Below are 141,530 nucleotides of genomic sequence, written 5' to 3' on the forward strand. Positions count from 1 at the left end.
CTACAACTCTGACTAATTGGTAGGACGACAAATTGTGAAACAATTCAAGCTTCACTCTTGGAGGTTATATCCTCGGTGAAAACTGACATACGCCCACGTGACTGCCTTGGCATGTATTCGCTGTCCCTTTCCAAGAACAAGGAACTGTGCGGCTCTCTTCACAAGGCACGTAGAACCGTCTTTGCTTCAGAGTAGCAATGATATGTTTCCACCACCCCTGTGCCCTGGATGAAAGTGGAGATTTCTCAGGATTATGATTCTGGGAGTTTTTTTTTTTTTTTTTTTTTTTGAGATGGAGTTTCGCTCTTGTTACCCAGGCTGGAGTGCAATGGCACGATCTCGGCTCACCGCAACCTCCGCCTACTGGGTTCAGGCAATTCTCCTGCCTCAGCCTCCTGAGTAGCTGGGATTACAGGCACGCGCCACCATGCCCAGCTAGTTTTTTGTATTTTTAGTAGAGACGGGGTTTCACTATGTTGACCAGGATGGTCTCGATCTCTCGACCTCGTGATCTACCCGCCTCGGCCTCCCAAAGTGCTGGGATTACAGGCTTGAGCCACCGCGCCCGGCCGATTCTGGGAGTTTAGTGGACAGGTGCTATTCCTTGCTCTGAGAGGCAGACCAAAGTATTTCCACCCAGTTCAGGCTGAAATAAATATATTTCTATTTTTCCAGAGTGTAGAACATTACTTTGCATATAAAAACCGTCTCTGGGAATTTACAAAGTCATTTATATAGTTTGTTGTTGGGTTTTGCTTTTTTGCTATTGAAAGAAAAGAGAAAGGTAGAGAAAGAGGTTGAAGGTAGGGAAGGCTTGGGGAACAGAACCTTGTTTGACCATTCCATAAAGTAAATCATCATGTCCAAAATTTACAGAGTATTAAGAAATATTAAAGTTACAATCCCCTCTTCAAGGAGCTACCAGCTTAAGGAAGCAAACAGCACAAGACATACTGCCGCTGGTCCCATAACAATGTGCAGGTGGGCCCTCTGCAAATTCCAGGGATGGTGCAGGTCTCTCAGCACATCCACCTGGTTCACTAACAGGTAATCCCCACCATGGTTTGGCTCTGTGTCCCCACCCAAATCTCCTCTGTGTCAAGGGAGGGATCTGGTGGGATGTGACTGGATCACGGGGCATCTTTCCCCTGCATGCTGTTCTCACGATAGTGAGGGAGATTTCATGAGATCTGATGGTTTAAATATGGCGGTTTCCCCTGTGCTTGCTTTCTCTCCTGCCACCCTGTGAAGAAGGTGGCTGCTTCTCTTTCGCCTTCCACCATTATTGTAAGTTTCCTGAGGTCTCCCTAGCCATGTGGAACTGTAAGTCAATTAAACCTCTCTTGTTTATAAATTACCCAGTCTCAGGTAGTATCTCTGCAGCAATGTGAAAATGGACTAATACACCCTTTATTCAGAAATGTCAATTAATATCACTTAACTTCTTTCTCTGGTTCTGCCCTTTTTGAGTTAGAATTGCTCTTAAATAGGGGGAAGTCCCCTGGAAATTCACAAGCCTTCAATGATGTGAAATCTTGAACATAGGATCTCTGCAATACTACTTAAATGACTGGGATTAAAATGGCCATTGGGAACCTCATACAATATTTAGAATCAGACCACAGCAGCGATTTCAACCATCAATGGCATTTTATTTTGGAAGTGTCTATGTATTACATAGGTATTAACTTCATTCCTCTCCTACTCCTCCCCACAAAATCCAGAAAGTTATTTTTATACATAAAAAGCTGAACATATAAAAATGTTGGACCTAATGTCGCTAAAGTCTTAGGTTAAAAGAACTTGAGTGGCACTTCTCTTTTCTGAGATGACTACTTCTTAAGGAAGATTCATAGTCTGTCCTTGTGCTCACCACAGACTTCTCCTCTTTGAGAAAAAGATGGTTAATGCTTCTGCTTCCTTTTAATAAATTAATGTCTTGATTATTACACATTATTATTCCCCACTTGACACCTTCTTAGAAACTTGATTGTTGGAAGCGTTTTTCATTTGGCAAAAATTCAATGTGGCTTTGCGTGGGATGTCTAAGTATCAGAAACAGCAGTGTTGATGTTCTTGTTTTGAGAGAAAATATATATAGAGACGCATACATTCCCTGGAAGAACAAATGTAAGAGGCTGAAATAGGGTGTGCACAGAGTTAAGAGGGCTAATCGACACTACTTGGTTTGGAATTCAATGGCTGTCAGCCATCAAGGACTGCAGCGTAGGCCAGAATATAAATCTCCTTAGGAAAAAGTTTGGTTAGGCAAAACCACTGAGAAATGCCAGTGTCTGCTACATTTTGTTTGAAGTGTAGCAGAGCAGACATGCACAACATGGGCATTATGGGTCATCTGCAGTAAGTAGTAACCTATTGACACACAGGGGCATTGTGCAAATGCTCTGTCAACCCAGGCACTAGGGGAAGAGAAAAGAAGCATCCTATTAAAATGTACTTCCATCTCTAACTCACCCAAGACCCCAGGCTTCCTCAGCTTCATGATTTGCAAAGCCGAAATGAAATTTAGCATTACATGTCATTCTATGTCATCAGGAAGCTTGTCCACTGGGACCATCTCAGAAGATCTGCTCAAGAGGGTAGCAGGTCTACCCAGAAGGGTATGCCTTAATGATCTTCACGTCGTCCACAGGGCGGTCCTGGGAGTTTGTTTCCACCATTCCCACGCGATTGACCATTCCTATGCCCTGGCACACTCGGCCAAAAATAGTGTGTTTGCCGTCGAGCCACTGGGTGGGGGCAAGGGTCACAAAGAACTGGCTGCCATTGGTGTCTGGCCCCGCATTGGCCATTGCGAGAATTCCAGCCCCTGGTGGGAAAAAGGAAGAAATGAAAGAGTCTGAATAACCCTACAGGTCCAGTGCAGAGCTGCTGCCCTATTCTAGGGATGCAAAAACAGGCAGGACTTTGTTCTGGTCTGTCCAGACCCAGACAACCCCTCAGGGCAGGCTTTCTGCCCGGTACAAAGGCCACACTGCACTACTATGACGACTTCCTCTTCCTTGTCCTCACCTGTCCCCAGCCGTGAACTCTGATGTTCCTCGCTAACTGTGGACCATGTTCCCGACTGCCCTCAAAAACCTACCAAGGTTTCCTGTTTCTCTGAGGACACTTTTGATATCCTATGACGTTGAACAAGTGGTTAGAGTCTAGAACACCCCGACCAGCGCTCAGAATTGCTCAGAACTCTGTGAGAGGTGCCACTTTCTCTAATCCACCAGGGCACTTCGTGGCGCCACGGCTGAGCAGCTTCCTGGCACCATGCCACGGTGTCAGGCATTCACCTTGAATCATGGCCAAAAGAGTGAGCACTGAGCTTTTAAAATCCCCCTTCCTACCCAGTCCTGCCAAATTATGCACTTACCCGTGAATTTCAAGTCTGGATGAAGTTCGTCTTCAAACTGTTTGCCATAGATAGATGCACCACCTCGACCTGCCCGATTAGGAGATGATAAATGAATCAACCAGCCACACATTCTATCTCACAGCAAGAATGGGCCTAGGGTCAGAGGACTTCTCAGAGTAAAGGAAAGGAAAAGGCAGTGAAACCACCCCGCTGCTAGGTACACTGCAACTACAGAAGCTAGCACTAATATCGTATTCAAATCACTGGTTTCACTTCGATAACACTTTCCTTTTCAAAAGGGTGCCGAGTATTTTTTCCTACACATTAAAATAATACATATTCACTATCAAAAAGGTAGAAAACATAGAACATTATCAAAAGAACATTAAGATCCCCTGTAATCTAACCATCTAGAGATAACCACTATTCATAATCTGATGTGTTAAGAGGTTTCTTGATTTTTTTTTTTTTTTTTTTTTTTGAGACGGAGTTTCGCTCTTGTTACCCGGGCTGGAGTGCAATGGAGCAATCTCGGCTCACCGCAACCTCCTCCTCCTGGGTTCAGGCAATTCTCCTGACTCAGCCTCCTGAGTAGCTGGGATTACAGGCACGCGCCACCATGCCCAGCTAATTTTTTGTATTTTTAGTAGAGACGGGGTTTCACCATGTTGACCAGGATGGTCTCGATCTCTTGACCTCGTGATCCACCCACCTTGGCCTCCGAAAGTGCTGGGATTACAGGCTTGAGCCACCACGCCGGCCAAGAGGTTTCTTGATTTTTAACATTTTTATGAGTATTTTTGAGTGCCCCAAGCCCTAACCCTGTGCCCATCACAGACATAGCTAATCCATCAGTATTCTTCCCTGCTGAGCTAGATTTGCCTCTGAATGTTACCAACCCAGAACTCAGGCAGCCATTATTAATTAATCGGAAGTAGCCCAAGAGTTGAAACCTATCGGTCACCCTTAACCTAGATGATGGAAAATAAAATTCATTTATGTCAAAGCTATCCAGCCGAAGGAGAAACAGGGACAGTGGTACGAGGCAATGCTGAAGAAAGGGACATTAGAGTAGGCAGAGTGGAGAGGTGAGGCAGTACATCATAAAGAGAAAACAGGGCCAGGTGTGGTGGCTTGTATTTAAAATCTCAGCCCTTTGGGACACTAAGGTGGGAGGCCTGCTTGAGGCCAGGAGTTCGAGCTGGGTAACAGAGCAAGAGACTGACTCCACAAAAAAAAATTTTTTTTTTTTTTTTGAGACAAGGTCTTGGTCTGTCACCCAGGCTAGAGTGCAGTGGCACAATAATTGCACACTACAGCCTCAACCTCCTGGGCTCTAGCAGTCTTCCCACCTCAGCCTCCTGAGTAGCTGGGACCACAGGCATGCATCAGTATGTCTGTTTGTTTTTTGTTTCTGTAAAGATGGGTTCTCACTATGTTGCCCAGTCTGATCTCAAACTCCTAGCATCAAGCAGTCCTCCTGCCTTGACCTCCCAAGTGCTGGGATTATAGGTGTGAACCACTGCACCTGGCTCATGAAAAATTTTAAAATTCAGCCAGGTTTGGTGGCACGTGCCTGTAGTCCCAGGTCCTCAGGAGGCTGGGGCAGGAGGACTGCTTGAGCCCAGGAGTTTGAGGTTACAGTGAGCTACGATCACGTCACTGCACTCCAGCCTAGACAACAAGACCTTGAGCAAAACTTAGACTCTAAATAAATGAATAAATACAGAGAAAATTAAGAAACATGGGATTGGGAATTATTTGCTAGCAGCATCACCATCAAATGTTATTTATATTATGTCTACAAGAGCATGGTGCTGTGCCGAATACCCTAAGCTCAGGCAGGTTTTGTTCTAAGAGCAAAAGGATATAAGTTAGGCCAGGTGTGGTGGCATATCCCAGCACTTTGGGAGGCCAAGGCGGGTGGATCACGAGGTCAGGAGTTCAAGACCAGCCTGGCCAGCATGGTGAAACCCCATCTCTACTAGAAATTAAAAAAAAAAAAAAAAAAAAAAAAATTAGACAGGCATGGTGGTGTGCGCCTGTAGTCCCAGCTACTTGGGAGGCAGAGGCAGAATTGCTTGAACATGGCAGGCAGAGGTTGCAGTGAGCCACAATCGCGCCATTGCACTCCAGCCTGGGCAACAGAGCAAGACTCAATCTCAAAAAAAAAAAAAAAAGAAAAAAAAAAAGTAAGTTAAACATGGTTTTCTCACAGGAAAACATATCCTAACAGGAGGCAACTTTCCTAACCAATTCTAATCAATTATGTAGTCAATCATATGCCTTATTGAACCACATTGGTTTCTCCAAGTTGATCAGTCATGACAAAGCAGTCTAGAACAAAGTAAACACTGGATTCATCAACGGGTACTTTGCTTGCCCGCAGCCCAGTGCAGGGAGCTCACTTGCTTCTACCACCTGCTATAAAAGCAGCATGTTAAAGCACCAAGTCCACCCCCAGGGCCCCTGGGCATGGCTAAGGTGTTTCCATGGTAAAAATCCTTTGCTTTACCTTTTAGTCGGCTTCACCACAGGGAGTCTGTCACAGCCCCCGTTTTCCTTTTGGGAAGAAAACACTGTTCTCATGCAAAGAGGAATGGGGGTGAATCCTAACAGACTAGGGGAACCTCCCACTTGGCCCAGGCTACCTATGCTTCTGGAAAAATACTGAGCCATACCAAACAGTGTAAAACTCATTCCAAAAATTCCAACCTGTCAGGATACTTCCAAACAGCAATTATGTAACTAATACATTCCCTCTGACTTGATCCTCCCTTTGCTTGGTCCTTTGGCAACCAACAGTCAAGGTTCCTGCCTAGGGTTCCCAGAGACTAGAGAGAGGGAGAGGGCTGTGGGGCCAAACAGATGCCACACTGAAGCCAGGCCCTGTGTGCAGGGCTTGAGTGAGCACGCTAAGGGTTCAGTTCAGCAGTGCACTGTCCGTCTGTGGCCTGAGCTTTCAAAGTGTGATCCCTGCCACCTGAAGGCTGCCAGAACAAAACCCCCAGGGCTCTGCCCTCTAGGAAGAGAAAAGCATCACATAAACTTCACCACAAACAAGAAGTGCATTAAGGAATAGGTGGGTCAAGAGTCACAGATGAAGTGGGGATTTTAAACAATCAGAGAAGACAAGAGGCAAGAGCATGGAGACCTCCTTTACTTAATAGGCATAGTTTTCATAACATCTTACTCATAATATGTTATCTTTTCATAACCCAATTCAACTCAGTAGGGTTTGCAGCAAAATGTCAGAAAGACAAATAATTCCAATTCAAACATTCCTCTAGGCATGTGGAATAGGGAGAGGTGGCAGAGGGACAGAGAATGATGAAAGAGTTCTCCAGTGCAGAGCAAGCTACACAGCCGTCGATTAACAGTTAGAAAGCCAACGATTTGGAAGCTTTGCAGGTTCTGTGCCTGGTCTAGTAAGGACACACTGAAGATGGGCAAAGACCTGTTTTCTAACCTCTGGTTAGAGGTTAGAAAAGAACCTTCAAGATTCTTTTCTGGCCAGGTACAAGTGGCTCACACCTATAATCCCAACGCTTTGGGAGGCTGAGAGGGATGGATCGCTTGAGCCCAGGAGTTGAGACCAGCCTGGGCAACGTGGTGAAACCCATCTCTACAAAAATTAGGTGGATGCCTGTAGTCCCAGCTACTCAGACGGCTAAGGTGGAAGGATCACCCAAGCCTAGGAGGTTGAAGCTACAGTGAGCTATGATTGTGCCATTGCGCTCCCATCTGTCTCCAAAAACAACCACCACAAAGAGAGTCTCTTCCTCTCTGTCCTCTTTTTGGATCATTTATTCAATGTATTTATTTCAGACACGCAAACATACAAAGAATAGTATGACCAACATCTAGGACCACCCCCACCCCCCAAGAAATAAAGTACTGGAAGTCCAGCAGACCCCACCACACATTCCACTGCATCTCTCCCCACCGCTCATCTCCTAGGAGCTAACTGCTGATTCACATTTTCCTCTCAGGTAACCACTATTCTAACAAGAATTTGGCATTTCCATGCATTTTCTTTTTTATTACACATATAAGCATCCCTATTAAAAAACGTATTGCTGTTCTGCATGTTTTTAAGCTTACATCAGCAGTATTATACTTCATGCATTCTTCTGCAATTCGCTTTTTGCTCACCATTGTTTGAGAGACTCATCCACTTTGTTCCAGGCAGTTCTCTGTAGTGTTCGCCTCACTGGATGACCATCATGCTCTGTCTTATCTTTTCTGGTGTTGATATTAAGGATCTTTCCAATGTTTTGGCTAATCAGCCAGGTTGTAAAAACTCTTCTTATACTGTCTCCAAAAACCAAGTGCAAGAGCTGTCAGGGGGCCGATACCTCACAGGCGATACGTAGGGTCACAGTTTGAGTATTTCATCATTGCTAGATTTTTCTAAATGGATGAACCAGCATGCACTCCTCCCCACAGCACTCTCTCTCTTACCGCTCTAGGTCCTTTTATCAGTCTGAGAAGTGTGAGACCTCTTGTGGTGTTTTAAACTGCATTTCTCTGAAGTTTGGCATAATTTCGTGTTTACTGGCTTATTTAGCTTGTAACGGCCCTCTGTGAACAGCCACACTTCTACTCAGTGGTATGACATTTTGGAATTGATACAGTTGTCCCTTGACGCAGGATCCCTGTGACACCAAAATCCCTGCACGCTCAAGTCCAGCTGTGGGCCCTGCAAAACCTGTATGACCCCCACGGTTCAAATCCATGTTGGCCAAGGCTCAACTGTACATTATGGATACTGATCCTTTGTTAGTGAATGCTTTGCAAATAACTTTTCCCATTTAACTTTTTTCACTCTTTTAATGGGATCTTCCAATGCACAGAGCCTTTGTAGTCAAAATTCTTTAACTTTCTTCTTTATGATCTGTGTTGTTTCTTTTTACTTTTCTTTTTTAAGGCAGAGTTTCACTCTTGCTGCCCAGGCTGGAATGCAATGGCGTAATCTTGGCTCACCACAACCTCTGCCTCCTCGGTCCAAGCAATTCTCCTGCCTCAGCCTCCCAAGTAGCTGGGATTACAGGCATACACCACCATGCCTGGCTAATTTTGTATTTTTAGTAGTGACAGGGTTTCTTCATGTTGGTCAGGCTGGTCTTGAACTCCCAACCTCAGGTGATCTGCCTGCCTCGGCCTCCCAAAGTGCTGGGATTATAGACGTGAACCACCACACCTAGCCTGGTGTTTGTTTTTTTTTGTTGTTGTTGTTTTTTGAGATGGAATCTTGCTCTGTCACCAAGCTGGGTGCAGTGGCACAATCTCAGTTCACTTCAATCTCCACCACCCAGGTTCAAGCGATTCCCCTGCCTCAGTCTCCCGAGTAGCTGGGACTACAGGCACGTGCCACCACACCCGGCTATTTTTTTGTACTTTAACAGAGACAGGGTTTCACCATGTTGGCCAGGATGGTTTTGAACTCCTGACCTCATGATCTGCCCGCCTCGGCCTCCCAAAGTGCTAGGATTACAGGTGTGAGCTGCTGCACCCGGCCCCTGTGTTGTTTCTTAAAAACAAAACACAAAAAAACCTTTTCTCATCCCTGTGACTCCGGTGATGTCCCTTTCTCCTCCTCCTTAGTCACTGTGGAAACCGGTCAAGATGATGTTCAAGGCATGGGACATGCAGTGTTTTACATGAAGATGACCATACTTGGTGCTCCTTGTTCCCGCCCCTCTGATGTCACAGTTGATGGGGATAATGGATTACTATCCAGCCCCGCAGATGTGCAGTGGCCTAAAAGGAGATCCAGTGGGGCACTCAACACCAGAGGGCAACTGACCAATCAAAGCCTCTCTTCTGGCAAGACAGCCCCTAACAGACACTGTCCGTCAGTAGTCTCCTTAGCATCCCCAACCTCCTCCTCCACAGCCTGCCTCAACCTCGGAGACAAAAAAAAGGCAGGTGCTGACAAATCCGTTTTGCAGACAGGCGTGGCCAGATGACCCAGTTCTGACTTACAGATATAAACAGAAGTCGCTGAGTCAAACTTCTGAGAAAGCTACAGCTTTCTTGATAAAAAGGGACAAACATACTCTTTTGTCTTTCATCTACAGCTCTTTCCTTATCTTTCTTCTTTGAAAGTAGGGTGATGCCAGAGCAGCAGCCATGTTGCAACCGTAAGACTAACAGGTTCAAGACCAAAGGCGACACATGACGAATGGTGAAGTGGATAGATACAGCAAGCCTAGATCACTGACAACTCCCCTGGGCAGGTGAAGAGATGACAATAATTGCTCACTTCCAGATGTTCTATTGTGTAAGAAAAAACAGCACCTGGAATCAGGTTTTCTGTTACTTATAGCCAAAAGCACTGCTACCTGACACAATCACTGTTAATATACCAGATGGGAACAATGCCACAGTTCAAGGGGCTTTGTGGTTCTAAAGACACAGTCTTCTCTTTCTCACGTGCCTTTGGTGTCAGAGAGATCTGGATTCCAGTTCTGACTCTACCACTTACTGTTTAACCTTAACTAAGACACTTTCTCTCCAAGCCTCAGTTCCCTTGTCTGCAAAATGGGAGTAGCAGTAATACGTATGTCTCACAGGCTGGTTCTAAGAATTAAATGAGACAGCATATGGAAGCCATCTAATGTATAACACGACTATCCCGCCACCACATACCCAATCCTGTTCACCTTTAAAGAACTGAGCAACTATAACCTCCCCTCTAGTCGATCAATTTTTCTCTGTAATGGATCATTCCTGTAGGCATTTAAACACGTTATTGATATTTCCTATTTTAAAAAACAAAACTCTATTTCCAAGTATCCTATTTCTCTACATCCCTTCATAGAAAAACTCCTGGAAAAAGCTGTCAATACTCAGTGTCTCCGCTTCTCCCCATTCTCACTTGAACATGCACCGTTCAGACTTTTACCGCGCACCGCTCCACTGAAATCGCTCTTGTCAAGGTCGCCAGTGACCTCCATGTGGCTACACCTAGTGGTCAATCCTCAGCACTCACGTTACTCAATCCACACTCGATGTCACTCTTGAGCTACTGTCTTCCTTTGGTTTCCACGACTCCACGGTCTCCAGGTGTTCCTCACTGCTCACTGGCAGCTGCTGCTCCTCGTCCCTCTGCTTTCACAGGTGTCACTCAGGCCTGCACTGCTGTGTGAAGACCTTCCTTTCCAACCCTGGCTCCCTGCCCCTTTATCCTTCACAGGTGTTAGCCCAATAAATCTCTGTCTTGGTGTCTGCTTCCCAGAGGACCAGAACTATCACAGCTGCTATCACCCTAGTTCAAACAACAACCATCTCCAGCTTGAATAGAAATAAAAGCTTCCCACTGGTCTCCTTGCTTCCAGCCTTGCCTCCCTCTTTCCCCACCCTCCATTCTCATGGTGGCCAGAGGGATCCTTTTCAAACAAGCCTAGTCACAGCACTCCCCTGCCTGAAACCCTCTATCAACACTGCTTAACTCTTAGAACAAAATCCACAATCCTCACCAGGGCTTACAAGACTCTCCATGATCAGGTGCTGTTACTCTCAGAGCCATCTCCTGCCACTCTCTCAGGTGTTCCAGCTACGCTGGCCCCTGCGCCGTTTCCTGCCAAGGCACACCCTGGTCTAAGGCCTCGGACTGCTATTCTCTTTGGCGTGCCCTTGCTCCCGACAGTCTTGTGGCTCACTACTTCATTTTATTCATAGCTTTGTGCAAATGCCACTTTGTCAGAGAGGTTTCCCTAATCACACTCTCCAAACCAGCACCTCCCTCCCTTCTAGCCTAGTGGTTCTCCATGGGAAGTGATTCTGACCCCTGGCGACAGTGGGCAATGCCTGGAAACAATTTTGGTTGTCACACTGAGTGTTCTATCAGTACCAAGCGGGCAGAAGCCAGCATGCAGCTAACCATCCTTCAATGCACAGGACAGCCCCCACAACAATCATCCAGCCCTAAATGTCGCCAGTGCCTGGGTTGAGAAACCCTGCTCCATCCCAGCAGTACATTCCTTTTCCCATATCATCTGCCATCCCTGATAGCATATTACATACTTTTTCATTCTCCATCTCTCACCAGACCGAGAGGGCCACAAGGACTTTCTTATTCACTCTTGTAGCCCCAGCTTTTAGAACAGTGCCTGGTCTACAGAAGGAGTCAAATACATATTTGTTAAGTGAATTAACAATCAAAATAAGTCACAGTCACATTCATTTTCGTTCCCACTTTGTGTCAAACCATGCTAACCACTTGACCAACATCAGCTCATTTACCACCCACTACCAGCCTAGGAGATGCACGTAACCACAGTCCTGACAGGTGAGCCGGCTCAGCAAGGTGCTGCAACTTACTTTAGTAAGTGTTCATGGAAAGCACGAGGCAAGCCCAAACTCAGCCCTGCACCACCCTGTCCTGCCACAGTCCACAGCTGCACGAAACCTCCTCAATCTGTGAACTCCTCTGTCTGGGAGTCTCCATTAACTGGCCCCAAACTGCTCCTTACTGTCTCCCAAATACGCAGTTCAGAGATCTGTAAATTTTATAGGGGCCACAGAATCACATTTGATGCATTTGTTCTGGGCATGGAGAGGTGGCTGGGTGATGTCACAGGAGCCAGTCCGGTGTGGAAGATGTGACACCTGGGGTGGTGGGGTCCCTCCATGCCTCTGTCACTCCTGCCCTGTACTCACTCTTCTTCCTAAATCCAAAATGCCCTTCCCTCTACTTCCCAAGGGTTAACAGTCTACATTTCTCTCAAGGCCCACCTCACATATGCCTCCTTCTCATCCTAATCTCATTCCATTGTTCTTTTTCCCTTATTATGAATTACTCCAACCTGTCTTATATAGATAATCCACACCATACTAACACACATTTGCATATTTATATTACACTGTTCTAGTTGTTTCTTACAATGAATAGTTTCTTTCCTGGCAGGGCAGGGAACTGCAAGGAAAAAGAAAATGCCTTGGTTTTTAATGCGTAAGTGCTTCTCACAGGCCTTAGAATAGCACAGGATACCCAGCAGACTCTTGGCAAATACTCATCAAATGAATAAAATTAACAGAGCTTGCTGTTCAACACGTTAAATTTCAGGTGTTCCTGGGGCTACCAAGAGGAAAGATGAAATCAAAGTGAGAGTGACGCACAGGATAATCAGCATATAATTAATCACAGCAATCACAGCAGCTGGTGAGCACTGTGAGGCCGAGTGAGAGCAAGAAGAACTAAACGAAGAACTTGACAGGATGTTACGTCTTACAGAGAGGAGAGAAAGAGATTAGTAGAAACAGATAAAAGACACTCAGAGGGTGAAGAAAAGAGCTTCTATAGTTATCATAAAATGGGAAAGCTGAAGGTAGGAAAATGGCTTAAAATAAAATGAAGCAGGAAGTCAAAGGGTATCTGAACTGAAAAAGCATCTGGCAAGTATGTATTATGAGAAAGCATGTGGAAAGAATGGTTCCACAGTAGTCAGACTGAGGCACAGCTGCGAACGGAAGTGGTGCATCAACTTGCTGAAGAGCCCAGGATGTCACTTGGTGCCCATCTGAGATGTTTAGCAAAAAATATGTCACCTAATCAGCTAAAAAACATGAACTAGTGACCCAGGAGGGCCTAACTCCTGTTTGCCTTCCACCACAGACCTACCAGCGGGCTGCTCAATCATTCCTTATACTTGAGGCTGGATGCAGTTATCTGAAAATCTTTTGAGTGATTCAATTTCCTTAAAATTACACCATGGAAATGTGACATTATGAAGGATCGTGAACCAACTACAGAAATATAGAAAAGCTCTGGCATGAGCAACTCACACCTGAGTCACTTCCAATTCTTGTACCCTAATCATGGACTCTCAGTTCACTGATATTACGAATTAAAATTTATTTCATAACAACATGAGGGGGAGAGAGGAACAACACAGGAAAGAGGTACGTTGAAGTATCGACGAAACCCTTTCAGACAAAGTAGAATGAAGCAGGACTAGATGCTGCCTCCCTGTTGCGCTGAACCCCTATCGACCCCAATGGGGATGGCACCAGACTGAAGGGGCCGAAGAGACCTAGAGCTAGCAAACGAGACACGGGGTTTTACTGGGGACTTACATACAGGGAAGAGATTCCAGTGATGGTGCGCTGGACAGGAGAACCATCATTGCTTGCAAAAAGATGCAGTTTATATAGCATTTCCACTTAGCACCTTGTCCCTAACAATCTTCACCTGGCGATCTTCATTCAACCCAAAACTCAGGACCTTAACCTGTGTGCGGCCCATGTGTCACAGGATGAGCCAAGGACTCAGATCTCCCTTTACAGACAAGGAAGGAAGCTCCTGGTTGGCTACTTCTGGATTCCCTAGCTCAGAACACACATTCAGATGCATCTGCCATGCAGTGTCATTCTAAGGGTATGCTTCAGTTACTGCTCTCAGGTGCATTTACCACATGCTCCCAACACCCAATAAAGTGAACACACAAAAATTAAGCCAAAAGTTCACCAGCATCAACCAAAAAGGAAAAGGGAAACAAACATGGTAAAGTTGTAAAAAGAGCCAAGGGGAAAAAACAGAAAATTCTCTTGCCTGTATTCCCTGAAAGTAGTAACCAGGAAAGACATGCCATACTGAGAATTCTCACAAATACCCTCCAGTTCTGAGAAGCCAGTAGGGGAGTGGGTGAGCAGCTCTGAAAAAGCCAAGGAAAGCCCTTGAGGGCAGAAACCTATACATATCACAGTGGCTCCGGAGTGGCAGGACAGGCAAGCTGGGCTGGCCACCTTCCAGGGTGCTGGGCCATAACTGGGGACTATCCAGAGCCTGGAGTGGTGACACACAGACACCACTGGCTGGTGGAAGGGGCTCTGAGACAGGGCTTTAATGGAGTCTGCGAAGACAGAACAGAGGCTAGCCCTCCCACAGGGGGCTCGCTCAGCACAAGCTGAGACCCAGTTCTCTCCCACCCCTCTTCAGGCTAGAATAGAACAGAGAGAAAGCAACACCTAACATTTGAAGTGGGGAAGACAACTAGTTCCACATTAATGGGGAGAAGGACAAGGAGACTCTACTTACACGGTATCTGAGCAAGTAAAAGGTGGAGATAATGTAGGTGCTGACATCAAGCATGGATGAGATGAAAACAAATGGCATGGAAACTAGGCAAACATACCATAACCAACAGAAGGATAGAATGCAGGAGGGGAGGAAGGAAAAGAAAACCCAGGAACTCAGCCTGGGAGAAAGTGGCTTCTCCATGGCTATCTCAAGCTATGGATGATTCAACAGAAGTAAGAATCTAATATAACAAAAGCTCAAAGGCAGGATAATACATCACAGAATAAGATGAAAGATTGCAGAGCTAAGGAAACCAATTTAGATTCAAACAGCAACAGTAATGAGCTAGTAATAAACTAGAGCAGAAAAGAACAGAACAGACATGACTGAAAATTGAGTAAGGCATAGAGTATAGGTCTGAGATTATTTTAGTAAATGCAGGGAAAAAAGAAAAAAATACTATCATACAATCAAAAGAAATGTTATAGATATGAAAGGCAAAGGCGACGAAACAAACAACTAATTTCCTGAAATAGAAAATCCAGTAAGTATAACAGAGATAATATTCAGAAATAGAAAAAAAATAATTATCCCTGAATTGAAGAAAGGAGTAAATTTGGCCTCAGTATTCTTCAAAAGCATATTCAAAAACAGAAGGCAGCCAGGCATGATGGCTCATGCCTGTAATCCCAACTCTTTGGGAGGCCGAGGCAGGAGGATCGCTTGAGCCCAGGAGTTTGAGACCAGCCTCAGCAACATAGTGAGACCTCAACTCTACAAAAAATTTAAAAATTATCCAGGCATGGCGGTGAATACCTATAGTCCTAGCTACTCAGGAGGCTGAGGTGGGAGAAGTGCTTGAGCCCAGGGAGTCTGGATTGCAGTGAGCCATGATCCTACCACTGTACTCGAGCCTAGGCCTGGGTGGCAGAGCAAGACTCTGTCTCCAAAAAAATAAACAACAACAAACAACAATGAAAAACCAAACCAGAAGGCAATGGATCCGAAATGTCTAAAAAGATCTCAGAACACTATAACCAGTTATGGTCTCTTTTTTTCTTCCTTCTAACAATTTTTATTTTATTTTAATTAATTTATTTATTTAGAGATAGAGTCTCAGGTTGTTGCTCAGGCTGCAGTGCAGTGGGCACAATCATGGATCACTGCAGTCTCAACCTCCCAGGTTCAAGTGATCTTCCCACCTCAGACTCCCAAGTAGTTGGAACTATAGGCATATGCCACCGTGTCCAGGTAATTTTTTAATTTTTTGTAGAAATGGGGTCTCGCTATGTTGCCCAGCCTGGTCTTGAACTCCTGAACTCAAGTGACTCTCCTGCCTTAGCCTCCAACGTGCTAGGATTACAGGTATGAGCCACTACGCCTGGCCTAAAATAATTATTTTTAAAAAAGAATGTATCTCTTACAGTTGTGGAGGCAGAGAAGTCCAAGTCAAGGGACCACATCTGGTGAGAGCCTTCCTGCTGGTGGGGACTCTGTGAAGTCCCAAGGTGGCACAGTGTGTCACATAGTGAGGGGGCTGAGCATGACAACATGCTATCTCTTTTCAAGTATAAAGGTAACAGGCAGAAATTCTCAAATATGAGTGAGCTTAAAAATACAACAACGTTCCAGCTCTTGTAATAAAAACACCACCGGACAATTGTGACCTTGAGCATTCTGGCAGGGGGGGAAAAAAACCCACTTGACAAGAAACCCTGCCCTCTAGCACTTGTGAGGGTAAGAGCCAAGCAAGCTGTGAGCACTAATCCACCAAAACGTAGGACCCACACTGTAGCTGAACGAATGATGAGCGCAGAACAGATAATAATAAAAATAGCAACAAAAATTAAGGTTAGGGAAAGATAAGAATAGATAGAAATTTAAGTACTAACTGCCTCATCTTTCACTGCAGGAAGTCAAATATTCTGTTCCATATATATAAAATTAAATGTAATACTTTCTATTTTAAAAACAATAGCATACATAATATATCCTATTCTTTTGAAATTGTTTCCATTTATCTTGTTATCCTTTAAATCAGACATCTGAAAGACATCTAGAATGATGGGCACCAAAAGTTAACACTGCTCATTTCTGAAAGGTGGGATATTGAGGGATTGGTTAATGATAGTTAGAAATTCTTAGGAGCTATGCTTATGAATGATTTTTCCACTTTTCTCTGCTTTCCTATATATTCTGTATTTTGAAATGCATCAAAAACCAAAAAACAAAACAAAATAAAAAACCTGAGTACTTCTGGCCACGGAGGATAAATCATGAGATAATTAACAATGACAAATAGGCCAGACGTGGTAACTCACAGCTGTAATCCCAGCACTCTGGAAGGCCATGGCGGCAGGATTACCTGAGTTTGGGAGTTCAAGACCAGCTGGGCCAACATGGTGAAACTCCATCTCTACTAAAAATACAAAAACTAGCCGGGTGTGGTAGTGCCTGCCTGTAATCCCAGCTACTAGGGAGGCTGAGGCAGGAGAATTCCCTGAACCTGGGAAGTGGAGGTTGCAGTGAGCTGAGATCATACCACTGTACTCCAGCCTGGGCAACAGAGTGAGACTCCATCTTAAAAAAACAAACAAACGAAAATGACGAAAAAGAACAAGACTGAGAAAAGACTCTGCCACAGAGAGAACCAAACTTGTTTAAAGGCAAACAAGCAGAGATTAGCAGAGAAAAAGCAGACTGAGAAGCAAGGACCCTTGAAAATGAGTAAATGTTCCACCAGTTCACTAATAAATCCCATCTAAATGCCAATAACTCCCAAATTAAAAACTCCATACCAGGTCTTTCCCTGAACCCCAACTACTTACTCATGAGCACAGTCAGCTCTCCCTACATGTGGGTTCTAGATTCATGGATTCAGCTAACCGCAATTGAAAATACCTGGGGAGAAAGCATCTGTACTGAATGTGTACAGAACTATTTTTCTTGTCATTATTCCCCAAACAATAAAGTGTAACAACTATTTACACAGTGTTTATATCTTGTCCCTCCATCTATTCTCTAAACAGCAGTTACAGTGATCCTTTTATTTATTTATTTATTTATTTATTTATTTTAGAGAGTGTCTTGATCTCTTGCCTAGGCTGGAATGCAGTGGCACAATCTTGGCTCACTGCAACCTCCGTCTCCTGGGTTCAAGCAATTCTCCTGCCTCAGTCTCTAAAGTACCTGAGATTACAGGTGCCAACCACCATACCTGGCTAATTTTTGTATTTTAGTAGAGACAATGTTTCACCGTATTGGTCAGGCTGGTCTTGAACTCCTGACCTCAAATGATCCAACTGTCTCAGCCTCCCAAAGTGCTGGGATTACAGGTGTGAGCCACCATGCCTGGCGAAAGAGGGATCCTTTTAAAGCATAGATCAGATCACATCATTTCTTTGCTTGAAACTCTCCAATGACTCACATCTTACTCAGAATAAAACCCAGTCTCTACCTTGCCCTACAAGGTACCACATACCTTATGATTTCCAGCACAGGCTCCTGCCTCAGGGTCTCTTGTTTGCTCTTCCCTCCATCCAGAATGTTCTTCCCCCAGTTACAAGGTTCACTTTCTTCCTTCATTCAGATATCTTCTCCAATAATGTGAGAGGAGTTCCCTGACTTTTCTACTAAAATTGCATCCCCACATCCCTTTTGCTGCTTTATTGAGAGCAAGAATTCTGTCTCTTTCTTTATAGCTATCTTCCCAGAGCTTAGAAAAGTATCTGACACAAAGCAGATACTCAATATTTGTTAAATAAGTGAATCAATAAAAGATGCCAGGATTTTATTATTCTTAAGATACTATGAAGTCTTTCCTTCTTATTGATTGGACTACTTGCATCACTATAATTCAGACAAATATTATTTGTTTTTAGTGAGCAATATATGTAGTTATGAAAAACTCTACCAAGCCTAGGAGTTAAGGTTGGTTTCTGGCCAATTTCACATATGTGTGTTTGATGGAGGCAGGAGCTGTCACCAGAATCAACCAACACAGTCCTTAGCAAATGGAAGAGAGCTCTGGCTGCCTTATCACCTATTTATGACAGAGTCTTCAGAAACTAAGGTTGGCTTTAGAAAAAAAGACAAAAGAAAAAAAAAAGAAAGAGAAAACATAAACTAATGTTGGCTTAACTGTACCTGTCCCTGTTGGGTCACCCCCTTGAATCATGAAGTCCTTGATAATTCTGTGGAATTTTGTGCCATTGTAGTAACCTCGACGAGCCAACTCAGCAAAGTTCTTACAGGTCTTTGGAGCATGCTTCCAGTACAACTCCAGCACAATGATTCCCATGCTGCAGAGAGAGAGAACAACATCGCTCCAGTAAAGAACAAGGTCAGGGCAGACAGGAATATTATGGGACTGCTCCAAGACTCTTGATTTTCAAGCTTGTAAGTCATGAAATTGTGATAACCACTGGATTTCATGCTCAGCAAAGGAAAACACCACAATGCAAGTAACATAAACACTGATTATCTTCTTTGAGTAAAACATGCAGGTGTTCTGGGTAGTTTTTCTGCAAAATAACATGCATGGACAACTCAAAATTCTAATGCCACATACATATATATCACTGATGATCTGAAACCAATATAACCAACCCCTAAATTAGGAAAAAAATTCTTATACTTAATTTTTAATTTTTTTTTTAAAAGGGACATTAAAACATCAGTTCATTTTTTTTTTTTTTTTTTTTTTTTGAGACGGAGTTTCGCTCTTGTTACCCAGGCTGGAGTGCAATGGCGCGATCTCGGCTCACCGCAACCTCTGCCTCCTGGGTTCAGGCAATTCTCCTGCCTCAGCCTCCTGAGTAGCTGGGATTGCAGGCGCGTGCCACCATGCCCAGCTAATTTTTTTTTGTATTTTTAGTAGAGACGGGGTTTCACCATGTTGACCAGGATGGTCTCGATCTTTTGACCTCGTGATCCACCCGCCTCAGCCTCCCAAAGTGCTGGGATTACAGGCTTGAGCCACCGCGCCTGGCTCAGGAGTTCATATTTATTTAGAAGTTTTCGGATGGGAGTAGGGACTGGGTAGACGGGAAACAGAAGATGTTTAATAAATACCTTTTAAAAACTTTTGTATTTTTGATCCATGTAAATATATATACATACATATATATATTTTAAATTCAGTCTCCATAGAGACTGTCAAAAATTGCCAATGCTGACTATATTTCAGGTCGTCATGGTGGGGTATTGGGAAAAGTTTTCAATTAGCAATGATGGCGCCTCGGATAAACCTCATTGGCTACAATACTGCCACTGCACAAAGCTGATATATTATCTTTTCAAAAAATTTTAATAGAATAAAAGGTACAGTTTATGTTTGTTGGGAGGGAGTATAACGAAGGCAAAATCTGATAACTTTGAATATTTGTACCTACCCAACAGGATGAGTGCTTTTTTCTCCCCAGTACTGCTAAAGGGTAAAGAAGAGGCAAGAGAAAGGGCAGGTGTCTTCCCCTCTACTCCAGCACATGCCTAGACTTTAAGGTCCAAGTGTGTGACTTTTTTTTTTGAGAAAGGGTCTCCTCTGTCACCCAGGTTACAATGCAGTAGCACAATCTCAGCTTATCATAACCTCTGCCTCCCAGGCTCAAGCCATCCTCTCATCTCAGCCTCCTGAGTAGCTGGGACTACAAGCATGCACCACCAAGCTCAGCTAACTTTTTCTACTTTTTGTAGACGTGGAGTTTCGCCATGTTGCCCAGGCTTGTCTTGAACTCCTGGACTCAAGCAATCCACCTGCCTAGGCCTCCCAAAGTGCTGGATTACAGGTGTGAGCCACGGCACCTGGCCAGTGAGAACTGAGTCAACTCTTTATAGTCTTGATATCCAGTGCCTTGCACAATGTAAATACTCTGTAAGTATATGTGGAATGTGCTAGAAAATAGCTTTCTAACAGCCTTTCTGCCTGCAATTCATCTTTGCAATTCATCACTGCTTACATTCAACACAGATTAACAGTTACTCTGTGTATGCCACTATTTCAGGCACTGTTTCCCTCAAGAAGCTTACGTTCTGGTGGGTATTTTTAAAATACAGGAAGTAGCCTTTTGGAAAGACAATCAGGAAATACATATACAATTCTGAAATGTGAATATCTCAGCAATTTCAACTTCCAAGTATCCTCTAGAAAAATTTGCAAAAGTGCCTAAGGATACAATATGTGCAAAGATGTTCATCCCAGTATCTGTCACTTAAATGTCCTTGAAATAGGAAATGCCTAAAATATCAACTATCCATACTATGGGCAGCTATCTGAATTACTGAGTGAAAGAAAACCAAATTACAGAAAAAACATACATAGAGTGTGATCATATGATCTCATTTTTTTGTTAAAAAATAAAAACATAAAAGAGAGGTTTATATGTACATAGAAGTTCTGGACAATCATTCAACAAACTGTTGATCGTGTTTTCAGGGAGGAGGTGGCTTTCACTTCTTACTCTGTTAGTCTACATTGCCTGAATTGTAACTTGAAAAAATACCAACAGGGGACTACAGAAATTACAGGATGGAGCCTGAAGATGCAGAATTTTGCCATATAAGAAGGTGGGAAAGATGGCCAGAGGGCATGAACAGCATGAGCAAATATAGAGAGAACTGACAGAACTCTGCTTTGCTTGAAAGCAGCAATGGGCAAGAACAGAAAGACAGTCCCAGACTGGTCTCTGGCTGTTGTGGGGGTAACAGCAGGCAGACAAGGGCCAGATGAAAAAAATCACCTTGAATGTCAGATTAATCAGTTTTTACTTTACACTGTTACAGAAGCAAGATGTTATTAAAGGTTTTGGGGCAGGATCCTTTCTTTGTCCTACTTTGTAGAGATCACTCTGAGTTTTTTCCAAAGAGGCAACAGAGTGAATACAGCTAAAGAACCTAACAAAGTGAGACAGGCACACCAGGCTCCAAACAAGGTTCTTCCACTTACTAGCTGTGTGGCTTTGGTCAAGGCTTTAATCTGCAAATTCTGGCGTTTCCTCCTGCTAATATTAAAAGGGAGAAAGTGAAATAATACCTTCATGATTTCAGTTGCTAGTCTTAAACTAAATGAGATGACATACACCAAGGGCATGGCACTAGCAGGTTGGTTACCACATCGCTCTTTGATAGTGGGGAAAACGTACTTCTTCCTGTTTTTTCCTGTAATTTGTTTCTACAACTGTACTACTTATCACGCAATGTTTACATATCTGTCTCTTTCATTATACCATAAGCTCCTAAAGGCAGGGCTGTGTGTGTTTTATCTACCTCTGTATCCTCAGAACTCACATCTTATGTGCCTGGCTTGTGGACTCATTACACGCTTGTTGAATGAATGAATGAGTGAGCGGTCTGGAGGAAGGAGGACAATCAGGCAGCTGTCGCTAGGCCTCAGCACGAGTCGGAGCAGAGCTTGGACGCGAGCGATGGCGGTCCCCTCTCAGTCCTCAGGGGGCCGTCTCGGCCGCTGCTCCACGCCCCTTTCCACGTGGAGGCCGGCCACCCGGAGGAACGCGCCAGGAACGGAGACCCACGGCGAAGCCCAGGCTCCGCGTCTCCTCTTCCAGCCCCAGAGGCCCGAACCCCCTCACCTGGTCTCCAAGTAAACGTTGGGTGGCTGCCAGGAGTCTGGGGGAATTGCCGCCATAGTGAAGCCGGCGGAAGGCTCCTCTAGCAATTGCTACTTCCGGCGTCGATCAGCTGGGGACCCGCCGCTGCTGCACACTTCCGGTCCCCGCCGTCCAACCCTTTCGATACCAGGATTTGGGTGGCCAGGACAAGGAAGAGGATGGCACTGTCTTCAAATGCCGGGAAGCTGGGGTGCGAGACGCGAAGAAGCTGGACGCCAGGAACAGAGGAAAAATGCAAACTTCATTCGCAGTGGTCTCCAAGTGGCGATACCGCGCCACTCTCTGGGCTTCATGATTGGTTCGTTTAGGCATGGAAGGCGGGAACAATCAGAAAAGCTGCACTCCGGTTGGAGTTCTGCCCTAACATTGAATTCGAAGAATTTCGTAGTCTCACAATTGGGCGGGGTCGGGGGACGGAAAGGGGAGGAAGAGAGTGTAAGGGCATAGTTGAGAGATGCCAGTAAAGAATTTTTGTAGGCCGGGCGCGGTGGCTCACGCCTGTAATCCCAGCACTTTGGGAGGCCGAGGCGGGTGGATCACGAGGTCAAGAGACCGTAGACCATCCTGGTCAACGTGGTGAAACCCCGTCTCTACTCAAAATGCAAAAAATTAGCTGGGCATGGTGGCACGTGCCTGTAATCCCAGCTACTCAGGAGGCTGAGGCAGGAGAATTGCCTGAACCCAGGAGGCGGAGGTTGCAGTGAGCCGAGATCGCGCCATTGCACTCCAGCCTGGGTAACAAGAGCGAAACTCCGTCAAAAAAAAAAAAAAAAAAAAAAAAAAAAAAATTTTTGTAAGGCGCTGTACGATGTACATAGTGCTTGCACTTTCTTATCTCCACAAAACGATTCTGTAAGTAGATAGTACTATTCCCGTTTTAAAGATATGAAAACTGAGACTCGGCAGTTAAATACTGGCTTTTCCATAGTCACAAAGCAAATCTGAGCCTGCAGAATCTGAAGACAAGGAGTCTGAGGAGAAAAGAAAGGGCAGGGGGAGGAAGAAAATGGGAGATAAGGAGAAGGGGAGACAGGAGAAAGCAGGTCAAAGGGATCAGAGCAAGAACAGGGCTTAACGTGATTGCCTGGGAGAGATGGTACCTGAAGGTTGTTAAGAGGGTTCGGGCAGGGCCCAAGGAAGAGAAGCAAATTAGAGGAGCTCTGAGGTTTGGAGGGAGGACAAGAATGAAATAGAGTAACCAAACATGCTGTAAATGCTTTGCACACCACTTAATGATGGTTGAATGTTTACCATGTGCCAGGCAGAAAGCTAAGCACTTTATTGCGTATGTTCATGCTTAATCTTAAAAACAACAAGCTAGATATTACCATTCCCATTTTACTTTGAGGAAGTTGAGCCTTATAGATTAAGTGACTTGCTTAAAGTACCACAACTGGTGAACTTGTGCTCTTAAGGAGAGTTCAAGTGTCCCTAATGGTCAACAAGGAATAATGATGTACGAGGTTGTAAAGATAAACTAGACAGCTCCTTGAGAGAGAAGCTGGGCCTCCTTCATCTTTGTGCTGAGCTAGTAATCAGCTTTTGTTTAATGAATAATGAACGGAACACTACGTTTTAAACTGACAAATGCTAAGGTAAAGTATACTTTTTATACCTCCTGGAGTCTCAAGTTCATGTCCATCTTGTGGCCCTTAAGCTAGAAGGAAAAGCCTTAATCCTTGGTCTGTTTAGTCTTTCGTTATTTGAGTTGCCTTTCTCTGGACTTTGTGAAGTTCCTTACTGTATATCTTGGGAGGCATGTGCCACTCCCCAACTCCAATGTCTGAATATTGAAAAGCCACTCCCAAGGTCACTTTCTTCCTAAATCTTCTACTGCAGCTCCGATCAGTCACTTGGCACTGAGGAGACAGAAATGAATCTCACACACACAGTGCCCTGCCCTAAAGAAACTCGTATTCTAGGACAGATGGACAGCTAAATACATAGCTATAGGATCGTAGAACGAGGACTGTGATAAGAAGCACACAATAGGTTGGGCACAGTGGCTCACGCCTGTAATCCCAGCACTTTGGGAGACTGAGGCAGGCGGAGGATCACCTGAGGTCAGGAGTTCAAGACCATCCTGACCAACATGGTGAAACCCCATCTCTATTAAAAATACAAAATTAGCTGGACGTGGTGGTGCACGCCTGTCATCCCAGCTACTTGGGAGGCTGAGGCAGGAGAATTGCTTCAACCTGGGAGGCAGAGGTTGCAGTGAGCAGAGATCACCATTGCACACTCCACCCTGGACAAGAGCTAAACTCTGTCTCAAAAGAAAAAAAAAAAAAAAAAGAAGCAGCAGCAGCAGCAGCACACAGTATTCCCTGAACTCTGAGCTCTGGTTACTCCAGAGTAGGTTTGAATAGTCAGAAATTTTTCCTGGAGTGATAGCCTGGGGAGATCCAGACAATAAATTGGAGTTAGCCAGAAGCAATGAGGGCTCAAATCAAATAAAGAAATAAAATGTCTCCAACTAATCATTATCCATTCTGTCCTTCCCAAGGATAAACCACTTTCTGCATTCGAATATCATAGACTGGTTTTCCCTGCTTTTGCATTTTTATTTATTTATTTATTTTTATTTTTGAGACGGAGTTTCGCTCTTGTTACCCAGGCTGGAGTGCAATGGCGCGATCTCGGCTCACCGCAACCTCCGCCTCCTGGGTTCAAGCAATTCTTCTGCCTCTGCCTCCCGAGTAGCTGGGATTACAGGCACGCACCACCATGCCCAGCTAATTTTTGTATTTTTTTAGTAGAGACGGGGTTTCACCATGTTGACCAGGATGGTCTCGATCTCTTGACCTCGTGATCCACCCGTCTCGGCCTCCCAAAGTGCTGGGATTACAGGTGTGAGCCACCGCGCCCGGCCTCCTGCTTTTGAATTTTATATAAATGGAGTTATAAAGTATGTATTTTTCTGTGCCTGGCTTCCTTTCCTTAACAATATGTTTGTGAGATGTATTCATGTTGTATGTAGTGGACATTTTTCATTTTTCCTTGCTGTGTAGTATTCTGTTGCACCAACGTACCACAATGTATAATGGTGCTGCTGTGAATATTTATATATGTATCTTAGTGCACTTGTGCATGAATTTTTGCGAGTATGTACCTAGAAGCAGAACTGCCATGTCATAGGTAACATGTATAATTTAGGAGTTAACACCAAACTGTTTTTCCAAAGTGGTTGTAGCAATTTACGTATGCACCTGCAGCCTGTGAGAATCGCTGTTGCTCTGCTTCCAAGCTAACTCTTAGTATTGCCAGTCTTTTTCATTTAAGGAATTCTGAAGCCTTTATAACAATATCTCAGTAGTAATTTCACTAACAGCTAATGATTAATGAAGTTGAATGCTTTTTCCATATGTGTGTCATTTAGATATCCTCTTTTTGATATATTTTTGTGTTCAAATCTTCTACCTATTTTTTCTATTTGGCTATGTTTTCTTATTTGTAAAGTTCCTTATATATCCTGGACAGAATAATACTGGACACGTTCTAATTTTAATGTAGTCCAACATATGCATGTTCTGTCCTTCAGAACATCTCAATGTTGGACAGACATTATTGGACATCTCAATATTGTAGCTCTATTAATTGTTTTGTTTTTAATCATATAAATCTGCAGTGCACCTAGAATTTATTTTGGTGTGTGGCATGAGGTAGGACTCAAGTTCCATTTTTTTCTATATGGATATCCAACTGACCCAGCACCATTGATTGAAAGCATTACCCTTTCCTCACTCCTCTGTTGCACCTCTTCATCATAAATCAAGTGTCCATATACTTGTTTTCTGGTTTTGGTCTCTCTATTCTGTTTCCTTGGTTTCATACGTTTACATCACTGTCACACCACCTCTGTAGCTATAGAATTAGTCTGAACCCAGTAGTATTTTGTTTGCAGATTTCTTGTGGAAAGCAGTTAAGGGCTTTGGCACTATACACAGGGCAGGATAAGGAGTCTGGGTTTAAATGCTGACCCCACCACTCCTTATCTGTGTAGTCTTGAGCAGGCTCACCTCTTCATAATCTTCAGTCTGGTTTGTATGAGGATGTTATGGGGCTATTTATGTCATAAGGTTGATGAAGCAGTTCCATGAAACAAAAGTGCTTAGTAAAATCTGTCAGTGTTAAAGCAAACTAAATATGGCCTGAGAAGGGTTCCGTACTTCTGTATTTGAGTCCTTGTGGATGAACTGTAACCTAGCTTAATAGAAAAATTTGAAAATCTAACTTAATAGTATATACCTGTAACAATAGCTGAATGTTGGCCAATCCCAGCAGCCATACTTTAACAACTCATAGACTGCTGAATGTTCAAACCGGGTTCAAATAAGGTAAACACTGAGATGTAACCAATTTCACTGATTGCTGTACATCACTTCACTTTTTTTTGCCTATAAATGTTTTCTGACTGCAAGTCACCCCTGGAGTCTCTGTGAATCTGCTGCAATTCTGGGGGCTGCCAAACCCGCGAATTGTTCATTGCTCAATTAAACTCGTTTAGACTTAATTTGGCCAAAATTTTTCGTTTATCAGATGATGCCAGGATCAGGATCACTCACCCCCAGCAGCGCTGAATGAACACACAAGGTACCTGCAGGACCCACTCGTGTCCATTGATCTCTCAGAGCAGCTGGGGAGCATGGGTAAGTGTCGTCTTGGATTTCGGAGCTCCATGGATTTGTGTTTTGAGCTCTCTGAGTTTCTTTAAGCCAATTTCTGATCCAAAGTGGGTTTGGAGTCATGACAGAAACTTGATGGGTCCAGGAAAGGATTTGATCTGGGAACTAACTTGTTTAGATCCAGTTAGAGACTTCTTACATCTGACTGGGTCAGAAATGAACTGGTGGTAAGCAATAATATTGCAGGGGTTGTAAAATTTGGCTTTTGAAATTTCACAGGGATATTTGTGTTCTACTTTTTTGTTTCACTTTTCTTGTGCACTTAGGTAAGAGAGAAATCACTGGCTAAGTGAATCAAGAGAACCTGAGAGTAAAGCCAATATTTTAGGTGCAAATAGGATCCTTAAATAAAATAGGAAAACTGAGTTGCTTCTGGCTTATACATTAGGCCTGGGAGGCAGCGAAGTCTTACAGAAATGGCAAAATCTTACTAAAGATAACTTACAGTGGAATGTCCCAAATGAACAAAAGTGCATTGAAGTACAGGGTGTCTACTGCTACTATTCTCTTTGGAATAATCTGACTTGCAGCCTTGCTGATGACTATGGGTGACAGGATTAGGTATATACAGGACTGTGGGACATGGGGAGCTTTTTCCTCCCCCAAGAGGGGACACTTGAGAGCTGATGCGACTGCTGGAAAAAATCCCATTCATGACAGCAGCTTCAGGTGCCTGAATGTTTCAGCGTGGCTGCAATGGCCGGGTCTTTCTCTGGCCTCCCTGAGCACTTCGCCTTCCCCATCCTGTCACAGGCAAGGCTTTTCTCTCTCTCCTTTCCCTTTTTTATCTTTTCTGTTACTTAGGGCAACCATCTTGCCCAGAAACCACATGTTGAAACTCCTAATCAGAGGTTGGATTAAAGATGATGGGGCCCATCTGAGGACACATTTAAGCCTTGCCAATCTGATATTGGGTGCTAAACAGAGTGGCTAACGTCTATGTTTTACCTCACATATTTTGCTCTGGCCAGGACAAAAAAAAAAAAAATTCCTTTATGATGCAGCTTTGCCCCCAGTGCGATGGTGCGGCAAAGTGGGTCACTGGAGCCGCTCAGGAAAAGGGAACCTGGAAGCCTGGCATGCTGACAAAAGGATAAGAATTTCTTACCAGTCAGATTTTTGGCTTCTCTCTCTCTGTGCAAATGGTTGAATGAATGGTAAAAATCACTGTTTATTTATCTCTTCTGTAAAGTTTTGATTAATAAAAAAAGAAATTCTGAGGCTAGTCTTAAACTGATGTATTTGTGCTACGAATTCGTTTTTCTGAGTTGAGGGGCATCTTAGGATAAAACATGGGCTTAGGACCCCGTAAGGTTGCTGCTCAAGACAGCCCAGCAAGCTGGTCAATAACAAACCTTCCTGCAGGTCTGTGAAACAAACAAAAAAAGTGAATGGGGTCTCCATCTTGTTTTATGTCCTTGGGAGCTTGACGTTGTAATCATGTGGCAGTACTTTCTCTTGGTCTCCACCTTCCAGTGAACAGGACTTTTAGAGTTTATGTCATAGTTAGCTCTAAAAATTATCTATCTTGAGTAGTTAAAAGCCTCTGCAAGCTCAAAGGTAACTACTCTAGATTCCTTCTGGCAAGGGCGGTAGAGACTGCCCTGTGCTGTGGCTCACTGACTTTTCACATTGGTGGTCCCAGTCCCATTCCCTGATTAGCAAGTAAGTCCTTTCTGGTTTAATTTTGCAAAACCTTATGTAGTCGCTTCTCCTCCACAGACTCTCTTAAATTTTCCTTCCTTGAGCACTTGGGAGGTTACTTTTGATAAAGTTCAAAAGCCAGAAACACCAGCCATTTGGCCCAGGCAAAATCGGTAATAAGAAATTTTAAAAGGACTTTATTAAAGAGTGCTGTGGTTAAAAGTCAGGTTAATTAAAGGTAGATATTCATACTCTAACAGCCTGGAACCCAGGGGAAAAAGAGGAGGCACCAGAAACCCTTTTCCTGGCCCTGTTTGTCCAAGGACTCCATCATAGAGCCAGTAACCAATTGAGAAACTTAAAACCCAGCAAATGAAAACTCTTACAACTACTATAGTAATCTTCTTCTGTTTGTCTGTGTAATTATATAAGTGTTGTGTGTAATGTTTATATTAAAAAGCTCTAATTTATTGGCTTAAACAAAACTAAGCACCTAAATCAAATATTTTGAAAGCAAAATCAAAACTGTAATACCTTTTCGTTCATGTAACTTTAGTAATCTTTGGGAAATAAAAGCAGCTTTAAAGATTATTGATAAAGACATTTTGTCTAAATTATATAGGGCAGATATTAGGTTTGCTATATGCTTTAAGGTCATAAACTGCATTGACTTTTGAAAATTGTTCAATTTATTTTGGAGACATTACATTCTAAGTAAGGCCTGGGGATATATGGAATTATCCATGTCCCCTAGCTATGCAAAGGTTATAAAGAAAATAGATTTTATATCCGAAAGGATGTTGTATGGTAAACTCTTGTCCTAAAGTAAAATGACTGGTTATTTAAAAAGAGGGATGTTTAGGGAAAGAAAGTCTAAACATGTCAGACATAGTCTGTGTAAGTTGTGAAATAATTTATGAAAAGGAATTTATGCCAGAAATGTTGTACAAGTTAAAGGTGATTAGGCCTCCTAAATGCTTCATAAAATGCCACTATGACTCTTAAATGTACAGCCTGCCTGCTAATTTACAGCTAGGTAAGGCCTGGGATACCTAGAGTTAGATGTTGGAAAGAGTCACACCTTATCTGTATTTCTCTCTGGGTCCTGGGCTCCACACATAGTATATAATTAAAATCCCTTACTTACAAAGGTTTTCACCAAAAGTAAAAAGTTGCTAAGAGTTAACTTTGTAATATGTAATCAAGACTACTGAAAAAATAAGTTTACAGGCAAGGTGTGTAAGGAGAATGAAATGTATTTTTTTGTAAGAGATTATAAGAAAATACAGGAATGTAAATTTTTGCCTAGGTTAGAGGGTTAAAGGATTGTTTGATATTAAATAAAAGTAAAGGTTTGAACAAGTTGTGGAAGGTTTATAAAAATTAGTTATAAGAGATTCTATGTGTGAACATATTGGCTAAAGTTAAAATGGCATTATTCACTTTTTTCTTGTAAATTTTAGACATTGGAATAAAAGCACAACAGAGTTTTCTTTTTTTTTTTTTTTTTGAGACGCCTTCTGGGTTCAAGCAATTCTCCTGCCTCAGCCTCCTGAGTAGCTGGGATTACAGGCACGTGCCACCACGCCCAGCTAACTTTTTGTATTTTTAGTAGAGACGGGGTTTCACCATGTTGACCAGGACGGTCTCGATCTCTTGACCTCGTGATCCACCCGCCTCGGCCTCCCAAAAGTGCTGGGATTACAGGCGTGAGCCACCGCGCCTGGCCACAACAGAGTTTTCTTAGAAGATTGCTCTGCTCTGAGAAAAATAATAGTGAAGGGTTATAAAAGATTTATAAAAATCTTACCTTATGGTCAAACGAATTAAAACTTAATAGGTTTATAAAATGTTATTAAAAACTAGCTTTAACATTAAAAAGACACTAATGGAAACATAAAATTTGATTTTCTCTTTTAAAAAGGATTTTTATTTAATATTAAAAGATAACAAAAAGTTTTTGTTTACCTTTTAAGTAAACTACAAAAAAAAATGGTGGGGGAGGAAAGAAAGGAGACAGTCAGCTGGCCTCACGCTATCTTCAATGTGTCTTGCTTAGAAAGCTGAGTCTCCTCCCTATCACAATAATGTTTTTTTTCTTTAAAAATTGTTAAGTTGGCCGGGCGCGGTGGCTCAAGCCTGTAATCCCAGCACTTTGGGAGGCCGAGGCGGGTGGATCACGAGGTCAAGAGATCGAGACCATCCTGGTCAACATGGTGAAACCCCGTCTCTACTAAAAATACAAAAAAAATTAGCTGGGCATGGTGGCGCGTGCCTGTAATCCCAGCTACTCAGGAGACTGAGGCAGGAGAATTGCCTGAACCCAGGAGGCGGAGGTTGTGGTGAGCCGAGATCGCGCCATTGCACTCCAGCCTGGGTAACAAGAGCGAAACTCCGTCTCAAAAAAAAAAAAAAAAAAAAAAATTGTTAAGTTATCATTTCGGCTACGTGAATGACTTATGGTAACCTAAGATTCTATGTTGTAATATCCAATGTTTTAAACCTTTGGTAGTTGACAAAAAATCAAGCTCTAGATTATCATGCTAAATCAGCCAATATTAAAATTGTTTAAATATACAATTTGAATGGTCTAAGCCAAATTACCTACGATAACCCTTTAGTTATCAGTGCTGTGCACCTAAATTGGAGAAACAATTGGTGTTCAAGAGGACATAAGTCCAACGTTAAGCATGGACAGCCACCTTGTCCTTCTTGAGTCCTTAAAACTTTTGTTATTAAAGGTTCTGGAAAAGATAAAATCATCCAAATTGAATATATTGATGTGATAACTAAGAAATCGCAGAAATAGTTTAAATCCAATGTTTGGTGCTCGCTTCAGCAGCACATATACTACAGTTGGAACGACGCGCCTGAGCAAGGATGACACGCAAATTCGTGAAACGTTCCATATTTAACGCTGGCTTGGAGAGCAACAGTGCGACGGTGGAGGAGCCACTAACAGATCCCATACCAGAAGATGAGAAAAAAGAATAAATGTTGCCTTGTTTTATGTGTTCTAATTACTTTTTTAAGTGAAAAAATGTTTTTTGGTTTAAAAAAAATCCAATGTTTGTTTTCATATTCCTGGAAAGACAGTGGAAGCTTCAGATGCATTTGGCTACCTGATGGGCCATTTAAACATTTATAAAGGGATTTCATTTTATTGTCATTTTCAGTGCATGTTTGCTGGTTGTATAAAAGGTTTCCTGTGAAACAGGGCTGATGTTATAACAGTAGATTATAGTATATTTTCACCAGGCAGAGAAAGCTTTTTAGATTCACAGAGGACAATCCCTTCACAATCTAGAACCTAAAGATTGGATCTTCTGAGAACATCAGAGAAAAGAAAGACTGTCCTTGCTAGCCACGCTATAGCAAAACTTTGGAGTCTTAAACCTTGGGTTCATAATCTCACAACTGAGAAGGGTCCCTCCACACTCCTGGAACTGTACACCCACTGGAACCCTTAAGGTAAAACTAACCAAAAGGTTTCTCCCCAGAACAAGATGGCATCCTTGATGTGAACAGCTTTTCCCAAAATCACGACTGAGCTCATGCACTGGGCCCCAACAAACCAAACTAAAATGGAGTCACTCATGCTAAATGTAACATAATCAAGCTAAGGCTTTAAAAAAACACATACCTGCTAGGACAGACCAAGTTTTGTTTTTCTCCCATAAACAGGATGTTTCAGCGTAAGAAGGTACCCTCTACTCGGTCCTTATTCTCTCCTTACAAAACCCACTGTTCTACTGTTTCCCAGTGGGTTTTAAAACCACAGAGATACATTTGCAACAGTAATAGTAACATCTGACTAAGGTTTTCGTCAATCTCTCAAAATGGAGAAAATGACCAGAAGTGGGAAATTGTTAAGGCAAACTAAATATGGCCTGAGAAGGACTCTGCCCTTCTATATTTGATTCCTTGTGGATGGGCTGTAACCTAGCTTCATAGACAAAATTGAAAACCTAACTGAATAGTCTACACCAGTAACAGTAACTAAGTGGTGGCCAGTCCCAGTGGCTGTACTTCAACCACTCATAACCTGCTGAATGCTCAGACTGCTTCAAGTAAGGCGAACACCGAGCTGTGACCCATATCACTGTCTCTGAACCTCACTTCCGACTCCTGTACCTAACTTTGCCTTTTTTGTCTGTAAATCTGTTCTGCCCACCAGGCACCCCTAGAGTCTGTGAATCGGCTGCGATTCTGGGGGTTGCCGGATTCGCGAATCATTCATTGCTCAGTTAAACTCCTTTAAACTTAATTCGGCTGCAGTTTTTATCGACACAGTAAGCTCTCAGTCATGAGTGGGCTGACAGTAAACTGGAGGGATTTGTTTGATTGTCTTTTACTCTAAGAGTAGGGGCTTCTGAGGGAAGGGACTGCTCTTCATTTACGTATCCCTTTTACTCCCATCCTTCATGCCCAACACGCTGCCTGGCACGTATTAGGGACTCAGTAAATGCTTGTTCAACTAATCAGTTCAGCTATGAAGTCTGTGTCAGTCAGTCCAGGTAAATAAGGGAGACGAGGATTTAGGACGGAGGCGAAAGAGCCGGAGCGGCAGAAGGACGCCAGGGGGAGCAAGAACCTGCAGTCTTCAGATATCGCGAGAGCTCCCGCGCTCTCCACAACACAGCTTGTTGTGCTTTGGGCGGAAGCGCTAGTCCAGAGGAGGAACTACTCTTGAGGGGCGCAAGGCCTTGCCCATGGCGTGCGGGTTGCTTCCGGGTCGCACTCCCGGAAGCAGGAAGTTGCCCATCCTCCTCGCCCGGCGGCGGCTGTCCCCGAGGCGGGAGGAGCCCGAGGGGGCGCGGGCCCCGCATGTGAGTGACTGGGGCCCGAGGCCGGGTGGGGGGAGGACGCCCTGTGACAGCCTCGCCGCCGCGCCCGTCTCTAACATCCTCGCGCAGCCACCCCTCGCCGCTGCTACCACTCTCTGTCCCAGCGCTGATCGGTTTTCTGAGCCTCTCCAGTTTCGTAGATTGACAGCATCCCCTGGCAGCTCCCCCGGGGTCGACTCCCTTAAGACATTTGTCACTTTCCTTGACTCCGCCGGGAAGAGCAAAACGAGGTCGACCTTGCTTGAACTCGTGTCTCAGGCATCACTGCAGTGTCCAAAACTTGAGCGTTGTTAACGAAGTCCAGATTTCTGCCCTTTTGATGGAATTTGTAAGAAATTGAGAATAGATTCCCCACCCCCTTCTGAAACATCTTTTTCTAATAATTGTTAGGGGGCAATAATTTTTTTAAGTGTGTACTTTGTATGTGATAAACCTGGCATCCTGGATTTAAGAAAGAAATATGACTTGGTTTATTGACACACATAAAATAGTTGTTTGTAATCACTTCGTGGAAGGAAATTTACCTGCGTCGTGTTTTGTAGTACTTTAAGACTGTTAACCTTGCAGGCCACACTTTTTCTAGTCTCAGAGCCCTCATTGCCTTAGTATTTGCAAATATGTTTTTTAAAAAGTATTTAGTCATCAGTCACCTTATAATAGAGACTACTTTCAGATGCTTAGTATTCTGACTTTTCTGATTGCTCATTTGGTAGTTCTTGTGGAATCTTCTGTAGATGTCTCTCCCTTAATAAATTCGTTTATTTGAATTCGAGTTGTCAAAATTTCCCTCTAGGGAACAATGTGCCTTTAAAATAATAACTCAATTCAATTCTGCGGCATTGAAGTTTTGACTGAAGGTTCATGTAGCCCAACTTGCCTACCAGAAAGAGGTTCTGATTCCCTGTCAGACCTTTTCTGCCTTGGACTGAAACATTTTTCAAGACCTGCTTTGAATACCTGTTCCTGCACAGCTACTCCACACACCAAAAACAATGTCCAAGTGCTAAATTCCTAACCTGCTCACGTTAAACACTTAACACATTGATGCTTCCTCTGCATTTTTAAAAAAAGAATAAAAGCATAAAGCATAAAATGTATAAACCATGAGTTACATTCAATTAGTTTGGAATGATGACTTTGGTCCTTTCTATAAATTTGTTCAACCTTAATCTGATTCCGTGTCTTAGATGAATTCTCACGGCTGTTCTTAGTTTTTTTGTGTTTTCTCCATTTATCTCTGCTTTCAAGAAGCACTATTTAGGGTAGGAGGTAGACAGGAAAATAGATGTAATACAAAGCCATAGAGGTTCATAGGACAAAAACTGAGGCCAGAGTCTTAAAGAGTTCACTTACTGGACAAAGCACTGGAGACTAGGCTTTTTAGGCAAAGGTAATTATTTGTGTATTCAGAAGCAAAAATATGTGAAACAGTATGACTCTGTAGAATGTGAGGAAGGATTAATGGGAAATGAAACTGAACAGGTAGGCAGTGACCAGATCATAAAGGACCATGGTAAGTAATTTGGACTTTATCTTTAAAAAAAAAAAAAGGAAAAAGACAGGGTGTCACTCTGTCACCCAGGTTGGAGTGCAATGGCATGATTCTGGTTCACTGCAGCCTTGAACTCCTAGGCTCAAGCTACCCTCCCACCTCAGCCTCCCAGTGTTGGGATTATAGGCATGAGCCACCATGCTTGACTTGGAACTTTATCTTAAAATGATTGTTATTAGGTATTTAATTTCTGTGGTTATTGGAATAAATGTGTTACGTCATTTTATAATTCTCTTAAAAACACTGTGGGGTAGGCATAAATCATCCTCATTTTATGCATGAAAACTCTTAAGTCTTAGAGAGGATAAGTAGTGTCATGGCCGCACAGTAAGTGGAAAAAAATCTAGAATTTGCATCCAACTTTTTCCAACTCCAGTACCTGTGTTCTTAGTCACCATGCTAAAGTGCTCCAGCAGAGGATGGGGAGTCTTGGAAGGTGCTTAACATGAACCAATTTGTGTTTCAAAAAAAAAAAAAAAATAGCTGGCCGAGTGTGGTGTCTCATGCTTGTAATACCAGCACTTTGGGAGGCTAAGGTGGGCCGATCACCTGAAGTCAGGAGTTCGAGACCAGCCTGGCCAACATGGTGAAACCCAGTGTCTACCAAAAAATACAAAAATTAGCTGGGTGTGGTGGCATGCACCTGTAGTCCCAGCTACTTGGGAAGCTGAGGCACGAGCATCACTTGAAGTTGGGAGTATCACTTGAAGCAGTGAGCTGAGATCATATCACTGCACTCCAGCCTGGGTGAAGAGTGAGACCGTGTCTCAAAAAATAAAAACAAAAATAAAAAACTGGACAAGGCAGAGGATGGATTGGGGAAGAAGAGAACTGGAAGAATAGGGATTAACTACATCTTTGTGATGGTCCATAGGAGAGATGTTGAGGGCCTTAACTGTGCCGTTACTGTAGAGGTAGAGAGGAGGGGATGAATGTGAGAATTACATAGGAGGCTGAATCAAGAGGACTTAGTGGTAGTTTCATTGGTGAGAATGAGGTGGGAGAGGAACAGTTTTTAAATTTGGAGGATTAGTGTTTCCATTAAGAAAAGGAGTGCAGTAGGAGGAATGGACTGAAGGGGAAAAACAGTAAATTCAGTAATAGACACATTACATACAGGGAGCTTTGGGAAACTTGGATCGCCGTGTCTGTAGGCAGCTGGATAAATGAGTCTGGAACCCTGGAGAGCGTTCTAGACTGGAGAAGGGATTTAGGAATCACTAATAGCTGATGATCAAAGCGTTGGGGGGAATAAGAAGGTCAAGGACAACTGTGGTGGTTACCAGCATTTGGGAAGGGCACTGGAGAATTATGTTAAGGTTTGAGAATACTTCAGGGAGATAGATAATGGGGTGACAACAGCAGCTGCTGCAGAGGGGTCAGATAAGGTAATAACTGAAAAAAAAAATCCTTTGAACTTGAGGTTTAGAAAGCCATCTGTGGCCTCAGTGAAAGCAGTATTGGTGGAATGAGGGGGCAGAAATATGATTTCAACCGGTTAAGGTTAATAAACGAATGGAGACCTGAGAAACAAGAAAGTGAGTGACTTTCTCTCCTTTCTCTCCCCAACCCCCAAAGGAGCCTACCTCTGTAGGGAGGCAGGGAGAGAGTACCAGAAACTTAGAAAGGAAGGATTATGGCATTTTTCCAGTAGTGAAAATGGAAGCAGAGGTAAGCTTAAAAATGTGGAGATACCTGCTTCATGTATGTCAGTATCCTAAAAGGCCAAAAAAAAGTGCTGGAAGACTTGCTCTGGATTTCAGCAGATGAAAGAGAGTGGCAGCCAAATTCAATGTGTGGTCATTGGTTAGAGCCTGGATTTTTAAGTAGCTATATGGTCTTTTTTTTTTTTTTTTTTTTTTTTCTAATTTGATAGTTAAGGAAATTTGGCTATAGACTGAATATTAGATAATACTGAGATAATTACTCATTTTAATGGATATGGTAACAATGGCAGTGGTTATACAGAATAAGTCGTTATTCTTAGGAGATGCATGTTGAAATACTTAGAAATGATTTCATAATGTGTTGCAAGTAACTTTCAAGTAGTTCTGTAAAAGCAGAGAGAAAGAAAATATAGCCAAATGTAAACAACTGGTGAATCTAAGTGAAGGATATACCGATGTTCATTGTATTATTTTTGTACAAAAAACTGTATGTACTTAATGTATACAACTTGATGAATTTGGAGATAAGTATACCCCTGTGAAACCATCACCACAATCCGTGCCGTTAACCTACCCATCGCGTCAAAGTTTCCTCCTGCCTTCTCTTTTTTTTTTTTTTTTGAGACGGAGTTTCGCTCTTGTTACCCAGGCTGGAGTGCAATGACGCGATCTCGGCTCACCGCAACCTCCGCCACCTGGGTTCAGGCAATTCTCCTGCCTCAGCCTCCTGAGTAGCTGGGATTACAGGCACGCGCCACCATGCCCAGCTAATTTTTTGTATTTTTAGTAGAGACGGGGTTTCACCATGTTGACCAGGATGGTCTCGATCTCTCGACCTCGTGATCCACCCGCCTCGGCCTCCCAAAGTGCTGGGATTACAGGCTTGAGCCACCGCGCCCGGCTTCCTCCTGCCTTCTTATTTATTATTATTATCAGTAAGAACACTTAATATGAGACCTACCTTCTTAGCACATTGTTAAATATACAATACAGTATTGTTAACTCCAGGCACTGTGTTGTACAGTGAGTGTCTAGGAATTACTCATCTTGTATAACTGAAACTTTGTATTCTTTGCCCTGTTTCTTTCTGCCTGCAGCCTCCGGCAACCACCATTCTGTTCTTTGCTTCTATGTGTTTAGCTATTTTAGATTAATCATACAAGTGATATCACGTAGAAATGTGAGGTTGACTGAAAGGATGGAGAGGCAGACCCAGGGTCAGGTTTAGCAACTTTATTTCAACCTGCCAGGCCGGCTGCCTCACTACAGGCAGTGAAGGCAGCAGCCAGGCTTACAGACTATGGGGGTTTGCAGGTAGCCTGGTGCTAGTCTAAGAAAAAACACATTTTGGTTCTTAGGTGCTAACATTCTGCTTAACTGGGTCACCATCCTACATCCTGGAACCCAGGTGCCCTGTTTGCAAGACTTGAGGCTGTTTTTGTTGTGAGCTTCGCTTAGCAGGGGAGAACGGGAAGGGGGTCTATGGGCTTGCCTTGCTGTGACCCTAACATTCCAGCCTTTTGTTATATATATATAAAAGAAAGGGAGAAGGGGCACAGTTTTTTGTTTCTAGCTGCTTCATGCTGAGTAGGGACACTGGTTGGGGTGAGGCTGGCTTGCAACTTGGTAGTCCTGGAGCACCATTATGTTTTGTATTATGTCATGGGTAAAAGCTTGCAATTGATCCTGCAAAAACTGGGTGAAAAGATGTAAGGGGCAAGGGCCAAAGACCAAAAAGAGGAGGAGGATTATAGCAGGGCCGAGCAGGGGAAGCAGCCAAGGGGCCCCGGAGCTGAGAGACCAGCTGGGCCAGGAGGGCCAGGAGGGCCGGGCAGGAGAATTGTGGGGTTTTTTGTTTGTTTGTTTGTTTGTTTTTTTTTGGGGGGGGGGGTTGGTCTTTGAGCCTTTTGATAGTATTTTGTACTAACCTAGATTTACCGAGGTAGAAATAGCATTGTTTATTTTAAAAGAAGCACAGGCTTCCTTTTTTCAGCAGTGAGGTCTGGGCCGCCGCAGTTTTTGTAGAGTGACTGATGCTAAAGAGTCTAGTTGGTTTTGGAGGTGAGTGAGTTTGCTCTCTCTCTGTGTGTGTGTGTGTGTGTGTGTGTGTGCATGTGTGTGTGTGTGACAATTGGAAGTTTTGGAAGAGTGACTGGAAATATGACTGAGGTTTTTTGGCTTCCTGCTTTTAACCTGACACTAGTCATGACTCCAAGGGTTACTACTAAGAGAATGGACTGTATTGTTGTTTGGGGGCATGTAGTGTAGCAGGGACAGGGAGTTTTTGGTTTGGAGGGACAAGGTTAGTTGGTTTTGGGGGTAAGGTAGGCTAGGGTGTAAGTACCTGTTCAGTTGGTAGGGAGGCAGAAGTAGGTTGCGGATCCGCAGAGGAAGAGGATGCTTGCGGTGTTAATGTAAAGAGACAATTGGATTGAGAATAGGTGTTGGAGTGTGTAGGTTCCTTGTTTGGAGGGACTTGGTCCAGCTTTAGTCACCTAGAGTGAGGAGTGGAGAGAGACCCCTTTGAGAGCTCCTGTCTGGGGAAGGGGTTTCCATGTTTGAGAGGCAGAAGGGGAGTTAATGCAGAGGGGCTAGGTAAAGAGGCGGTTAGCTTCAGGGGAAACTGAATAGTTTACTTGGAGTGAGATATGGGAAGAGGAATGGGAGATGGTTTGAGTTGAGCCACAGGTGGAGGGGGGAATGGTGCCTACGTGTATGTGTGCATTGGAAGAGGTGACACCTAAGGGGGCTTGGCCAAGTTTTGTGGTGTGGAGGGTCATAGGACTTCGGATAGCAGGGTGAGGGAGTTTTGTGTGGTCGTAATTGTCAGTATATGCAGAGAGAAGTTAGCTCTGGTAGTGAAGGCAGTGGGATAGTTTCTAGTGAGCATGTGGGATTTGTCTACAAAGGCAGAGCGCTTTTGGGCGGTGTATGAGAAGTTAATGGGAATATGGTCCCAGGGCTGAGAAATTGGGATGGCTGAGTAGGCAGTAGAGGAAAGGGAAAACATGTTTAGCAACAGGAAGCAAGTGTAGAGCTGGGGCGCAACAGCAAGGAGTAAGGGAGACCAGGAGAGCGTTTGAGGCTTGTGGAAGTGAGAAGGGACTGGGAGAGAGCAGAGGCGGTGGGGCTGGTAAGAGCGTCAGGAACTTGAGGAAGAACTGGAGTCTGTGTCTGGGGGAAGGAGAGATGGTAGGGGTTGTACGCAGAGGTGGCCGTTTTTAGAGGTGGCTCATGGGGTGGCTGATAGAGTCCTGTGGATACTTAAACTCTCCTTGCAGATAGCAAGGCAAAGGTGAGTTAAGATCTTTTGTCATGTGGCAATGGGGAGAGAGGAGAGAACTTTTAATATTTTGTGTGCTATGGGGAGAGGCTGTTTTTTTTTTTTTTTAGCTGATGTGTAGGGATAGGAGGAGAGCGGAGGGCCCCTTGAGAGGAAGTGACAGAGCATGCACGACAGCTTGAGGTTCTGTTTTTTAGCGAGGGAACCAGGTGCAGGGAATAGAAGTAAGGGCAAAGGAGAAACTACAGGGGCGTGCACCGATACGGAAGGATTGGTGAAGAGATGTTAGACTTTCTTTGATTCGTTCTTGAGGGATGCTTTTTCAGTGGGGGAATACTGAGGTTGGATTGTGGGGGTGGCGAGGAGGAGAGGGGCAGGGGCAGAGGAAAAGGAGGCTTTTTTGTGCCTTGTTGGCCTTTCTGTTTACTTTTCAGATTTTACTCGCTTCTGTTCGGTGGTTTTGGCAGTGTATAACTCCTGCCTTAGCCGGGAGGTGTGCAGCTTGCAGGAGCTGGTAAATAAGCAGACCGGTAGTGCTGGGGGTTCCTGCCTAGACGGGGGTAGGACAGGGAGGCATGATAAGGAAAGAGTGTGAGAAAATGGCGTTAAATAAGGAACAAGTAAGGAGTCCGGTGGCCTGTGGACGTGAGAGGAGTCTGTCAGCCTCCACAGCTGAGACCTGTGAGGGACGAGTTGGTCCTGAAAATTTAGGAAAAGCTGAGTAGGTGGCCTTGGTATTGATTAAAAAGAGATTGGCTTACCTGCTGCTCACAGACTTACCCTGGGCTCCGATACAGTGATGGCGGATGGTGCCGGGGGCTCTGGGCCCCGTCAGTTTTCAATGGTTAAGCCAAGGAGCTGTGGGAGTGCAAGTGATTCTTCACCTTTTGTTTTGGTGATGAAGTTGCAGGTTGGACGTACAGGCTTTTCTGTCTGCCTGTTGAGGGGACAGTTAGATTTCCAGTGGCCTGTCTGCTGGCAGATGGGGCAAGGGCTCTTTGGCGCCCGTGATTGGGACATGCCCGCACCGAATGGCTTTCCTTGCTGCACTTGAAACATGCCCTCGGAGGCGAACTGCTGTGGGGTCTTTTGTGCCCATGGATGCCATGGCCAGGCTGTTTAGGTTGGTGAATGGCTGCTGCTAGAAGCTGGTACTTAGCACCATCTCTTTGGGCCTTGTCTGTTTTACTTTGTTCATCCCTGTTGTTGAAGACCTTGAAGGCCAGGTTAAGGTGGCCTTGTTGTGGGATTTGAGGACCATCTTTAGCCTTTTTAAGTTTGTGCCGGATATCTGGAGCAGACTGGGAGATAAAATGAGTGTTAAGAACTATGGTGCCTTTTCGGCTGGGCACAGTGGCTCATGCCTATAATCCTAGCATTTTGGGAGGCCGAGGTGGGCGGCTCATGAGGTCAGGAGTTCGAGACCGGCCTGACCAACATGGTGAAACCCCATCTCTAAAAAAATGGAAAAAGAACTATGGTGCCTTTTTGAGGGCAGGATTAGCACGGGTGTATTTTCTGGAAGGCCTCTGTAAGGCAGAAAATAACTGGGCAGGATTTTTGTCTGCCTTTGGGGAAATTTTGAGTTTTAAACAAAATACACAGCTCTGTTAAGGCCTGCAATAAAGCAAGTAATTATATGGTTACAAGATTCCTGGCCAGGATCTGTAGGCTAATATTCCCAGGCCAGTTCCTCTCGGGGGCAGCAGCGGCCCCTCCGGGTTTAGTAGGGTCCTGTCGATGAAGGGCATCAGCATGTGCCTGTGCCACAAAGCCACACTCTTTTCTTCTCTTTGGGGAGGAGAGGATAATACAGAGATTATGCCAGGAAGTTTATAAGCCTGGGTAAGATATTTAAATTCTTTGAGGTAAGTGTCTGGATTGGAGAAGAAGGACCCAAGGTGCTTTTTAATTTGGGAGAGATCGGATAGAGAGAAGGGGACATGGACATGGACTCTGCCTTCCATCCCCGCCACTTCATGAAGGGGGAGTAAGGGAGCTGGCTGTGGGGGATGCTGGGTCCGAGAGTGGGTGTGGGGTGGAAATGGAGAGGAGGTGGAGTTGGAAGCTGAGGGTGGGGGATTGGATTGAAGAGGGGAGGGGACAAGGGAATAGCTGGAGCTGGGGTGTAAGGCGGAGGTTCAGGGTGTCCTAATGGAGGCTTGGGCATTGGCGGAGAGGGGGGAAGGCAGCTGGGTTGAAAGAGAATGCATCATCCATCCGGGCCGTGGGAGGGGTTCAGGTGGGTTTCGAGCGGGTGCAGAGGATTTGGAAAGGAGCAGGACTGACAGAGAGAGGAGGGGTTGCAGAGGGCAAAGGAAGCCTGAACATGGGGAACCTCAGACCATTTACCATTGCAGTGGCGGAAATGGTCAAGGGCCCTCCCGGAGAATGTTGAAATGGAAAATGCCATGATCTCTAATGACCAGCGATGATGAGCATTTTTTCACATGTTTGTTGGATGAACCTGGAAACCATCATTCTCAGCAAGCCGACACAAGAACAGAAAATCAAACACCGCATGTTCTCACTCACAGGAGGGTGATGAACAATGAGAACACGTGGACACAGGGAGGGGAGCATCACACACTGGGGTCTGTAGTGGGGAACGAGGCGGGGGACGGTGGGGGGTGGGGAGTTGGGGAGGGATAACATGGGGAGGAATGCCAGATATAGGTGATGGGGAGGAAGGTAGCAAACCACACTGCCATGTGTGTACCTATGCAATAATCTTGCATGTTCTTCACATGTACCCCAAAACCTAAAATGCAATAAAATATATTTTTTTTTAAAAAAAGGGAAAGAAAATACCATTATCAGCCTACTGAGAACCGTTGTATAATTTATACCGGGGCTAGGCTGTATTGCAATAGAAAATTAGTTTTTTTGGCCTGACTTCAGACCGGAGGCCAAGGGTGTCTAGATTTTGGAGGAGGCATCCTAAGTTCTGGGGGGTGGGTAGTTTTAGACGGAACGGACTGTCTGGACCCCATGTTGAAAGGCCGGAAGAGGAGGAGGCTGCTGAGGAGAAGGAAGACAGGAGAGAGTGTCCTTTGCCCTATATCCTTCACCTAAGACAGTGAATTTGGAATAGTAGCTGTCGAATTAGGTATCCCAAGACTACAGGACACTGGGCCCTGGGGCCAGAAGGGTGTCTTCAGCTCAGCCCAGTACTGGGACTTTTGGACAGAAAACAACAGTTGAGGAACCCGCACGGAGGCAAATCTCTATTCAACTCACCAGCCGGGAGGTGATGATTTGGATGCTAACCGCAGTTGGCAATGGAGGTCTGGGGTTTCCCTCCTGGGCCTGGAAAAGGGTTCGTGATGGGGGGCTAGCTGCAGGAGCAGGAAAAGAGAGAGAGAAAGAGCAGCTAGCACCTACTCCTGTCCCAGGTTTTGGCACCAAAATGTGAGGTTGACCGAAAGGATAGAGAGGCAGCCCCAGGGTCGAGTTTATTTCATTTCAACCTGCCAGGCTGGCTGCCTTACCACAGGCAGTGAAGGCAGCAGCCTGGCTTACAGACCATCAGGGTTACATAGGGGGTTTGCAGGTAGCCTGGTGCTAGTCTTAAGAAAAACCACCTTTTGGTTCTTAGGTGCTAACCTTCTGCTGAATTCTACATCCTGGAACCCAGGTGCCCTGTTTGCAAGGCTTGAGGTTGTTTTTGTTGTGAGCTTAGCTTAGCAGGGGAGAATAGGGAAGGGGTCTATGGGCTTGCCTTGCTGTGACCCTAACAGTATCATGTAGTATTTATCCTTCTGTGTCTGGCTTATTTCACTTAGCATAACGTCTTCCAGGTCCATCCTGTTACAAATGACAGGATTTCTTTCTTTTTTAAGGCTGAATAATATTCCATTGTGTGTATATAGTACATTTTATTTTCATTATTTTTAAAATTTTTTTTGAGACAGAGTCTCACTCTGTTGTCCAGGCTGGAGTGCCATGGTGTGATCTCTGCTCATTGCAACCTCCACCTCCCGGGTTCAAGCGATTCTTGTGCCTCAGCCTCCCAAGTAGTTGGGATTACAGGCGTGCACCACCATGCCTGGCTAATATTTGTGTTTTAGTAGAGAGAAGGTTTTGCCATGTTGTCCAGGCTGATCTCGAACTCCTGGCCTCAAGTGATCCGTGATCCGCCCACCTCAGCCTCCCAAAGCACTGGGATTACAAGAGTGAGCCACTGTGCCCTGTCTGTACCTTGATTGTAGATTTTCAGCATTCATTGTAGTTTTAGGTTATACTCTTTTAAATCATAGTCATCATTTTGGTGTTTTATCAATTATTTTTCCTTTTAATTGATATTTGTTTCTTTGTAATGGTTTTTATGATAATCTAAGGAACACTTCTTTACTAGAACGTATCTTCCATTAACGGGAATCACTGGATAAAATAGAATGGAAGATATTCATAACACTAAAGAATGGATACTATACTACATAGGTAGTGTAACATTAAAGAAGCAAGGAAGGGAAAAAGAAAATGTAACTTACTTTTGATATAGCTCCTAGTGTTGAAGATTGGGACGTATCTCGATGGACTTTTGAAACTTACTTTGGAACTGTACTGTTTCCCGTTTTGTGCTTTAACTAGATGAATCCGTTTTCTATCTTAGAGTTGCCTCGCTGGCATAGCTCTTCAGAAAACAGTACCTCCAGGGTAATGGCATATCAGCGTTCAGGACTTACTTGTATCTATAAAGGAGTTAGTTCTCTGTTAAACAGGGCAAAAGAGAAGTTTACATTTCTCTTAACCTGTTTTCGGCTTTAAACAAATATTTGTATTGGTAAGTTCTATCAGAGTTTTTCTGTCAGATATGCCTCTACCCTGTTTCTTCATAGATTGAGACCCAGAAGGAATTGCGGAGAACATCTCATCAGAGCTCTCAATTGTCTCCTCCGATTTCTGAAGTACTCCAGAAGTGAAACAACTCCGTGGCTTACCTCCCAGAGGCCTCTCTTGGAAGCAAGGTTTCTTGACCTCGTTTTGAGGAGGGATGGGAGGAGGCTTTCCTGTGCATTGCAGGATATTTAGTTTTTATCCACTAAATGCTAGTAATACTCCTCCAGTTTGTTGATTTTTTTATTGTTTTTTTTAGAGAGATAGAGCCTCCCTATGTTGCCCAGGCTGGAATACAGTTGCTGTTTGCAGGCGTGATCATAACTCACTGCAGCCTCTAACTGCTGGCGTCAAGTGATCCTCCTGCCTCAGCCTCCCAAGTAGCTGGGACTATAGGCGGGTACCGCTATGCCCAACTCCTCTCCACATTCAGACATTGCCAGATGTCCCCTTTGGGGCAGAATTACCCTAATTGAGAACTGTTGTTCTAAAGTAGTGTCTCTTAGTTGGGGAGTATGCCTTTAATCAGCAGAGAAGAGGCTTGAAAACTTCTGCACCTGGCCTCCACTCCTAACAGTTTTGGCAACGTAGTGTATCTGAGGTGGTGCATGAAACTTTGATCTTTATTTATTTATTTATTTGGAGACAGAGTCTTGCTCTGCCACCCAGGCTGGAGTGCAGTGGTGTGATTCCCCTGCCTCAGCCTCCCAAGTAACTGGGTCCACAGGCACACACTGCCATCAGCTAATCTTTTGTATTTTAGTAGAGGTGGGGTTTCACTGTGTTGCCCAGGCTGGTCTTGAATTCCTGAGCTCAGGCAATCTAACCCACCTTGGCCTCCCAAAGTGGTAGGATTACAGGCGTGAGCCACTGCACCCGGCAATATTTGGATCTTTTAAACTCCACTAGTTATCCTGCCTGTGCCCTTGCAGGTCTGTGCCACCGTTAGAATCAAGCTCACTCTTCAGAACTTCCCTCTGTGGCAAAGCTTACTTCTGCCAGAGTTGGAACTACTTTCTGCAGGAAGATGGATCACCATCAAGCCTCAGCTGATTTCATCAAACCTCTCATGCTTGATGCATAGCAGTGACCTTGTGTTTGATTTTTTTTTTTTAAAGACATGAGATATTGTGTTATTTAATTACCATCACATCCAACCAAATGCCAATAGTGTCCCTCTAGTGAGACAATAAAAAATGTCTCCAGGCATCCCTGGTGGCAGAATCTTTTCCAGTTTAGGACTACTGATATAACCAAAGCCAAAAAGAGGGCTCATCATCAAAATCCACAGGTGTTCCTAGAAATGTTACCAAGTTGTAATAGCAACTTGTAATTACCTTTCTGATAACTTGAGAAATGTGTCACAATCTCTGGGAAGAAGGATACATGGGTTGCAAAAATATATTCAGTGTTGTAATATCATTCTAACTTGAATTACCCAACAAGAAAAAAAACCTATTTTTTTTTTTGTGATACAAACTGAGAGTTGAATAAGATTTTTATGTGTATCGAAAGGGCTTACAGGCCAGGCCCAGTAGCTCATGCCTGTAATCTCAGCACTTTGGGAGGCCAAGGTGAGTGGATCACTTGAGGACAGGTGGAGAAGAGTAATGTATTTAAATAAATATTATTCCTACTACTTGCTTTCATAGAATATTTTCGTTAATTTAAACAGGAAAATGCCATCTCAGAATCACTGGTCACAAAACCAAGATGTGAAAAATACTGTAATAAGTTACCACTTTATTTGCAGGAATCATTGTAGTCAATCATTTTCCAGTTCTCGGCTGCGCAGCTGTGATCAAGGGACATGTGGTTTCCGAACTGCCAGCTCAGAATAGGAAAATACGTGGTAAGGGAGGCAGCATGAACCAACCCAACCCTGGCAAGTTACGAAACCTTTCCAAGCCTTGAATGTCTATGAAATGGGATTGAACACAGTTACCTCATGGGATCACAGTGGTGATTCCTAAGATAATGTTTCTAGAGTGTTTAGCAAGGCATCTGGCATATAGGGTGGGAACAGGAATAGGAATGCAATTGAACATGAGTCTTTCCTGCAGTGTTCCTACATTCTTAGAATTTTAGAACGAGATTCTAAAGACTTTGTGGTCCAATCCTTTTATTTTTAGGATGCAGAAATAGACCAAGTAATTTAAGCAAAATCATTTCACTAGCAATTGGCAAAGGTTGTCTTCAAGTCCAATGCTGTTCCATTTTTCCAGCTGTAGTATTTGAATACAACTCTACGGAGAACCAAAACATCATTCGTGTGGCAAATCATACCTTGCATCTTCCCTGTAATGCCACGGTCATGCATTGCTGCCCATCTCTGTCTCATTTTGTGCCCGATGATGTTCCTTAGAAGTGACTGTGAGAATTTTGAGATTACAAAATTGATACAGGAAATCTTTAGGAAATACAAAAATCACACAAAAAATAAAAATCAGCTGTGATTTCATCTTCCAGAGATCATCTACTTCTGACTTATTTTTAATTGGAAATGCTGCATCTTAATTTCTGAGGTTTTTTTTGTGTTATTGTTAGTATGGCTCTTAATACTTTGTAATCCATCCTCCTGGCTGCTAATCAAAAACGGCTTAGTGAAACGAATGTGAGGTCCAGATGAGGCTCAGGTGGCAACCGACTGGGTGGTCTCAGATAAGTCACTTCCCATCTGAAAACCTACTTTATATCTCTATAGATTTACCTATTTCTTACGGGGAGGTTTATTAAAAAGGTATTAAAAAAAAAGATTTGCCTATTTCTGACTTCTCACCTAAATGCGGTAATATAATCTGTAGTCTTTTGTGACTGTCTTCTTTCAGCTAGCATAATGTTTTCAAGGGTTCATCCGTATTGTATCATATATCAGTACTGCATTCCTTTTTATCGTCCAGTAATTTTGCATTATATGAATCTACCACATTGTAATTATCCTTTCATCAGTTCATGGACATTTGGATTGCTTCCATTTTGGGACTATTATGAATAATGTTGCTATTAACATTTGTGCACAAGTTTTTGTGTGGACGTATGTTTTCGGTTCTCTTAGGTACCTACATAGGGGTGGAACTGCTGGGTCATATGATAATTATCTTTAACTTTTTGGGGAACTGCCAAACTGTTTTCCACAGTGACTGTACCATTTTATATTCCTACCAGTGGTCTACAAGAGTTTCAGTTCCTCCATGTCCTTGCCAACACTTTTTATCTGACTTCTTGATTGTAGCTATCCCAGTGGATGTGAAATGGTATCTCATTGTGATGTTGATCTGCATTTTTCTGATAGTTAATAATGCTGAGTATTCTTTTGTGTGTGTTTATTGGTCATTTGTATATCATTTTTGAGATGGAGTCTCACTCTGTTACCCAGGCTGGAGTGCAGTGGTGTAATCTCGGCTCATTGCAACCTCTGCCTCCAAGGTTTAAGTGACTCCATCTCAAAAAAAGAAAGATCCAGCTTCATTCTTTCATGTGTGGATATCGAGTTGTCCTAGCATCATGTATTGAAAATAATACATTAAAAAAATATACAGTTGTCCTTTGGTAGATGTGGGGTATTGGTTCCAGGATCTCCACAAACACTCAAATCGTTGCAGATTCAAATTTCACAGTTGGTTCTGCAGAATCTGTTTATACAAAAAGTCATACCTCTGTATATGTATACGTAGTTTTTGCATCCTGAAAATATTGTGTTTTCGATCCTGGGTTGGTTGAAAAAAATCAGCTTTTAAGTGGACCCACACAGTTCAAACCCATGTTGTTCAAGTCTCAACTGTAGTTTGTACCATCCTTTTATCTGAATGTAGGGGGCATAGTGTGGTGGGTTCTTCTCTCCTTCCCCCAGTTCCTTCAAGTCTAGATTACATGCCTTTTAACCCACCATTTGAAGTCTTCTGATTCTGATTTAATTGGTCTGAGTTGAGGCCCAAGTATGAGCATTTATTAAATACTCTCTAGGTGATTCTCATGGGCAAGCCACATTAAGACCTAATGAACTAAACACTTAGTAGTCATAAAAAGGGCCAAACAGGAGGGATTGGGAGGCACACTGCTGGAGGAGGAGATGTGCTGGTTGGTGTGTGCTGGGTCGTGTTGGAACAACATGACTGTGTCCTCCATCCTACAGGTGGCAGCATCTCCTTACTGAGAGGATACACGTGTACTGTGTCGGTGCTTTTTGAGGCTAGAGGCATTGTAGGAATGAAGTATGTGATATAAAAGGACCCTCTGTATTAAAAAAAAAAAAAAAAAAAAAAAAGCCCAGTGGAAGAGAGCATAAACCCTAAGAAGCACTTCTTCCTCCTGTAAGTGAAGAAAAATACTGTTTTATAACATAAGCACTTTTAAAAATAACTATTTAATTATTTTATCGTATTTTATTTCTCTAGAAATGGGATCTCTTTCTGTCTCCCAGGCTGGAGTGCAGTAGTGTGATCATAGCTCACTGCAGCTTTAAACTCCTGGGCTCAAGCAGTCCTCCTACCTCAGCCTCCCAAGTAGCTGGGACTACAGGTGTGTGCCACCAGCCCAAGCTGATTTTTAAAATTTTTCTTTTCTTTTTTTTGTAGAGGCGAGATCTCATTATATTGCCCAGCCTGGTCTTAAACTCCAGGTCTCAAGCGATCCTCCTGCCCTGGCCTTCCGAAGTGCTGGGATTACAGGCATGAGCTACTACGCCCAGCCTTGGAACTATTTAATTTTATTTTACAAATGGTACAGAGAGAAGTCTACTTTGCCCCATTACTTTTTACCTTTTGTTCTACGGGCATGATGAAACAATCTCGCTTTAAAATAACTATATAAGAACACAAATTGAAATTTAAAATTAAAAATCTTAGGTCTTTTGAGTATATAAAATAAAGATAATATGCCCTTTATTTTCTAAAAGTGTATTTGTAGAAAAGCATAAGGACTCCGGTTGCTCTAGAAGAAATTTTTTTTAAAAAGGAGAAAGAAAAGTATGAGGACTGCAAGCTGCATGCCATCGTTTTTGTGTTGTCTAAAATCTGTGCTCTGCCAAGAGCAAACTTTATCAGCCCATTGCTTTCAGTAAATCTCACCTTCAGTGATCAGCTCTTCCTCTTGTGTTGCTAGAAGTATATGGTATAATTGAAAAGAAATAATTGATCAACAACACTGTTCATAATCCATTTTTTTTTATTTTAGGAAATTACCAGTAGCAGCTCTCCTGGCATTGGTGTCAGAAATCTTTTTGGATGTCGTTAGCGCTTCAGGGTCCCATTAGGATATATTGTGCTCTAGACCAGTGCTCCTCAGTGCTTGGGAACTAGTGCAGGTCTGTACACTGTTCCTAGCCCACAGTTAACTAATCTTTTAAAACTTGTATGGCAGTTTGACATTGTCTCGGTGTATTCATTGTGTTTTATAAAAGTATTGGTCTGCAGAGGATTGAGGAAAACATAAAACCGGTCCTTCTCTCTAGATGGTCGTGTAGCTTTGAGGAGGAATTCCCTAAAGAAACCACCTTTCTTTTTACATTGATTTTCTCTCCGTCTCTCTCAGGGATTTTCTATTGGAAGACATGGATCTTGCCGCCAACGAGCTCAGCATTTATGACAAACTTGCAGAGACTGTTGATTTGGTGAGACAGACGGGCCATCAGTGTGGCATGTCAGAGAAGGCAATTGAAAAATTTATCAGACAGCTGCTGGAAAAGAATGAACCTCAGAGGGCACCGCCCCAGTATCCTCTCCTTATAGCCGTGTATAAGGTAAAAATGTGTCCTGAGTTGGTAATCACTTCGACAGAGCACAAATTCTTCAATATTCTTCACAGATACTGTTGTTGACTGATCCTACCACTGAGCCTTGGTTTTTCCATTAATAAATTGGCCTTTGCTCTTGTTACCATGTGTTACTAGGAAATTTGACTGTGTTGTTAAAGGTCCTAGATGAAAGCTGCGTATTTATGGTTATATTTGTGTATTCTTATTTATTTATTTAATTTTTATTATTATTTGTTTGGAGGGTGTGTGTGTGTGTGTGTGTGTGTGTGTGTTTGAGACGGAGTCTCGCTCTTGTTGCCCAGGCTGGAGTGTAATGCTGCAATCTCAGCTCACCGCAACCTCCACCTCCTGGGTTCTAGGAATTCTTCTGCCCCAGTTCTCCTGAGTAGCTAGGATTACAGTGACGCACCACCACACCCAGCCAATTTTGTGTTTTTAGTATTTCCACGTTGGTCAGGCTGGTCTTGGACTCCCAGCCTCAGGTGATCTGCCTGCCTCAGCCTCCCAAAGTGCTGAGATTGCGGGTGTGAGCCACCACACTCGGCCTTGGGGGATGTGTATGTGTGTGTGTGTGTGTGTGTGTGTGTGTGTGTATGTGTTTGAGACAGAGTCTCGCTCTGGTCCCCAGGCTGGAGTGCAGTGGCATGATCTCAGCTCACTGCAACCGCTGCCACCCAGGTTCAAATGATTCTCCTGCCTCAGCATCCCAGGCAGCTGGGATTACAGGCATGTACCACCACACCTGGCTAATTTTTATTTTTTGAGACCAGCCTGGCCAACATGGTAAAACCCTGTTGGCCAGGCTGGTCTGAAACTCACGACCTCAAGTGATCTGCCTGCCTCAGCTTCCCAAAGTGTTGGGATTACAGACGTGAACTACCACGACTGGCCAAATTTTTTATTTTTCAAGACAAGGTCATACTGTTGCCCAGGCTGGAGTGCAGTGGTACCATCATGGCTCACTGCAGCCTTGAATTCCCAGACTCAGTTGATGCTCCCATCTCAGCCTCCCAAGGACCTGGGACCACAGGCACGTGCCATCACATCTGGCTAATTTTTCTATTTTTTGTAGAGATGAGTTTTTTTCCATGTTGCCCAGGCTGGTCTCAAACTCCTGGTCTCAAGTGATCTGCCCACCACAGTCTCCCAAAGTGCTGGGGTTACAGGTGTGAGCCACTGCACCCAGCCTTTGTGTATTTATTTTATTTTATTTTTTTGAGACAGAGTTTAGCTCTTGTTGCCTAGGCAGGAGTGCAGTGGTGCTATCACGGCCCACTGCAACTTCGGCCTCCCAGGTTTAAGTAATTCTCCTGCCTCAGCCTTCCAAGTAGCTGGGGTTACAGGCATGCACCACCATGCCTGGCTAAATTTGTATTTTAGGTAGAGATGGGAATTTCACCATGTTGGTCAGGCTGGTCTCGAACTGCTGACCTCAGGTGATCCGCCTGCCTTGACCTTTCAAAGTGCTGGGATTCCAGGTGTGACCCACTGTGCCCGGCTCCTTTGTGTATTTTTAAATGGTGGACATAGCTTCCAATTATGTGGTAGCCGCTTGGTGAGCCTTGCAGTTCTCATAGTTCTCAATTTCTAAGTTCTTCTAGAAGTAACATTAAGTAGCTTGTTTATGAAAATGGATTAGTTCTTAAGGCACATTGGAAATAGCAGAAGTGGCCTTTTTTTTTTTTTTTTTTTTTTTTTTGGTCTTGGTTTTAAGGTATTTTGTTGGCTGCGATGATTATTAATGCCTTTTCTATCTTTCTTGCAGGTTCTCGCAACCTTGGGATTAATCATGCTCACTGCCTACTTTGTGATTCAACCTTTCAGCCCCTTAACACCCGAGCCAGTGCTTTCTGGAGCTCACACCTGGCGCTCACTCATTCGTCACATTAGGCTGATGTCCTTGCCCATCGCCAAGAAATACATGTCAGAAAATAAGGCAGTTCCTCTGCCTGGGGGTAATGAAGACAGACCCTTTCCAGGTAAAAGGCTACATTTACTACTTATTCGATATGGCTTTCTTGACAGTATATGATAGGAAAGAAAGTCACTTTTATTGATACCAAATGAGAGGCACCCTCCCTATATTGTCTCCTTTAATTCAGACCCCACTAAAATTCCATGAGATGGGGTTTATTTTTTATTTTTTATTTATTTATTTTTTTTTTTTGAGACGGAGTTTCGCTCTTGTTACCCAGGCTGGAGTGCAATGGCGCGATCTCGGCTCACTGCAACCTCCGCCTCCTGGGCTCAGGCAATTCTCCTGCCTCAGCCTCCTGAGTAGCTGGGATTACAGGCACGCGCCACCACGCCCAGCTAGTGTTTTGTATTTTTAGTAGAGACGGGGTTTCACCGTGTTGACCAGGATGGTCTCGATCTCTCGACCTTGTGATCCACGAGATGGGGTTTATTATCACCATTTTACAGATTAAGAAACCAAAGCTCAGAGGGATTAAGAAACTGGCTAGAGGAACATCTGGTAGAACCAAATTCAAACCCCCCAAGTTCCAGAATACACATGGAGGGGACGAGTGTGTTTGCCCATAAGGATTTGACTACATCTCACCCTTTTCTCTACTGTGATTCCTGTCTGTAATGCATATTTCATACATAGCTATTGGTTTGTTGAAAGCAACTGAGTTCAGCTGGCTTCTAAAGGTCCTCCAACCGTCCTTGGCCTTTGGGGCTAGGTTTTTGTCTAGGTATATCCCCCTCTCTCAGTTTAGTCCTTCTCTCTGTCGCAGCTCACTTAATTTAGTGCTCCAAAGTATGTCAATTTGGCCAGCAAATCGAATTTTAAAATTTAAATTTAGTAACAGTACATCAGTGGCATAAGAGTTCATAGTCTGACAGACTATATGATGGGTTTCCTTTTGAGAATAGTGTAACATGTAATCAGAGTTGAAATGTACATGTGGTAGTTTACGACTATAATCCCGACACTTTGGGAAGCTGAGGCAAAAGGATTGCTTGAGCCCAGGAGTTCAAGACCAGCCTGGGCAACGTAGCAAGACCCTGCCTCCAATTTGTGTGTGTGTATGTGTGTGTGGTGTGTGTATATAAAGAAATTTACTTCTTGAGAAAGGGGGATGTTATTTTGGGATTTTTTTGGTGACGTTTATCTTATTTGGCCATGTAGAAGAATGTATATATTAATATCACAACTGAATTATAGTATTTATTGTGTAACTATGTTCCAGAACCTTTAGAATGTATCATACCTTTATAGGAAAAATGCTTTCAAAAAATGTATTTAAGCTTTATAATTGTAATGTCATTCTTTAAGACCTAATAAGTCATAAAAACCAGCCCTTGGATTAGGTCTCCATTGAAAGCTATTTTTATACACTTTGGAAGTCATGGAAAGGTTTCCAAAATTGTATCAAAGTCAGAGGAAGGGAGCATTGTAAGATAAGAACTTCACCTAATGAGTTTTTGTTTTTTTAAAAGTCAACAGCTCATATATTTCATTTTAAAATTCCAGATAAAACTTCCTTGTATTTACTGGGAAGGTTGCTTTTGAAATGTTATCAACAGAGCTTAAAAAAAAAAAAAAAATGCAGTCTGAAGCTCCTATCAAGATGGCTCAGTGTTTGGAGGAAGCAGCAGGAGAAACTTTTCAGTTAGGCCAGTCTGTGCCCCTTCCTCAGACACACTAGTCTCCCTTCCCGACTGTCCTCCCCTGCAGCCTCCCTAATATCAACTTGTGATGAGTCTTCCTGACCTGGTTGATGGCATTATCTTCTTCCTCAGTCCTCTAAAGTAAATCTCCATCCACGATTGAATTGAGAAATGGAGCATCGTCAATGAACAGTGATTGCTCCTTCTCTAAATCATAGTTTAAACATTCCAGAAATATTAGTGTCTCGTCAACTAGCCAGATTATTTGGACCACTTCAGATTAATATTTTTGCCTTGCAGATGGAAATTAAGTGAGTCCTTGGAGCTCGGGTGTAGAGAACGAGAGGGAGCATTGGAAGGGTGTGGCTTTAGCTCTTAAATGTTGTGGAATCTATTAAAGTGCTGTTTTTACTTGTAAATATGGATGTGGAAGCACCATATTTTCCTATGTATGATAATTCTGGGAAGCTGTAGACATGTGAAACAAACAGCATTTTGCATAGCATTTGGAAGAAAAGTTAAAAATGCATAATTACATGAAGGGTAAACAGAAATACATGAGGGAGAATTAAGTGCAATTTAATCTGGGCCTGTAAAAGGGCAGGAAAAGTAAAAATATATCATTTTTAATGTTCTGGTTTCAAAAAAGCAACTACCTTCAAGTTAGGATCACTTAGCAGTACATTTAAAGTAAATGCAAGGGGAGAATGTGGCAGATTCCCCAAAGGAAACCTCATATGGTTTCTTGCAGTGCTGGCCTGACACTCCTGGGGTCATCTGGTGCTCCTTGCAGTGGCACCTCAGAAATGAGGAAGGGCAGCTGCAGCCTTGGTGATATACTAGAGGCACCACTGCCAGTGGCCAGAAGTTTCCCCCGACCCCACCCAAGGACCAAAAAGGTGACAGATTTCAACCTTGTATAGGAAATCCTCTCCCTAAATCCTCACAATCAGGAGAATGAAGTGACTTTGCAGGAAGTCATGGAAATATCCCACTCTGCAGCAAAAATTAAGTAAATAAACTGACATTTGTTTATTACGTACCAGATGCCAGACCCCGATCAAGAGGCTTTCCGTATGTCGTCTCTTTTAACCTTGACAACATTCCTATAAGGTAGCTTTAGGTTTTATGCCCATTTTACAGATGAGGACACTGAGGCACAGTATGGTTAGATCACTTGCCCACGGTCCCAAGACTAGTCATGGAGCCATGATCTGAACCCAGGCAGCCAGTCTTCAGATGCTGAGCCTTCACCTCTGATGTGAGTAGTCTGTAGCCATGCAGCAGACCTGAAGTCTTTAAGTCTGCTGTTGGAGTTCTGCACTCTCTCAGATCATCAATTACTTTCTGTTAACCCCTAGTCTCTGAAGAGACAATGCTCTTCCTGGCTGTTCCAAAACCAAGTGGTCTTCCAAGCTACTGATCCTTTAGAATTTTCCTGACCCGGTCTTGTCCTAGGCATTCAGCCCAGCTCATCCTCCTGGTCTGCACCCTTATGGATAATGTCTGACCCACTTAATCCTTCTTCTTACTAACCCAGAGTTTTCTCTTTACATTCTCATTCGTAGCTTTTTCTTCCCTCCTGGCCTCATATCTTTATAGTCACTTTACTCCTGCCAACCAGCCTCTTGGTTTTTACCATTTCCATGGAATCATTGAGTTGTAGACCTAAAAAGGAATTTTAGAGTTAATCTAGTACATACCCCATTTTATAAAAGAGGTAACTGAGGCCAGGAGAGGTCAAGGACTTTGCTTACCCAGCTAAAAGTGGCAAAATCACAATTGAACTCTAGTTTCTTAACTCCCTCTGTCATTTGGTCCAAGATACCACACTTTGCCTGCTGTCTCCGCCCTCAGTCAAGCCAGGTGCCAGCATGTTTGGCCAATTATTTTGTTTAGTCTGGTCATTTTCTGGCCAATTTAAAAATAGCACATTCATTTCCACTGAGGAAGCCTGAGATAGTTCTCACATACAATGAGAAGGTGCACATTTGGAACGTTATGCATCCAGTAACCTTCAAAGGAAGGATGAAGTACGTCTAGCAACATCAAGGAGTTTTGTAAATCACAGATCATTTATTGGCTTTGAACTAAGAACATGGTAAGACTTAGAGAGTCCAGACCTGTGCTCTAAGGTGAAATGCTTAGACCTCAAGGAAAGCCTTACTCTTTTATTTGCAAAATAAGCTTAGCTTTTGTGATAATAACGGCTCTGTCAAGCACTTACTGTATACCAGGTACTGTGCCATGTGCTTTATATTCATTTCTCAGTCTTCACAGCAGTCACATGAGGTAGATACTATTTTTATGTCCATTTCAAAGATGAGGAAACTAATGTGCAAGGGGATTGACTGACTTATCTAAAGTCTCACATTTATTTATTTTTATTTTTTTTCTGTGTTTTTGATAATAAATTTTCATATTTAGAGACAAATTTTTGTACAAGTGAGAACTTAACGAAAATAGACTCTTTCTCTGGTTTGGAGTGGTGCAAATGCATTGCTGCCTGGAGGCAAGGCTATTGGTGAAATGATTTCTTTCCATCTCTACGGTGTGTGAAAAGGCTCTGGGCATGCTGCCACACATTCAGGGGACCTAGCAGAAGCCTTCTTCACTGTCGTGGCTTCATCCCTGCCTCATGCCCAGGGTACTAGAAGAGGTGCTATGCAGAAGCAAGCTTCTGGAGAACAGCCTGATTAAATATTGAACCCACACCTGTGAAAGTCGTGGGACCTTTGTCATGAGCTTTGCAGGTTTTTCCTGGGTACATTTATAATGTAAGAAATCTTGAGCTTATATTTATTTAATCTTTATTTTGAGGTTTCTGTGAATCCATATTGCTCATTAGATTTTTTTCTCCCATAGACTTAATTCTATTGTTAAAGCTTCTGAAAAATCAGCCTTCCTGCCTTCCTCCTTCTCTTCCTCCCTTCCCCCAACTTCATTCACACATTCAGTGAATGTTTATTGAGAACCCACTATATATGGCAGGCACTGTTCTCAACAAAGCAGTGAACAAAACAGACAGAACCCCTGCTCTTGTAGAGCTAGTACTGGCTTTGTGCCTGCCTTTCTTCACTATCCTTTTTATCCAGAGGGAGTTTTTATCCTGGAAAGAAATCCTTTTTTTTTTTTTTTTTTTTTTTTTTTTTGCTGGATAAATAATCTGTGTAACAGAACTCTCCCCACTCAGAATTCCAGGGTATGTTATGGTTGTCCACAGTGAACCGCCTATTATTCTTGTAAATAACTCTCAGGTACCAGGAAGCTCCCTGATGGGTCAGACGTTGGCCCGTCCATTTTTCTGCCCAGTGCCCAACTTGTGAAGAAGGGTGGGTAGTTGTGGTCTCTGCACTTTGACTTCAATAATGTGTTCTGTCTGAGAGACTGTTTTTGGCATCCCCACCAGTGAAATGATTCCAAATCATGATGACAACTTGAAATACAAGCCATAACCTTTACTGAACTTTTATATGTAGGATTTCTCTGTCATACCTTTTAAAAATTATTTAAAATATGTGGTATGAGGGATATATGAAGGAGTAAAGAAACTTGAGAAATTAAAAGAAAGGTAGGAAGTTGCTATATGATTTCCACTGCCTTGTCTGTCTGGTGCTTCAGGAAGAGTGGTTAGGAACAGGAGGGCTGGAGAGAAGTGCGATGCAGCATGTCAGGTAGTCAGAGAAAAGCTGTGAACTAGGGTGGCGTGGGTGAGGCCGGCTGTGTGCTGTTGGCTGTTTCCCAGGATGGAATTGTGTTCACTCTGTGGCATGATGGCTCCAGCCAGTTGTATAGAGAACATGTCAGACAAAACCTTTTCAGATGGAAGGAGGCCACACTGGAGTCCGGCCACATCTCTTTCTGTTGTCAGGGAGTCTGTGGGGTAGGGAGGAGGAGCCTGCACCCTGCCCCCCACCTCCAGTTCACTGCCTGCTCGTTCCTCTGTCTAAGCGAATTCTTTATCCACCTTGGCGATCTCAGGGCGACAGAGAAATCAAAAGTACTTCTTTCTTTTAAAGTTTGGGCTCCGTTAATGCAGATGGATAGCATAGGCTACCCCATCCCAGTGATTCGTTTTCCTCATTACTTCCCTTCCTTCTTTGTGGGCCACCAGGCGGGAGGATCACCTGAGCCCAGGGAGGTCAAAGCAGCAGTGAACCGTGATTGTTCCATTGCACTTCAGCCTGGGTGACGGAGTGAGAGCCTGTCTCAAAAAAGTTTTTTTTAAATCAAATAGAAGCTTATATATTAGAGATGCTGATTCTTTGTCTCTTACGTGCAAATATTGGTCACATTTGCCCATTTTTTCTTTATAGCCTCTAGGAAGCCTTCCTTGCCCCAAAGATTATAAAAATACTCATTTCTCAGTCTTCACAACAGTCTCTTAGGGTAGATACTGTGTTTATGTCCATTTCAAAGATGAGAATACTAACGTCCAAAGGGATTGACCAATTAATCTAAAGTATCACATTTACAGACAGATTTTTATACAACTGAGAACTCATGAAAATACATGAACTCTATGGTTTGGAGTAGTTCCTGTAGCTATTTTTGTTTGTTTCTTGTTTTTTGTTTGTTTGTTTGTTTGTTGTTTTTGTTTTTTGAGACAGGATCTCACTGTCTTCCCAGGCTGGCCTTGAACTCCTGGGATCAAGAGATTATCCTGCCTCAGCCTCCTGAGTAGCTGGGACTAAAGTAGCACCACGCCCAGCTCCTCTAGTTATTTTTAAAATTTTGTGTTATCTATTTGTATCTTTAATTAATGTGAAATCTAATTCAGTATAAGGTGAAAGGGATCTAACTTTATTTTCTTCCATAGAGATGGTCACTTGTCCCAATTTGACTTATTCAATCTATCCTTTTCTCACTGAATTAAAATCTATGTTTATGCTTTATCGGCCAGGCACGGGTGGCTCACGCCTGTAATCTCAGCACTTTGGGGAGGCCAAGGCGAGTGGACTGCTTGAGCTCAGGAGTTCAAGACCAGCCTGGGTAACATGGGGAAACCCTGTCTCTACAAAAAAAAATACAAAAATTAGCTGGGTATGGTGGCAGACACTGGTAGTCCCAGCTACTTGGGAAGCTGAGGTGGGAGGATGGCTTGAGCCTGGGAGGTTGAGGCTGCAGTGAGCCGAGATTGTGCCACTGTACTCCAGCCTGGGTGACAGAATGAGACCCTGTCTCAAAAAAATATATATATATGTTTTTTGTAGTGATGGGGTCTTCCTTTGTTGCTCAGGCTGATCTCAAACTCCTGGGCTCAAGCAATGCCACCTCGGCCTCCCAAAGTGTTGGGATTACAGGCATCAAGTCCCCACCCCTGACTGTTTTATCTTTCTTGTTAAATTTATTGCTAGTTATTACGAATGAGATCATTTTCCATTTAAGTTTTTCACTGATTGTGGCCAGTAGAGTAAGAAAGCTATTGATTTCTATGTATCTGAAAATATATATCTTGTATTCTGGCGCCTTATTAAATTCTCTTTTTAGTACTAACATTTTTTTTTTTTTAACTTGTGTTCTTAGACCTTCAGGGACCACCACCTCCAAGTTTCTCTTTTAGTTTGCTATTCCTACTTTCTTTTTCTTTCCTGATTTCCATTTACTGGGTTTTCTTCTTCTATCTGCTTTTTAAAGGCATCTTCACCTGGAAATCCCAAGAATATCTAAAGCTCATAATAAAATTAAAATTAAATAAGTTAGGCTGGTCTGGGCATGGTGACTCATGCCTGTAGTCCCAGCACTTTAGGAGGCTGAGGAGGACAGATCACCTGAGGTCAGAAGTGTGAGACCAGCCTGGCCAACATGCTGAAACCCCATCTCCACAAAAAATATAAAACTTAGCCAGGCATGGTGGCAGGCGCCTGTAATCCCAAGCTACTCAGGAGGCTGAGGCACTCCAGCCTGGGTGATAGGGAGACTCCGTCACAAAAAATAAAAAAATCAATAAGTTATAGTTAAAATAATTCTCCTAACTCTTAGGTTCGGAGCTGCTCACTGCTAGTCCATGCAGCACCTTCGTACAAATTCGAGGAAGGTGCCCCTTTCTCCCGGTGCTTTACTCTCATCTCCTGGGAAGATTGTCATAATTAACTGATTCTGTTGGAATATGACACACTACTACAGAAAAGTGCCGTAATAAATCTGCAGATGACGTTCCCTAGATGAGCACTAATGACATGGGCGATAGCAGAGATCTGCAGGTTTATTATGACGCTGACCCCCAGGACAGTGTGGTGCAAACATTCACAGTAGCGCTCCTTGGGGCTGTCAGTTTCATCATCACTGCTTCTAGAATCCACCCCTTTTTCCATTCCCACTGCCTCAACCATTATATTTCACTTCTCATCACAGTGCAACCCCCTTTTCCCTAAAAAAGGGCAAAACCAAAATATAAACAGGTCTTCCTTTTCCCAGCCTCTCTCTTCTAGGGCACCCTAAATCACAACCCAGAATAATCTTCCTAGAGCATCAAGAAACCCCTGCTTAGAAGTCTCCAACAGTTCCTGTGTTTGTTCTGACTAGAGTCAGACATGCTTCAAGCCCTGGAAGCCCTCACCACATCTTCCTCTACAGCCTCTATTTCCTTACCCAGCCCCCACTGCACGCCCAGCATCTCCTGTATTCTTCCTGCCGCACTCTGGCACCTCGGGAACTTCCTATCACCTCTGACTTTCAGTTTGTTCATCCATAGAATGAGAATAGTGGTTCCTCCTCAGTAACTACACGGTGAAAATTAAATGCTATAACAGAGGAAAGTGACCAGCACAGGGCAAGCACTCAGTGCATTAGCTTTCTTTCCCCTTCCCCTTCCATCACAAGTACTTTGGAAACTGAAATGCTATCTGTATAACTGTAACATGTTGTTATGGTTATGCCTCATGGTGTGTCCAATACCCAGAGTTTTTGCATATTGGCAAGAATTTATCATATTTGACCCTGAATAAGAAACATTTGAAACTATTGGAGAAGAAAAAAATGCCACCTTGCAACCTCAGTGTGCCACTGAAACAGGTGGTACTAAAGGGTTTCAGCTGCCCCCCGGAGCACTGTGGGAGGAGAGGCGCCCTTCCAGGGGTGAAGTATAGCAGTAATCCTCTGGCTGATAACCTTCCTGCAGACGGAGACTGGCTGAGATAGTTAGGTGGCAATTGCCTCCAGGAAACACAGCTACTGTCTGCAAGAGATGGAGGATGCTCAGGAGACAGGCCAAGAACAAACACGGTCCTTCCCTGATGAGGATTTCCTATGCCCCACTACTGCTGCCTCACAGAAAACAAGGATAAAGTTCTTACTGACAACCACAGACAATGTTTTGTGGTTAAGAGTCAGTTTCCAAGTATGTTTATTGGTTTAAAAAATTGACTTCATTTCAGCCACATTTGGTTGTCTGTTATCATTTGTTCTAGGCTCTCTCCTGATTTGGATTCCACTAGGTTTTAATCAGAACCATATTCTGAAACATTCTGGATTCAAAGCAGAGTTTAAAACAAACATATCTCTCAGAGAACACAGATGAAATTCAAAGTGGAACAGAAAGTAAACAAGAAATAATGGAATAACGTTATAAACAGGATGGCAACAGAGGAAATTGGGGAAAGGCTGTGCAGAGAGAAGAGTCCCTCAAAGAAGGAGCCAAACCAGACAGGCGTGTCAGGGAGCCACTGTCATTCACATCAGGGTCTGGGTTGGGGGTCTTCCATTTCTGACTAGCATGTGGAGGTGGAAATTATGGCTGGCAGTGTCACCCACGCCTGAGTTGGAATAGAGGGTCATCTTATAGACAGATGCAATTCACTTTATTCCAAAGATCACTCCAGAAAATCCCTGTCTACCCTCTCTATCCCTTCCCTCTTCTGTGCCCTTGTCTCACTCTTCCTTCCCAGAGTTCTGGCTCCCATGTGTACTTGTGAACCAAGGGTCTAGGCACACATCTAGCACATGTGAGAAGTGCATTAGGGCACAGCAGTGATGGTGGGGTCATCTTTCTATCACACCTGCCCCCCTGTGCTGTAGACATTTCGGCCATATGGGTCCTGAGTTAGAAAATGTTGGAGGAACTACATGTTTAACTCCACATTGCTGAATGTTTTTCCCAGCTGTTATACTTGATTTGTTGATTTGATTTAGGAAATGCATGTACATGTTAAAGGATATTTTCCACAAAGTATAAAAAGGTATATAGAGAAGAGTACCCGTCCTTCCTGCCCCTGTCCTCTGCTCCCTCCTCAGAGGCTGCTTATTTTATATGTACATTTTCAGCGATCTCCAGTGCTTACCATTCTTTGTTTTTAAAAATTATTATGGGCTGGATGCGGTGGCTTGCGCCTGTAACCCCAGCACTTTGGGAGGCCAAGGTGGGCAGATCACTTGAGCCCAGGAATTCAAGACCAGCCTGGGCAACATGGTGAGACCCCATCTCAAAATACAAAAATGAGCCAGATGTGATGGCATGCACCTGTAGTTCCGGCTGTGGCAGAATTCCTTGAACCCAGGAGGCAAGGGTTATAGTGAGCTGGACAGTGCCACTGCACTCCAGCCTGGGTGACAGAGTGAGACTCTGTCTCAAAATAAATAAATCAATAAATATGATAATGATGATGTCTTTCTTTTCTTGTTTCATTGCTGGAGCTACTTAAGGTACCAGCTGTACTCTTTCAGTATCTGCTTTCTCCATGACCCTTCCTCTCTCAGACATTGACGCCTTGTGGGCAAAGAACTGTGAGCAGAATGAGTCAGAGTCCATTCCTGCCAACTGTACTGGCTGTGCCCAGGAACCTCTGAAGGTGATGCTCCTGGAAGACGCCCCAAGGAAATTTGAGAGGCTCCATCCACTGGTGATCAAGGTGAGCAAGAAGCCTGAGTCTCCCACTCATTGACTGCTCGCTTTAAGGCTAGGTCAAGCGCTAGGAAATTTCTGATAAGTAACTCTGTGTTGTTTTGTTTTGCTTTGTTTTCTGCTTTGCCAAGACGGGACGGCCCTTGTCATCTGAGGAGATTCAGCATTTTTTGTGCCAGTACCCCGAGGTGACAGAAGGCTTTACTGAAGCGTTTTTCACCAAGTGGTGGCGCTGCTTCCCGGAACGGTGGTTCCCATTTCCTTATCCGTGGTGAGTATGAAAAGGGCCGAGTGCTGTGGCTCATGCCTGTAATCCCAGCATTTTTGGAGGCCAAGGCAGGCAAATCACTTGAGCCTAGGAGTTGGAGACCAGCCTGGCCAACATGGCAAAACACCATCTCTACTAAAAATACAAAAATTAGCCAGGTGTGGTGGCACATGCCTGTAATCCCAGCTACTTGGGAGGCTGAGGCATGAGAATCACTTGAACCTGGGAGGCGGAGGTTGCCGTGAGCCGAGATCGTGCCATTGCACTCCAGCTTGGGTGACAGAGTGAGACTCTGTCTCAAAAAAAGCGGGGGCACTTAGCTTGAGAGTAGGAAAGGGGCAGACCAGTAATACTCACAAAGCAATAATAGCTATCACTGAGCCGCTACCACAGGCCCAGCACACTGCAGGTCCAATGCTGGGATCCCACTGATAAACCAATGATGAGACATAAAAGGGATGGATGAAGAGGTGTGTCAGACTGAGGGGCGCCACCAGGGTGGGGACAGCAAGTTTGTCTAATAGAGTCATAATGTATTTCTAAAGTATGTGTTTGGTATTTTATGTAGAATGGGACCTCAGGCGGGGGGCTGAAGAGAGAGTACAAATAATAGAAGGAGAACTGCGTTTTTCGGCACTCGATTGTGCCAGGCAGTGTGCCTTGTTGCTTAGTGTCTGTGGCTCTCTGGAGACACTCATCCTAACTCTGGAAAGTGGGAATGATTGTTGCCATTTTTCAGATCAGACAAGTGGGAATCAGTAGCCAGGCATCACTCATGCCTATAATCCCAACACTTTGGGAGCCTGAGGCAGGTGGATCACTTGGGCCCAGGAGTTCAAGACCAGCCAGGGCAACACAGGGAGACTCTGTCTCTACAAGAAATATCCAGGCTACTTGGGAGGCTGAGGTGGGAGGATGGCTTGAGCCTGGGAGGTTGAGGCTGCAGTGAGCCATGATCATACCACTGCACTCCAGTCTGGGTGACAAAGCGAGATCCTGTCTCAAAAAAAAAAAAAAAAAAAAAAAAAAAAAAAGAAGGAAAGAAAAAGGAAAAAGAGAAAAGTAGGCAACAGAGGTTAACTAACTTGCCTAAGGTTACCCAGCAAGGATCAAAACCCAGGTTTGTCCTACCGTTCCTTCCTGTGTCATGCAGAAGCCATGGTTCATTCCTTGTGGTTAAGGTTGCTGTCTAGTAAGAAAAAGCCAGTTTCCATCTTAGAACTGTTCCAAAGGAATTAAAATGGCTTTTTCAGGCATTTTGTGAATTTCTTAACGCTTCTATCTTTCTTTAAATGTGCCATTTATTTGCGTGCTAGAGTGCCCAGTTGAACAAGCTCAACAGGCTTTCCCTGCATCTCCCTCTGTCTCCAAAGAAGGGTCATGTTTTTTGTTCCCTCCTCCGTCTCTCTTCTTTCCTTCCCCCGCGGGGCCTGCTTTTACTTCAATCTCTTCTCCAAGACAGAATGAATAGATTGTTTCTTTCCTTCCTCTATATGTTGTTTTAGCTGCAGTTTAGCAACACTCCGCCCACATGTTCAAACCTTGGCTGTAGAGTTTATGCCTCTGTGTGTAGACGTTATAGTTCATTGACTGTGCAACTATTCTTCAGGGACCTACTAAAGATACTGTACTCATATTTTTCCCACTTTACCCACCGCCCACAGTTTCCCCACCCTTATTTGGCTCTCTCTTAGTCATGTGCTGGCTTGACCAGTTTCCTTTTTTTCTGTTTCGAACTGCCACAGGAGAAGACCTCTGAACAGATCACAAATGTTACGTGAGCTTTTTCCTGTTTTCACTCATCTGCCATTTCCTAAAGATGCCTCTTTAAACAAGTGCTTCCTTCTTCACCCGGAACCTGTTGTGGGGAGTAAGGTAGGAAATTTTGAGAGGACTTGGATCTAGAATTTTCCTTATTTTGGAGCTGGACTGATGTCATAATCCAGGCCTTCCCTGCATATTGGCTTAGAGGGTGAATTGAGGGGACAGCCACACTGTCTAGTTCTTCCCTCCTGCTGCTAGCCCGGAGACTTGGAGAGGCCCACCGTGTCATGAAGGTGGGTTTTCAGAAAGTCTAGTTACCTTGCAGATCTACCTCCTGCCCTTAATACCTGAGGCAGGCAAGCTACTTTTCTATATTAAAGGAAGTGAAATCTTAAAATTTGAAGGACTTGAGTGTGCACCTAGCCTGACCTTCCTACCTTAAATTAGAAAGTAGGCCAGCAGCCATGAATGGTGGTCACTCGCGTCTGTAATCCAGCACTTTGGTAGGCTGTGGCCAGAGGATTGCTTGAGCCTAGGAGTTTCCGACCAGCCTGGGCAATATAGCAAGCGCCTATCTCCATTTTTTTTAAAAAAAGAAAAGAAAGCTATGAAGAAATATCATGTAGATGAATAGACTAAGTTCTTCCTTTTGTGGATAAGGAAACGGCCCCAGAGACATTAAGTGAGTTGCCCAAGGACACACCCTTTACCCTCTCACCCCCAGGGCAGTTTTCACCAGAAATAAACAATTAAGAGATTTCTGGTAGAGAACTTGAAAGGCAAAAAGTGTGGGAGCCTGGGAAGGATTTGATAGGCAGGCAATGCAGCTGGGGTAGAAAAGCCCACTCTGTTCCTGTCATTTCCCACCTCAGTCTGCGGCCAAGTACTCAGACTCAAATTGACCTCTCTGGGGCCAGTGGCCTGGGAGACACTGTTCTGCATTTGTGTCTCTTTACTTTTCTCTAAATTGCCCTTTTTGTTGAGTCTCACTCCCTAGGAAGGTTTTTGAGCCTGGATTGGGAGAATTAAAAGCATGTATTTTCCTTTGCAAAAAAAAAATTTCCCAAATCGTGGCCCCCTACCAACTCTGGACCGTGGCTTCCACCTCCTGATACTATTACTTGGCTCCAAATTTGCTGAATTGTGTTAAAGGAATTTAAAAGCCTATAAAAACAATCATTTTGTCTAGAAGTAAGAAGTTCTGCCAGCCAGCACTGGGGTGGAGATGCTGGCCTCTTGCCTCAGATTTTAAAGAAGTTTATCCTGCTGTCACCGGCTAGAATTCCAGACCCTTGTATGACTTCATCTTTGTAAATATAATTCTGGACGAGGGCTTTTATCTTTCTCTTGGTTTTACCACTTGAATACCGAAGTTAATTTCTCCAGCCTGCACAACACCAAAGAGCTCAGCCAAAGGGGTAAATACAGAGTTACTCAGATGCTTATCAGAGTCATCCTGTGGTTCTGCAGGGTGTTTCGGAAAGGCCAGTGGCCAAATAGGCAAAACTCCTGAGAGCCCAGTTTCTTAGAGAATCTGTTCCCCCACCCTGGCCCAAGCTCTCCTTTATCCCCAGCCTTGTTACTCCACCCTGTTATCCACATCCCTGGGCCCTGGGCCCTGGTAAAGTCACGTGTCTGTGGGCCCAGTGTTCAAAGGCAACCTTGGGACGTAAGAGAGGACCTGACTGTTAGATGGCACTGGAGGAGAAGGTGAGGGGCTCCAAGGCCCACTTCACCCACTCCACGGTGGGGCCTCGGGCTGACCTGTGCCACCCCGTTGTCTGTTTCTTCCCATCCTGGGAATGGAGGAACATGACCCTGCCCACTTCAGGCCTGTGTGAAGAAGGGATCCAGCCACTTGTTTTGGTCTTCTGACATTGTTTTCAAGACTGTAGATGTTAAGGCTTCTGCCCAAAATTAGTACCAGTCAACTGTGGGCCAGCCGAAGACACCAGGCTTGTCCCTATCACCACATTAGCAGGTCAAATGGCTCTAGTGTTGCCATGGAAACATCATGGGCAGGGCCTGTGGCAGCAGCAGAGAGACCAGGGTTGGGAACAGAGGAAGATGGGGCCAAAGCTCAAGACTCTGGAGGCCCTGAGTTGTGAAGAGAAAACCAAGATGGGGCCCAGGGAGTCGGACTTCTGGCTCCCACTTTATATGGGCATATAAAGGGTTTCTCTGAAGGGCAGGAGATAGGAGGAGGAGATGGGAGAGGAGGGCCCGGGGGTTTCTGTCATCATCAAGGTAAGGAGAAATGTCCTAGCAAGACCCACCTCTCCTGTTATCCCTATTCCCTGCCCTGGTCCCAGCCCCATCCCCAGAGTTCACAGCTCCTTCCCTGGCACATAGCAGGTTGCACTTAATTCCTGTTGCCGATAGTAGCACGTCCTCGGAAGTGCAGTAGTTGCCTGTGCAGGTGCATATGCTGGCTGTCTCCTTAGTTTTCACAGGCAGAGGCCAGTCCTAGTGTCATTAGTTTTTAATGGGTAGTGTGACATATCTGCTCACCTGGGTCTTGCCAGGCAGTCTGAACTTTAACTTGCTGCTGTGCACCTCTTAGCAGAGCCCTGGTAGTAAGAAATAATATTCGATGGAAGAGTGCCCAAAGGATATGCCGATTATCTATTTATCTAAAAAGTTTTCATCAAACCAGAATCTCAGAACGTTGTATACTTCAACCACCATGTGTTGGTTTCTGCTAGAACTACCTTTGTTAATTGCGATTCGGTATCTTCCTTTGGCCCACTTTGAAGCTATGGCCAAAAATAGTTGCAAATTATGAAGCGCATGCAGTATCTACTCTGGGGCTCCTGATGAGGGTGTTGCCCACTAAATCACACAGTGCCTCTTTAGGAGAACCCATAGAAAAGATTTTACTCTGGTCTTGGTACCAAGAGATGCCATTCTTAGGAAAAAGTAGGTTGTTTTATCTTTTGGACATAATTGCAAATACTGTTATTGGTTCTATTTCCTCTTTGCTTAGGCTAGGAAACTCAGAGCCATATGTGAAAGCGTTTTTATTTACCAAACCCCCTGCTTTTATTTTGTTTTCTTTGCCTTTCTTTGCCTTTCCTCCTTGTTCTTTCCTCCAGATGCATAAGATGCATGACCTGTTTACCATTGGCAGTGGTGAGGCCATGTTGCAGCTCATCCCTCCCTTCCAATGCCGACGACATTGTCAGTCTGTGGCCATGCCGATAGAGCCGGGGGATATCGGTATGTAGGGCCTCACAAGGGCAGGGTCAGCCATGGATCTTTTCAGTTTTTAACTCAAAAGCTATTTTAAGAATCACACACTGTCTTCACAAAAGTTCTATTGAGTAGAATCAAAAATAACATTCTGCTATTAACAGGCCCAACATTTATGCTTAGAAATGGAACAACTTACTGAGAAAACATAGCAGAAAGAAATGTCTTGTACATATAACATACAGAACACATGTGTCTATTGACCATAGAAACTTCAAATTAGGAAGGACTATGGAAAATGTTTAGACCAATGCCTTGTTTTATAGATGAAAATGTTGAGAGCCGGAGAGGAGAGGTGACCACCCCAAGGCCGCACCATCAGTCGGGCAGAGCGTCAAGTCCTTAAGTGTCTGCTTGAACACAGTCAAGCCAGGAGAGGACAATCCAGGAGCGTATACCCATTTTGCAAATAAAGCAATACCAAGCAGTGTATAAGGGCAGTGGTCACACAAGGAAGTGTTACCTTCTTGGCCACGGCCAAGTCACAGCCTTACAGTGATGACTCACCCTTGACTCTGGCTCCATGTTTTCCCAAATATGACTTGTCCTGTGCCTTATATCCTTCTCTTCCAAAGAAACAGGTTTGAATCAACTGCTGTCAGTAGCAATCAATTTGACAGCAGAGTTTTCTTGGAAGAAGCAAATAAATCTGCAAGTTTCACTATTGACCTCATTTTTCCTGCCTCTCCAAGCCTAGGCAAGACCTAGAATCTCTGGCAGAGCCCAGACTGGTTTTCCAAGTGAATTCTTTTAATTTTACCCACTTAGAAGACCCCCAAATCCCTGGAAACCTGACACCTCACATAAGGGTAGGAACTGGACTGCAAGTTATGCCAAGTTTTAAATTGTGTAACTTTTATTCAATTTAGAAATGAAAAATAAAAATAATGTACAAATCAAGCATTAACTAATAATGGAGCACAGCTGGTCTGGCTCTTGGGAAACTTCCTGCACAAAGGAGGATTCTTGTGTGGAAGTTGTTCGAAATCTTTTTCCAGTAATGGAGTGGCTGTTAGCACAAGAGACGACTATTGCAAAAATCTCTGTGGCATATTTAGGTTTGGAGTGTGTGGTTGTGCTTGAAGAAGTTCCTGTCTTATATTTTACAAATGCCTAGCAGTTTAGACAGCTACAGAAACACCTTAGTTATCTGAATTCCAGATTTCCGGCTCCCACAAGCAACCAGAATACCAATTACAGAATCAGAGAAAAAGAAAAAAATGTGTGGCAGTGATCAAGGAAGCTTTGAGCATCAAATGCTGGTGCAGATAATCCAGATTAGCCTGACATCCAGAGCCTGCTACCTGCTGTGTGCTGTGCCTGGCTGGTTTGTTGACCAGAAAGAAAGAACCCCTGTAGTTGACAGTGTCTATAAAGGGCCAGTCACGTGACAACACAGAGAGGGATGGGGACTGAAGATAAGAAGGAGAGAGCAAGTCTGGGAAAACAAAGGGGGCATGGAGGGGTGGGGGGTGGGGGATGGGGAGGCCACCCAGTACCTGGAGCAGTGTCAGAAATCGATGTGATGGCTGTGGCTGCCACGGTTAACAATGAGGACACGAAAGCAGACCCTGACCAAGAAGAAGAATCATTCAGCGTTGTAGGACAGATGGCAGCTCCACTACCTTAAGGACCCTTAAGAATGGCACCACAGCCGCGCGCGGTGGCTCAAGCCTGTAATCCCAGCACTTTGGGAGGCCGAGGCGGGTGGATCACGAGGTCAAGAGATCGAGATCATCCTGGTCAACACGGGGAAACCCCATCTCTACTAAACATACAAAAATTAGCTGGGCATGGTGGCGCATGCCTTTAGTCCCAGCTACTCGGGAGGCTGAGACAGGAGAATTGCCTGAACCCAGGAGGCAGAGGTTGTGGAGAGCCGAGATCGCGCCATTGCACTCCAGCCTGGGTAACAAGAGCGAAACTCCGTCTCAAAAACAAAACAAAAAGAATGGCACCACGACATGCAAGTTCTGTGTTTTTTGACAAAATGTACATTGTCCTGTGGAGATGGAGGGGAGAGGGGTTCCAGATCACCAGAAAACCTGTGGGGGTCAGGTACAACATCTGCAGTCACTATACAGGACATTCGTTGCCCATCGTGACCCTTCTAGAGTCACCAATTAAAAGTTGAATTCTACTCAGTACTCTTCATTAAAAGATTAGCAGGGCCCAGAGTATTCCATCAAGAGATTTTTTTGTTTGTTTTAAATTTTTATTATGGTAAAAACACTTTAACATGAGATCTACTCTCAATAAATCTTTTTAAGTGTGCAAGGCAGTATTGTTAGGGATCGAGCAGGGTAGCTCACACCTATAATCCAGCATTTTGGAAGGCCAAGGCAGGCGGATTGCTCGAGACCAGTCTGGGCAAGATAGTGAGACCTTGCATCTACCAAAAATTACAAAATTAGCCAGGCATGGTGGCATGCGCCTATTGTCCCAGCTGCTCAGGAGGCTGAGTTGGGAGGATCTCTTGAGCCCAGGAATTTGAGGCTGCAGTGAGCTATGATGGCACCAATGCACTCCAGCCTGGGCAATGAAGCGAGATTCTGTCTCTAAAAGCAATGAATTAAAAGAAATTTTTAAAGTATTGTAGGCTGGGTGCGGCAGATCACGAGGTCAGGAGATAAAGACTATCTTGGCCAACATGGTGAAACCCCATCTCTACTAAAATATAAGAAATTACCCAGGCACAGTTGTGTGCACCTGCAGTCCTAGCTACTTGGGAGGCTGAGGCAAGGGAATCACTTGAACCTGGAAGGCGGAGGTTGCAGTGAGCCAAGATCGCGCCATTGTGCTCCAGCCTGGTGACAGAGCAAGACTCCGTCTCAAAAAAAAAAAAAAAAAGGTATTGTAAACTCTAGGCTCAATGATGTTCAACATCACTGGGGATTAGTGAAGGGTTAAAGTTTTTAGGTTTACCTTCATAGCCCACTCAAACAATAAGTCAGTGCTTCCTAAACGATTCTTCAGATTACTCATGACCCCACAGGTGGGACCAGAAGCCCCTTGAAAAGACCCTTGGCAAATAGGGCTCTTGAGTCACTTGACTTTGGGAAATGCCTATCTTGTTGATGCCTAGTATATTATTAGTCTATCAAAGATGTTGAAAAGCCCTGGAGAAACCTAGTGTTTCTCAGGCTTACTTGGCCATGGAACCTGTTTTCTTTGGAGTATCTCATAGGACACTACTGTTTGCAGAACCCAGTTTGGGCAGTGCTGGTTTAGGTTTAGGTTAACCTGGATGTTCTGTAATGAAACTGTATTATAGGTAAACACCGGAAAATTGGCTAGCAGGTCTTGTGCCCCCTCAGAATCTATTCTGTCTTCTTGCTGTAAAAGCTGAGATTTGATGCTCAACACCAGCCTCATCTAGAGCAGCCTGCCTTTGTAAGCCTGCTGAATTTGATTCACAGTTCCCTGGGTGAGGGGTGGTGATAAAGCATCTAAAGAGGACTGATAATAACTAGGAACATTTATGCTAGGAAGTACCAGAAGATTTTCAGAGCACGATTTGTCTTTAATCCAGGCATGGTGGCCCACGTCTGTAATCCCAGTACTCTGGGAGGATGAGGCAGGAGGATCACTTGAGCCCAGGAGTTTAAGACCAGCCTGGGCAATATAGTGAGATGCCCATTTCTAAAACAACAACAACAACAGAAACTAAATTGAATAGAAAAAGATTTGTCTTTGACTCTGCGGTGTACCCTCAGGGCCGGCTCTGGCAGACCCGCCTTGCTCGTGCCCACAGGTGTGCCCACGCACCGACATTTACATACTTTCCTCTTGCTATTTCTCTTCAAGGGTATGCCGGCGCCACCCACTGGAAAGTCTACATTATAGCCAGAGGGGTCCAGCCTTTGATCATCTGCGATGGAACCACTGTCTCAGAATTGTAAGAAACAGAACTTTGCACAGGAGCAGCTTCCAGAGCTGAAAACAAGGTTGAAAGGGGAAAAATAAAAACAAAAACAATGAAACTGCTTTCCAGGGGTTGGTTACTTAGTTACCTGCCCTTTGCATGCATGTGTGAGTCAGCTGTGAGCTGCCAGGCAGGGGCCAGGGCCTAGCCCTCCTGACTCTTCCCGCAGATGGCTCAGCAAAGATTGAGCCTGGCCACTTGGCTAGGACTCTGCCGGCACCCATCTGAGACTGATCTCTTCCTTGCCTTTGGGCACTACAACCTTGATGCTGCCCCTCAGGCAGGAAACGGCTGGTGCCTTCCTTCACCTGCATGGCCAGCTTCCTTCCCTGGCAGCAGAGAGGGCAGCCAGCAGGTTCTGATGTCAGAACCATCCTTTACCAGTGGGCCTGCTTGTCCCCATCTTCCTGGCCACATCACCCTATACTTTTTGGAAAGCCATGGCTGATTAAAGTCATTGTAGTTTCCCAAGCAAAATGGAATCTAGAACCAGTGGGAAAAGGTCAGATAACTTTTGAATTACATCCAGGAAGTGCACCTCTTTCCCATTGTCCATGGCTCTTGGAGTCTCTTATGATGCCAGGCTGGAGTCTGATTATATAATAATTAGAAAGGGTAACTCCCAAGGTAATGCTTTCTTCCATTTCATCGGGTTCTGATACCCCCATCGCACTCCCTCCCCTTCTCCCTTGCCTATCTGGATGGTTTCTCGGAAGCTCGGCTCTAGTCCCTCCTGCCTTGGCGGGGCCAGAGTCCTCCACTGCCGAGGCAGCACTGCTCTTGTCAGCTGTGTTGCCTTTACCAAATGTCTTCAGAGGGGTATGAGTTAGAGTAGCTGGCCTGGGGAGAGGGTGCCTCCCTTAGTTTGATCTTTAGGGTCTGAGTATCTGCAGAAAAGATGTTTTACAGATGTGTGAAAGCCAATGTTGTAATGTGGTTGAGGGAGGAAATCTAGACCCAAAATGTTTGTCAGCTGGGCGTGCAACTGACTGTGTGATCTCTGTCTTAGAATGATTTCTCTGTGCTGGGAAACAAGGTGAGGTTTTTTTTTTCTTTGTAATAATATAAAGCTGAGTGTTTCTGATTGGATGGTCCACTCTGTGCATTGTTTTCTCCCAAGTGCTTTTGGTGTGTGCAATCAAATGGTGTAAATAGGGATGTTCTTTTCCTCTTCCTTCTTTTTTTCTCTCTATATTATTCCTTTATTGACACCACTAGATACCTGGCCACTGGTCATGCTGTTGCCAAGATGAAGAAAAAACAAACTACGCTTTGGCCTCTGGTTCTCAGTTGCAGAAATCAAATGGATACAGTAGGTGTCTGCATCAGAATTATGGATCAGAGGCAGACAGTGATGAGTGAAGGTGGTTGGGAGGCCCTCCTCATTCCTGGAGGAGCCTGCACCTCTTCCCTCAGGCCCTCTTTCTCTGTGCAGCTCATGAACAGCAGTGGGGATCATTATCATAGAGCACTTGAATGGCCTGTTTGTCTGTGGGCTTGCAAAGGACAAGCAGAGTTCACAGAGCTGAGGGTGGAAACATCAGAGCCTCCTCCGCAGGCTTCAGTGAAACTAGGATGAGCTGTACCTGAGGGAATTTTTTCTTAATCAGCCCCTTGTGTGGATGAATACAGGAAAAACAAAACTTTTGTACATAGAAAAGTCATGCTGCTAAGCAGTTATGATTTAAGAGGTTTTAAGTCAGAGGGATCATCTAGAGGCCGGCTTTGTGCAAGCGTTTACAGCCTTCTGCAGTGTCCTTACCCTGGCCACACGTGGGGAAGGGCTGTATGTAAACATGTGCTTTAGAGGCCCCTGAGAGTTTTTAAAAATTAGACCCCTTAACAAAAGAGTTTCTTAGGAACAAAGCAACTGTTTTGGTGATTGAGATCTCTGTTTTGTTTCTGTGAGTTACTCTGTGTTCCTTTTCCCATTTCACTCCTGCCCTTTTAAACATCCATAAAATACCCACTTCAGATCAAACTTTGGAAACTAAGAAACCGTTGCATGTGTTGGTATTCTGAGGCTTCCCCTGGGAAAGTCCCCTAAACCCCATTTTTTTTTTAGTTCAACAAAAATGATTGTAGCAGAAGATAAGTGGCGACTTTTGTGCATCTATTACTCATTTTACTGAAAATCTGTTCAGTTCAGACTTGAATGTAAATTTGTATTAGGGAAGACTTCTCCAAAGAGGGTTTTCTAGATACACAGAAGTCGTTCAACTTCTTCTCAAGTTAATTTTGGTAAGCAGAATCTACTACTGGCCAGAGCGACGGGATTGGCTAGGGGTCGCCAGCCAGTCCCTTTCTAATGGCCAAGGCCCTGTGCATCGTGTCCCAGGATTCCCCTGCCATCTAACTGGAAGCAGCAAAAGTCCCTCTGCATGACCCAGTGTGGGAAAGAGAGTTGTCAGGATGAGAAAGCGGGACCACCTGCCCGATTCCCCACCTCTACCACCATAGTATGAGCAAAACCGTAGGGCTCTAAAGAGGGGGTGGTTTATAAGATTGTTGGGCATTTACTAGCAGGTGACATGGCAGTGACCTCTGCACGTGAGTTCGGTTCACTTTCTTGTAGCCTCCCACCATAGAGATGCGTATGCCCAGAAGTCAGCTCTCTGAGGAGACAGGCTACTTTGGCCCCAGTTTGAAGCATTTCTATCCAAATGTCCTGAGCTCTCCAGCGGTCAAGTAGTGAATGGGTACCATACTTATCATGGTTGATGAAAAGAGGCAGAGATTATCCTCAATTTTTTGGGTGGGGGAAGAGAGGGAGTAAAATAATAGTGGTTCGAGCCGGACACAGTGGCTCACACCTGTAATCCCAGCATTTTGGGAGGCTAAGGCAGGCAGATCACATGAGGTCAGAAGTTCAAGACCTGCCTGGCCAACAGGGGGAAACCCCATGTCCACTAAAATGACAGAAATTAGCCAGTTGTGGTGGTGGGCATCTGTAATCCCAGCTACTCTGGAAGCTGAGGCAGAAAAATTGCTTGAACCTGGGAGGCAGAGATTGCAGCGAGCCGAGATCATGCCACTGTACTCTAGCCTGCGTGACAGAGCAAAACTCTGTCTTAAAAAAAAAAAAAAAAAAAAAAAGGAGTGGTGCCACATATGGTGGCTCAAGCCTGTAATCCCAACACTTTGGGAGGCTGAGACAGGCAGATTGCTTGAGCCCAGGAGTTCAAGACCAGCCTGGGTAACATATAGCAAAACCCCATCGCTACAAAAAATTTTAAAAATTAGCCAGAACCACATAGGGTATGATGGCGCACTCCCATGTGGTTCTAGGTACTCAGGAGGCTGAGGTGTGAGGATCGCTTGAATCTGAGAGGTGGAAACCGTAGTGAGCCCTGATTGCACCAGGGTACTCCAGCCTGGGTGACAGAATGAGACCCTGTTTCAAAAAACATATATAATAATAATAGCAGTTTATGAAAACAGAAATTGACTATTCAATGAAATACAAAACAGTCTATGAAATGGGCAGGTGTTGGGGGGGCTCATTTTCTGAGAGAAACGAATAATATTTGTCTGATGCATTCCAGTTTACAAAGTGCCTGATAGGCACGATCTCCTTTAATCTTCACTCAATCCTGTAAAGTAGGTGTTAGATTCCCATTTTACAAGTAAGTAAGTGGAGGCTTAGAGCGGTGAACCACTGGCAGGTAGGTAGCTGGTTCCATAGCACATCATTTTCCTGATGAATCACAGCATCGTGCCCAAGGAGAGAGCGGTGGATGTTGTTGACTCAGATGTGCCCCCGTTGGGGTGGGAGAAGCTAGGGATGGGGATCAGTGAGCCAGGAACTCCGCAGGCTTTGTTTTTAAAACTCTATTGGACAGAAGTGGAGGAGGAAAGAATCTTAACCATATGACTTTTATAAAAATCCTTTCACGTCTCCCCTCCCCATTTGAAAACTCTTTTTAAGAGTGAATGTAGCTGGACACAACTGGGTCCAGCCATTTTCCTGTCTCCACATTCTTCCAGATGTGTGACAGAGGAGGGACTCTGCCCAATTCCAGTTGTGGGTCCCCTTGGAGTTTACGTCACTTGTTTTTCAGTTCTTGGTTTTTCTGTTCCCTTCTACCAAAACCCAGCGTAGGCCTCAGTGTACACTTATTTTAAAACAAAACCTCACATTCCTTAGCTGCAGGTGATGGCCTCAGTCATTTTAATACCGTCTGGAATGAGTTTGCTCATGACCCAGTCACTCGCATAGTGAATGTTCAAACCCCAAAGCAAATGTTTGCATCTCCTTGTCCATAAAGGAGAAAAAACCAGGTTATAGGAGAAAGAAAGAGAAAGGTGCATGTCTGTTTGCACAGAGAGAGGCCATTTTGTCTGCCTTTTGAGAAACGGTTATTAAACAGAAGGGCCTTTTAGGATTTTGAGCTCTCCTAACAATGAAGGAAAAGCTCTCTTGAGTATACAAGTTCCACACTCATTACCTTTCAGTGGTGAGCTATTATCACCCGCTAGAACTTGTTGAAGGAAGGAATGTCGGAGATGTGCTTTAAAATTGTACTTTAGGCTGAAAGTCTCTCCGTATTTGGACCTGCAGACATGTTCGGAGCTGATGCATGTGAGTCAGGAAGCTGGGAAGCTGGTGAAGGCGCTTATGGAGACAGCCCCGTAGCAAATGAAAATCGGGAGCCTCCAGGAATGTGCTGTGTCACCAGAAGCAGACATTTCCCGGTCATCCCCACCCTCGTCTCCACGTTCCCAGCAGCCTCTTCCAGAAGCATGTCAGGGAGACAGACAGGTGCTGTCCCTCTCGTGCACCACATCCAAGTCCACCCACCATGGGCGCAGCATGACTAAATGCTGGCCTTGAACAGAAACCCTCCAGCCAGCTTGTCTGTTGTCCAGGTCCCTCAGTGTCTCTGGTTTCCCTGCCCTGCATAATTTAAGCATTAGTGCTAAATACATCTGTCATTTTTCTCTCCCTGGAGACCATGAAATGTCCAGACCTTTTTCACACTAGTGGAGGGAAGGAATGTTACGTAACTAAGTGGAGACTGGGAACTATTGGGACTTGATGGGGCTGGACCAGAGACCCTTTGGCCTCTGCCTAGTGTCTGTCTGGCAGGAAGCAGCCATCAGTCCAAGAATGAGCCATGGTGGCAAACAGTGTGTGGAGAAGAGAACCCGGCTAAGCTCTGAGTTTCAGACAGAAACTGGGGAGTTGGGACATCTGCTCTGTGCCAGGTTTCGTTGACACCATCGCTCCCCATAGCAGCTCTTTGGGGGTAGCAGGGTCACCTGTGCAGCCACCCTTAACTCACAGTAGCATCCCATTCTTCACACCACAGCCGCTCAGCACTGTAGACCCTTCCAGGAAGGTGACAGGAGCCAGTAAACACAGGGCATTCCCAGAGAACCCCATCTGATCACAGACAGCCTTCCCTCCATACTTCTTTCCACAGTTTTACCCTCAGACAGCTGGCTGCAGTTTTCCCTTCCTTCCCTTCTTTCACATGCTCCCCCCGTCCCCACCACCGTGGAAGGGTCGGTGACCAATGCCGAGGGTCGGGGATGGAGGAGGCGCAGGCAAACCAGGGACTCTGCAGTGCTCCCCACCATCATCAGGGACAGGACCCAGGGTCAGCTGCAGCTCCTCTTCAGGGAGCAGGGTGTGGTGGGCTTGGATGGTCCCAGGGAGCAGGGGGAGTGGGGCAGCTGTCCCAGCCACAGGGGCTCCAAATGGCTTAGCTATTATGCGTTCAAATGCAGAATACTGCAAACTGGTAAAGACTTCCCCATGTAAGGAATGTATGTAAATTAAAGTTCCATGTAATGAAAGTTCTTACTTTTTGCAATTAAAAGTGTTGGTTGATAAGAACTTTCCTCTTGTTGGTGTCATTCTTTAATTTCCAGTTTTCTCTAAGTTCCTCTTCTCCCATGACATGAGGAACTTCTAGCCACATCCGGCTGGTGAGGCAGGCCTGTGGGGCTCCCCTGTGCCCGCCAGGCTTTGGTCTTTAACATTTGCACCCGGCATGGTCCTTGCATTCACAGCCTCCTCTTTCTCCCCACCCCAGACCTTGCCACAGCAGCTTCTCATCTGCTGTTCCCATTAATTCTGAAATCTCAGTTCTCCTGTGAATACCCTCTCCTGTCCATGCACTTCACCCAGAATGCAAGTGAGCCCTTGGACGCGTTTCCTTCGCACCAGCTTGCTGCACGCAGCCCAGATGCCCTCCCAGTGATGCCACACCCATGGTGTCCTTGGTTCTCTCGGGACAGCCAGGCACATCTGCGGGACTCCAGGCCCCTTGCTGGCTCACCCCAGCTGCCACCGGATGACAGGCTGCTCTCAGCGTGCTGTTAACTCAGGGTGGATTTGAGTCAAGGCATTTTTTGTGTTCATTTTTTTGCCCATTGTGTATACACACACACACACATACACATAGTTTCATATAAATGCATAACTAGAACCATTTTTTTTTTTTTTTGAGACGGAGTCTTGCTCTGTCACCCAAGCTGGAGTGCAATGTTGCGATCTTGGCTCACTGAAACCTCCACCTCCCAGGTTCAAGCAATTCTGCCTCAGCCTCCTGAGTAGCTGAAACTACAGGTGTGTGCCACCATGCCAGGCTAATTTTTGTAGTTTTAGTAGAGACGGGGTTTCAGCATGTTGGCCAGGATAGTCTTGATCTCCTGACCTCATGATCCACCCACCTTGGCCTCCCAAAGTTCTGGGATTACAGGCGTGAGCCACCGCGCCCGGCCAGGACTATTTCTGATATGCCGTTTAGCGTCCTCCTGTTTTATTTTCCACTAGTACTTGCTGCCCCTTCCTCTTCCCCATGTTACCCACCCCTTCTCCTAGTCAAGTGGCTGTGATACATAGACAGCCATACCCTGCCGTGTATCTTTCCATAATTTCCTCCATGCTCTCTAATCATAAACAAGGTTTTTGTTACTGCTTTACCGAGCACGGGATCATATTACAGGCCCTTTCTGCGTGCTGCTTTTCTTACTCAACTCCTCACAGAGTTCTCTTCAGGACAGCTGGTAGAGCTCCAGTCCCTTCTTCTTAATGGTTAATACTCCGTGGTGTGGGTGTGCTGTCATTTATCCTACTGTTCTCTTACTGACGGTAAGTCACATCCTGTTAAATGACTATTCGGGTTATAAGTCAGGAAGTCTGGAGCCCGCTTTAAAATACTTGTTTTTATAAAATGTCCATTCTTGTTTGTTCCAACCCTAATATATCTTCTTCAAGAAACATCCCTTTCCACGGTTGTATTCCTTTACTGGCTTAAAAACAGAATTCAGCCCTCCTTTTGATTCCTTGTTAAAAAGTGGTGAGGTAGCCTGTTTTCAATCCTCGTCTTTCTCCACCCCTCTACAGCATTTGACACTGACTTGTGGAGAACCCCTCCCTCCCTTGGCCTCTGTGGTACTCACTACCCCTTCCTGGACCTCTTCTTCCCACTCTGTCTCCTCTGTAAGTTCATCCTCCTCTGTCTGCCTCTGAAACTTTGGTCTCTCCTACGGTTCTGCCTGCAGGTTCTCCCTGGGATATCTCAACTCCATGCCTCCCCGTCCAGCCATGGGCAGATCACCTCCAGTCTATGCTCAGCCCACACCTCTCACCTGAGCAGTAGCCCTGTGCATCACGTGGTGGGAGGGCATCTCTGCCAACCCCAAAGCACCTCTAAATTACCATGTCCAAAAAGACTAGGGCAACCTCAAGGGGTTCCTCTCTTTTTTCTCAGCTTCTACTTCCCACCAGGACCAAGCTCTGGATAATCCTGCCTCCTTATCGCATATGGAGCTCCATTGCTGCTGTCCCCATCTAGGAGCTTGCTTCACTCTTTCACTCTGCCAGTAATTACCTCATTGGTTTCTTGCCGCACATCCCCCATCCCAATTCACCGTCCATGTAGCTGCCCCAGTGTCTGGTCACCTCCCTTCCTTGCTCCTCAGTGGCTCTCCAATGCCCACAGGAGAAGTCCTGGCCACCACTCCAGCCTCATCTCACTCCTTCGCTTCCCCTTCTCGTCTCTTGTGCCCTTCCTCTACTGGACCATCTTAATTCCCGGAAACGTCCAGGCTGGAGTTTTTTCTTTTTATTTTTTAGAGCAGTTTTGAGTTCACAGCAAAATTGAATGGAAAGTACAGTGAGTTCCCATATATCCCCTGTTCCCACATCTGCACAGCCTCCCCCTCTATCAGCGTCCCCGCCAGAGTGGTGCATTTGTTACAGTCAATGAACCTGTGTTGACAGGTCGTTATCACCCAAAGTCCACAGTTTCTGTTAGGTTCATTTCACTCTTGGTGTTTTACATCCTACATGGGTTTGGACAAATGTGCAATAATATGTCTGTCATTATAGTATCATACAGAGTAGTTTCACTGCCCTCAAAATCCTCTATGCTCTATCTGATCATCCCTCTCCCTGCTAACCCCTGGCAACCACAGATCTTTTACTGTTTCCATAGTTTTGCCTTTTCCAGAAAATCAAATAGTTAGAATCATATAGTCTGTAGCCTTTTTAGAATGGCTTCTTCCACTTAGTATTAGGCACATAAGTTTCCTCAACATCTTTTCATGGCTCGATAGTTCATTTATTTTTAGTGCTGAATAGTAGTCTATGGTCTGGATATACCAGAATTTATGTAACGATCTACTGAAGGACATCTTGTTTGCTTCCAAGTTTTGGCAATTATAAATAAAGCTACTAAAAACATTCATGTGCAGGTTTTTGTGTGGACATAAGTTTTCAGTTCATATAGGTAAATACAAAGGAGTACAATAATTGGATCATATGATGAGAGTCTGTTTCGTTTTTTATGAAACCGTTGAATTGTCTTCCAAAGTGACTGTACCATTTTGCAATCCTACCAGCAAGGAGAGTTCCTGTCACCCCACAGCCTCACGAGCATTTGTCAGTGTTTTCAATTTTGGCCATTCTAATAGGTTTATGATAACTCGTTGCTTTACTTTGCAGTTCCCCGATGGCATATGATGCAGAACGTTTTCTTATTTACCATCTGTCTTTTTTGGTGAGGAATCCAGATCTTTTGCTCATTTTTTATTATAATCTGGTTTGTTGTTTTCTTACTGTTGAGTTTTGAGAGTTCTGTGGCTTGTCTTCTCACTTCTTGACATTGCCTTTTGCAGAGCAGTTTTTAATTTCGACAAAGTCCAGCCTATCATTGCTTTCTTCATGGATGATGTATTTGGTGTTGTATCTAAAAGGTCATCTCTATAACCAAGGTCATCTAGGGCTTTCTCCTGTGCTAACTGTAAGAGTTTTATAGTTTTACATTTTATATTTATATTTATATTCATTCTGAGTTACTTTTTGTGGAGGGTATAGGTCTATATTTAGATTGATTTTTTGCGTGTCTGATGTCCAGTTGTTTTAGCATCATCGTTGAAAAGACCATCTTTGCTCCATCACATTGCCTTTGCTCCTCTGTCAAAACATCAATATTTTTATGTGGATCTGTTTCCAGGCTCTCTCTCTCTCTTGTGGTCTTTTGATATCTTTGTCTATTGCCAATAGTATGCTGTTTCGATTACTATAGCTTTATAGTAAGTCTGGAAGTCAGAGTAGTATCAGTCTTCTACCTTGTTCTTTTCCTTCAATATCGACTTGGATATTCTGAGTCTTTTGCTTCTTCATTTAAACTTTAGAATCAGTTTGTTGATATCCACAAAATAACTTGTGTTTGATTTTGACTGGGATTGCATTGAATCTATAGATCAGGTTGCATCCAGGCTGTTTTAATTAGAAGTTATAATTCCTAGCCCATGATGTTTTTGAAATTCAGTACGTCTTTTTTTGCTTAGTTTGAATTCCATTTTATTACTGCACATTCCTGTGACATGACACACGTCCTTTAGGCTTTCTTACTAAATCAAACTGACAAGCCTCTAGACACCATGCTGAAGACAGACATTTCACCAGTCTTACTTTTTCACAATAATGACTCTATTCTTTTTGTAGAAATGATACATTCTTATTATAAAGAACTGAAGACAGTTTGGGTGATCTTAGGGAAACCTCCACTCAGTGCCAGGTGCAGTGGCTTACATCTATAATCCCAGTGCTTTGGAAGGCCAAGGCGAGAGACCAAGAGTTCAAGAACCATCTGAGCAACATAGTAAGACCCTGTCTGTACAAAAAAAAAAAAATTAATTAATTAGCCAGGTGTGGTGGTGCACACCTGCAGTCCCAGCCTCAGCCACATCACTTGAACCCAGGAGGTCGAGACTGCAGTGAGCCATGATTGCAACATTGCACTACAGCCCAGGAGACCGAGCGAGACCTTGTCTCTCAAAAACAAAATAAAACAAAACCACACAGAGATAACTACTAGCATTAGGTGAATAGCATTCTAGGTGTGTCTCTAATAAGATATTTCTAGGTAGAAGCCTAAATAGAAATGCTTAATATTAAAATGCTATTTTTAAAAGTTCTGAATCTAATTTTATGTGAATCTAACAGGAGAAAAAGAAACTAAAGTAGGTGTTTCTTCCCCACAAAAATTGTTTCTAAAAGAGCTCCCTGAAGTTAATATCATGAGAAACATTAAGAAACTATAATTGTTCTTAATAAAGTTTCTTAGATGGCATAATTCAAGGCTCTGAAGATGAGGAAATAGCATGCTCTTTCTCCTCAATTTGTATTATTCCTATATTGATGTTGTTTTTTTTTTTTTTTTTTTTTTGAGACGGAGTTTCGCCCTTGTTACCCAGGCTGGAGTGCAATGGCGCGATCTCGGCTCACCGCAACCTCCGCCTCCTGGGCTCAGGCAATTCTCCTGCCTCAGCCTCCTGAGTAGCTGGGATTACAGGCACGTGCCACCATGCCCAGCTAATGTTTTATATTTTTAGTAGAGATGGGGTTTCACCATGTTGACCAGGATGGTCTTGATCTCTTCACCTCGTGATCCACCCGCCTCAGCCTCCCAAAGTGCTGGGATTACAGGCTTGAGCCACCGCGCCCGGCTGATGTTGTTTTTAAAGTCAATGCATTTCCTTCTGCTCTGAAACCTGAATTCTCACGACAGTTCGTCTTTTTTTTTTTTGAAACAAGGTCTCGCTGTGTTGTTCAGGCCGCCTCAAGCAATCCTCCAGTCTTTGTTTCTCAAGTAGCTGGGACTCTATTTTATTTTATTTTTTTTAATTTATTTTTGAGGTAGAACCTCACTTTGTTGCCTAGGCTGGAGTGCAGTAGTGCGATCTTGACTCACTGCAGCTTCTGCCTCCCAGGTTCGAGCAATTCTCATGCCACAATCTCCTGAGTAGTTGGGATTACAGGTAAACACCATCACACTTGGCTAATTTTTGTCTTTTTAGTAGAGATGGGGGTTTGCCCTGTTGGCCAGGCTGGTTTCGAACCCCTGAGCTCAGGTGATCTGCCTGCCTCAGCCTCCCAAAGTGCTGGGATTATAGACGTGAGCTGCCACACCCGGCCTTCATTTTATATTTAAACTGATTCTGTGGCTCACCACCAGTATTTTTGCCATCACTTCTTCATTTCTGAGTTGTTATTTTTAAACTCTTGATTGAGGGCCAGCCATGCTGGCTCATGCCTATAATCCCAGCACTTTGGGAGGCCTGGGTGGGCAGATCATTTGAGTTCAAGAGTTTGAGACCAACCTGGCCAACATGGTGAAACCCCGTCTCTACAAAAAATGCAAAACTTAACTGGGCATGGTGGCAGGCACCTGTAATCCCAGCTACTCAGGAGGCTGAGGCAGGAGAATCACATAAACCCAGGAGGTGGAGGTTGCAGAGAGCTGAGATCGTGCCACTGCACTCTAGCCTGGGCAGCAGAGTGAGACTCTGTCTCTAAATAAAGAAAGAAATAAATAAAAATAAACTCTTGATTGGCTGAATTGAATCATTAAGAATGACTCAAAGATGGCTCATGAATTCTGTATTTGCTGCATTTAGGAATCTTTCTGTGGTCTTATCATTGCATATGCCTTGGCTGAGTAAAATATTCTTGCATCACATTTTCTTGTGGATACATTTCTCCATTGTCATCTGATGTTGACTGTTCATAGGAGCAACACTGAGGCCAGCCGAAGAGTCCCCTCTAAAGAGGAGATCTTCTAAACAGATATCCCCTTGCCTTTTTCTTTATTTTCTTCCTTTCTCTTTCTCTTTTTAAATCTATACGTCTGAATAATTCTTTCTCGTTCTTTATCGGTTTTTTGGGAACAAAGTGTACTTTTTAGAGTTGCAATTCTTTTTTTTTTTTTTGAGACCGTGTTTCCCTCTCGTTGCCCAGGCTAGAGTGCAATGGTGCCATCTTGGCTCACTGCAACCTCCACCTCCTGGATTCAAGTGATTCTCCTGTGTCAGCTTCCCAGGTAGCTGAGTTTATACGCGTGCGCCACCATACTCAGCTAATTTTGTGTTTTTGGTAGAGACAGGGTTACCATGTTGGCCAGGCTGCTCTCGAACATCTGACCTCAGGTGATCCACCCACCTTGGCCTCCCAAAGTGCTGAGATTACAGGCGTGAGCCACCACGCCTGGCCTAGAGTTGCAATTCTATTCTTCATTCTAGGGAAGATGTGTTGTATGTTCTTTATGAATGCTTTTTTTTTTTTCCATGTGTTAAGTTTTCTGTTTTAAATTATATTTCTCTTCTTTTGTTTCATTGTCTTGATCTTTTATGCCTTTCATAGCTATCTCTCTTTTTTTTTTTTTTTTTTTTTTTTTTTTTTTTTTTTGAGACGGAGTTTCGCTCTTGTTACCCAGGCTGGAGTGTAATGGCGCAATCTCGGCTCACCGCAACCTCCGCTTCCTGGGTTCATGCAATTCTCCTGCCTCAGCCTCCTGAGTAGCTGGGATTACAGGCACGAGCCACCATGCCCAGCTAATTTTTTGTATTTTTAGTAGAGACGGGGTTTCACCATGTTGACCAGGATGCTCTCGATTTCTTTACCTCGTGATCCACTCGCCTCGGCCTCCCAAAGTGCTGGGATTACAGGCTTGAGCCACCGCGCCCGGCCAGCTATCTCTCTTTTTAATGCATGTCTTTTTTCTTTTCATTCACCATGATTATCTCAGGCCTTTCCTCGATATCAGTTTGATTCTTAGCCTTATCTGTTCATTTTCCTGCTATTTCTCATGTATGAGTTTTGTAGAAGTGCCCTTAGTTTCTTTCCTTGTTATTTCATCTGTTTCAGCTTTGAGTGCTTCCTTTCTTGAATTCATGTTGTTATTACATTTTTCTGTAGCTCAGACTACTAGTGGGAATATTTTTTTTCTGTTTCCTTGGATTACATTTTCTTCTGGACTTGGCTCTCATCAATCATGTGCATGTTCCTTTCAGTGTTTTCCTTTCCTATGTTTGTGTATCTGCCGTGTTAATTTCTTATATGTCTCGTGCTTCATGCAGCAGCTCTGGCCAGACATTGTATTTGCTTCTGTAAAATATGGGTACATTCTCAATTCCGAAAGTGTCTGTATCCACTGCTTAGATTTAACAAATGTTAACATTCCCTTTACTATATTTTTGAAGTATTGCTTTATGCAACCCATTTAGTACTTGCCACGAAACACCCCCATCTTTACTCTTTTGTAACTGAGGTGTCTCCTCACCATGTAAACTGAAACTCTACTTCCCTTCCTGACCTCCAATTGACTCTCCCCTTCTTCACTCTGTCCTAATCAGGAGCTAAGATTTTCTTAACTGCCTACCATTTTCTATCTTCACTCGTTTAAAAAAAGAATCCTTATTTTTCACCTCACTAAGGAAATTACTGAAAACCAAGTTAGCAAAAACCTAGCAAATAGGCAGAGTGTGGTGGCTCACTCCTGTAATCCTAACCCTTTGGAAGGCTGAGACGGGCAGATCACCTGAGATCAGGAGTCAAGACCACCCTGATCAACATGGAGAAACCCCATCTCTACTAAAAATACAAAATTAGCTGGGCATGGTGGCGCAGGTCTGTAATACTAGCTACTCGGGAGGGTGAGGCAGGAGAACTGCTTGAACCCAGGAGGCAGAGGTTGCGGTAAGCTAAGATTGCACCATTGCACTCCAGCCTGGGCAACAAGAGCGAAACTCCATCTGACAAAACAAATAAACAAAACCCTAGCAAATGTAAGAAACACAGCACTAATCTAAAAACCAGCTCAATAACCTCTTCCTTTTCAGCCACTCAGGCACATACCCAGACACAAGGCCACTTGCCCATCAGGAGCCCACCCACCAAAGTGGAGGGCTGGGGACTTGGGGACCAGAGGCCTCAGTACAGATCCCAGCTCTGGCTTACCAGGAGAGTGACTTTCAAGGCCTCTACCAGTCCTTCTGCTCCTTGATTTCCTCATCCCTAAGCCAATGCAGCAAATAAATGCCATCTTCACGGGGTCAGCACAAAGATCCCGAGACGGTGTGTGTGAAGTGCCCAGCCGTGTCCCAGCACAGAGCAGGTACTTGGCACAAGGCTGCTGTCTCCTTTCCCTCTTGTCATCAGCCTGCCTCCCCTCCTCTGATGACAACCCTCCTCCAAGCCACCAGTGGCAGAGCTAGACTAGACCCGGAAGATTCTCTGATCACCTCCTCCTTCCTTACGAATAGGGAGGAAGCCGAGGCCCATAACTGGTAGCTGAATGAGAAAGTAGAACTCACCCAGTTCTCTTTGGTATGTGGAAACATCGTCCGTGTCTGCTGCCTGCCCTGTCATCATTCTCTCCTTGCCCTATTCCATCATGAACCCTCTAGAAATCACCCAGAGGATATCCAGTCTCCCCACAGCCCCACGCTTAACCCTTATCCTCTTTGCTGACGACTCCCAGCATTAAATGCTTGTCTTCACCTGCCTGGCCTAGGCTTGCGGGACGAGGACAAAGCTTATTCGTTCAGTGTAATCCATGCCTACTTCCTTCTAGGGGCTGGGCCTGAGGTGCTCTTTGGAGCTGCTCTGCTTCCCTCCTGCTCTCTGGTTCCCTTACGCAGCTCACAGGAGTGGTGGCAGCCACATTCTCCCTTCATCAACAAAGATCCCTTCCTGGCTCAGGCCAAAACTGAGGCTGTGCAGCCCTGACTGCATGCTCAGTAGGCCTCGGAGAGAACTGTCCTCGTCCAGAAGATACTGCTCAGCTCCCAGCCACCCCGCCTCCTCTGTGCCTGCCCGTCTCCCGGCGTCCCAAGTCCAGAGTAGGGCGAAGCATCATGGGCTGCGTGTGTTGGGCTTTTGTCCAGATGCCCAACTTTGGCCAGAAAGGAAGATGGTCTGGCCCCCAAAGGTTTTTATAATCTTGTTGAGACACAGGGGCAATTGTAAGGTGCCATTGTTAAGAGCTACACGTCGGGAAGTAAGATGCTCTCTAAGAATTAAACTGTAAAACAATACAAAATGAATCAGAACAGAGAGATAGAAAGTCATCTTAAGATAGGCTTTCCACATTCGAGTCATCAGAATGGGGCTACAGCACAGAGGATGTTAAAGACGGTGCCCATCAGAAGAGGGGGATGGTGGCCACCAGTGGAAGCCCAGAAAGGGGAAACCTCAAGGGCAGAGACTGGCAGTGACCAGCTGATTGGGAGACAGTGTCCTGGCCCTGGCCAGGCCTTCTTTTTTTTTTTTTTTTTTAGACAGAGTTTTGCTCTGTCGCCGAGACTGGAGTGCAGTGGCATGATCTCGTCTCACTGCAACCTCCGCCTCCCAGGTTCAAGCAAATCTCCTGCCTCATCCTCCCAAGTAGCTGTGATTATAGGTATGCGCCACCATGCCCAGCTAATTTTGTATTTTTAGTAGAGACGGGGTTTCTCTGTGTTGGTCAGGCTGGTCTCAAACTCCTAACCTCGGGTGATCCCTGCTCACCTTGGCCTCCCAAAGTGCTGGGATGATAGGCGTGAGCCACTGCACCCAGCTGGCGAGGCCTACTCTTATTGCACGGATGGTGCCACAGGTGGTGATGCCTGATTGCAGTCAACAAGCCTCAGATTCTGTAGCAAGCGAACTTTCCTCCCTTCCCGCCCACCAGGCAACCTTCTAATAAGTTGGTATCTTGTCTGTTTGAGCTGCTATAACAAAGTACCATCAACTGGGTAGCTTAGAAACAACAGAAATTTATTTCTCACGGTTTCGGAGGCCAGAGATCCAGGCACGAATACCAGCAGATGGTGAGGACCCGTGTTCTGGTTCATAGACAGCAGTCTCCTCACTGTGTCCTCACATGGCAGAAGGGGAGGGGCAGCTCTCTGGGGTCTCTTTTATAAGGTCACAAATCCCATTTATGGGGGCTCTGCCCTCATGACCTAATCACCTCCCAGGGGCCCCTCCTCTTCGTATCATCTCCTTGGAGCTGGGGTTTCAACATGTGAATTCTGGAGGGACATAAACATTCAGACTAGAGCAGTTGGCTTCCCACATAGCGTGCCTCTGGGAGAGAAGTGCAGTCTGCACCCTGGCCTTCCTGAGGATGGAGTCAGTCTCTTGCATGGTGACAGCATCACGCGCCCCCAGGCCCTCAGCAGCGATCCTGTGATGCAAGGGTCAGTCCTGCACTGGGGTCGATCTTCCCACTTCCAGGTCCCCTTTTCAGGCCTCTTGGAAACCAGCCACCCCCAGCCCCTCATTCCTGTGGAGCCCCAGCCATAATCCCAATCCGAATCTTCCTCTGGATTCCAAAGCTTCGTCCGTATTGAGCTGCAGGGGGAATGCAGAGGGCTGGAAACGGGCAGACTGGAGTTGCCAGCCAAGGCTGGGCTGTGAGCTCCATGGAGCAGATGCTGTGGCCATCCTGTCCCCGCTCTAGGCCCAGCTCCAGGCCAGGGCCAGCACTTGGTAGGCTCTTCATGAGCGCTTCCTGAATGAAAATCTACCCCAGAGTTGGCCAGGCCTGAGCTGGGCTCTGAAGTATCTGTGTATATTGAAGTATGTGGCGGAGGGGCAGGAAGTGAAAACATTCCAGAATGAGGGCAGGGGGACTTCCCATCAAAAATGAGGGCACAGAGGTAGGAAGAGTGGGATGTATGCAGAGGACCAGAAGGAGGTTGGCTCAGTGGAGGCTGAGGGAGGATGCTGGGAAACACAGGGAATCATAAGGTAGGGCCCAAGGATGGAGGCCCGAGGCCAGGCAAGGGGCTGAGGTCCGATGCTGCAGGCAGTGGGAGCCATGCTGGGTTTCTGAGTGGGAAAGACACAGGATGAAAGTGGTATTCCAGAGTCATCAGCCCAGCTGGCTGGGCTGACGAGTGCCAGAGGAGGAGTGGGATGGGAGGGGCGGTGGCACAGGCACCTAGGAGACTACGGAGTTACTTGGGCATGGGGTCATGGGACTGTCCACCATGGGGGGAAATGAAGATGTTGGGAGAGGTGCGTGGAGATATATACAAAAGGATTGCTACAGCATCATTTATATCAGCAACAAAACAAAACAAAAAACTGAAAAGGAAGAGCCCCTATGTCCATCAGTAGGAAAATGGATACATAGGCAGCTGCATATTGATACAATGGACCGCACAGTGGGGAGAGTGAGTGGCGTACATCTGCATGACTCAACATCAACAACTCTCGAAAACAAAGACAGAGAAAACCAAGGTTTAGAAGGATCTAGGCTGTGCTGTTCAATGTGGTAGCCACTAGCTACATGTGGCAATTTAAACTTTAACTACAATTCAAATGCATTTTTTTTCTTTTTTTAAATTTAATTTTATTTTTTTAAGAGACAGAGTTTCTCCATGTTGGTCAGTCTGGTCTCGATCTCCTGACCTCAGGTGATCCACCTGCCTCGGCCTCCCAAAGTGCTGGGATTATAGACGAGAGCCACCTCGCCCGGCCTTAAAACACAGTTCTTCAGTCACGTTAGCTACATTTCAAGTGCTCAAAAGCCAGGTGCCGTCTGTGGCTGCTGTATTGGACGGCACAGACAGAGGACATTTCCAGCATCACAGAGAGTTCTGTTGGACAGCACTGATGTTTTGAAACATGCCAAACAACATTACATATTGTGTATGGATACAGAAGAGGCTCAGGGGGTTTCCATGAACAGGTGTTGCCTCCGTTGGCGGTGGAGCTGACAGCAGGGAGGTGTTGAGGGGTGGTCAGGGTTATGGGAACAGGGGAGGCAAGGATAAGCTCTGATTACAGAACGGCAGAGGCAGGGGGTCGCTCCACAATCCAGGAAGTGCCAGGCACTGCAAGGGGGACGGGAGACGCTTCTAGGCTCTCTGAGGATCCCAGGCATAAGCCCTGTCATGACAGCAAAGACTAGCCTTCAGGTGGGGCCATTCCCAAATTGTCCCCCTCGTGATTACTTCCCAATAAGACTGGGCAGAGGGAGTCTTGGAGAGGGTCAAACCTGCCCAGGTGGTTGGTACATGACAAGCTGCAGACCTCACATGTAGGGCTTGCCTCAAACAAAGTGAGGGCTGAGGAGAAGGGCAGAGAAGCAGGACCAGAGAAGTCAGAGGACGGGCAATACCATGATTCAGGAGAGAGAGAAAAGGAAAGGAGGCGGGGTGGGCGCAGCTGTCTCAGATATGCAAGTGCGAGGCGGGGCATGGTGGCTCATGCCTGTAATCCCAGCACTTTGGGAGCCCGAGGTGGGAGGATCACTTGAGCCCAGGAGTTCCAGACCAGCCTGCAAAACCCTGTCTCTTCAAAAAATACAAAAATTAGTTGGGTGTGGCATGCACCTGCAGTCCCAGCCATTTGGGAGGCGGAGGCAGGAGAATGGCTTGAGCCAGGGAGGACAAGGCTACAGTGAGCTGAGACTGCACCAAAGCCCTCCAGCCCGGGGGGGGCAGAGAAAACGCTGTCAAAAGAACAAAAGCAGGAGAGAGAGAAAATAGAGAAAGAGAGAGACTGGATAGAAAAAGAGAGTGAGAGAAAGGAGAAAAAGCAGGAAAGAGAAAGGGAGGAAGGAAGGAAGAAGGAAGGAAGGAAAGGAAAGAAAAAGGAAGGAAGGAAGGAGGGAGGGAGGGAGGGAGGGAGGGCTGGACGGAGGGAAGAGACTGAGAGACAAGACAGGTGGGAAAACCCGAGAGGGGGCAGTTTCCAGGTGAGGGGTCAGCCCAGGTGCAGGGGAAGAGGCACCTGCCCAGTGGGTGTGAGGAATGGAGGCCTGGCATTTTCTTCTCTTTCTAACCCCCTTGTTCAGAACGACCTGTTTCCAGCATTTTGTGTAGACTGGCTTCCATTCATGCACTTTCGGCATGTTCTCTGATGCTATCGGAGGCACTTACCTGTCCTTTAAAATAGTCCCTGCATTTTTCCATTGACTGCTACCCCTGGTTTGGAGTTCGCTGTGATAGAACTAAAGTAAAATTTCTTTTTTTTTGAGAGAGAGTCTCGCACCGTTGCCCAGGCTATATAGTGCAGTGGCGCGATCTTGGCTCACTGCAGTCTCCACCTGCTAGGTTCAAGCAGTTCTCCTGCCTCAGCCTCCTGAGTAACTGGGACTACAGGCATGCACCACCACACCCAGCTAATTTTTTTGTATTTTTAGTAGAGACGGGATTTCACCATGTTGGCCAGGATGGTCTCAATCTCCTTACTTCGTGATCCGCCCGCCTCGGAATCCCAAAGTGCTGGGATTACAGGTGTGAGGCACCGCTCCCAGCTGAGCTAAAGTAAAATTTCTTAGTGCCTCCACTGTTGCTGTGCCATCAAGCACTGGGGACTGGGAAAGCTGGGTTGCTTGGGTGGTTTGGATTCAGTGCCGGTGACCTTTTGTTTCCATGAGAACACAGAACGTGGCCAACCAGCAGTCTGGTCTGACCTTGATGTCTAAATTCTAATGAAAGAGCAGGTTGAACTACAATGGCGAGAATGGAAACTAAGAACATTCTATCCAAAATGTTTGAAAAAGCCTCGTGACCAAAGGGGAATGACTCAGAGTTTCTGTAAGACCCTGAAATGGGTGATAACCTCATGTCTAACCTTGGGAACTGGCTGAGTAACTCTCAGCACAGCTGCTCTATGGAAGGTTTGCAAACCTTGTACGTGGTGGTTATAAAGATAGGGCTCAAGTTGGAGACATTATTTATAATAAATTATCTGGGAAAAAAATTAAGACCCAATGTGGTGCAGATGCGGTTGTTTCGTTAAGGTAAGAAAATGCTAAGACTGCTTCTCAAACTGACACTGGGGACTGGCCAGTTTGATTTTGTACAATTTCCGGTTCATCCAAAATGGAAAATTTTGTAAACTGTCATAAAATAAATGATTAGGCCAGGCGCAATGGCTCACACCTGTAATCCCAGCACCTTGGGAGGCCGAGGGGGGCAGATCACTTGAGGTCAGGAGATCTCATGATCTCCAGATACTATCCTGGCTAACAGAGTGAAACCCGATCTCTACAAAAAACACAAAAAATTAGCTGGGCATGATGGCATATACCTGTAATCCCAGCTACTCAGGAGGCTGAGGCAAGAGAATCATTTGAGCCCAGGAGGCAGAGGTTGCAGCAAGCCAAGATCGTGCCACTGCACTCCAGCCTGGGCAACAGAGTAAGACTCCATCTCAAAATAAAAATAACTAACTAAATAAATGATTTAACACATACCCATCAAAGGACTTGTATCTAAAATACATAAGAACTCTCAAAACTCAACAGAAAAAAAAAATCCAAATAGAAGTAGAATACATGAACAGTCACTCCACCAAAAAGGAAATGAAAAGCAGATACACGAAATACAAGCCCCAACTTTCAAATCATAGATTCAACAGACAGAAAACAACCATGTCCAACTGCTGTAAGAGTGTCTAAACATTCACTCTCATTTTCTGGGCCTGTTGTGCTATAGAACACTGACAAATCTCGGGCAGACCAGCACCGGGCCGGGGACCACACTTTGAGTGGCCGGGGACCACCTGCTCAAAGGCTAGAAGCAAATGCCAGAGGTGGAATTCTTTTTTTCCTCTTTGGCTTATTTTTTTGTTATGGAGTTATACTGCTGTTCAAAATAAAATTTGACTGAAAATATACAGAAATAATAATACAGGAGAAAATAGATTTTCCCAAGTCTGGGTTTACGGATAAAACCCATCTTTTGCCCTGATGCTGTCATCCCTTGCTCCCTCCCTCTCACCTTCCCCTAACTTCACCTCCTCCATTCCTCCCTCTCCTCCACCTGCTTGCCTTAACCTCCCTCTTTTCCTAGTGGCAGGTTCCTGGCTCTGGTCCCACCACTTTGTCACTGTTGCAGATCCTCCCCGATGTACACTGGAAAAATCGCTTTACCTTTCTGAGCATCAGTTTCCGTATGTGGGGTGGCAGTGAGACCCCACCTCAGAGAGCTGTCTCGTAAGGAGTGAGTGAGGTTCCTGAAGTAGGAGAAGCTCTGTGAGCCATATATAAACGTGCACATGCAGAGTGGACTGGCTGTATGCCCTGGGTCCCCAAATGTGCTGGCTGGCTCTGATCGGCCTCCCGGTCTTCATTCCCATCTCACCCTCCCCTCTCAGGTAAGCCAGGTGTCTCTGCCTCCAACCAAATCCCCCTCCCAGGAGGCCTACCCAGCCCACATCCTAGCACCACTCACACCAGTACCCCTGTCCCTCAGAGGGGGGTGTGTCCTCCCTTTCTAACTACTAGCTCCCCAAGGTCAAGGCAGCTCTTCCCCAGGGGAAAAGCCGAGTCAGCTTGCTGTATTTTTCTTCTTTGCTATAGCCTCAGGCTATGCAAACTTTTCCACCTGTTATATATGACAGGTGAAAGATATATGATAGTTCTCAGCCCAAAATCTCCTGAAACTGATAAGCAACTTCAGCAAAGTCTCAGGATACAAAATCAATGTGCAAAAATCACAAGCATTCCTATACACCAGTAATAGACTTCAAGAGAGCCAAATCAGGAACCAACTGCCATTCACAATTGCTACAAAGAGAATAAAACACCTAGGAATACAACTAACAAGGAACGTAAAGGACCTCTTCAAGGAGAACTACAAACCACTGCTCAAGGAAATAAGAGAGGACACAAACAGATGGAAAAACATTCCAGGCTCATGGTTAGGAAGAATCAATATTGTGAAAATGGCCATACTGGTCAAAGTAATTTATAGATTCAACACTATCGCCATCAAGCTACCTATGACCTTCTTCACAGAACTGGAAAAAAACACTTTAAACTTCATATGGAACCAAAGAGAGCCCACATAGCCAAGATAATTCCAAGCAAAAAGAACAAACCTGGAGGCATCATGCTACCTGACTTCAAACTATACCACAAGGCTAAAGTAATCAACACAGCATGGTACTGGTACCAAAACAGAGATATAGATCAATGGAACAGAACAGAGTCCTTGGAGACAATGCCACACATCTACAACCATATGATTTTTGACAAACCTCACTAAAACAAGCAATGGGGAAAGGATTCCCTGTTTAATCAATGGTGTTGGGACAACTGGCTAGCAATGCGCAGAAAGCAGAAACTGGACCCCTTCCTGACACCTTACACTAAAACTAACTCCAGATGGATTAAAGACTTAAACATAAGACCTAACACCATAAAAACCCTAGAAGAAAAGCTAGGCAAAACCATTCAGAACATAGGCATAGGCAAGGACTTCATGATTAAAACACCAAAACCATTGGTAACAAAAGCCAAAATAGACAAGTGGGACCTAATCAAACTCCACAGCTTCTGCACAGCAAAAGAAACAGTAGAGTGAATCGGCAACCAACAGAATGGGCAAAAATTTTTGCAATCTACCCATCTGACACAGGGCTAATAATCCAGAATCTACAAAGATTTACAAGAAAAAAACAAGCCCATTCAAAAGTGAGCAAAGGACACGAACAGACACTTTTCAAAAGAAGACATTTATGAGGCCAACAAACATATGAAAAAATGTTCATCATCACTGGCCATTAGAGAAACGCAAAACAAAACCACACTGAGATACCATCTCATGCCAGTTAGAATGGTGATTATTAAAAAATCTAGAGACGGCCGGGCGCGGTGGCTCAAGCCTGTAATCCCAGCACTTCGGGAGGCCGAGGCGGGTGGATCACAAGGTCGAGAGATCGAGACCAACCTGGTCAACATGGTGAAACCCCGTCTCTACTAAAAATACAAAAAATTAGCTGGGCATGGTGGCGCGTGCCTATAATCCCAGCTACTCAGGAGGCTGAGGCAGGAGAATTGCCTGAACCCAGGAGGCGGAGGTTGCGGTGAGCCGAGATCGTGCCATTGCACTCCAGCCTGGGTAACAAGAGCGAAACTCCGTCTCAAAAAAAAAAAAAAAAAATCTAGAGACAACAGATGCTGGAGAGGATGTGGAGAAATAGGAACACTTTTACACTGTTGATGGAGTGTAAATTAGTTCGACCATTGTGGAAGACAGTGGCGATTCCTCAAGGACATAGAAATAGAAATTCCATTTGACCCAGCAATCCCATTACTGGGTATATATCCAAAGGATTATAAATTGTTCTATTATAAATAACACGAATATTCATTGTGGCATTGTTTACAATAGCAAAGACTTGGAACCAACCTAAATGCCCATTGATGATAGACTGGACAAGGAAAATGTGGCACATATACACCATGGAATACTATGCAGCCATAAAAAATGATTAGTTCGTGTCTTTTGTAGGGACACAGATGAACCTGCAAACCATCATTCTCAGCAAACTGACACAAAAACAGAAAATCAAACACCGCATGTTCTCACTCACAGGCGGATGTTGAACAATGAGAACACATGAACACAGGGAGGGGAGCATCAGACACTGGGGTCTGTGGCGGGGGGGAACAGGGGAGGGACGAGGGGGTGGGGAGTTGGGGAGGGATAACATGGGGAGAAATGCCAGATATAGGTGATGGGGAGGAAGGCAGCAAACCACACTGCCATGTGTGTACCTATGCAACAATCTTGCATGTTCTTCACATGTACACCTAAAATGCAATTTAAAAATTTTTTTGAAGATATATAATAGTTATATATAACAGGTGGAAGATACATAATAATGAATACAGTAAGTTCTTACTTAAGTTGCTGATAGATTCTTGGAAATTGCAACTTTAAGGGAAACAAAACCAATTTTACCACAGGCTAATTGGTACAAATGAATAAAATTCCTGTGATATATTTCTGGTGACAAAAACATCACCAAACTTCTAAAGATCAAAACACTTCTAATGTTAAACACTGAAATGAATGTGAGCTATACACACATTTGAGAAAAAATAAGAAAAACAAGTAAGATAATTAGGCCAGGTGCAGTGGCTCACACCTGTAATCCCAGCACTTTGGGAGGCCAAAGTGGGCAGATCACACGAGATCAGGAGTTCGAGACTGGCCTGGCCATCTTAGTGAAACCTCATCTCTACTAAAAATACAAAAGTTAGCTGGGCGTGGTGGCGGGCACCTGTAATCCCAGCTACTCAGGACGCTGAGGCACAGGAATCACTTGAACCTGGGAGGTGAAGTTTGCAGTGAGCTGAGATCGTGCCACTGCAGTCCAGCCTGGGCGACAAAGCAAGACACTGCCTCAAAAAAAAGAAAGAAAAAGAAAAACAAGTAAGATAATTATTTACTCAGTTATTCCAGTTCAGGGTTGTGGGTGGTTGGAGCCCATGCTGTCAGCTCAGGATGCCAGGTGGGAACCTACCCTGGACAGGTCACGGTGCTCATATACCCACACTCACTCGCACTGAGACGATGCAGACTCACCAGTGAACCGAGCATGCACAGCTTTGGGATGTGGGAGAAAGCCCGTGCAGACATAGGGAGAATGCAAACGCCAGGCAGACAGAGTGGCCCCTGCAGGAATCGAATTTTCCTCTTACCAGTGTAATAAGGAAAAGATGTTGTTCCAGGACCTGCTGTATGTGAATACTGGCTAACTCCATGAGCACTTACTAGGTTCCACGCATGCTCACAGGCCCTACCCATGTACTAACTCATTTAAAGCTCACAACCATGCTAGGAGGTAGGTTTTGTTCTAAGCTCCAATGTACAGATGTGGAAACAGGCCAGTGAGCAGAGAAATCACCCGCCCCGGGCCACCCAGCCAGCCGGGAAGCCCCACACTCTCATCCACCAACTGCCCGTGGTTGCTGGTGGGCTTCCTGCTCTTGTTCACCCAGCGCAGCGCCTGGCACAGTGAGAAGCTCTGTAAGCCTTTGTTGAGTGGATGAATGCTGCCCATTGTCCTGCACCTGCAAAGCTGTTTTTCCCTGCTATTGAAGGGGGCATGACTGGAGACAGAGGCCACAGAGGTGACCACACCAGGGCGACCTGTAGTGCCAGTGCCCGGTTCCACCCAGGGGCCTCTGAGAACTGTGTCCTTCCACTCCTGAGTCCAGCACTTCCCAGGCCAGGTCAGCACTTGAACTCCTTGGGAAGTCTGTGTTTCTTTATTTTATTCATTTTAATTTTTGAAAGTTTTTAGAAATAGAGAAAGGGGTGTCTCACTTTGTGCCCAGGCTGGTCTCAAGTTCTGGGCTAAAGCAATCGCACACATCCACCTTCCAAAGTGTTGGGATTACAAGCCTGAGCCACCACACCCAGCCCCGTGTTTAAATCCCCTTCGCTTCCCTGTTCTGCCCTGCTCTGCCCTCCCCTGCCCTCCCCTCCCCGTTTCTCTTTCTCTTTTGCTCTCTCTCTCTCTCTCTTTCTTTCTTTTTGAGACAGAGTCTTGCTCTGTTGCCCCGGCTGGAGTGCAGTGGTGTGATCTCTGCAACCACTGCCTCCTGGGTTCAAGTGATTCTCCTGCCTCAGCCTCCCAAGTAACTGGGACTACAGGCACACGCTGGCGAATTGTTGCATTTTTTTTGTGAAGACCGGGTTTCGTCACGTTGGCCAGGCTGGACTCCAGCTCCTGACCTCAGGTGATCTGCCCACCTTGGCCTCCCAAAGTGCTGGGATTACAGGCATGAGCCACTGCACCCGGCCACTAAGTCCCCTTATTTCTGTCTCAAGCCCAAGTTGTCAGGAACACGCTGGGTTCTCCCACCTGTGGAAGAAAGAGATCCATCTCACAGCTTCACCAGCTGAATGCCCTGGCACAGCTGCCCAGGGGTCTGGGCTGTAGTCTAATCTGATCAGTCTTCTTTCCTCCACTCTGATTTTTCTCAAATAGCATTCTTTCCCCCTAGACTAACCCATTTTCCTGAGTTCTTCTGATTCTCTTCACATCTTGTTCCCCTCTACTCCCAAGTCTTTCTTCTCCCCTTTTCAGCTATCCATTTATTTCCATACCATAATCATTGTAAATACAGTTATTTGCAAATCTTTTCCAGATTGTGCTATCGTCTCAAGTTTCAGGGACAGAAATTCTCCTGTTTGTGCTGTATGTCGTCTGTCTGTTGCTCACCGTGACTCAGTTCCTTATGTATTTGATACTTTCTGATTGTGAGCTAAAGTTGGATTTTTTTTTTCTCATGGTGGCTCAAGTGGCCTGGATTGTGAAGGCTCCCTCCAGACACGATTTTTCCTTTGTCACCATACTCCTGGCCAATTTAATAATTCCTGTTTTTGTGGTGGTGGTGGTGATTGTGGTAAAATATATAACATAAAATTTACCATCTTAATCATTTGTAAATGTCCAGTTCAGTAGCATTAAGTACGAACATTCACAGTGTGGTCACCATCACCACCTTCCATCTCCAGAACTTGTTCCTCTTCCCAAACCAAAACTCTACACCCACTAAACACTAAATCCCCATTCTCTCCTTCCTCCAGCCCCTGGCAACCCCCATTCTATTTTCTGTCTCTATAAATTTCCTACTCTAGGTACTGAATATAAGTGGGATCGTGTAAGATTTGTTCCTTCGTGTCTGGCTTAGTTCACTTAGCTTAATGTCTTCAAGGTTCATTCATGTTGTAGTATGTGTCAGAATTTCTTTCCTTTTTTTTTTTTTGAGATGGAGTCTCACTCCGTCGCCCAGGCTGGAGGGCAATGGCATGATCTCGGCTCACTGCAACCTCCGCCTCCTGGAGTAGCTGGGACTACAGGCATGCGCCACCAGGCCCAACTAAGTTTTGTATTTTTAGTAGAGACAGGGTTTCTCCATGTTGGCCAGGATGGTCTTGATCTCTTGACCCTGTGATCCACCTGCCTCAGCCTCCCAAACTGCTGGGATTACAGGTATGAGCCACTGTGCCCGGTGCAGAATTTCCTTCCTTTTTAAGACAAAATAATAGTCTATTGTATATGCGATCCTACATTTTGCATATACTACTCCATTCATTCATTGATGAACATTTGGGTTATTTCCACCTTTTGGCTATTGTGACTAATGCTGCTATCAACACTGGTGTACAAATATATTTGTTTGTGTCCCTGCTTTTATTTCTTTTGGGTATATATGCAGAAGTGGAATTTCTGGATCATATGGTAATTCTGTGTTCAATGTTTTGAGGCACCGTCACACTGTCTTCCATAGTGACTGCACCATTTTGCATTCCCAGAAGCAATGTACGAGGGTTTCAGTTTCTCCATATCCTTGTCAACACTTGCTGTTTTCTGTTTTGTTTTTTCTTAGTAGCCATCCTAATGAGTGTGAAGTGGTATTCATTGTGGCTTGATTTGCATTTCCCTAATGGTTAGTGATGTTTATCATCTTTCCATGTGTTAACTGGCCACTTGCATATCTTCTTTGGAGAAATGTCTTTTCGAAAATGAATAATTGAATAAATGAACAATGAATTTTCAAGTCTTTCACCTATTTCATCAATTTTTTTTTGAGACAGGCTCTCCCTCTGTTGCCCTGGCTGGAGTGCAGTGGTACGATCTAGACTCTCTGCAGCCTTGACCTCCTGGGCCCAAGCAATTTTCCCATCTCAGCTTCCCTAGTAGCTGCGACTACAGGTGCATGCCACCATGCCCAGCTGATTTTTGTATTTTTTGTAGAGATGAGGTTTCATCGTGTTGCCCAGGCTGATCTTGAACTTCTGGCCTCAAACAATCAGTCTGCCTCAGCCTCCCAAAGTGCTGCGATTACAAAGAGCTGAGCCACTGAATTGGCTTCAAATTGTTATTGTTGTTGTTGAGTTGTAGGAGTTTGAAAAACATATCCTAGATATTGGCCAGGCATGGTGGCTCATGCCTGTAATCCCAGCACTTTGGGAGGCCAACGCAGGCAGATCACTTGAGATCAGGAGTTCAAGACCAGCCTGGCCAACATGGCGAAACCCTGTCTCTACTAAAAATACAAAAATTAGCAGGGCATGGTGGCTCACGTCTGCAGTCCCAGCTACTGGAGAAGCTAAGGTAGGAGAACCACTTGAACCCGGGAGGAAGAGATTGCAGTAGCCAAGATTGCACCACTGCAGTCCAGCTTGTGTGACAGAGTGAGCCCCTGTTTCAAAAACAACAAAGATATATATGTATGTATGTATGTATGTATGTGTGTGTGTGTGTGTGTGTGTGTGTGTGTCTATCTCCTAGATATTAATCCCTTATTGGTTATATGATTTGCAAATATTTTTTCACATCTCATGGATTGCCTCTTCACTCTGTTAGTTGTGTACTTTTTTTTTTTTTTTTTTTTTTTTTTTTTTTTTTTTTTACTCTGGAATGCTGCACTCCAGGCTGGAGTACGATGGCACGATCTCGGCTCACTGCAACCTCCGCCTCCCAGATTCAATCAATTCTCCTGCCTGAGCCACCCGAATAGCTGGACTTACAGGCACCCACCACCACGCCTGGCCAATTTTTGTATTTTTAGTAGAGACAGGGTTTCACCATGTTGGCTAGGCTGGTTTCAAACTCTTGACTTCAAGTGATCCACTTGCCTTGGCCTCTCGAAGTGCTGGGATTACAGGCATGAGCCATCGCACCCGGCCCCTGAAAGTTCTTGATTTTAATGAAGTCCAATTTATTTTTTGTTTTGTTGCCTACGCTTTTGGTGTCATATCCCAGAAATCCTTGTCACATCCAATGCCAAGAAGTCCCCCTTCTATTTTCTTCTAAGAGTTTTGTAGTTTTAGCTTTTATGTTTAGGTCTTTCCATTTTGGAGTTAATTTTTTTTTTTTTTTTTTTTTTTTTTGAGACGGAGTTTCGCTCTTGTTACCCAGGCTGGAGTGCAATGGCGCGATTTTGGCTCACCGCAACCTCCACCTCCTGGGTTCAGGCAATTCTCCTGCCTCAGCCTCCTGAGTAGCTGGGATTACAGGCACGCGCCACCATGCCCAGCTGATTTTTTGTATTTTTAGTAGAGACGGGGTTTCACCAGGATGGGCTCGAACTCTCGACCTCGTGATCCACCCGCCTCGGCCTCCCAAAGTGCTGGGATTACAGGCTTGAGCCACCGCGCCTGGCGGAGTTAATTTTTTAATATGCTTAAAGATTCAACTTCATTCTTGTGCATGTGGACATCCAGTTTCCTAAGTCTTCTTGAAAAGACTGCCTTTGGCCGGGTGTGGTGGCTTATGCCTGTAATCCAAGCACTTTGGAGGCCAAGGCGGGCAGATCACCTGAGGTTGGGAGTTCAAGACCAGCCTGACCAACATGGTGAAACCCCGTCCTAAAAAAAAGAAAAGAAAAGACTACCTTTTCCCTCACTGAATGGTCTTGGTAGCCTTGTCTGAAATCATTTGACCATATATGTAAGAGTTTATTTCTGGGCTATCCTATTCCATTAGTCCAAATGTCTGTCTTTATACTAGTACCACACCATTTTAGTTATTGCAGATTTTTCGTTACATTTTAAAATCAGAAACTGTAAGACTTCCAATTTTGTTCTTTTTAAAGATTGTTTTGACTATTTGGGGTCCTTGGAGGTTCCATATAAATTTTAGGATGGATTTTTCTGTTTCTATAAAAATACTATGATTTGTATTTCAGTAGGGATTGCATTGAATCTGTAGATTGCTTCAGGCAATATTGACATCTTAACAATATCAAGTCTTCTAATCCATGAATATAGGATGTCTTTCCATTTATTTGTGTATTCTTTCATTTAGCTTGGCAATATTTTGTCATTTTCTTTCTCTTTCGTTTCTTTTCTTTTTTTTTTTTTCTTTTGAGATGGAGTCTCACTCTGTCACCCAGACTGGAATGCCATGGCGCCATCTCAGCTCACTGCAACCTCTGCCTCCTGGGTTCAAGCAATTCTCTTGCCTCAGCCTCCTGAGTAGCTGGGATTACAGGCCCCCACCACCACGCCTGGCTACGTTTTTGTATTTTTAGTAGAGATGGGGTTTCACCATGTTGGTCAGGCCTGATCTCGTGATCTGCCTGCCTCAGTCTCCCAAACTGCTGGGATCACAGGCTTGAGCCACCGCACCTGGCCTTGTAATTGTCAGTGTTCAAGTCTTTTGCCTCCTTGGTTAGGTTTATTGCTAAGAATTTTATTCTTTTTGTTGCTTTTATAAATGCAAATTGTTTTCTTGATTTCCTTTTTGGATTTTTCATTATTAGTGTATACACACAACTAATTTCTATGTATTAATTTTGTATCCTGCAATTTTGCTGACTTTATTAATTCTAGTAAGTGTGTGTGTGTGTGTGTGTGTGTGTGTGTGTGTGTGTGTAAAAGCCATCTTGTTTTTGTTTCTATTTTTACCTGGAGACTCAGGCAGGGACAGGGTTCCTTGACATCTTCCAAAGCCAGTGGGTAGGCTTTTTCTAGGTCCCTAGTCATTGAGGAGGCAGGCTTCAAGGATCCCAGCTGTCCTCAAGAGTACTGTTTCCAGCTTCCTGCTTCACAAAAGCCAAGGCCTAGGTCATGGCTGATGCCAGCACCTGGCTGCTGAGCCTATTTCCCTTCCAGTATCCTCCCCTCAGAGCTCCTGGTTCAACCTTCTGCTTTTCTGCTCTGTCTTGATTTAAGAAACGGATACATCATATTTCTACATATTCAGAGCACAGGGGTCCCAGCATCCCACTTCCAAATGAGCATGTCCAGCACATGCATTAGAGAGGATACATGGAAGCCAACATTTTGTCCATAGTGAAAGGCCCTATTCCCAAATACGGCTCCAGTGGGGGAGACCTTGGCTCCTCCCCCAGGCAAGAGTCTTGCCTCCCCATGGGGCTGGTAGCCTGCCAAGGCCCAGGCCACATAGGTTGGTTGTCTACTGTTACTGAGGGCCTACTATGTGCCAGATACCATACTAGGTGCTTTATGTACATTATATGTCATTTAATCTTCTCTCCAGGCCTTTGAGGTGGGTACTATTATTGTCACTGATTCGCCTGAGAGAGCTGCCAAAACCCAGATAGCAAGGGGCAGAACCAGGATTCTGATTTGGGTTGGCTCAGCCTTTTATCAATACATCTGGTCTTCCTCTGTCCTTTCAAAAGCCTATAGCTTCCTCATCTTGCCCACACCTCTGCGGGCAGGGTCTGTGTGGCTTCCTTTCTCCTATCTGTCCTCAACACCAAGTGGGTGTGACCTGGGGACAACCAGTCACAGCTCTGCAGAGGTTACTGTGATTTGGCTCCTGAAGCATCTGTCCACAACTTAGGAACTCACACAGCTTTTGGCCTGAGCCCTCGTTACCGAGAGAAAGGAGGTTTTTGCCAAGGACTCCAAGGGGAGTGCACTCGATGCTGGTCGGGACCCAAGGCACCCAGCCCTCCCTGACACATTGTGTGAGTCGGGCTGGGCCTCAGACACGGCCCCCACCGCCCCACCCCAGCCAGGGTGGTGCTTGAGTGGGAAGGACTTTAAATCCAGCTGCCAGACCCCTAGACGGGAGAAGGAGAAGGAGAGACGGCTGGCCACCATGCACAGCTCCTGCAGTTTCCTGATGCTTCTGCTGCCGCCGCTGCTACTGCTGGTGGCCACCACGGGCCCCGCTGGAGCCCTCACAGATGAGGAGAAGCATTTGATGGTGGAGCTGCACAACCTCTACCGGGCCCAGGCATCCCCGCCCGCCTCGGACATGCTGCACATGGTAAGCATGGCCAGGGCCCTGGCCAGCTGGGATGGAAGGGGTCCTGGGCAGGGTCTGTCTCCAGGCCCTCTTACCCTGCTCCTCATGCCAAAGCTATTCCAGAATTCCTCTCCTTCCTCTGGTCAGTGACAGAGTCTCCGAGTCCCTGACATTATATTACATGACTTTTAATGGCAAAAACCACAATGACTTTTGCACCCACCTAATAAAATTCGCAGCCCCTATAAGCAGCCTCATAATACGGATGAGGAAAGTGAGGCTCAGAGGGACTTGTTGGGGTCACACAGCTGGTAGAGCCCTGGATTCCCATTCCAGTGACCTCTCCCCAGCTCGTCCTCAAATGCATGTGTCCTCGGTGGGGGAACCCGGGCACTTCTTAACATGGTGTTTCACATGCCTGCCAAGGAGAGGACAAGAGGAAGCAGGGCAGCTGGATGGGTGTGGGCACCTGGGCAGGAGGCGGGTGCTAAGGAGGTGGGTGACAGCAGGATCCACAAGCAAAGAGGGCTCCGGATCACACAGCTCAAATTCTCTCGGTCACCTACAAGACCTGTGATTCGAGGCAAGCCCTGTGACCTTGCTGATCCTGTGTCTCACCTATAAAGGGAGGTCGGAATGAGAGCTACGTATACACCAGCGTGGATTGAATCTCACAGATTGAATGGGTGAGGAAGAGTCTCTTTACATGAAGTTTGAAAACATGTAAAAATACTATTTATGTCCTACTGAAACGTGCAGATGTAATAAACATACATGTACATGCACACAGGAGACAGAAGCTAGATTTAGGGCTGGTTACTTCTGTCAGGAAGAGCTCTTTATCGCAGGGTGGAGGCGGGATGTCTATACGCAGGATTAGAGGAGATAAAGTGAGAAATTCACCCGCCTCCTGCCCTCCCCAAGGGCTGAACTAGCCTGTCCCCTCTAGCCACCTTCGGGTGGCCAGGGAGGTTGCTGGGCAGTGTTCAGGACCCCCCAGAGCTGGTGCCTAAGAGCACAGATGCACCTTGCGGAACACAACAGTGTACCCGGGGCCGCAAACCTAAGCTCTAACCTCAGCTCCATGTGATCTGGCTGAAGTAACTCTGGGTGGACCCCTTCCCTTCAAAGGCCTGTTTCCAGATGGAAACATGGGGCTGGCGATCCCTGCCCTGAGTATCACAGGATGAGCTGTGAGAGAGATCCAGGAAGAGCTCTGCACACACCCAGCATTGCCGATCACAGCTGTGCCAGCCTGGGCATCGAGGAAAGGTGAACGACAAACCAGGAGTTGCAGCTGCAGCTCTGCCAGCAGCTCCCTGATTGAGGCCTGTGATGCATCAGGGGGCCTCAGTTTCCCCACCTGTAGATCCCTGAGGCCCTATAGTTCTTGGTGGCTAAGACTGGGGGCCACACAGGCTGTGAGCTGCTTCTCAGACAGAGGTGCGCCTTGGAGTGGGGCAGCATTCTGGGAAGCAGCTGGGTTATTGAGGGGATATGCTGCTGCCTAATGGGGAGTGATATGAGGAGATGAGGCTGGGGCTGGGATGCCAGGAAATACTCAGGACAAGACTCAGCCTCAGTAGCAGTGAATGCAGGGACTCTGGAGCCAAATGGCCTGGGTTCAAATCTTAGCTTTGTTACTCATTAGCTCTGTGACCTTGGCCAAGTTAAACTCTGCCTCACTCTCCTCATCTGTAAAATGGAGATGGTAACAGTAGAATAATCCCCTTGTAGCTACGGTGGTTGTAGGGTTCAATGAGTGACTCTGTGTAAAGCACTCAGAAGAATGCCTGGCACACAGTAAGTGCTCAGTAGGTATCTGATTAACACTAAAGAGGGAATGGGTCCAGGGTGAGGCAGGTGAGGGTTTTCATGAACTCTCAGCCTCCAGATCTAATCAGCGCCAGTTCTGACCCCCAGAAGGTTCCATTTTTCTTGAAATCTAACCCTTCCCTCTAGCCCCTTCTCTCTTTGGCACAACTCTGGTTCAGGGTTCTTTCATTCTGCACCCAGGGACTCCTAGGAGAGCCCCTACCTGTTCCCCGGTCTCTGGCCTCTGCTGTCAGAATGAATAATCCAACACACGGGCCTGACATGGCTCAAAATCCTTCAGTGGCTCCCATGGCCCCCTACTGCCTCAGGATAAAGCTCCAGCTCCTAACTGAGAAGGCTGTGTGTTCTGGCCACTGTCTACCTCTCCATCCTCCATTCCTACTCACCCTTTATTCTTCTGTAACCTGAACAACTTGTCTTTTCCCAGCCAAAATGTTTCCCAGCTTCATGCTTTTGCTGATGTGTACCTTCTGATTAGGACGCTTCTCCCTTCCAGCTGGCTCATGCCTCATCTTTTAACACTTAGCTTAGTGTCTCCCTCTCCACCCTTGGCCGGGCTAGATGGCCCTCTTTGGTGCCCCTATAGTACTTGTTGCACATCTGTCATTTACCATGTGGTGGCCTTATTGACTGTTTTTTTGTTTTGTTTTGTTTTGTTTTGTTTTTTGAGATGGAGTTTTGCTTTTTTTTTTTTGAGACGGAGTTTCGTTCTTGTTATCCAGGCTGGAGTGCAATGGCGCGATCTCGGCTCACCGCAACCTCCGCCTCCTGGGTTCAGGCAATTCTCCTGCCACAGCCTCCTGAGTAGCTAGGATTACAGGCATGCGCCACCATGCCCAGCTAATTTTTTGTATTTTTAGTAGAGACAGGGTTTCACCATGTTGACCAGGATGGTCTCGATCTCTCGACCTCGTGATCCACCCGTCTCGGCCTCCCAAAGTGCTGGGATTACAGGCTTGAGCCACCGCACCCGGCCTGGAGTTTTGCTCTTATCGGCGAGGCTGGAGTGCAATGGCAGCGATCTCGGCTCACTGCAACCTCTGCCGCCCAGGTTCAAGCAATTCTCCTGCTTCAGCCTCCCAAATGGCCGGGATTACAGGCGCCCGCCACCACGCCCAGCTAATTGTTATATTTTTAGTAGAGACAGGGTTTCACCATGTTAGTCAGGCTGGTCTCAAACTCCTGACGTCAGGTGATTCACCTGTCTTGCCCTCCCAAAGTGCTGGGATTCCGGGCGTGAGCCACCGTGCCTGGCCCCAGTTGACTTTTACCTCAGTGGAAACTTGGGCTTCTTGGTTCCTGCTATTGTCCCAGGGCTGACACAGTAACCAGGACTGTTGAATGAATGGATGGATTTGCTTCTGGATGGTGACCATGTGGCCAGTGTGGGTGAGTGCTGAGAGTCTTACAACTCCACAGGGGGCTCTGGATGACTGACTGAGAATCCTTAAGATCAAAGCAATGATGTTAATGGTGGGGCTCCAGGTATCTAGTCAGAATGGAGGTGACAGCCAGGCTCTGTATGGGGAGACTGCTTTAAGCAGGGCCTTGTCTCAGTCATCAAGTTGACAAGTATCTGTTGAGTACCTACCATGTGCCAGCACTGCACCAGACACTGGGGATCCATCACTGCCCTATCCTGACGGCACTTACAGTCCAGCCCGGCGCCTCGAAGGTCATCTTAGGCACTGTGACCCTGGTCCCCAGCGCCCTGCCCCTTCCCCACTCCCAATCTCCCACTGTTGCTAGAGTTGAGAGAATTTCAGGGACCAGTGATTCGGGACAAAAGTGTCCAGAGAGGGAAAGAGAGTCACCCAATGTCATAGCTCTGGAGCTATCCCAGCCAGGTGCACCCATCCCCACACCAGGCAGCGGCTCTTGAAAGCCTTGAGTGGGTGCAGAGTGGGTGTGGCCACACAGCCACCTCCCCTCAGGGTCACCCAAGCTCTTGGCGCTTTATGGGATGTCTGGCTCCCACAGCTGGCTGGAACCCCAGAGGGTGGAGCAAGAGCGGCGGCCAGGCCATGGATTTCCAGGAGAAGCCAAGGACAGCATTTAATGGGATCCAGGCTTCCCTCCTCAGTCCTTCGAGTTGGATGCCTTGTTAATCCCTCTTCCCATCCACACTCGGTCTGTCCTCCTAGCCAGGGACACAATCTCAAAGGCCCCAAACCTAAAATGCCCCCTCCCACCATCTCACCTGAGGTCCCCACTGGAGAACACTGTCACTGGGGTCTCAGAGTGGGTTACCAAGGCTCTGAAAATAGGCCCCTCGGTGAGAGGCTTGTAACATTTAGTGTCACATAGAGACACTTAATTTTCTTGGAGAAAGGGGGTTGCTGCTGACAAGGGTTGGGAGCAATTAGGAATAGCACCGGGGAAGGAGCCTGCAGAGGGAAAGGCATGGGGGCTGGGCTGTCCCAAGGGGAGAGTGGGGGCTTAGAGGGAGAGGAGAGTGGCGGCCCTCAAGTCAGGCTCGTGGTTGAGGGGGAGGGAAATGGGCTGAATAAACAACCCAGCCCCTCAACACCAATCTCACCTGTGCTCTTCCGAGAAGTTCAAGGAGGCCTGCGATGCAGGCAGGGGCAGGGACGGCCACCTTTTTCACATGAGGCTTTTGATAATCACACTGTCACCAAAGCCACCTCATCCACTCTTCCCAGCCTCTGAGGGTGCCGAAAGGTTAGGCAGTCCCTGTAGTCACACAGCTGGTGAACGGTCCAGCGCTGCGGCCTGGGGTGGCATCCTCCACCTCCCCACAGAAGCCCGCTCGGAGCAGAGACCTGTTCCAGGCCATGCCCAAGAGTCACCCCGCTAAGGACGTGCCAGAAGGATTTCCCCACGACCCCCTCGACCCTTTGTTTGGTCCCCCCAGCATCTGTGGGCATCCTCACCTCCCTTCTCCCGCCTGCCCTGCAGAGATGGGACGAGGAGCTGGCCGCCTTCGCCAAGGCCTACGCACGGCAATGCGTATGGGGCCACAACAAGGAGCGCGGGCGGCGCGGCGAGAACCTGTTCGCCATCACCGACGAGGGCATGGACGTGCCGCTGGCCATGGAGGAGTGGTACCACGAGCGCGAGCACTACAACCTCAGCGCCGCCACCTGCAGCCCAGGCCAGATGTGCGGCCACTACACGCAGGTGCGGGCTGAGCGGGTGGGGCGGGGCCTCGAGGCGTGGGGCGGGGCCACGTGCTCCCTGGGCGGGGCCACCTCTGCCTACCACGCTCCGCTCCGGAGCGTCCTCGCTGCAGGAGGCGGGCCTCACTCCAACCCCCTTAAGCCACTGCAAATCTTGTCTTTTCACTGCAACTAGTACGCTGTCTAGGCCTCTGCGGGAGTCGGCTTCTCCACAATCTTTTGAAAACCTAGGCCGCCAGGCCAGGCGCAGTAGCTCATGCTTGTAATCCCAGCAATTTTGGAGGCTGAGCTGGGCGGATCGCTTGAGGTCGGGAGTTGGAGACCAACCTGGGCAACACGGCGAGATCCCTATCCCTACGAAAAATACAAAACACCTAGCCGGGTGCAGTGGCTTGCGCCAGCTACTCTGGAGGCTGAGGTGGGAGGATCACTTCAGCCCTGGAGGTTGAGGCTGCAGTGAGTCATGATCGCGCCAGTGCACTCCAGCCTGGGCGACAGAGGGAGACCCTGTCTCAAAAAAAAAAAAAAAAAAAAAAAAAAAAAAAAAAAAAACCGGGGGGGGTTTGGGGTGGGGGCGGTGGGGCATGTTATGCGTCACAGAGCTAGTTTCATGGACCGTGCTTATTGTCCTAGGCGATATTGTACCGGGCTCCAAGCAGTCCTACTCCCCTTTCCGCAGACTGTGCAGGGCTATTTACCCCAGCACTAGATGCTCGCTAAATTTCACTCTGTGGCTCTTTTGTCATTTATCATGGTGTCTAATTTGCTGCTTCTCATCTGCCAGGGACTAATCAAGCAAAAATAGACAATTTTGTTTAGTTTTTCTTTTGCATTTAACCATTATGCATAACAATGAAGAGCAAATTGTGGCGGAATGAAGGCTTCGGGAGATTTCTGATAGAATTTCCTGCTTCCCAGTCACACTTTGCTTCCTGTCTGGCTTCTCCCTACATTTTGAAAGTTTGGGCTTGCAAATAAGGTATGTGTGTGTGTGTGTGTGTGTGTGTGTGTGTGTGTCTGTGTGTGTGTGTGTGTGTATTAACATTGTTACCAAATTCTTTTTTCTCCTCCCAGTGATTATGTGTCATACAAACAGTAACACGACAAACAATTAAAAGAAAAGAAACCAACCATCCTCCCACCCACATCCACCAATTCAATTTCTCAGTGCCTCTTTTTCATGGTATTTTTAGTCTTCATCTTTAGGAAGGAGATCCCATTAGCACCCATCCAGGTCAGGAAGTTGTGAGGGCCCAGCACCTTCCCTGCCCCTTTCCTTCTGGACCCTGCCACCCCTCTTTCTTCCTCCACCCCCACACACTGGCTCCTGCAGGGATTGTTGTCAGGGCCCAGCAGGGAGTGAGTCAGGCCAGCTCCACCCTAGCTTTCTCTGGGGCTGAGGGTGCATGCACTCTGGGGTCGTTTCTGCCCAGAAGGTGCTCAACACCGGGAGACCTTCAGCTGATTTCAGCAGAGATTCCTGGGCAGACTGAGCCTAGAACCAGCAAGGGAAGGCTGCTGGTCTCACCCTATGGCAGCACACAAATGTTGTTGGACTTTTTGTTTGATAAAGACAGAAGTCCTTCTAGCAGCCAAGACACCCACGCTGAGAAACATCCAGAACAGGTCTTGCTCAACTGTGATTTGGGGGAAGTTCCACTTCCAAAATGGCTCCTCCTCCTCCCCACCTTGGGCTTTTCTTGTTGCTGAGGTCTAAAATTCTACCATTTGAGACTCTTTCCTTTGGATATAACCTTCATTTAAAATGCAAGCGGTGGCTCAAGCCTGTAATCCCAGCACTTTGGGAGGCCGAGGCGGGTGGGTCACGAGGTCAAGAGATCAAGACCATCCTGGTCAACAAGGTGAAACCCCGTCTCTACTAAAAATACAAAAAATTAGCTGGGCATGGTGGCGAGTGCCTGTAATCCCAGCTACACGGGAGGCTGAGGCAGGAGAATTGCCTGAACCCAGGAGGTGGAGGTTGCGGTGAGCCGAGATCACGCCATTGCACTCCAGCCTGGGTAACAAGAGCAAAACTCCATCTCAAAAAATAAATAAATAAAATAAAATAAAATAAAATAAAATAAAATGCAAGGGCCTCTAGGAAGAGCCCACAGGAAAAATTCATGAGGGTATACCACAGCCCTGGAGCTGAGGGAAGGTTTTGAGCAGAAAAGAGGCCTGGTGGTGTGTGGGGTTGGCAGAGGAGAGTAGACTGTTAGGGACAAACTCCCCCATCCCTCCCCCTGGTCAGAGGTTTGTCCTGAACCTGCATGGCCTTGGGGACGTGGATGTCACAGGCTATAGGGTGGTTCTTCTCCCCATCCCTATAAGGCAGGTGTAGTGGGATGCCAGGAAGGCACCATGCCACCTCGCATGAGGCTGAACTGCTAGGTTTGCCCTCCTTCAGGTGGTTTGGGCCAAGACAGAGAGGATCGGCTGCGGTTCCCACTTTTGTGAGAAGCTCCAGGGTGTCGAGGAGACTAACATCCAATTACTGGTGTGCAACTATGAGCCCCCGTGAGTGCTGGGGGAGCCCCGGAGATGGAGAGTGGGGAAGGCAGGGGCAGAGCCAAGGGGAGGGCAGAGTTGGCCACAGCCTGAAGGAGCGGGAGGAGAGGGTTCAGTCTGGAGCTATACGTCCAAGGAGCTGTGAAGGCTCCGATGGGCGTCTGCTCTCATTGGCCAAAGGGCCACGAGGAGCCCAGGGTCGCCCAGCAAGCCAGTGGCTGGAAGTCAGGAGACCCAAGGGCACTTCCAGACTAGGTGTGTGTATAGGAGCTGGGGAGAGGGTTGGGAGGGGATCGACCCATCCCCGCAGCATCCTCCTGACCTGTAGGGGGAACGTGAAGGGGAAACGGCCCTACCAGGAGGGAACTCCATGCTCCCAATGTCCCTCTGGCTACCGCTGCAAGAACTCCCTCTGTGGTGAGTCCACGGGTGGACAGATAGGGGCAGGGGGTGTGGAAGGCATGCGATGCAGACTGGATGGTCCGAGAGCCTCCCTGGACTGAGCGGTGCGTGGGTAGGGGAGGGGCCGGGCGGGATGCGAACACCAGGGGCCTCTGGCGGCTCCCTTAGCCCTCCCGGCGCAGCCACTTCGGCGCCCTGTCGTTCCAAGTGACCGGATTCCAACCCTTCAAACGGAGGATGTTAGAAAGTCCGGCAGCTTCCGGGGGCCCGGACGAGGTGGGAGGGGCCACACGTTAGGGTCTCGAGGAGTGGGCGGGGCCAGGGCGGTGGGCGTGGTCAGAGGGCTTCCAACGGGCGGGGCCGGCCTTGCGTGGGGAGCGGCAGGGGGGTCTCTGAGGGGCCAGGATCCCGTCGGAGAAGTCCCCTGCAAAAGCGTAAGTGCGAGTGCAGGGAGATTTGGACCGGGAAGTGGATGGAGGAGCAACTGTGTCAATCACCAGAAGTAACGTTTATTTTCAGTAAGGGACATATTCGCTGCAGAGGTGTGTGCGTGTTGTGTGTCCTGGTAGGACATCTGGTCGCCTCACTTGGGTTGCGGTGGGGTGAGAGATGTGGGGTCCCGCTTGCGGCGCTCATGCCAATTTTCGTCTGTCTTATCAGAACCCATCGGAAGCCCGGAAGATGATCAGGATTTGCCTTCCCTGGTAACTGAGGCCCCATCCGCCCTGGCAACTGAAGCCTCAGACTCTAGGAAAATGGGTACTCCTTCTTCCCTAGCAACGGGGATTCCGGCTTTCTTGGTAACAGAGGTCTCGGGCTCCCTGGCAACCAAGGCTCTGCCTGCTGTGGAAACCCAGGCCCCAACTTCCTTAGCAACGAAAGACCCTCCCTCCACGGCAACAGAGGCTCCACCTTCTGTAACAACTGAGGTCCCTTCCATTTTGGCAGCTCACAGCCTGCCCTCTTTGGATGAGGAGCCAGTTACCTTCCCTAAGTCGACCCATGTTCCTATCCCAAAATCAGCAGACGAAGTGACAGACAAAACAAAAGTGCCCTCCAGGAGCCCAGAGAACTCTCTGGACCCCAAGATGTCCCTGACAGGAACAAGGGAGCTTGTGCCCCATGCCCAGGAGGAGGCTGAGGCTGAGGCTGAGGCTGAGGCTGAAGGTGAGGCTGAGGCTGAGTCGCCTCCTTCCAGTGAGGTCTTGGCCTCAGTTTTTCCAGCCCAGGACAAGCCAGGTGAGCTGCAGGCCACACTGGACCACATGGGGCACACCTCCTCCAAGTCCCTGCCCAATTTCCCCAATACCTCTGCCACCACTAATGCCACGGGTGGGCGTACCCTGGCCCTGCAGTCATTCTTGCCAGGTAAGGCCCATAGCATGTCCTACTTCCTCCCTGGCTCTGGAATGTCAGCATCCTGCCCCAGCTTAGGTGGTTTGAGCATGGTGGGGCATGCACCCTCTAAGTAGGAGCTTTCTCCCTGGCTGCTGCCCGCCCCCAACTTGCATGGTGGGGTGGGCGGGACGTCAGGCACAGCCATCTCTAGGCTGAGGCAAAGCCTCTCTCTTCCCGCAGGTGCAGAGGGCCCTGACAAGCCTGGTGTCGTGTCAGGGCTGAACTTGCGCCCTGGTCACGTGTGGGGCCCTCTCCTGGGACTACTGCTTCTCCCTCCCCTGGTGTTGGCTGGAATCTTCTGAAGGGGATACCACTGAAAGGCAAGGCCTGGTGCGGGGGGCCCTGGCCTCATGCCCACCTGGTTTGTCTTTCTCCAAGTGAGAGGTCACAGCTTCCTGCTCTGTGGCCCAGTAGTCCTCCTTCACCCCAACTTCTGGCCAGATTCTAGGCCAGCACTCTGTCCTCCTGGGAGGCGTCTACAGGGCCAGCCTCTGGCACTGCTCCAGGAATGTCACCCTCGATAAAGGAAGTATATTCATCCAAGTGCTGTTTCTGGCCCCTCTATCCTACCCATTCTACTTTTGAATACTCAGGTCTATGAGAGTGAGATGGGGGGAAGGAAGCATCTTCCAGGGGCACTGAAGATTAATCAAGGAGATAAGGGTTTAGGGTATCAGCTCTTAGCTGAGACCTGGCTTGGGCTAACCTCAGATTGGATGAGACTGTTCTTGTGTTTTGTCCAGTGATGATGGGAACACTGTCAAAGCTGAACAGACCTGAATGTGAGGCAACTTTGACTCTTGGGGCCCTGCCTTAGACTCAGTGGAATTACCAACAGCCCCTGGGGGGTGAAGGGAGACACTAGTGGTGTGGGGGGTGGGGAGTGAAAGCGGACCAGGCTCTGCTGGGAATATCTAATATGGAGTCAGTAAACATGTTTTTTAAGCAGAAGATTCTTTTTATCAAATAAAATCTTAAGCAGAATCCCAACATAAAAAAAAAAAACAAAAACAAAAACAAAAAAAAAACAGTCCGGCTTCGGACTGTTCTGGGCTACGGTATTAACATGTGCCCACTCTCAGGTTGTCCTGTGGCCATCAGGTTCTCTCCCAGACAGAGGATCTCGGGCTTCCCAGGAACTCCTGGGACCCTCCCAGTCCCCTGGCCTCTTCCTTGAACCATCTGAGTCCAGGACTGTTCCCCAGAAGTGCCTCTTGCCTTCCTAGGGTGAAGAGGTCAGCTGTCCTCCTGTCATCTTCCCCACCCTGTCCCCAGCCCCTAAACAAGATGCTTCTTGGTTAAGGTCCTCTGGAAGGGAAAGGCTACGGGGCACATGCCTCATCACACCATCCTGGAGGCCCAAGGCCTGGCTGGCTGCAAGCTCGGGGTCACCTGGTGACTGCACACCAGGCCCAGACCTCTCCTGCCCCTCCCACCTGAGTTCTGAGTGTGGGAGTATTTGGGGGAGCTCACTGCCTGTCTGGCCTGGGGCTGTCTGCCCACACAGTATGCTCTCCCTGAGTGCCTGTATAGCTGGGGGTGGGGATTGCAAGGGGCAGATGAAGGACAAGCCCCACTGCAGTGGGGTTCTGCGGGGGAGGGAAGCAGGGACAAGGGAAGGAAAGCAACCCGACTCCCCAATAAAAGCCTGTCCAACCTGTGGCAACTGTTCCTTCTCTTTCACATCCCCCTCCTCCATTTAGTGTCTCCTCTTTGGGATGCACCCTTCCTTTCCCTCCCATAACTCTCCATTCCCCCTCATCACAGGTGGCCGGCAGGAAGGGGAAGAGATAAAGGAAGGCCAAGGGCGCTGGGCTGCCTCTCCCAGCTTCAGGAGTCACCAGCTGGGCCTAGGCAGGTTTGGAGCCCAGGATCAAAGCATGGCATGTGGCCTCTTCACGGGGGCGCTGCTGCCCAGGCCTGTCTAGGGCACAAGGTCAGAAATGTATGTCAGGCAAGGCTCTGCCAGCCCCAGGTGCTGGGAAGAGTCCTAAGAGAGGGATCTGGAGTCCCAAACCCTCCCCAGGGGAGCACAGCCGGACTGTCCAGAGGTGCTGGGGACCAGAAAAGCGCATGCATGTTGGGGTAGCAGTGGTGGGTGACAGAGGGTGGCTTGGGTCGTTGGGAGGGGCAGAGCAACAGTCTCCAGGCCAATGCTGGAGGGTGCGCAGTTAAACAGGACACCACCCAAGAGCCAACCTGTAACCAAGGAGGGCACTCCCCTCTTTTACTTTCTTTTTTTTGAGATGGAGTTTCACTCTTTTGCCCAGGCTGGAGTGAAGTGTTGTGATCACCACAACCTCTGCCCCCGGGGTTCAAGCGATTGTCCTGCCTCAGCCTCCCGAGTAGCTGGGATTGTAGGTCCCCATCGCCACACCCGAGTAATTTTTGTATTTTTAGTAGAGACAGGCTTTGGCCAACAGCTAGTTTGAACTCCTGACCTCAGCTGATCCACCTACCTCAGCCTCCCAAAGTGCTAGGATCACAGGCATGTGCCACTGTGCCCAGCCTACTTTCTTTATATGTGTGTTTTTTCTAGCTGTATTCAGACATAACATAAAACTCACCCATTTAAAGTATGCAATGCAATTATTTTTACTATATTCACAAGGTTGTGTAACCATCACAATTTTAGAACATTTTCATCACCCCAACAAGAAACCCCAACCCCATTACCAGTCACTCCCTATTTCCCTCCAACCTCTCCAGTCCCGGTCAACCATGAATCTATTTTCTATCTATATGGATTTGTCTCTTCTAACATCCCCCATACATTTTTGACATATATGTTGTGGCCTTTTGTGACTGCTTCTTCCACTTAGCATATACATATATATAATTTGTTTTAGACAGGGTCTTGCTCTGACACCCAGGGTTATAGCTCATTGTAGCCTCCAACCCCTGGGCTCAAGCGATTCTCCCACCTCAGCCTCTTGAGCAGCTGGGACTACAGGTACATGCCACCATGTCCAGCTAATTTTTACATTTTTTGTAGAGACAGGATCTCACTATGTTGCCCAGACTGGTCTTGAACTCCTGGCTTCAAGTAATCCTCCCAAAGGACTGAGATTATGGGTGTGTCACTGCTCTCAGCCAACATATTTTCAAGGTTCATCCATGTCATAGCATGAATCAGAACCTCATTCATTTTTATTGCCAATATTCCATTCTATGGAATATTTTTTACATTCTATAGAACATTTCCATTTCTTTTGTCATTGGACATTCAGGCTGTTTCCACTCCTGAGCTACTATGAATAATGCTACTGTAAGCATTCATGTACCAGTTTTTATGTGAACCTAAGTTTCCAATTAACTTGGGTAAATACCTAGGGGTATATATAAGGAGGTCCCCAAAAGCCTGTCAGAGGCCCTTTCAGCTTTGCCCATCAGATGGTTTCCCAGGACGGGAGGTGATCGGCTCTCTACAGGACACTCCTCCTGTCACTCCTTTGCTGACAGCTCAGCTCTTCTGCCCAATCCCACCCAATCTCCTTTCTCAGATGAGGACCCAGCATCCTAGTTTCCAGGACTAGTCAGCAGGAAACATGTCAAGTGCTAGGAGGGCAGATGGACAGGGTCTCAGCTCCCAAAGATCAAAGGGTCCAGGAAACAGAGCATCTCACACACACACACACACACACCCCAATACAAGAATTTGAATGAACTCAAAACTTCCTGTTTTATTAGATTGAAACCCTGTGCTTTACTCAACCAGTAACTGGGATGCAGTACCAAAGGAGATTTTCATGCCATTTCTGGATGTGGAAGAGGGCTTGGGAAATGAAGTTGAAACCCCCAAATTCTTGGGGGACAGCAGCAGCTCTCCCCGAGGTGACTGGGCAAGGCCACCGAAGACTTGCTCTGTACTCCAGGCAGCCTCTCTGAACTTCTGCAAGGATCTCTTCAGGTCCAGCTTAGCTCAGCCTCCAGATACAGGTGCCCCTGACTTGGCGGGGTGAGCGAGACTTAGGAACTAATCTATGCAAAAACAGGATCCGAGCGTGGAGCAACAGGAAGAAAAGATACCCCAGAACAATGCTCAGTGCTGTCGGAAAACACACCGGGCTGGAGAGAGGCCACAGGGCAGACTCCCCTCTGAAGGGCCTGGGAACCCGAGGCCCCCTTCTCTACAGGCCTGCCCTGCCCACCCCAGCATGTGTTCTTCCCCCCACCCTAGCCCTCTGGGGTGTTTCCCTAGTAAAGTTAATATGGGTGACAAAGTTAGGAGACCTTAGTGGCCTCAACCAGTGTACATTTACATAACACCCACACAGGCACACTTCCACGTTCCTGGGAAACCTGAAGTGAAACTGCCCGAGTCCACTGTTACTAGGCCACCGGGAACACCCAGTTGTGCATGAGCAGCCTAGGGGCCTTCCCTTTGGCGGCGGGGACTCGGCCCCTACCTGAGGGAAATGTGACCAAAGACACCAGACCTCAAGTCTCAGAAGCCAGGTCACCTCAAGCAAGGACAGAGAGACACTTGGGGAAACCCCGCGGGGCCTCAAAACATTCGTAAGCTTTGTCTGCTTATAGACCCCAGTGCTGCGCAAAAACCATTTATCGGAAGGGAGGTCTGCCCATTCTGACATTAACTATGGCCACCAACACCAAGCGGCTCTCTGTAAAACTTGAAGATATGCCATCCTGACATGTGACAGTCAGGGGTGTGCGTGGAACACTATCCAAAAGGCCCGTCTCAGGCAACAGACCTGTGCACTGGTTGCTGCTGTGGAAACTGGCACCCCAGCCTCACCACCCAGTGTCCCCCCAAAGACTGAGCTACACAAGCTCTGGTACCTACATCTCCAACCCAGTAGCCCCCTGCCCTGCCTCTTTACAGCCCCTCCTCCCACCAACAGGAAGGACTCAGACAGACTCCACAGGTAGATTTTTAAGCTTACAAAAATAAGAGACGCCCCACAAAACTCCAAATCACCACCAATACATTTATTTGTGGGAGATGGGGTCAGATCTTACTATGAACTTTAAAACTGGATAGGACACTGATCTGCCCAACCTCTGGGTATTCACAACTGCACAGGTAACCCGATCCTGCGCGCGAGGCATCACCATTCAACAGATGAGCATTGGATGAGGAGGACACATTCTGAGTAGTCACATGATTTCCCATTCAGAGGCAGGTGCTGCGCTCATATCATTAGTGTTGAGAAAAACGCAGGCAGAGCCTGGCATTCGCGTCCTAGCATAGGCCTAGACATGATGGTGGCCATGTGCCAGGGGAATCTGCCTTATTTACAAAGCAGCAGAATGATGCTCCCAGCTGGGCTGCAGGATGGGCGCTGGGCTGACTGGAGGGGTAGATGGGGTGGGGTCTGACCCCCATTAGCCTTTCCCCATCCAACCTGGGCCCCCACAAGCCATTTTCTGGCCCTCTGCGTAAGACAGACTCAGCAAATCTGGGAGGTATGGGGAGTCTGCCAACTCCCCACCTCGCCCCACCTTCCCCAGGTCTGGCAGGTGACCCAATCCACTGGGTGCAGCCCCACCCCCGCCCAACCCCACATCTGGACAGACACATGGCAAATATGGAAACTGAAGCCCGGCTGGGCTGGAGCACATCTGGTTGTTGCTGGGTTGGAGTCGTCTTGCAGGTGTCCTAAGATGGTCAGGTCTCACCCACTGTGGCCAGGTTGAGACCGTGTTTTTTAGATGGTTCAGGTTACTCCAGGGCAAAGCATGATCCTGATGACACCCGGCGGAAAAGCAGGCTGGAGCCTCGGAAGAGCTGGCCCTGGACCAGAAGGAAAAGTAGGCTGAGTGAGGAGGCCATGATTCCTCATCCCTCCTAGAGGAAGGCCAGTGTCAGGCAAAGAAGGGTCTAGGAGCTCGAAGACCCAGGCTCGGGGGTGGAGGGCCTGGGCCTGTATCCCTGGAGGGCAGAATCTACCTGTGCTGAAGCAGGAGGGAGTGGCTCATTTCCTGCCCAGGAGTGTCTTTGGGGATACTCAGTAAGAGAGCCCTAAGGAGGAGGTTCATTGCCCCCTTGCTTCAGAGCCCAAGTGGTCTCTTTCAATGCCCATGGGGAGGATGTGACACCCTTACACTGACCAGGGTCACTGGGAAGAACTGTGGCTCTCCTCCCTGCTTCCTTCCCATCTTCCTCTTCTCGGCCTTGAGGCCAGTCAGCACTCAGCTCCCTGCAGGCTACTGCCCCATTTCACTGCGAGGCAAACCAAGGCCAGGAAAAGGAAAGGTTCTGCCCTTGGCCAGAGCCTGGACCCCTGACTGCTGGGCCCAAGAGCTCCAGCCAGGGAGAGGTGGCTTCAGCATAGAACACAAGAGCCCAAGGCTGGAACTGCTGCCAGGTCCCCACATGGCCCAGCTCTCCACCCACAGGCTCTCCTGGGCCCAGGAATGTCCTGTAGGAGGGAGGAGTTCATCTCCAGTGCCAGCCACCCTAACAACCCAGGAACTCAGCTGAACTGGTCGCAAACTCCAAATTTTCAGCCCATGTTACTTGACCGATAAGCAGCTCCCGGGCTTTCCCACCTGCGACCTGGGCCAGAGTTCCCATATTCTTATCCTAAGAGTCTTGAAGACTCAAAGAAGAAAAGGTCTTGTCTGATGTATAATCTTAAAATAAATCCACACTTAGCCAACCTCAAATCCTTTCTGAAATTAGGTAAGATGAAAATTTAATTTAAATGCCTTATATATACCAAGTCTCTCCTCACAGCATTAGATTCCATGAAACCACGTATCTTTCCACGCCATGAAGCATCCACAAAACCATTTCAGCTGAAGGATGTGGCAAAGAACAGGAGAGGGCTCCTCCTCCCAGTGCTTGCTCACCTGCACACTCAGGTACTTCCAGCAGTGAATCCAGGATTTGAACACCGGGGAGTAAGGTGGGAGCCCAGCCTGCAGCCTGCGCGGGAAGGAGAGTGTAGATGCAGAGAACAGTGGGAAGACAGCCAGCCACGGGAAAGGCGCTTCAAGAAGGAACGACTTCGAGCTGCCACCCGTCCGCACCCTGACACCACAGTTCATCCCACAGGGTGCTGGGAGGTCCCAGCGGAAGCTAGGGTGCCTGGCAGGCCCAGCCTACACACAGGTGGGAGGGGCAGGGCTGGAAGGTCTCCCCACCCCACAGCCTTGGTAGAGTGGCAAGTAGCGGGGCGCACACCTACCCGCAGTTGTTCACAGCCATGAGGTCACCAACTAGCAGGAAGGGGTAGGTCAGCATGCTCACTGCGATCTGAAACCCAGAGAGGCCTGAGTGCCAGTGGCCCACCCTGGCCCGGGAAGCAGGGCCACACCACGCTAACACCCTGTACCAAGACCTGCCTCTAGCCATTACCAGGGTTGGCCTCCTAGGCCCTACTTGGGTCCACAAGGCAGTGGGAAGGAAGGGCAGCTGGCTCGACTTACCCCCATCACGAACTTGGTATAGCTCCGGATAGCCAGGGCCTGGCTGAACTGAGGAGACAGAAAGGAAGAGCGGTTTGCCACAGGCACCTCAGGACGCAGACGGCAGCTCACCTGCCTTCACCCCACCCTCGCGCTCAGCTCCTCACAAGCCCGGCGCACACGCCACCGTTCCTGTCCGGCCTCGGGGCAGAAGCGGGGTAAGTGGACTGAAGGGAGTCCCGAGGAGGAGGCCAGGTAAGTGGATCAGCTGCCGCTGCCTGTGCAACCCCACTGGACTGTGAGCCTCAAGGGCTGAGCCTGGGCCTGCCTGATCCATATCCAGGGCTTGGCACACAGCTGGTGCTAAGACAGACACGCACCCCGACACCCAGAGATGAATCCTGGCCCATGGGGTGAGGCGAGGGCAACTCCAGGCTTACTGCCACCTCCACCTCAGCAAACCTTTCCCGCTTCAGACCCCAGCTCCTCGCTCCTAGTGAGGAAAGGAGACTGCCTCACCCTCAGCTTCTCGTGGAGTGACCATCCCACCAGATCGATGCCCTGGGGCCTGGGCAGAGACTTGCTCAGATGTTTGCCTGAGTGGCTCTGACAAGCCCGGCAGCCTCATCTCGGCCTTTAAGCCACACACAGAAAAGCACTCAAAAAACACTTTCAGGGCCGGGTGCGGTGGCTCAAGCCTGTAATCCCAGCACTTTGGGAGGCCGAGGCGGGTGGATCACGAGGTCGAGAGATTGAGACCATCCTGGTCAACATGGTGAAACCCCGTCTCTACTAAAAATACAAAAAATTAGCTGGGCATGGTGGCGCGTGCCTGTAATCCCAGCTACTCAGGAGGCTGAGGCAGGAGAATTGCCTGAACCCAGGAGGCGGAGGTTGCGATGAGCCGAGATTGCGCCATTGCACTCCAGCCTGGGTAACAAGAGCGAAACTCCGTCTCAAAAAAAAAAAAAAAAAAAAAAAAAAAAAAAAAATCAAAAAACACTTTCAACAATCTGTTGACTGCTGTTGTAGCTAATGTAAGCATAGCAGCCTCTGGTCAGACAGCTGCCCACCTAGACCAGGAACCACTGAGCTGTGTAATCCCTGTCCCCCAACACCCTGGCTCTGTATGTGACGGCGACAGCTCATCCACCCACAAGGCTGGGGACAGAACTGCAGGAACGTGCCACTGCGATTGCAGGTGGGGTGGGTCTCTATGGAGCCGCTTTAAATTTGCTGACACTGAAAGGCCAGTTAAGACTCACCTGCCCAGGTCAAGTAACCAGTCTCCCTGCAAGCAGAGGCTCCCATCTGGGATGGGGACTCCTCACCACACAGAACATGTGCCAGACACACACGCACGGAACACGACCCACTTCCCGCCCAGGTGATTCTGGCAGACAGGTCCCCAGGCCCTCCCCTAGCCTCTTGGGCGTGGCAATCCCCACAGTGAGAATGTCTGGATACCACAATCCCCAGCCACTGCTGCTCCCTACCTCTTCTCTTGGTTCAGGCAGAACCAGTCAACCCCTCAGGCACCTGGACAGCCTTCTTCAACAAGTACCGTGTAGATGGGCCAGGCCTTCCTAGGCTTGACCTGACCTGCTGAGAGGTCTATGTGTACTAGACTGTGTAGACCATAGCTAACAAAATAGGAGGGTGAGCCTGGACTGCATACTTCCTAGCAGATCTGAAAAAACTCAGAGGAACACAGCCTTCCCTTGGCCTGGCCTGGGACCTAATTCCAGCCCTGTCAGTTCCAGCTGAGTGACCGTGGAGAGCCCAGAGTCTCTCCAGAATTTGTGATCTCTGGGTCTCAAATTCTGTACTGGTAAACAGAACATTATACCTGCCCTGTTCTCTTCACAGCCAGGACGCCATCAGACCAAAGGCCATAGTGTTCACAGAAGGGTTTTGAAAAGCAAAAGACAGGATGCAAAGGTCAAAGGGTAATCACTATGGGCTGGTCTATCTCCTGGCTTCCTGAGCCCTAGTTGGGTCACTGCCTCAGAGCAGCCTTAGATAATAAGCTGGGGTCTGCTTTTAAGGCTTCCCAGGGACAAGCATTCTGTTAATTCTTCCCAGGTCTGGATAATAATCTGGAATCTCGCCTCTCCAGGCCATTCTCCCCTTAAGACAAAGCTGACTCCAGGGGCACTGAGAGGTCCTCTCTCGCCCTCCGGGCCTGATGCTCAGAATCCCAGAATCCTCGAGTTTGCCCCAGACCCTGGGCATCAGTAGTACACGGAAAGAAGGACAAGTCCTTGTTCCAACCAACCTGGGAACCTGGATTCTGGTCGTTTCCCAGCCCCCCTGGGGTGTCACTCACGCTGTCATCCACCAGGTAGGCATTGATGAAGTGGGCCAGCAGGTTACAGCCCCACAAGAAAACCACATCGCCCAGGAGGTGAGGGATTAATCCACTAAAAAACAAGGTAAGCAGAGATGAGCAGGAGAGGAAGGGGAACAGTTCCTGGGGGCTCCACACCCAGGAAACAGGCAGGGATGTTCCAAGCTCAAAATCTCGGCATATCCAATGGCACAGCCTCAGAAAGGAAGCCTGCAGGGGCCAGCAGTTACGCACTCTGGGAAGGTAGTGCTCCTTTTCCCATGGGGAGGTGTTATATGCCGCTTTGGATGCCAAAAATTAGTTAACGGTCTCAAGCAGTTTCACATGTGAATACTGCCAAATCTGGAAGTTTCAAATGCAGGTTACAGAGTGCCTACGTGTTGTAATTTTCTCCTGGCCTCTTTACCTAACCAACTCTCAGAAAACGCACTGCTCAACGCATCTGTTCTCTTCACCCCTGAAAATATTCTATCAAAAAGATTATATGCAAGCATTTACAAGGAGGGCTAACTTTTTAAATGATGGCCTTTATAGGATTAACAGCTCTACAAACTGCTAAGGAAGGTTCCTGAGACGCAGCACTGAGGGCAAAGGGCCAGTTTGAGGTCAGTGGGTCCCACGTGCCTCTTGTGTTTCTAAATGTGTTTGCTTGTTTAGGTACAGAGTGCCCGGGAGGATCATCAGGAAATGGATGGCTGTCTCCTGGGAGGAGAAGCAGAATTATTGTTTTTGAATTTAAAATAAAAAAATCTTACTATAAAATATTTGAAAAACTCAAAAGAATCTATGTAATACATCTATGAGGAATATTAATAAAATGAACGTCTGTGAATGCAATTTCGAATCCTGTCATCCCTGCCTGTGCTCAGATTGACTACGTGCTATATATATATATATCCTTTGGTGCGTTCTATGCACTGTAACAGGTATGCGTATCACCTGTCCCAAAAATCACAAAAAAGAACCCAAAGTGTAGGTATCTGTTATGTGGGAATCCTATTCACACACCAGAAGAGAACTACGTGGTGTAAGTGGTGATGTGCAGTGTTTTGAGATGGGTGGCTGTTTCTGTAGGGTAGCCATCAGCTGGGGCCCAGTGGCTGCTCCTTTGACAGGATACATGGTCTCTGAGGGCTCCAGACGCCCTGCACTTCGTCACCTCACATCCAACTGACTTCACCTAGAAAGAAAGTGCATACTGAAAAGACTATGCTCAGAAAGAATAAAGCAGAGACAGAACCCAGAAGCCGCGCTGAGCTGATTTTTGATTTGCCTTAAGGTCTAGGCAGTGACATCCATGCTGATAGGTATGTAACAAACGTTGGTTTGTTACCAGGTACATGTGCAAATATATGTGTATAAATACTTATACGTATGTGTGTGTGTGTGTATGAATATAAATCAGAGTTTAGCAACCTTGGCACTACTGACATTTAGGGCTGAAGAATTTTTTTTCTTCCCCCAAAAGACAGGGTGTCAGTCTGTCACCCAGGCTGGAGTGCTGTGGTGCAATCGTCACTCACTGCAGTCTCCTGGGCTCAAGCCATCCTCCCACCTCAGCCTCCTGGGGAGCGAGGACTACAGGTGCCTGCCACCACACCCAGCTAGTTTTTTAGAACATTTTTTTGTAGAGACAGAAGTCTCACTATGTTGCTCGGGCTAGTCTTGAACTCCTGGCCTCAACTAATCCTCCCGCCTCGGCCTCCTGACAGCTGCAGAAACCACTGACACGAGTCCTGAGTAAGTGGGATCACAGATGCAAGCCACGACGCCTGGCTGAATGAATAAGCCTTTGTCGCGGGGCTATCCTGTGTACTGTAGGATGTTTGGTGGCATCTCTGGCCTCCACCCACTAGATGCCAGTTGTGACAAACAAAAGATGTCTACAGACACTGCCAGTGTTCCCTCGGGAGCAAATTCACCTCCTGACAACCGCATATTTACATATTATATACACATACATGCAGACACACCTACAAACAGTCATTTCTTGGTTAAATGAGGGGCCATAAATAAAAAACATCTGGCAAACTGGAAAACCATGATATAAAAGACTTCTTTTTAATAATGTGGAGCCTAGTATCTAGTATCCTTATCATGCACCTATCACCAGGTACATCACTGCCTAGACCGTAAAAAGGCAATTCAAAAAACATCTCATCAAGCCAGGATTCTGGGTTCTGTCTGTGCTGTATTCTTTCTAATCATAGTCTTTTCAGTATGTGCTGTCCTTAGAGGTGAAGTAAGCTGGAAGTGAAGTGCAGGATGTCTGTGGCCCGCAGAGACCAGGTGCCCTGCCAAAGGAGCAGGTCTTGGGCCCCGCCCGATGGCTGCTCTACAGAAAGAACCACCCAGCAGGACAAGATCTTCTGACTCTTCAAGAGATGCCAGAAATGCGGACTTTTGGGCAAAATATCTGAAATGTTAACGTTAACAACTAATTTGTCAGAGAAGCAATGTCAAACAGAATCCATTGGCTGTAGTCAGCCTGTGAGCTTCCAGAGCTCCACCCTGAGTCCAATCAAGATTTTCAGTCATGTTTTAGCAGTGGGGCCAAGGACTATGCAGTGGCTGAGCACATGAAGACCAGCCCCACACCCACCGCAGGAGGCGGCCCAGCAGGGCTGGTCGGTTCATCTTCGCCGTGTGCTAGACACACAGTGCCACTTTTACGTGAGCCCCGGCTTGAAAAGGGCTAAGCAGCGTGGACGCGCTACGGAGCTCTAGAGAGCCAGTGCGGCCCGCAGGCTAGGGCAGGGCTATGTGGTTCATCCCAGCCAGCAGCTGTGGTCTGAGAGGTTGAGGACACACCTGTTAGTAGAGCCATGCCCATGGCCAGTTATGGGGTGTATAAACTCACGTACACAAAGAATCCCAGCAGCCCTTCCTCTTTGAAAATCTTCCCAATGGAGCTCAGTACACCACTGCGAAAAAGGCAAGACAGAGACACCAGGTCATGCAGCCACCTACCAGAAGCCCAGCCCTTGGTGTGGGGCTGAGCCCACCAACTCTGCTCAGATCCAGCTGGTCCTGGCGGGGATGGGGAGGACTATTACCAGGAGGAACCAAGTAGAAAGGTGCAGAGAGTGCTTGTTCAGGGTGAGGAGGAGCTGACACAGTTCACGGAGACTGAGGAAGCCCAGCCTCCCCCGGGGGCAGCCCACTAGCAGTGCTCTACTGCGTTTTCTGTGAGCTGGGAGTTGAGGGATGCGTCTCCCGACGTGGACCACTGGTGCAGAGGTGGCAGGTCCCTCTTCCCTGGCCCTCACACTTATCTCTGGTTCAACAACCCTCCAGCAGAGGAGCCCGCAGGCCCGCCCACGACAGTAAGAGTAGGAGGGGGTGATGAGCAGAGAGAATCACTTTCCCAGAGGGCAGGGAAGGAATACAGGGCCCTACTGGAGGAGGCACTGGAACCTTCTAGGAGGAGACATCTGGCATTCCCCAGCAGGGAGCCGGGGACTCATGCCAGGCCACTGCACCTGTTAGAGATGAGAGGACAGGCTGTGGGGTCTTAGGTGTGAAGTGCCAAGGAAGCTCAGTAACAACCTTGGTGACCTGTGGCTGGACCCATCAACTGGCTTGTCCTGAATGGAGGCTGTGCAGAGCCCACGGGGAAGGGGCAACCTAACGGAGGAAGCCAGCGGAAGGCAAAGCCCTGGGTAGCTCTGGTCCCACGTCATCCCAGCCCGGCCAGGCCCAGCCCCACCACTCACAACAGGCAGATTATACCCTCCTACTCCCAACTACCAACCTCATACTTCAGTCTAGGGGAATGGGCCAATTTCCCATTAATGACCCCAGTGAGGCACCATGGCAGCTGAGCTTCCTAGGGTTGCAGCCTCACAGGACAGCTGCCAAAAACGCTGACCCCAGGAAATGAGAATCTTAGAGAGGAAGGGCAACCCAGGTGTGTCCTTCTGCCACATGCCTCTGTGTGAACACATATGCCCCTGGCACCTGCCCAGGGCTGCGTGCAGATCTAGGTGAGGGTCTGGTATACAACTGAAGAGATGAGCCCCAGGCCCATGGGGTAGATGGCTTCTTCACAGAGGATGAAAAGAGTTACCAGCTGGAAAAATCATTACAGCATTACCTTGGGGGTCCAGGAGGAGACAGCTCAGCCCTCAGTGGCAGAATCAGCTCTGGTGCCAGAAATCCTAATCCAAGCTGACTCCAATCCCACTCACCCCCCTGCAAAGGCATCTAGGCTCATCTAGGGCTGCCCTTGAGAAGAGACGGGAAGAGAAAATGCCCCTGGACAGATGGTGGAAGCCACGTCTGCATTCCTCAGAAGCCAGGCAGCAGGCTGAGCTCACACAGGACTAGGGCAGAAAAGGTGCCGCAACCAACCCCAGCACGGCCTGCCCTGGCGGACTCTGTGAGAGGGTAACAGGGCCACTCCGCCAGTCCCGAGAGGTACCCACCTGTACTTGGCCTCCCGTCCCACAAACTGGACCATGCAGCGCATTGAGATGACTGAGGAAAAAGAAAACACGCACAGGTGATGCAGTGGGCCAAACCTCACGACGCCCCAGCCACCAGTGCCGGGGGCAGAGTGGCCACTGAACAATGTGCCTATTGAGAGAGGAGGAGAGGAAGAGGGTCTCTGGGATTCCCTGTCACACGCCATGACCGCAGGGTCCCATTTCTTCGGCCTGGGAAGAGCTCCGCCTCTCTTTGGAAAGAATTCCAACCTCTCCTCAGTGGGGTGGGTTCCAGTAGAATACTCCCACCCCACTACCACTTCCCAACTGGTCTACGACTGTCTTATTTCCAGTCCACAAGGGGGTACCCCTCACCCCACGCCCCACCCCGGCTTACATACGGTCTCACGGGAAGGTGGGCAGCTTACCATGCAGGGGGTGGGCCAGCATGCGGGACACGCACTGCATCACCATCTCATAGGAGGTCTGGAAGAGAGCATGGGGTGGAGACTCGCCACCCTCGGCCTGTCTCTGGAACTGGCCCTCGAGGGGAGCTACAAGTGCTTACGAGGGAGACGCCTGTCCCATGGACCGCACGCGGGGTCAGTCTGCCAAGGATGGCGCCACCTGTTGCCCACTTGCCAGCTCCCCACCCAGGAGTGCTGCCCGGTCCCAGGCTAGGCCCAACAATGGCTGAGGCGGCCTTCTGGGGCTCCCCGTGCATCCAGGCCAGGGCTCCTTCCCACCCCACCCCACCCCACCCCACCCCACCCATTCGTGCAGGAGAACACAACTCAGTGACTCGTCAATGACCCGCCCACCGCGGGGGTGAGAAACCTTCAGGCTCCCCTCCGCGCGCCTCTCCCTCTCCGACTCTCCACACCCACCTCCTTCACAACTTTCCTCAGGGAAGTCTTCATGTCATCCTTGTTGGAAACCTGCTCGATCTCATCCGGAGGGAAAACCTGAAACAAACAGAGAGCGGCCGAGAAGCAAGTTCAGCGACGCGTCTTCCAGGGAACTCTGCAGGAACCAGCTCCTCTGCAGTGTCTGCTGGCTGGGCCCGCCTCAGGTAACCTCCAGGTTTGGAGCCTCGGGGGAAAAAAGAAAGCTACTATCTGGTGTCACAGCTGTGGAAAAGCAGAACTATGGCGTGGGAGCTCTCCCCCGGGGCCGGAGTGAAGCCCCCAGAGGTCCGGGCAGGAGGCAGGACCAGGGTAACTGGCTGCTGCAGGGGTGGCTGCGAGCTTGGGGAAACCTTGGGCCACTGTCCCTGGCTCCGCGCCGGCTCACCTTCTTCATGCTACCCCGTGTCACAGTGGAGAGAGCGTTGGACATCAGCCGGGGGCTCAGGCCTCGGAACAGCCCTATCTTACCATCCACTTGCACGATGTACTTGGCTGTAAGAAAACAGAGGCGGTCGAGGAGTCGCGCCCAGTTCAGGGCCACCCCCTCCTGGGTCACACACACCCAGACCAGGCTCGGCTTGTCGTTCAGGTAACTGCTGACTGTAAGTTCATACCTTTTCTTGGTTTTTTTTTTTTTTTTTTTTTTTGCTTTTTGCTTTAAAAACTCTACTTGACAAACTCAGCTGTGATTTCTCAGCAACTTAAATGCCGCAACACGGAACACAATTCTGTTTGTTAAAAATTAAGTTTTTCTTGAGGAAAAGAAAATAGAAAAGACAGAGAAAGTACCCAGAGGGAATGATGGAAGTTTGCAACCTAAAGGAGAGAAAAAGGCAAAGGAAGGGCTCCCAGGAGACCGTCTCCACCCTGCTACTGTGCTCTACCCAGGATACCACCTGCTATACCCAGGACACCGCCTGGCACCTTTGGCATTTATTAGTCAAGGGAAAAACAAGTCTTTAGAGAAGTAACTAAAACAGAAGCACCAATGAACAATTCCACAGAATAAACTTAAATGTGAGGGATGCCAGGCCCTACCCGTGTGAGTTAGTGTTTTCTTCATTAGGGCCTATCTTTCTAAGGATGCCTTTCATGACGTTTCATTGTTTTCTATCAATATTTTGAACATGTTTTAAATGAAAGGGTGGGTATTTTTATAAACCTGTGCATCTGGAAGTGAGAACATTCTCTCAGGCAGCACGCTCTCCTTTTTAGACCCATGACTTTAGCTCTCTGGCACCGCACAGAGGCAGGAGGAAGCAAGTATGCCTTTTGCTCCTCCGCAGATATCTGCCAGCAAAGCAATTCAACGTCACAGCTAACGTGGGTTTTTCACGAGGCTGAGAACACCTGTTACCTGTTCATGTGATTTCCTGAGATGGGGGTGGCCTGGAAAGAGAGGAGGAGGAGGAGGAGGGAGCGGGATCCTGGGGACTTGGCAAGGAGCCCTACTTCAGAGTGAACAGGCAGAAGGAAAACTCGCCTTGGGGGAGGGTGGATCCTGGTGAGGAGAGGGAGCCTCAGGACCTCGGCGTGTGATCCTGAGCAGAACATCCACCCTCTTCTGTCGGATCTACCCACCAGGGAAAACAAAGGAATAAGGACCTTCATTTCTCCCCATTTCTGAGGACTAAGGAAGAAGAGAGAGAGGAGGAAGGTGTGCTGAAATGCCTGCCGGGCCTCTGTGCCCAAGGCCTCGGGCCAGCCAGGGCCTCCCTCATTCCGGTCTTTACGCAGTTCCGGAAACCCTCTGGGAAGTTTCTTCTTCTCCATCAGAGAATGTCACGACAGCTGCGGTACTTTCGGCCAAGACATGCAGAGGGGCAGACGCTGCCCACACTGTACCAGAGAGCCAGATGGCGGCCCCTCCCTGACTCCAGAGCGGGTCTGGTGTCTGGATGCCCAATGAACACTTGCTCACACCTAGACTGAAGCTCCATTTATATAAACGAGGCTGGGGCGCACCTCAGAACTCTGCTCATCCTCACAAGAGGCAGTAAGATGCGGGTCAAGTTCCCTCCACTCGAAGTCCTTTTGGGAATGGCTGTGTCACATTCATAGAGACGACTGGGCTCTAACCTTGCCTCTCAGGGCACAGCACGTGCAACCAGATCCAGAGGAAGCCCCAGGCAGGGCCGCAGCCCCCCGCCCCGGCTGCCTTACCTCTGTATACCGCTTCACTACGCAGTGGTCGCGGCCTTCCTACTTCTGTCATTCCCCCTCCACTAGGCTCACAAGTTTTCGGTAAAAAACAACACAAACATTTCCTCACAAGATGACACTTTCCGCCTGGCCCTAGACTCTGCACTCAACAACACAGGGACAAACTGGAAGAGAAATATGACACCCAATTCTGCTAACAGCATGTGAAGTGGAAAAGGTAACACAGAGGCCAAGCCCCGAGTCACTCAGCAGAAAGATTCTGGAGAACATTCTAGACCACCAAACAGGTAAGAGCAGAGGAGCAGGGAACTAGAGAGGATTCGCCTGGAATGGAACTCCGGCTGTGAACACGGAGAGAAAAGGCACATTTAAAGAAGGCCCTCATCAGGATCATCTGGCGAGGGTGGGGACCGGGAAAGGGACAGTGAGGGTGAACAAGAGAAGGCCCTGGCCAGCTGGCACCTGTGGGCCGGGCAGCAGAGGCAGCAAGGCAGGCTTCCTGGTGACTGACAGGAAGCTTCTTGGGAGCTTACAGGAAGGCCCGGGCAGGAGGAGCTGACCTTACTTTGCAGGCAAGGGGTGCAGCCGGGCCAAAGTAGGTAAGTGGCCCTCCCAAGCTCACACAGCCCACAGAAGTGAAGCTGCAATTCACTGCACACCATTCTGTAACCAACAGACGGAGACACCAGAGTGAGTGAGCACTACGCTGCCTGCGGGACGCAGGGGAAACGAGACACCCAGGTGGGATGAAAGAAAACAATGCAGGAGGAGCCCCACAGGCCTCCTCCTGGAGTAGCAGGGCCAGCCTGCTCACAAGGCAAAAGGAAATCACCCCCACGCCTGTTCAGGGCAGCAGAGATAACAGGGTGTCCTGGACTGGCCCCTCTCTCAGGCACCCGTGTCTGTCCCCTCCTGCTGTCTGGGCTGGCAGCTGGCAGCTATAGGCACAGGAGCTGGACCAAAGCTGTGTGGTTCACCTGCTCCCACCTCGACACCATGCCCTCTCTGGCCACGCTTAGCTCCCCTCCCCGTGCCAGCTCAACTCCGTGTGCCATGCTGCGCGGTAGCTTCTCCCCACTTGAGGCCTCTTTTCTGTCGGTGTGGGTTTTCCTGTGCGGGAGGCACACTCACCGTAGGTGAAGAAGCTCGGCAGATAGAGGACCTTCCTCCCCAGCACATTGGTCCCCAGGGTGGGGGGCATCGGCTCATGACCCACCTTCAGAATTAACAAAGACAAAGGGACTATCAGAGCCTACTGGTGATTCAGCTTCACCACCTCTCCTCAGCCTCCTGTCCCCTTTGCCTAACTCTTCTCCCACAAATTCTAATGTGGTTCCTGTTCCTGTTTTCCCCATCAAAACATGCCAGAAAGCTCATCAGTGTCTCTAACCATTGGCAGCAAGTAATCTCCCAATGAACAGAAATGCCTGGTCCCAGATGCTACCCCAACCACCATCCAAGTCCTACCCATACCCCAACATCCTTACATTCAAATCCTAGATATTCCCAGCAGAGAAACCCCATTCGTATGTCCTTCAAACCCCACACCCATCTCAGAATAAATCTCAGTTATTCTCCTCTCCAGATGAAAAACTTCATTCTAAGCTCAATTCCAAATGTGGCAATAAGAAAACATCATACGCAAGCTTCGGACAGGTCAGCCATTAAGTCGTCCATTCCAAAGTGCACCCCAAACTCAAATTTCTTAACAAATCTACTGCAGACACCTCCACGTCTATTCCTCCCATTCCCAGGCTTAGCAAACTGTTTCCTCAAATGCCAGCTGCTTCTCAGATATTACCCTCTGCTGCATTCTCATCTCAATCACCTCACATCCCTGTGACAAAATGACCTGCTCATTTCTGTACGGCTTTGATAGTTCTCGCTGTACAGATGCTTTGCAGATCTGAAATATTTATTAAACTCTTATGTGGGTGAAGGACCATCCATATCCACGTGAGGAGCAGGAAGTCTCTGTCAAGGGGTGAGAGCCCCTACTGCCAGGCAGGAGGCAAGGTGTCAAGGACACCAGCACCTAGGTGGGGAGTGAGAAGGCCCCTTCCTCCCTTGGCAGGGATCAGGATACCAGCCCTGTGCCCTCTAAACAGACCAGCCAGTCCCATGGACCAGAGAGATTCCTCTGAGACGCAGAAGAGGACTTGGCCTGCAGCTGTGGGAGGCGGTGGCGCCTTAGAAAAGTCTACCTCGGAAACCGGATAAGGTATGCTTCCAGCGCTTTTGGCGATCAACTTCCTGTCCCCTTTTGCCTTTATCAAGCAAGTGCTTTTGAAAGCTCAGGCCATCTCCTGTGGATGTGATTCTGAGACGCCTAGCAAATTAATGATTGTAAACCGATAATCTCCATGATGGGGACTGTCTTTCAGAAGAAAAACATTTTGATCCAGTGGAGCCAACGGAGGAAAGCGGTGGGTCAGCTGACCCAGGCAGCAAGTCCTTCCCTTCTAGACCTTTCTCTTCTGGGTTAAAAGCTCCAAGGTTCTGAGCTAAGTTTTGTCTTGATCTTTGTTTTCTTTTTTTTTTTTTTTTTTGAGACGGAGTTTCGCTCTTGTTACCCAGGCTGGAGTGCAATGGCGCGATCTCGGCTCACCGCAACCTCCGCCTCCTGGGTTCAGGCAATTCTCCTGCCTCAGCCTCCTGAGTAGCTGGGATTACAGGCACGTGCCACCATGCCCAGCTAATTTTTTGTATTTTTTTTAGTAGAGACGGGGTTTCACCATGTTGACCAGGATGGTCTCGATCTCTTGACCTCGTGATCCACCCGCCTCGGCCTCCCAAAGTGCTGGGATTACAGGCTTGAGCCACCGCGCCCGGCCGATCTTTGTTTTCTTAAATACAGGTGGCATTCCTTTATATCTCCACTCCAAGTCACCGCCACTGCTCTCTTCCTGGCCTTACCCAGTTTAGTCATTACAATTTGGGAGTCCCACTGATCCCAATTTCACCCTTAAATCTGTGTGGTTATCTCATATTCCCATGGCTCCTAAATCTGTTGAATCTATTTTCGACTTCTGTTGGGTTATCACAAGCACGCTGGCTGTATCTCATCCCCATTCCTCTCACCTTCCAGTTTTGATGACTTGTTCCCAAATCACTAAACCCAATTTCATCCTCGAATCTGTTAACCCAGTGCTAACTACAGCAAATGCAGTGGCCCTATGTCAGATACCAGCAGGGACAGTCTGTCATCTTAAAATCTCCAACTTCCAAGCCTGCCACCCACATGCCCTGATCTCAGGCCCTGCATTCTTATGTACTCAAACCAGACAACCCCGAATCTGTCACTCCACTCCTGCCACCCCCACTCCCAGTCATCTGCCTTTTTCAAGATATTACTCTGATTCCCAAGCAATACCCATTGAAGTTCTTACCCTGATATATGTTAACACTCAACAGTGGCTGGGTTCAAATCAGACAGGCACCTCTGGGGCTTCAAAGGGGCTGATCCATCCTCACCTGCTCACCATTTAGTTCTTCTCATGCTTTGGTGGCCTTCATTCCCCGATTCCCTTCCCCAACCATCCTTATTTCAAAGTTCTTTCAAACCAGATCCGCCATCGTCAAAATGATGAAGGCATCTCTTCATTTCCTTCACATTGAGCCCTTGTGCTCCAGCATCCTTCACTCCACAGACGCTCCCACCTGCACCTCAAAATCCTACCCCTCACTCAGTCTCATACCACCAGCTTCCAGAACCCTCGCTTCTCAGGTCCCACCAGTGCAACTGCTGTAAATACAGTCTTAATTAACCCTGTGAGTAAGACGGCCCGCACTCCCAAATCACAACCAAATGCCAGTCTTGGTCTCTACCCTCCCCCATCAGCAATTTTCAAATCTGTCACATTTAGGGTCTAATCAGGCACCTTGATGCCCCTGACTGAATCTCCTCATTCTTTGCCATATTCCTGGTCACACCCACAAATCTATTACCATTCCTGGGATCCCGGATTTTAATTACTCTCATTCTCAAGGCCTTCTCATTCCAATTGTATTTTGCATTCTCTCAGTTCAATTATAAAGATGGTAAAATCGGACACCCACCTGCCTCAACTCAAATCTTGGATGGGTCTCCACTTGCATTTTTACCTTCCTCCCCCCACCCTTCTTACCTGGAAAATTCTGGCCCAATGACCCCATCAAACTGTACCCATCCCAGCCACACCCACCTAATTCTCACACCTCCATACCCCCTTCATTCCAGCTCACTCTCTTTCTCTCAAGCAGCACACTTCATCTGTACCGCAGTGCCCGCCACCACGGCCACCACCACCACCACCGTATCAGCCAAGTGCCCGTGCATTCCTCCGTTCCAGAGACATCCCTACCTCGATTTCAATTTCTGGAAGTCCTTACCTATCCTGCCACCTATGTCTCCACTGTCCCTTCTGCCCAATTTCAATACTCGCATGGCCCTTCTCCTCATCCGCCCAGATACAAGCACTGTGATTCCTATCTCTGATCCCAACTATGATTTCCATTTTCTCCTCCAAATGCGTCATCCCCTTCCCCCAAAAGCCTCTTCCTAGCTTCCCTCTCTAGACAAATCGCTGCCACTCCCCTCCCCCAATGCCGGCCCTATCTGTTCCCCTCCCCCCAAACGCGTCACCCTGTCCCCTCCTCCTACCAAATCTGTCGTAGCCATCAAATCCAGAGACCCCCATCTCCGGTAAACTGATAGCATTCCCCTGCTAAATTCTTTGCCTTTGCACCCTCCCACCAAATTAAATCACCATGAAACCCAAGACCTCCGGTCCCCTCTGCCCACCCCCAGTGTGATGTCCTTCTTTACCTCCTAAATTTCTGGCCCTGGCACCCACTTTGTCCCCACCCCAAGACGCTTTAAATTCGTCTCTATTAAATGCAGAGGCCCCGTTCCCCTCTGCCCCAAATATGTGCTCCTCACTCTGTAAACACTTTGCCTGGGTCCCCAACCTTCCTCCCTATCTCTTCACCCAAACTTCTCGCCCCTCCCCCAATTCTGCTTCTTCCCTCACCACAAATTCGTTCCTTTCCCTATCCCAAATCCATCATCCCCACTCCTTTATCTCCCAAATACATCTTTCCAGCCCATCGCCCTCTCCTTGGCATCCCCCAACTCGCGTCTTCCTTGCACCCTCTCTCAAATCTGTTGCTCTAACCCCTTCCTCTCCTATCCGCATCCTAAAACCCGTGACCCCTGCGTTCCCAACTCCCTCACGGCTTTCCTCCCCTCCCACCCACTTCGGCCCCCAACCCGCCGTCCCCGCCCCCTCCCCAAATCTGTCGCCATTGACTCCCCGCTCCAATTCTCCAAATCCTGGCCTGTCACCTTCACATCGGCCTCCCATCTCCCTACAGCGCCTCTGGTCCCCCACCTGGATGAGCAGCTTCACGTAGAGCAGCGGATGGCTGAGCGCCGTCACGCCCGCGCCCAGTGCCACGAAAAGAGCCTCAGTGGTCGGGGCGTTGTCCCCAGACCCCAGGCCCCCCGATCCGCCGTCCATCCTGCGGGCCGAGGGCTGAGCCGCAGGCCGAGGGTGGCGCGGATGTGCGCGGTGCGCAGGCGGTGGATCGCGAGCTCGGGCCTCGACCCCCGCCGCCGCTCCGCCGCGAGCTCCGGCTCCAGCTCCAGCTCCCGCCATCCCCGCGGCACCGCCGCGAGCCCAGGGCGCCACTTCCGGGTCCGAAGCCCCCATGGCGCCCGGCGGCGAGGTCACTCCCCGTCACGTGATGGAGGCCACGCCCTCGCTAGCGTCAGGGGGCGGGGCCGGGACGCACCACTCCAGTCCGAGGGGGAGCTTGGGCGCTTGGCGCGGCTGGTGGGACGTGCCGGATGTGGCCCCCGGGACTTTTGGGGGCCTGGCAGGACTCTGGGCTGCCGGCCGCGGGTCAGTGGTGACTGGCAGTCGGGGCCGCGGGCTCGGGAGTTGTGGCAGCTGCCGCAGGCCGAGGCGCTCCCCCGGGAGCCCCGGAGCGCGCGGGGGCGGGGTTCGGCGCCTCTGGCTGCCAGACGTCCCCAGTATGGTCTGAGGCGCTTGCAAGCCCCCTCCCCGGCTTCGGGAGTTTTCTCCGCGGTTCTCGGCCCGCCTCTTTGCGGCCCAGATCCCAGTCGCTGCGGCCTGCGTGGAATTTTGCGCAAGCTGAACCTCCCGCTGCGGGACGAGCCCGGAGCCCCGAGCCCGAGCCCCTCGGCGGTCCCAGCCTCTTTGTCCGACCCCTTTCCTATCCCCTCTGCCAGGAATGCCCTCCCACCAGAGCAAATCCAGATGTCCCCTCAGCGACTGTGGGCACCCTCCCCAGCTGCGGAGCCTTCGCACGCCTTCCTTAGAGTCCGTGGTTGTAAAATTTGTTTTGCTCTAAAGTATTTCAGTGTCTCCGTCACTAGATCCTGAGGGTTTTAGTGAGTGAGCACTCGCAGGCACTGCTAGGTGCCTGGAGTTGATTCTTAGTTAATAAAAGTGAATAATCACAACTAGACCTTAAATTGCAGGAACTATGTGACGGGCACTTTTTAAAGTGCTTTACAGGTGTTGATTCAAGTGTAATCCTCACAAGAACCCCGCGAGGAAGACAGGACGGCAGGTGCTCTGCTCCTATTTGTAAATGTGCTCTACCTGCAATTGTTATTGAAACAGAATCCCGCTAGTTGTGGGGGGTTCACAAAAAACGTTTCTGTTTGAATGGGTCCTAGAGTGTGCAGGGACCCAGCAGTGGAAGACCTAGTCCCTTTGCCTGTACTTACCCTGTAGCCAGTTCATTGTGAGAAATTTCTGTAGACAGACACCTGCCTTCTGGTCACTTTTACTACTAGTCTCGGTTTCCCCATCTGTCTTTTCTGACTCCCTTCCCGCCCTGCCCCTTAAAAAGCTACTTCTCCTCTTGCCACGCCTGATAACGAACACTCTATGCACTTTCCACGTTCAAAGCCCTCACCTTGGCCTCCCTAACAGGCTTGTCCTAGTGAAATCATTTGCAAAGCCACCTAGCCCTTTCAACTTGCTGTTTTTTCTCCGTGAAACACAACTTTCATCAAACCTCCCACCATCCTTCAGGAGCACCTTAAATGACTTCCTTTTCCCTAGATTCTGATTTAACTTTCTCAATAAGGACCTCAAAGTCAAGTTCCTAGTGCCACACTAACGACCCAGAAGAGGCCAGAGGTTTTAGTTTGGGGTGGGGATAGGGGAGGATGGTTTACTCACACCTTCCTTCTGAAAGTTCCTCATAGGAACCTCTTCCTTCTCTAGGCTTTTTGTCCCTATTTTTCTCCGGTTGTCTGTTTTTCCTTCTGAACTTGGCTGTTCACCGTTGAGCCTTTACTCTGCCTTACATGGTCACCTAACTTTCGGCCTATACTTATTTGGCGCTTTCAGACTGTGGTTCCATGTGAGGCAGCAACTTTACGTTGTCTTGCGTTGTTTTGTATCTTCCACAGCCGAATGTAGGACTATGCATATATAGCACGTGCTCAGTAAAGTGTTTCTAAATGATCCAACAATTTCTCCAAGCAAAGTAAAGGGAAAATAGATCAGCTAAACCAGTTAGACCCCTAGGGTACCAAGCAGAAGCAAATGTAAAACCGCACGATAGCTGTATTTCTACAACCCAGGGCTCACAGAGACTCCAAGAGGATGAAAACAAGAATCCTCACAATAAAAAACGTACGAGCTACTCAGAGAACATGCCATCGAGAGAGAATAGGCAAAACAGGAGGAACTTGAGATAATAGAACCATAGTAAAGAAAATTAAAAGGAAAAAAGTAGGTTTCAAATGAAGGCAAAGATAACAGGAAGCACTAGTAAAAAGAATAGAAAATTGTAAAGAAAAGGTGTATTTGAAAAGGAACCAAACAGAACATCTAGAAATGAAAAGTATGCTCACTGAAATGATGGAATTAAAGAAAATCTTCCTCAGGAATCAAGCTACTGAGCAATCTGGCAATAAATCTTTAGAGCTATAAAGCAGGTAGCTCTGGCCAAGTGCGGTGGCTCACAACTGTAATCCCAGCATTTTGGGAGGCCGAGGCAGGTGGATCACCTGAGGTCAGGTGTTCAAGACCAGCCTGGCCAGCGTGGCAAAACCCCCGTCTTAATTAAAATACAAAAATTACCTGGGCATGGTGGTGCACACCTGTAATCCCAGCTACTCCTGCCATGGGATGCTGAGGCAGGAGAATCAGTTGAACCCAGGAGGCGGAGGTTGCAGTGAGCTGAGTTCGTGCCACTGCACTCCAGTCTAGATGACAAGAGTGAAACTCCATCTCAAAAAAAAGTGATTAGCTCTGGGCTGGGGTAGTGCGCCCCACTTTGGTGCCACCACCCTCTGCATATGCCATCTCCCAGTGCTGACCACACTGCACTGCAACTGCCTGTTTTCTTGTCAGTCTCCCTTGTTAGACTGTAAACTCTGACAGCCAGGACTATTCTATTCATGGTTGAACCCCAAGCCTGGCTCGATGCCTGGTACATATTGGGAATAAAGAAGGAAATTAAATAATAGCAATAATAGTAAAATAAAACCTTATAATTTGTGGTTGCTGTATAATAAAGTAAATCTTGCTGTGTTGTGTTTAATATAATATTTCCCCAGCTCTGTTTAGGGCAAAATAACTGCCTTCCTGCAAATCATTAAACTTTAATCTATCCTCCCCACATTCTTAGCAAAATTCCCAGGCATCTAAAAACTCCCGTTTTCTTGCTAACCAGCTACAAGGTCACAAAGCACATAAACTCAAAACTGCAAAATGTGTTTCTCAAATGTTACTTTTCAAACCTGAAGTACATCACAAAATATGTCACAAGTTTATTAACTGCTCTTTGTTCTGGTTTCTATAAACTTGTGTCCTGCCTCATCATCCTGTACCACCCAGGTGCATGAAAGGCACCCCATTTTCTTTGTCCTTTGCTCAACATTAAAAAGCAATTCGATCGCTTCTCGGCCTTTTGGCTAAGATCAAGTGTAAAAAGCAATTCCAGGGGGAACGGATCCAAGATGGCTGAATAGGAACAGCTCTGGAGTGCAGCTCCCAGCGAGAACAATGCAGAGGGTGAGTGATCACCACATTTCCAAAAGAGTTATTATTGACCACAGACCAGGAGATTCCTAGGCTGAAAAGCACCACGGGTTTCTAGCACGGCTGTTTCAGCTGACCCAGCGGGTTTCTGCACAAAAATTCACAGAAATCTGGGTGGCTGTTTCAACTTGTACCTGGAACTCCTGGGAGACAAAGCCACCCATTCAACTGAAAAAAAGGGGATTGAAACAAGGAGCCAGGTGATCTGGCTCGGTGGGTCCCACCCGCACAAGGAACAGCAATCTGAAATGCTCTGGATTGAGAGTTTCGCAGCAAGTGCAGCTGGACCCGGGACAGTCCAGCTTTGTTGGGGGAAGGTCATCTGCCATTACTGAGGCAGACCGCCATTGCCAAGGTAGTTGTGACTATACCTCTATAAACAAAACCGCAAGGAAGTTCACACAGAAGCTGGGCAGAGCCCACGGCAGCTCAGCAACGCCTCTGCTGGCAGACTGTGACTAGGGTACCTCCTTGCTGGGCAGGGCAGCTCTGAAAATAGGCAGCAGCACATCAGGAACTTATAAATAAAGCCCTACCTTCCCAGAACAGAGCACCTAGGAAAAAAGGCAGTTATGAGTTCTGCTGCAACAATATACCTGCCCAGCAGCTCTGAACAGAACAACGGAGATCACAGCTCCGCACTTGAGCTCCTATAAGGAAGAGACTGTCTCCTCAAGCATTTCCCTGAACTCCATATATCCAAAGAGTCACCTAATAAAGGAGAGCTCAGGCTGACATCTGGTGGGTATCCTTCTGCGATGAAGATGACAGAAAAAGAAACTGGCAGCAACCCTTACTGTTCTATGTCTGCTGCAGGTGGTCCCCAGGCAAGCAGGGTCCAGAGTGGACCTCCAGCAGTCCTATAGCAGAGGGCCCTGACTGTTAGAAGGAAAACTAAAAAACAGAAAGAAATAACTTCATCATCAACAAAAAGGACATCCACTCAGAGACCCATCTGAAAGTCACCACCTACAAAGACCACAGATAGATAAATCCACAAAGATGGGAAGAAACCAGTGCAAAAAGGGTGAAAACACTCAAAATCAGAATGCCTCTCCTCCCCCAAGGGATCACAACTCATCACCAGCAAAGGAACAAAGCTGGATGGAAAATGAGTCTGATGAATTGACAGAAACAAGCTTCAGAAGGTGGGTAATAACAAACTTCTCTGAGCTAAAAGAACATTTCTCACCCAATGCAAAGAAACTAAGAACTTTGAAAAAAGGTTTGACGAAATGCTAATGAGAATAAACAGCTTAGAGAAGAATATAAGTGACTTAATGGAGCTGAAAAACACAACACGAGAACTTTGTGAAGCATACACAAGTTTCAATAGCCAAATCAACCAAGCAGAAGAAAGGATATCAGAGATTGAAGATCAACTTAATGAAATAAAATGAAAAGGCAATATTAGAGAAAAAAGAGTGAAAAGAAATGAACAAAGCCTCCAAGAAATATGGGATTATGTGAAAAGACCTAATCTACTTTTGTTAGGTGTACCTGAATGTGATGGAGAGAATGAATCCAAGCTGGAAAACACTCTTCAGGATATTATCCAGGAGAACTTCCCCAACCTAGCAAGGCAGGCCAACATTCAAGTCCAGGAAATACAGAGAATGCCACAAATATATTCCTCAAGAAGAGCAACCCCAAGGCACATAATCGTCAGATTCACCACGGTTGAAATAAATGAAAAAATGCTACGGGCAGCCAGAGAGAAAGGTCGGGTTACCCACAAAGGGTAGCCCATTAGACTTACAGTGGATCTCTTGGCAGAAACCCTAAAAGCCAGAAGAGAGTGGGGGCCAATATTCAAAATCCTTAAAGAAAAGAACCTTCAACCTAGAATTTCATATCGAGCCAAAGTAGGCTTCATAAGTGAAAGAGAAATAAAATTCTTTATGAACAAGCAATTGCTGAGAGATTTCATCACCAACAGGCCTGGAGCTCCTGAAAGAAGCACTAAACATAGAAAGGAACAACCAGTACCAGCCACTCCAAAAACATACCAAATGGTAAAAATCATTGACACAATGAAGAAACTGCATTGACTGATGGGCAAAACAACCAGCTAGCATCAAAATGGCAGGATCAAATTCACACATAACAATGTTAACCTTAAATATAAATGGGCTAAATGCCCCAATCAAAAGACACAGACTGGCAAATTGAACAAAAAGTAAAAAAACCATCAGTGTGCTGTATCCAGGAAACCCA

The 141,530-nt window shown here is 46.8% G+C and overlaps 4 protein-coding genes and 1 non-coding gene across 17 annotated transcripts; 2 read left to right on the plus strand and 3 right to left on the minus strand.

The window, feature by feature from the left end:
- Nucleotides 1-974: 974 nt before the first annotated feature.
- On the minus strand, nt 975-22,107 carry PPIL1 (peptidylprolyl isomerase like 1). The gene is made up of 4 exons (XM_003923217.4): nt 21,980-22,107; nt 18,540-18,694; nt 3,386-3,454; nt 975-2,830 (listed from the first exon to the last, which is right to left on the minus strand). Exons 1-4 carry the CDS (start codon nt 22,033-22,035, stop codon nt 2,610-2,612), a joined length of 501 nt encoding a protein of 166 aa, XP_003923266.1. The 5' UTR covers nt 22,036-22,107; the 3' UTR covers nt 975-2,609.
- On the minus strand, nt 19,536-19,676 carry LOC120363344 (U4 spliceosomal RNA). Its single transcript, XR_005578911.1, has one exon. It is a non-coding gene; the product is annotated as a U4 spliceosomal RNA (small nuclear RNA).
- A 10,901-nt stretch (nt 22,108-33,008) lies between the features above and the next one.
- On the plus strand, nt 33,009-77,404 carry C4H6orf89 (chromosome 4 C6orf89 homolog). 7 transcript variants are annotated; one of them, XM_074397983.1, is made up of 12 exons: nt 33,009-33,176; nt 48,668-48,845; nt 48,930-49,053; nt 49,708-49,837; nt 50,065-50,272; nt 52,053-52,266; nt 62,600-62,751; nt 62,876-63,015; nt 64,758-64,887; nt 67,872-67,995; nt 71,836-71,926; nt 76,515-77,404. In XM_074397983.1, the coding sequence occupies exons 5-12, from the start codon at nt 50,084-50,086 to the stop codon at nt 76,528-76,530; spliced, it is 1,056 nt and encodes a 351-aa protein (XP_074254084.1). In that variant the 5' UTR covers nt 33,009-33,176; nt 48,668-48,845; nt 48,930-49,053; nt 49,708-49,837; nt 50,065-50,083; the 3' UTR covers nt 76,531-77,404. The 7 variants fall into 7 exon arrangements, with proteins under 7 accessions (XP_074254084.1, XP_010332399.3, XP_074254085.1 ...); XM_010334097.3 differs by lacking the exon at nt 48,930-49,053; XM_074397984.1 differs by lacking the exon at nt 48,668-48,845.
- A 25,712-nt stretch (nt 77,405-103,116) lies between these two features.
- PI16 (peptidase inhibitor 16) lies at nt 103,117-114,693 on the plus strand. Of its 4 annotated transcripts, XM_010334100.2 has the most exons (7): nt 103,117-103,751; nt 108,486-108,707; nt 111,117-111,226; nt 111,546-111,634; nt 112,280-112,987; nt 113,198-113,337; nt 114,244-114,693. In XM_010334100.2, the coding sequence occupies exons 1-6, from the start codon at nt 103,581-103,583 to the stop codon at nt 113,317-113,319; spliced, it is 1,422 nt and encodes a 473-aa protein (XP_010332402.1). In that variant the 5' UTR covers nt 103,117-103,580; the 3' UTR covers nt 113,320-113,337; nt 114,244-114,693. The 4 variants fall into 4 exon arrangements, with proteins under 4 accessions (XP_010332402.1, XP_074254087.1, XP_010332401.1 ...); XM_074397986.1 differs by lacking the exon at nt 114,244-114,693 and having other exon boundaries at nt 112,280-112,858; nt 113,198-113,962; XM_010334099.2 differs by lacking the exon at nt 114,244-114,693 and having other exon boundaries at nt 103,120-103,751; nt 113,198-113,962.
- A 3,256-nt stretch (nt 114,694-117,949) lies between these two features.
- MTCH1 (mitochondrial carrier 1) lies at nt 117,950-136,312 on the minus strand. Of its 4 annotated transcripts, none has more exons than XM_003923223.4 (12): nt 135,615-136,312; nt 131,374-131,458; nt 128,465-128,571; nt 128,059-128,136; nt 127,600-127,657; nt 127,172-127,223; nt 125,609-125,668; nt 122,724-122,817; nt 120,416-120,463; nt 120,175-120,242; nt 119,837-119,912; nt 117,950-118,775 (listed from the first exon to the last, which is right to left on the minus strand). In XM_003923223.4, exons 1-12 carry the CDS (start codon nt 135,933-135,935, stop codon nt 118,704-118,706), a joined length of 1,119 nt encoding a protein of 372 aa, XP_003923272.3. In that variant the 5' UTR covers nt 135,936-136,312; the 3' UTR covers nt 117,950-118,703. The 4 variants fall into 4 exon arrangements, with proteins under 4 accessions (XP_003923272.3, XP_003923271.3, XP_039323683.2 ...); XM_003923222.4 differs by having other exon boundaries at nt 122,673-122,817; nt 135,615-135,975; XM_039467749.2 differs by lacking the exon at nt 117,950-118,775 and having other exon boundaries at nt 118,797-119,912; nt 135,615-135,977.
- Nucleotides 136,313-141,530: the final 5,218 nt, after the last annotated feature.

This window comes from Saimiri boliviensis, chromosome 4 (assembly GCF_048565385.1).
Source record: "Saimiri boliviensis isolate mSaiBol1 chromosome 4, mSaiBol1.pri, whole genome shotgun sequence".
Classification (NCBI taxonomy): domain Eukaryota; kingdom Metazoa; phylum Chordata; class Mammalia; order Primates; family Cebidae; genus Saimiri; species Saimiri boliviensis.

What these genes read in the sequence shown, in the direction of transcription:
- PPIL1 (XM_003923217.4), bottom strand. Translation starts at nt 22,035, where the DNA reads ATGGCGGCAATTCCCCCAGACTCCTGGCAGCCACCCAACGTTTACTTG. An exon ending in AACGTTTACTTGGAGACCAG is followed by an intron (nt 18,695 to 21,979) that starts GTGAGGGGGTTC and finishes CTCTCTCTGCAG; the next exon opens with CATGGGAATCATTGTGCTGG. An exon ending in TCCAGACTTGAAATTCACGG is followed by an intron (nt 2,831 to 3,385) that starts GTAAGTGCATAA and finishes TTTTCCCACCAG; the next exon opens with GGGCTGGAATTCTCGCAATG.
- C4H6orf89 (XM_010334094.3), top strand. An exon ending in TTCCCATTTCCTTATCCGTG is followed by an intron (nt 63,016 to 64,757) that starts GTGAGTATGAAA and finishes GAACTGCCACAG; the next exon opens with GAGAAGACCTCTGAACAGAT. An exon ending in AACCTGTTGTGGGGAGTAAG is followed by an intron (nt 64,888 to 67,871) that starts GTAGGAAATTTT and finishes TCTTTCCTCCAG; the next exon opens with ATGCATAAGATGCATGACCT.
- PI16 (XM_010334100.2), top strand. Translation starts at nt 103,581, where the DNA reads ATGCACAGCTCCTGCAGTTTCCTGATGCTTCTGCTGCCGCCGCTGCTA. An exon ending in TGTGCGGCCACTACACGCAG is followed by an intron (nt 108,708 to 111,116) that starts GTGCGGGCTGAG and finishes GCCCTCCTTCAG; the next exon opens with GTGGTTTGGGCCAAGACAGA. An exon ending in CCTGCAGTCATTCTTGCCAG is followed by an intron (nt 112,988 to 113,197) that starts GTAAGGCCCATA and finishes CTCTTCCCGCAG; the next exon opens with GTGCAGAGGGCCCTGACAAG.
- MTCH1 (XM_039467747.2), bottom strand. Translation starts at nt 135,935, where the DNA reads ATGGGGGCTTCGGACCCGGAAGTGGCGCCCTGGGCTCGCGGCGGTGCC. An exon ending in GGGCTGCTGGGATTCTTTGT is followed by an intron (nt 122,818 to 125,608) that starts GTACGTGAGTTT and finishes CTTGTTTTTTAG; the next exon opens with TGGATTAATCCCTCACCTCC. An exon ending in ACCAGAATCCAGGTTCCCAG is followed by an intron (nt 120,464 to 122,672) that starts GTTGGTTGGAAC and finishes CTGTCTCCTCAG; the next exon opens with TTCAGCCAGGCCCTGGCTAT.